This window comes from Telopea speciosissima, chromosome 8, assembly GCF_018873765.1.
Source record: "Telopea speciosissima isolate NSW1024214 ecotype Mountain lineage chromosome 8, Tspe_v1, whole genome shotgun sequence".
NCBI classification, from domain to species: domain Eukaryota; kingdom Viridiplantae; phylum Streptophyta; class Magnoliopsida; order Proteales; family Proteaceae; genus Telopea; species Telopea speciosissima.
The window spans coordinates 16,248,292-16,392,470 of record NC_057923.1 but is presented as its reverse complement, the minus strand read 5'-3'; the positions used below and the strand labels follow the sequence as shown (position 1 = coordinate 16,392,470).

At 39.6% G+C, this 144,179-nt stretch overlaps 5 protein-coding genes, 2 long non-coding RNA genes and 1 other non-coding gene across 11 annotated transcripts; 6 read left to right on the top strand and 2 right to left on the bottom strand.

Annotated features, from left to right (window-relative positions):
* The first annotated feature begins 11,747 nt into the window (after window positions 1–11,747).
* On the top strand, window positions 11,748–11,828 carry TRNAL-CAG. The gene has a single exon. It is a non-coding gene; the product is annotated as a tRNA-Leu (tRNA).
* A 30,348-nt stretch (window positions 11,829–42,176) lies between these two features.
* LOC122670600 (myb-related protein 306-like) lies at window positions 42,177–43,467 on the top strand. The gene is made up of 3 exons (XM_043867542.1): window positions 42,177–42,347; window positions 42,459–42,588; window positions 42,695–43,467. Exons 1-3 carry the CDS (start codon window positions 42,215–42,217, stop codon window positions 43,386–43,388), a joined length of 957 nt encoding a protein of 318 aa, XP_043723477.1. The 5' UTR covers window positions 42,177–42,214; the 3' UTR covers window positions 43,389–43,467.
* Window positions 43,468–70,489: 27,022 nt separating this feature from the next.
* LOC122672615 (mini zinc finger protein 2-like) lies at window positions 70,490–70,928 on the top strand. Its single transcript, XM_043870076.1, has one exon. The coding sequence runs from the start codon at window positions 70,552–70,554 to the stop codon at window positions 70,924–70,926; it is 375 nt and encodes a 124-aa protein (XP_043726011.1). The 5' UTR covers window positions 70,490–70,551; the 3' UTR covers window positions 70,927–70,928.
* Window positions 70,929–78,380: 7,452 nt separating this feature from the next.
* LOC122670453 (zinc-finger homeodomain protein 11-like) lies at window positions 78,381–81,088 on the bottom strand. Its single transcript, XM_043867331.1, has 3 exons — window positions 80,080–81,088; window positions 78,621–78,625; window positions 78,381–78,392 (listed from the first exon to the last, which is right to left on the bottom strand). The coding sequence occupies exon 1, from the start codon at window positions 81,051–81,053 to the stop codon at window positions 80,106–80,108; it is 948 nt and encodes a 315-aa protein (XP_043723266.1). The 5' UTR covers window positions 81,054–81,088; the 3' UTR covers window positions 78,381–78,392; window positions 78,621–78,625; window positions 80,080–80,105.
* Window positions 81,019–99,302, top strand: LOC122670454. The gene is made up of 4 exons (XR_006334210.1): window positions 81,019–81,094; window positions 86,613–86,617; window positions 98,373–98,378; window positions 99,291–99,302. It is a non-coding gene; the product is annotated as an uncharacterized LOC122670454 (long non-coding RNA).
* Window positions 99,303–100,910: 1,608 nt separating this feature from the next.
* Window positions 100,911–102,345, top strand: LOC122671917 (gibberellin-regulated protein 6-like). The gene is made up of 4 exons (XM_043869403.1): window positions 100,911–101,037; window positions 101,259–101,297; window positions 101,393–101,426; window positions 102,133–102,345. Exons 1-4 carry the CDS (start codon window positions 100,969–100,971, stop codon window positions 102,312–102,314), a joined length of 324 nt encoding a protein of 107 aa, XP_043725338.1. The 5' UTR covers window positions 100,911–100,968; the 3' UTR covers window positions 102,315–102,345.
* Window positions 102,346–104,941: 2,596 nt separating this feature from the next.
* Window positions 104,942–124,607, bottom strand: LOC122670745. The gene is made up of 3 exons (XR_006334247.1): window positions 124,522–124,607; window positions 117,917–118,041; window positions 104,942–105,252 (listed from the first exon to the last, which is right to left on the bottom strand). It is a non-coding gene; the product is annotated as an uncharacterized LOC122670745 (long non-coding RNA).
* A 3,990-nt stretch (window positions 124,608–128,597) lies between these two features.
* LOC122671944 (probable arabinosyltransferase ARAD1) lies at window positions 128,598–133,027 on the top strand. 4 transcript variants are annotated; one of them, XM_043869440.1, is made up of 3 exons: window positions 128,598–128,920; window positions 129,758–130,592; window positions 131,919–132,672. In XM_043869440.1, exons 1-3 carry the CDS (start codon window positions 128,835–128,837, stop codon window positions 132,438–132,440), a joined length of 1,443 nt encoding a protein of 480 aa, XP_043725375.1. In that variant the 5' UTR covers window positions 128,598–128,834; the 3' UTR covers window positions 132,441–132,672. The 4 variants fall into 4 exon arrangements, with proteins under 4 accessions (XP_043725375.1, XP_043725373.1, XP_043725374.1 ...); XM_043869438.1 differs by lacking the exon at window positions 128,598–128,920 and adding an exon at window positions 132,739–133,027 and having other exon boundaries at window positions 129,579–130,592; window positions 131,919–132,456; XM_043869439.1 differs by lacking the exon at window positions 128,598–128,920 and adding an exon at window positions 132,681–133,027 and having other exon boundaries at window positions 129,579–130,592; window positions 131,919–132,456.
* Window positions 133,028–144,179: the final 11,152 nt, after the last annotated feature.

Sequence of the window (144,179 nt, the reverse complement as noted above, 5' to 3'; positions counted from 1 at the left end):
ATCTGGCCCAGCTTGTGGGACACTCCCCCTATAAATAGGAGGGTCCCCCTCCCTTGTTTTTCACAGTTTTTCGGGTAGAAAGACTCTCCTAGCTCATTTTTTATCCATTTTCCCCTCGATTCTCTCCCTCTTGAGCGTCTATTGGAGCGAGACTCCAAAGGTATGGGTAGATCCTTCGATTACCCACTCGAGTAAAGAGCAGTTCTTATCCCTCAACTTTGTTATCCCGTCAATGTACGAATAACGAAAAATTCCCTTCACAGCCATTATTCTGTCTGCATACAGATAACGAGAATCCCTTATACAATCGTTCCTGTGCCCGAAGTCTGAGTAACGAAACCCATCTCGTATAGTCCTTACTCTGTTCGATAAGAGAGAGGCAAGCCGATTGTCCGTCTCCACCTGAGCCATATTTCATCACATATTTCATACTTTGTGCATTTTCATTATTTTTTCTATTTCTTGACAGGTATCTGTCTCTTTCATTCTTATTATTTTTGACATAATGTAGACAATTAAAGTAATTCGCTTTAGTGTACATAGTAAATGACTTTTCTTTCTTTATCACGATTAGTACATCATAATTTAGCCTTGCATGTTAGTATATGATATATTATTAAGGGAGAATATTCGAAAACACGCATCTAGTAGAAAGATCGGTTTGTCCGGGCGAGGTGGGTGCCTAACACCTTCTCACTCTCGTAACCTAACTACTTACCCTGAATCTTTGACCAGACCATATGGAATTATGTAGCCCTTTCCGCTAATCCCAGATGGGGCTACATCCATTGGGTCCTAGGCCCTAATCCTAGGTGGTGACTCCATTTCTTTATGAAGTATGATCTCAATCCCCATAATGATATATCGAAACGATACGCCGTTATTCATCGAAGCCAATCCTTGTCGCCATAAGGCTAAGGAACCCTCGTCCCGAGGACCACGGTACTTACAGAAACATAAAACAAGTAAAATGTATTGGGTTAACTTTATATTATATTTGTTCAAGTACGAATTGAAAATGATGGATGATGTTAAAATGGCATAACAAAACCTTAGCTGCTAATAAAAGAAATAGTTTGTTTATTATGTGAGACTGAAAAAAGAAAAATGGAAAAACAAAGAATAAGAAAGGAAAATAAGGACAGATGAAGATGGGAAGTTTTGTTTTTATAAATCACATAGGCATGAGAAATATGATGAGTGAGGGATACCGGGACAGTATGGGAAAATACAGGAATACAAAAGCTTTGAAAACTGAGATTGTCTTCATTACTGTTTTCCAAAACCGACACTACTCAAACCTCATGTAAACTGGTCATGAATTGGATAACGAAAATCGAATAAAAACCAGACGACATGCAAAAGGATTCATTTTGGTTGATTCCTTTCCAGTTCGGTATTGATTTCACCTTATCAGGATGTATATCGCACCATAACCGAACCGAATAACCAGAACTACACTGATTAACACCCTTAGACTCTAATATCAAATGTTAGATATTTAATTGATACGTCAAAGTTCTTGAGCTGATGGAACGCATTAAATCAAACCTTTTAACATATTCATACTAAGCTGGCTCAATCTAGTGGCCATCGAACCCCATTATGTACATAACAATTAGATCAGATGGAATGACAGATGAAGGTTCTCGAGAGAAAATAATGGACAGGTCAACAATACGACAGGACACAGAGATTAAATGGTAAGTCGTGAAAGGGACTGCAATGCTTTCCATGCCTATCTGATTCCAATGAGAAGGAACTGAATGCTAAGGTTCCTAAACTTGAGCTCATCTGCATTAGCAATAGCAGGATAGATATGCTCACCAATCCCTCCAGCAACAATCATGTAGGTCACCGTCGATTTTGGTTCGAGCCAAGCTTCTTTTTTTTTTTAATCTCCCCAAGAATGGCCAAGCAACAATAAAGCTTGGGATAGCTGAAACCACAACAAAATAATCTGAGGGAGATCTTTCAACACAAACCTCTGCCTCCACCGACGCTGGATTTCCATACTACCCCTACCCTGAGCCATTATGAGAGAGAGAGAGAAATGTAGGTGAATGAGGGAGGGGCATTATTTGGGTAGTTTTCTAATATGTATCTTTGTTTTGAATAGTTTATTTAGAAAAGATTGGGTGGATAATTTGACTCAAACCAATTTTTGGGTAATCATGTAATTTTCCCTAATTAAATAGAACAAATGAAAAAAAAAGAGAAAGGATTAAAGGTAAAAAAATCCCATGCTATCCCCTTAATATACAGACCTTTATCTGTTTTATTTTCTGGGCATGTCCATTTCTTCAAGTTTCTCTAATGGAGGGGGCAGAAATTAATGATCACCCTATCCCTACCCAAACACACTACCCAGATGGGATCCACCCCTTCTATTAGAAGAACTTTGGGAAATGAAGCGGACATGAAATGAGGTAGATAAAAATACTTAATATATGGCTTCTCATAGGTTTATTTATTTATTTTCTTTCTCCTCTATTGACTTGTGAGTCCCATATTGACGATATAGTCTTGTTGTCCAACATGTGTGCATTGGTGTGGAGTGGGAGATTATCCTACATTGGCAGCATGAAACCCTCTTTTAAGATTAAAATAGAAAGACTAGGAAACTTTTTTTGGACTGATTTTTCTTAAGCCACAGTAAAAGGGAATCCCTCGACCATTACTTTTGGATGGATGGAAGAGGGTATTGTGCAACAGTGGGAACGAGGGTATGTCTGACCATTTGTAAATTGGCCCGTTTTAGGACCTTAGGATGGTGGTTGAGCAGTTTCCGCACGGTGTAGGGAAAACTTTCTCCAACTTTTTTTATTCTTAACTTGCAACCCATTCTAGAGGAAAACCCAATTCGGAACTACTAAATGTGGTTTTATGTTCTAGGCAATTCTTTGTTAGAACCAATTAGAAGATACGCTCAGTTCCAATTGAAACCGGTTCGACCATCCAATCCACTCGAATTTTAAAATTAAGATAGGAGGTCTAGTTTGTGCATGTCTCACAAAATGGCCAACTGAACAATCATACCCTTAATATATGTTTCACATTTGTTCAATCAAGTGACATTAATATATGTACTCAGAAACACATTAGGCTTGCTAGATTACTAGAATGAGAAATATAAGCCATTGGGTGCTTTACTGTGGTTGGAAGTTGGATTGGACCACTAGCTCATTGCTCGATCATGTGTGTCTCATACTTGTTAGGTCTACTTTCATCTTCTTTGGGAGGAGAGACATTGGGCTTTGGGAGAGTATCGGACATTTGGGGCCTACAATGAGATATTGTGGGCCTATATGTCCTATACTTCTTTTCACCTTTCCAATATCAAAACCTATAAAGGGCAAATAGGGATTGAGACATGAACCTCAAAAGCAAATATTTCAGAATTCCTCTTCCATCTGCACGCACCCTGAAGGACAGCTCCAGTTGTCTGATGCGTGCTGTACTCATTGGCGCGTTGGAGAGAATATTTTCAGAGGGAGGTGAATAACTCACAGCCGTTCAGATGGAACATTCCTACAGAATAGGTTTCATCTGAACAGCTGTGAGTTATTCATGTACGTTCACATATGTAAATATTCCCCGCATTTTTTTTTTCACCTTCTCATGACGTAGGAAAACGTTTTTTTCTCCATAAAAACAAAAAAAAATTGGTCTCTCTCAGTCTCTCAAAGGGAAATTTTTGAATAGGACCCATTACTTTAACTCCAATAAAATTTTAACAGTTTGTGGTATTAATTAACAGTCATTAGTTGGTATAATTAGTTGGCAGAATGCTTTCAAGTGATGCAAAATATTCCTTGCTTGACCGCACGATGAATAATAATAAACCAAAAATATTGATCGTATTTGTCCTTATCCTCATCTTTTTTAAGGAGGGGATATTATATTGCATTATTATCATTAAGAAAGATTTTTTTTTGTCTTTTCAAGTTATAACGAAGAATATATATTTTGGGCATAGTTGGAAAATCAAGTTTTGATCAAGGCGAGTCGTCCAAGTCAAGTCAAAATTTTGAAAAACCTAATCAAAAGCCGTGTAGACTCGATCAAGGTAAAAAAATGATGAGACTCGGTCATAAATCGTCTGAGTCAAACAAGACTCGATATTTTTACAAGAGTCATGACAAACTCGGAAAGTATAGTCATTTTCAAAAAAATCGTAAAGTTGGTTCACTTAGTGATTGAGTTGAGTAATAAAATAGTAAATTTGTATTGTAAAGTAGTAAGAAACCCTTAACTCCTCGATTCTCTTCCTTTATTCAATGGTATAAACTCAAAATGCATTGATATGTGATTCTTTGATTTTTTTTTAGGTTTTCTCTTATTTATTTTGTATTTTTTTGATTTTCACTAATTTATATATATTTATTATATTAAAAAATAATAAGAAAACAGTGACTCGCCTTGGCCAAGCTTTTATGAAAGACGAGTCGAATCATAAAAAATAGTTTCCCAACCATGTACTTTTGGTGCAATTTTTGCATTTATTAATGAGAACAACTTCTTGTCACCAAAGTGGTGAGCTAAGAAGTTGTAGCCTTCTTTTAATTGTTCTCCCCACTTTTCTTTTAAGCCAGTAACTTTACATTTTTGAAGTCATATTTATAAGTCTTTTGAAAAAAAGAAATTCAAAAAAAAATAAAAAAAATACAGATTTATAGGAATCTTTACTTCTTCATTATTTTAATTTGATCAACGAAGATTTGATGGAAAAAAGAAACACAGGCCAACAGATCAAGTCGTGTCGAACACATCTCTAAGTGTTTAACCATATATATGCGATACAGTTCAACCATTGGATACCCCTTAGAAACACTCTGGACGCACACCTCCCTGGAGACGAGCTAAATTCCTGGCCAGCTGAAAGGAGTTCATCAACCTTTAAAGTCGTGGAATGTAATTACTTGCAAAAAAAAACACACCCCACTCAGCCGATGTGGGACTAAACCCTATTGTGGGTTTTAGTGCTGGATTATGTTTGGCCACAATTTTTCCGTATAAAAGCAGGCCATTGACGTGGGTGATTAGAAGATGACAAGACGTTCAGCCTGGTCTATTGGTGGTTAATTGGTTAATTCAATTTCATGATGTGTTCGTCTATGGACCCTCTTCAGATAAGAAACTAAGAAAAGATTGTGTGCATTGATTAAACTAAACAAGAAATATGGGTCCCAACTCCCAAAGAGGATTTACTTGGCTTTTTTTTTCCTTTTCTTTTTCTGATGGAAAAGAGGTTTTAAGATTGCCACCATAGCTGAGATCTAACAAGAGGATTTGAGATTGATTGATGGGTTTGAGGATTTGTAACCAATGAGAGACACGTTGAGTGTCACGAGAACTAAAGGTTTCAGCACCGGCCAGTTGGCCTCTATCGTGTGATTCTGACGTACGAATTAGATTTGATATATCCATCCTTAGATTTTAGTTTAAAGCGTTGTCTGTGGCTGTAGGGGTCTATGAAAAAAATTTTAGTTTAAAGCGTTGGCTGTGGCTGTAGGTGGTTAATGACCCCTGCTAATTGCAGCTATAAGGTCACTGAATATGAAATTTCATCCAGGAAGATAGCATTTCTCTCTCTCTCTCTCTCTCTCTCTCTCTTTTTTGATGAAAATGGCTTCTGTCATGTGTTTATTGGGACTCGATTTTATGTATGAGTGTTAGATTGGATCAGTTTAGTATGTGATATGTTAAATGGTTTGATTTAACACATTTAATGTTGGATTTTTAATTGTTTTAAAATTAAAGATTCAAAATACGATTTTGTTGGAGGGTTAAGCGCTTTCCTAATAGACACCTAAATAGCCAATATGTGCCTATTGGAAGACTTGTTTGAGTGGCTAACAAACAAGTCTTATGGAAAAAGATATGAGTTGAGACATATCTCTTAGAGAGATCCCATAGTAGTGTCTCTTCTTCTTCTATATAAAGAGAGGAGGTCTTGCTCATTCTCTAACAATTGTTTTTGAAATACATTTTTTTCTTCCCCACTTTAGTCGGTCAGTGTCGATGAATTAGTGAATATAGCTTTTGGATGCCCTTTGTAATCACATTTGGAACTGCAACCTATGTGATTAGAGAGTTGTTTTGTCTTGGGGGTATAGATGCATGGTCAACCCAGATTGCAGAATTTGGGCATCTAAAAACCTTAAGAAGAGCATCGTTTGATGCGATTCAACTCTACCATTTATTGTTCGGGTTACACAAGAGGACGTGTATTGTTGATGCGGTGCGATACTATCTGCCATACCAATCAGATAAGTCGTGTATTTACTATTTATTTATAGTATTTCTAGTCTTATACTTGCTGCCCATGATATTTTACTCTTACATTTAATCAACTTTAGCGTTTTTTGGCATATCAGTCAATTATCTAATATTTGGTATCAGAGAAAAACACCGCGTCATAGGTTCAAATCATGAAAAGGGTTACTACCTTGAGTAGAGTGAAAATCATCAAGAAAATGCTACTTGTGTCAAAGAAAGAATCACCGAGGACAATGACAATGGAAGTGTGATGGTCTATTATGTTCCTAATGGGGCTCAATCTAGCGTATGTACGGTCTAGAGCTTTTAGTGTATCGCTCAAATACCTAACTTTTATAAGAACCTTGTTCTCTAGTATTTTCATTCTTGGTTTTGACACTAGCAATTGCTGGTATCTCAATCCCTTCCCTCTAAGAGTGTGCTTGCTCATGTGTCTTTTCTCTTATTCCAAACAAAACTTCATAACTTTGTGGAACTCTATTTGTATGACCAGGACTTTTTTTCCCCTTCTTTTGGCTACAATATAAGACCAAGACTATTATACGAACAAGGGAAAAACCCTAGTACATATTTGTCCTTTATTATTTTTTTTGAAGAGGGGGGGCGGGGTGGGAGTTGTCCCAATACATGGTGTGGCCTGTCTAGGGTTCCCTTTCTGCATTCTTGCATTGTATAAATGAGGCATTCCATAGTTAGGCCGAATGCCTACTTGGATGAGCTTGGCTTCCATAACTTGTGTAATTGACTTAAAGAGAGAGAATAGGGAATAACAACAAGAAGGCGTACTTCTAACGGACCCTGATCCTCTACTGCTGAGTTGCCCGACAGGACCCTATTGCCAAGACACAGCAAGACGGGGAATGATTGCCTTACCCTTGCTCGAGCGCCTTGTTCGAGTGGGGGTAAGGCTGTTATTTACCGCCTTGTTGTGTCTTGGCAGTAGGGTCCTGTCGGGCAGCTCGGCAGTAGAGGATCCAAATTGACTTCTACCGGGCTGACCTCTACCTCAATGGAGTAAGCTAGTAAGATTCAAAGACTTGTCTTTCATTAGATGATTCTGTTATAAATAAGCTTTACAAATATGGATAATTTCTACTTAGTTATTGACTGCGTACCACTTTTCCTAGCTTATCTCCATTACTAGCTATGCCTCATAACTACCTATCCATGCAAATATAACTATCTAACTCCCGCAACTTAATAACACATAAATAACTATCCCCACTCTTGTAAGGGCACACTAAATTTGGTGGTTCATTCCAATTAGGGCTGTAAGCTTGGCCCTATCTGCCCGAACAAGCTTTGAGCTTGAACAGGGCCTAGGTTGAAATGCCCTGGCCCTGAGGGCGGATTAGGATTGAAAATTTCTGAACCTGAGTTAAGGTCGGGCTAGGTCAGGGTTGAGAGTTTAGGCTAAGCCCGGTCTGGCCCAACCCGACCCTGTTTTAAGTTATACTATAAAATATATATTGATATATTGAATACATTTTGTTATATAATATATTATATGTGCAGATGATAAGTGATATAATATATTTTATTAAAATGTTAGTTTTTTTATAAAATTGATAATTTTCTCTCCGATCCAGCCCAGCCCATGCATCTCTCCTTTCCCCCTCCTCATGATCAGGGCCAATCAAGGTCAGCTGGACCTAACCCGAGGGTGGGTCAGGGTTTGATTTTTCAGGTCTTGAGTTAGGATCGGGCTGGGCCTGGACCCAATTAAGGAGACTCAGGATTGGACTGGAGTTTTGAAAAACCTCGCCCAACCCAACCCAGTTGCAGCCATAATTCCAACAACATAGCATACCTTGGATGAGGCTTTTCCCATTTTCTTTTTAAATGTTACTATTAACTCTCTTATTAGAGCATTCACGTGTTTGACTACATTGAAATTTAACCCCAATTATGATGGCATGTACAACATCCATTGAAATTGGCTGGTAGACAAACTACTAAGCGACATTTATAGATGTGGCGCTGTTCTCTGTGCCGCAGTGCAGGCTGCGCCAGTGCGCCAGGCACATGGGGTGGGTGCAATGACCACCCTACCCCCTTGCATAGGCTGCCCATGTGCCTGGGTGCAGCATGTGCTGTGGCACAGAGAACATTCTCCCTTTATATATATAATTGGGCGTACTAGAAAGCTTATTGATATTGTGCATGGCAGAAATCCTGGTTGTGTATTTCCCCAGTGCAGGTAGAGATGTAAATGGATCGAATTCGAATCGGATTGGGTACTATCCGAATTCGAATTCATTTACAATTCCGCTACTCGAATTCGATCCGAATATCCGCCGAATATAATAACACAATATCAAATTCGAATTCGACTTGTTAAACGGATTCCGAATATTATCCGGTTCGATTCGTTTAGCGGATACCAAATATCCGAATGTTTCTATCCGATTACCATCCGATTGTCCGCTTACTGTTTTTTATTTATTGAGCTTTATTTCTTCTTAGAAATGACTTCATTACATTCCGTTTTTCAAACCGATTTGAAATCCTGTATCACATAATACATAAAATGCAAGGAATATAATAAAGCAGAAAAGCCTAATCTAAAACCCAACCAAACCTATAGTATCCGAATATGGAACAACCCAACAAATATAAGCAATAGGTGATACTATAGATAAAACTAATAACAAATCCAACATACAACAACCAGATTCATACAGTTAAAAAAAAAAACAGAATTTGAAAGATAGAAACTCATGTAAATCTGTTGCCAACAAGCTTGAGATCGACAACTTGAACAATGAGTTCTGGGACTTCAGAGGACGATCCAAGAGATGGATTCGCTAGAAATTATAATGGTAGAAATTGCATCAACGGTAATGCTATAAAGAAGAAAACGATGCATATGAAACAAGAGAGAGAGAGAGAGAGAGAGAGAGAGAGAGAGAGAGAGAGAGAGAGAGAGAGAGACTTGCCTCTGACATTTGCTACTGGTGATTGCGCATGCAGAACGACGTCTCTTGTAACAACGAAGATGTACGTAGGAAGGCATGAAACGATATGTATATGAAACCAGAGAGAGAGGGATTGTAGATTTGTACTCACAATGAATGGAAGGCAAAGAGAACATTGAGCTTTAGGGTTATACTTGAGAGTCTTGAAAGTTGAGAGTTGAGAGACCGAGAATCCGAGATTTCAGTTTTCAAAGAGGTTTTTGGCTTTCCAAGTTTCCATCGAGACTTTTGGCTTTCCTATCTTTTTTTAGTCTTATTTACATTTTTACTTGTGGCTTTCCATCGAGACTTTTGGCTTTCCCAATTCTTTTTTTTTTTTTTTTTTGGTCTTATTTACATTTTTTATGTATTTCTACTTTTTGTTTTGTTTTTATATGTTTTTTTAATAGGTATATGATAACATCTATCATAGTCAAATAGTAATATATATAAAACAATCATATTTTCTAACTTACTAGCTACTAAGTTATAAATATAAATAAAATACAAAATCCAAGAAGGCAACTTAAACGGATAGACGGATACGAATATTTTATTTCGGATATTTTAATACCGTCGGATAGCTAAACGAATCGAATAATAATCGATCGGAAACATGGATTATCATATTTGTATTTGATTAGTTTTGGACGGATTCGGATAGTTTCCGGATAGTGAATTTTCGAATACGAATCATCATAAACGAATACGAACCCGGATCGAATACGGATTTTCAACTATCCGTTTACATCTCTAAGTGCAGGGATAAATACATGTACAAAAAACAAGTAAAGATTGTAAACGAAAATGAAGTACTTATAACATATTAACATCCCATAAGGTGTCAAATAATTTGTAATCTATTTATATAGAAAAAACTTTGTAATCTTACCTTTTTGTTCTTTTAGTATAATATATATATATTTTCATTGAGGGTAAATAATGTCATTTCATATGTGTACTCAAAAAATGAAAGAACACTACCTATTTGAGTATGGGGTGCAACCTCTATGTCCAGACACAGGACCATGCGAAATGACTGCCGCACTCCAAAATTCTCTCTCAAAAACCACGAGTTTTATCCACTTTTATTGCTAAAAGATTTTACCTTCTAGAAACCCTCTTTTCTATACGAATCGACTAACCATGAGAAAATTTTCAGTTTTATTTTCGTTTTATGCTTTTCTTTTTCCCTTTCCTTTCTTGCACAACATATATGACCTTAGGGTAATGCTAACGAAAATGCTCACTCTCACATGTTATATAAAGTCATAGACCAATAAAACATGTTAGTAAAGCCGGTGAGCAAACTGTGAAGTTAGCACAACCTTAGAGTTAATTTTCTAGTCTATGGTGCTCTATTATGTCGTCAAATTTGCATAATTGGATATAGAAAGGATTACTACTCCTCTCTAAATTTCCAATGCATGCAAGAACTTGGATAACTGAAAAGGTTTTCAAACTGAATGACCTAATATTTCATATGGCAAGAAATCTCGATCTACTGGATTGCATGGTCTCTACAAAAGCGTCTAGGCCAATGGGTTGTTTGGGTATCTACCCAGGGGGCAGAGTGTCATCTCACGGTGCCCTATGAGAGGGTGTATGAAACACCAGTACACCACCAAGTAGAGATCGTTTTCCCCAAAAACAATATAAAGAGTATGATTGTTAGTGCACTTGCAAAATGTTCTTACTTTCACATTTTGAATGTTAATCTTGGCCATATAGAAATGCATATACTATTCCTCTATTGTGTCTAATGGTTGTACTAGGTAGAGTGTTAACTTGTTTTATTCTTGTTAATCGGTTATGGTTTGGTTCGATTTTTTTTTCTTCTTAAAGATCAATTTTATTAGAGAAAATGAACAAAAGAATTACATCAAAGCATATAGCAAACTAATACAATAAAAAGCTAAACCAATGCCCTTGGATTGTGCCACACAGGTAGGCTAACTTCAACCAAAACCATTTAATAAATGGGAGACTGTTTAATTAGACGGTTTAAACTGACCCAAATCGTTTAACACCCTTAGATGTACATAAGGGTACCAAAAGCAAACACAAACCGCTTATCAAAACTGAACCGTTTAATAAATGGTTCGGTTATGGCTTTGAAATTGAGTCCGTTTAATTAAATGGTTTAACCAAAATCGGCCCGTTTTGCCTCCCTTATGTATAATATGTTCGGATTATTGTTAAACGGTTTGGTTCAAACCATTTAATTAAAATGGACTCAATTGTAAACCATAATCGAACCATTTATTAAACGGTTTCGGTTTTAACCGATTCTGTAAACAGTTTTTGTTTGATTTTGGCACATTTATGTACATTCAAGAGTGTTAAACGATTTTGTTCAAACCGTTTAACTAAACGATCTCAATTTTGAAATCATAACCGAACCATTTATTATATGGTGTCCCGGTTTCGATCTGATTTTGACACCCTTAATTATACATCTATCTTAAGCTTTATTATAAATCAAAATGATCTTATCAATATCATTAAGTCAAGATGGCCGAGTTGGTCTAAGGCGCCAGTTTCAGGTACTGGTCCGAAAGGGCATGGGTTCGAATCCCATTCTTGACATTCATTTTGTGCTATTTTTTTTAATAACAGATCTTTCGGTGCTTTGTATCGCTTATAAACAGGTACCTTAATTTGGTGACTACTTGTTTACTAAATTTCAGTCCACTCAACCTCCCAGATGGCAGAAATTGCCTTCTTATCGGCTTGGAAATTGATTCATATACATTTTTTTCCTATGCGGTTGTTTGACCGGTGTGGTTCCCTAGTGCCTCTCACAAGAGGAGGATGGCCCCCACCTGGGCAGAGTGTTCGGTCAGGTGCCCCGGGTGGGTCCCACCCCCTCTTGTGAGAGGAACTAGGGAACCGCACCGGTCAGGGAACCGTAGATGATAACGATTCTCCCCTTGGGTCCCTTAGGCTGAGATTGTCTGTTTTCAAATCATATGTCGCGACACAACTTCATTACTTGGCGTGTCCTCTCTCATGCGTTGCTAACCCAGTCTCTACTTCATCATTAGCAGCATGTGTTTGTGTATCCTTTGTTGGAATGGGCCGGGTTGGGCTGGGCCTGGATTGATGCCTCGAGCTGAGCCCAGCTCTGCTTGCGTATCCTTTGTTGGAATGGGCCGGGTCGGGCTGAGCCTGGATTGATGCCTCGAGCTGAGCCCAGCTCTGCATATATTATATATTACAAATTCTTATTGGGCCCTCTTAAGGTAATATATATACCCAATTATAATATTATATTACAAGGCCCATCTATAACACATTATAATGCTCAACCCATCTATTATACAATTATAATATTATATTTCAAGGCCCATCTATAGCATATTATAATGCCCAACCCATCTATTATACAATTATAATATTATATTACAAGGCCCAGCCCATCTATTATTCAGGGTCAATCAGCGCTGCTCGGCCTTAACAGGGTCAATTATTGCCAGGCTGGGCTTGACTAAACCAGATAGGATCAGGCTGGGTTGAGAGTGTGTTAGGCCCTGGCAGGGTCGGGCTGGGCTCGGACTGACCTTAAGAGCCCTAGGATTTGGCACTTGGGCTAAGGTTTAGGGCAAGCCCGGCCTAGCAAGATCGAATGTCCAATCACCAATTTGAAGATAAAAGTAATGAATATTGACTCATGAGATCGAGTGCTTAATCAGCTGGAGTTGTTGTACACTTGAACTATATGGAGTACACAGGGCAATTCAACTCCTCTACTTCCGCCTGCCCTTAATGCCGTGTGCGCCCCCACACACAACAAGCAAGGTGGAATGTATTGCCTTACCCCTGCCTGAGCACCTTGCCCGAGCGGAGGTAAAGCGATACTTTCCACCGCGATTGTGTGTGGGGGTGCACGACAGTACCGAGCAGGCGAAAATAGAGGAGTTGGATCCGTACAGAGGGAGGGCTTTCATCTCTTCATGAGGGAGATGGAGACCACACTAAGTCCAGAAACTGATCCGGAAGAAGGGAGTGCGTGAAGGACACTATTCGGTTCTCAGTCTTTGTTGTTTACGGTTTCCACAGTCCTTGTGAAAACAATTATTTGTCCTCCAAGGAAATATCATTATCCTGAGAGAGAGAGAGAGAGAGAGAGAGAGAGAGAATATGGATCATGGAACGAGGAATTGGTATCGGACCAGTAGAATCAGCTAGATTGGATCTGTATCAGTTGAGGCCGATACCGATTCTTGGCTGATCCTGATCTGGCATACTTAAATCGATTACCAGTCTGGAATGTATGAAATTTAGAAGCAAAAAAAAAGAAGGATAAAGTACATGTAACCCCCTATGATGCACCCAATATTCCTCGTACCCCCTTAAGACTCTGACAATTCCGTGTACCACCCTTCATAATTCCACGTACCACCTCTATTTTACCTCCCTAATGCCAGACAAGTCCAAACCGTTAAGTGCTAAAAATTTGACCATTTTACCTTTTCTTTTATTTTTATAAATTTAAAAAATCCTAAATGCCCTCACCTATTTGTTCATAATATGAAAAGACCTTTGGGCATTGAAAAATCCTAAATGCCCTCACCCCCCCAACCCAATACCACTACCACCACCCACCATTGCCGCAGCCACCACCACCGCCACCCAGCATTACCACCATCACCGCCCTCTGTTACAGGGAGAAGAACTCGCACGTAACGAAAACCGCACCTCTGAGGCTCAGACTCAAAAGAGAAAAGAAAACCTTCACTCTCTCTCCCCCCTCACTTGCTTTGGATTCTTTCCTCAATCTCCGCCGCTCTCTGTGCACTCCAAAATCTTACCCTGTCTCTCTATCTTCAGGCTTCCCTCTTCAACCTCAGCGACGAAAACCTAGCCATGATGCCGACTTAAACGTTGTGAGGAACCGCCTTTTTTTTTTTTTTGAATTTATCGTGTTGGCTTCTAAAGATGAGGAAGATGAAGAAAAGCCATCTTGAAAGTGGAGTTCTAGACATTCTTTTTATAGTTTTGATCTCTTCAGTGTTTATTCCTGTAAAGTCCCAGACAAACTCAGTAGATGTTGCAGCGATGATGGCTTTGAAGCAGAGTTTGAACCCTCCGAAATCCCTTGGATGGGCTGATCCAGATCCTTGTCAATGGAAAAATGTGGGCCGCACAGATGCAAGGATAACCCGCATTCAAATTGGAAACCAGGGTCTCTTAGGTACTCTTCCTTCTAATCTTCAAAATCTCGTCGCCCTGCAACGATTGGAGTTAATGGATAATAATATCACTGGTCCTCTACCAAGCTTGAGTGGGTTGGGTTCGTTACAATTTTTACTTCTTAGTAATAACTAGTTCTCTTCCATACCGGTGGATTTCTTTAACGGGCTTTCATCGCTTCAAGTTGCTGAGTTAGATAAGAATCCCTTTTCAGCATGGGAGATTCCGGACAGTCTTCAGAATGCGACTAGCCTTGCGAATTTCTCTGCAAATTCAGCCAACATTACAGGGAACGCTGGTTCAGAATGGTTTCGCCCCAATCGATGCTATGATGAAGGAGACGGTGGTGTTTCATCAGCTGAAATAGAAAAGAAGCCGGTGATTCTGCATCTCTGAACTTGAACTTCTCTTGCAGTGCGAGTTCTTCTCTCTGTAACAGAGGGCGGTGATGTTGGTAATGCTGGGTGGCGGTGGTGGTGGCTGCGGCAATGGTGGGTGGTGGTGGTGGTATTGGGTTGGGTGGGTGAGGGCATTTAGGACTTTTCAATGCCCAAAGGTCTTTTCATATTATGAACAAATAAGTGAGGGCATTTAAGACTTTTCAAATTTATAAAAATAGAAGAAAAGGTAAAATGATCAAGTTTTTAGCACTTAACAACTCAACTTAGCGGTTTGGACTTGTCTGGCATTAGGGGGTAAATTAGGGGTGATACGTGGAATATAAGGGGTGGTACACGGAAATGTCAGAGCCTTAGGGGGGTACGTGTACTTTATCCAAAAAAGAAGGGAATATTTTTGTGTGTCTATGTTGGTGGTTTACTTCTATGTTATTTCTTGTTTTTAATTTATGTTCTTGGAACAGAAAGTGAATTTAGAATTAGAAATATATATTATGCGATGAAATTTTGGTGGTTTAAATTCAAACATTTTTGTCACAAGGGACACAACAAACTGTATGTAAACCGATTAACAAAAATCAAATAGAAACCGATAGAATGAAATCAAATACATTTTGATTTTGATTGATTCTTATCTGGTGCAGTTTTGATTTATACTTTGGTGATATGTAAACCGAATCAAAACCAGACCAATTAACACCCTTATGATTATTTGATAGGAAGAATTTAATTTCCATATCCAATGCAATGAGATTCATATTATTGTGGACTCACTCCGTCCTCAAGATTGACCATAATGACCAAAGGTGTTGTTTCATTAATTTATTATACTTTTTTTTTGTAAATATTAATCTATTATACTGAAGTCATGAATTAATGACACATCATTTATTATTTAAGGGTAAAGTTAGGAAATTAAAAAGAACAGGGGTTGAGCCACTTGGTAGTGATGTGACCATTTGAACCATTGGATTCCCATACCACTTGTGATGTGACCATATGATGGGATTTTTATTCCATCACAAACTTTTTGACAAACTCTTCGAATTGATTGGGTTGAAGTTATCTCTTCCATAAACATCCAATAGTAACGTGGCAAAAGATGATTAAGGGAAATTTGATCCATTTATAAGGTGAGAACTATGGAAAAAAGAATGTTACCTGGTTGTGTGCAGCACGTAAACCCTGTGCCCAGACACAGGACCACACAAAATGACCACCATGTCTTTTAGAATTTTCACCTTTTCATGAGGGTACAACGATCTTTTTGCACGGCCTTGTACCTGGGCACAACATCCGTGCACCACATGCAACTAAGTAACGTTCTTTCTCCCAAGAAGTATTTAGGCATAGGTTTGCTAGCTGCTCCCAAGTTTGGTAGCCCCAAGCCTGAGACATGCCCTACGAAATGTTAACTTCATTACTATTCTCAAATTTTCTGCTCCACTGGATTACCAAAAAAAAAAAGAGAAGGTTCTGTTCCACTAAAATAAGATGCATTTGAGCTGAAACTTGTGAAATGAATAGGCGATGTGGACAATACAAGCATAAAAATTGAGCACTGACCATGTTGTCTAGTGGCAGGAACTATGTTGTCCAAACAAACTTGGCTAGGAGAAGCACCAAAGAGGTGGTTGCATTAAAAGTCATTAGGTTTAGCGATTAAGGTCATGATCAATCATTAATTATGCAATGTTCAACAGTGAGGTATGGTAGGCTGGCATTGCGTGTGAAAAACCTCCGGTGCTTGGTTGCCCGCGGATGAGCTGCAAAAACCAAGTAATGAGCACAAGAGGGCCGGTGTGGCTCCGGCCTAGGATTCTCCGATGCTCAAGTCAGGTCTCCAATGCAACAGCGTAACTGCTAGTAAAAGTCAGATGAGGAATAGTGCTCCATACCTGGGTATTTATAGAGTAAGGAGGAGATGAGACGGTTGGAAGAGCCCTAGTATGGTAGGAGTCCTTCTTTCGGAAGGTTCTCTCGCGTAGAGCGGAGTGGAGAGTTATTTTGAGGTCGGACTCTTATTAAGGTAGAGTCCATGTGAGTGCGATTCCGTGATGCGCTAGGATCGTGGCTCGGTCCTTATCCGTGATTCTCGGGATGTCTTGTGTGGCGGAGATCCCGGTGGGGTGCTATGGGAGCTTCAATGGAGGAGGGCTCGGCTGCGAGGTCGGCCCATGGGGTCGCAATGGAGGTCGGCCGGGAGGTTGGTCTAGGCCATGAGCTCGGCTAGGAGTCTATGGCTGACCCGTGCAATCTCGGCCTCGACCACCGGCTAGCTCGCTCCACTCGAGGCCTTGTCGGGTGACTTATCGGAGATGGGGTCGGCCCAATTTCTGCTCGGCCCAACTAGGTTCTCGGGCCGAGGTCGGGTCGGCCACGTGGCAGCCTCGATAGGTGGGATGTTTTATGCCTCATCACAGGCCCCCCACTCATCGGTGTCGGCTCGGCGTTGATGAGTGAAGTTTCTGGCGCTTTTCGGAAGATTCTTGCGGTTGGGCCGAGATTATTTATTCTTTGCGGATTTGGCGTTGCACGATCGGCGGTTGGGTGTCGTGCCCGCGTCGGCAGTCATTATGGCGGGCTCGGGAATTTGAAACGTCCTTTGATCCGGGCGTTGGATCATGTTGAGCTTTGGTCGGCATTGGATCGGTAAAACCCAAGGATTATAAATAGGCGACTCCTAACTATTCATTCTTCAACTGCTCTAAGTTATTGACTTCTCGGCAAGTTTGGAACCGTCAACTCGGTAGATCTCGTAGTTTGCCTGCTCGTGATCGACTCGGCCGAGCTTCGTTCGTGATCGACTCGGCCGTCGTTTCGTTCCCTCGCTCAGCTCTTCTTCAACCAGTAAGTCTTCTCCTTGATATGTCGGTTGGTAGTAGTCCTATGGGCGAACGCTGCGCCATCGCGGCGAGAGCGCAGTCCGAGCCGAGAACTCCCGTCCGCTCTCCCACCATAGACTGTTGGGCTCGACCTCAGGCGAGCCCGATGTAGTGGAGCGTCGTCCCGGCCGAAGTGGCCGAACCCCGTTACCCATGGAGTTTGACCACGCGGCCCAATCCACGGCCGAGACCGGCCGAGAACTCAAGTCGTCCTCATCCGATGAGGAATCAAGTGAGGGAGATTCGTCCGAGATGGGGGTTGGCTCGGTAAGCTCGTCTCACGCCCCGAGCCCGAGGAAGGCGGTGTCGGCACCGTTCAGAGCACGATCACGGAGGCCGACCTCGACTATCGGAGGGCGACCTCGCCATCCCCGAGGACATTCAACTCAGAGTTCCTAACCCCGGGAGATGGCACTGCTTCATTAGGCCGGCGAGGTGGCTCTGCACGAGACACCCTTTAAGTATGCGTTCGAGGCTCCCCGTTCTCGGCTGGTGGACCGGATCTTGGACCACTTCCATTTGTCTCTGGTCAGTGTGCCGAACTCTTGGCTGGCCGTGTACGGCTTCTACGCTTTGTTCTCGCGAGATGGGCCGAGGTGCGAGCGTGGCGTTTTCTCTCGGCTCTTCTTCTGAAGAAGTCTCCCGAGAAGGGGTGGTATTACTTCTACCGCCGATCGGGGAAGAGTGCGGCTCTAGGCGGCCACAAATTTACGGTCGGCACGCCGACCTTCAACAAGTATTAGAAGCCCCGTTTTTCTTTGCTTCTATTCCCAACAGCCCTCTCCGAACCGGTGGAGCGAGATGAACTGAACTATGTAAATAGGGTACTACCCACGAGAACGAGATGACCTCACTCGACCTGATCCCCAGCGTCCGCCCTTGATGTCCTCCACCGGGACGGGGGTTTCTTGAGTTGGCATATGACCCCGGTAGGAACCCTTGCCGAGCTTGTCTCTCATTGTCCGAGCCGACCCCTTTACTTAGTTTTCTTTTCTTTTGACTCGTTTTTTATGTTTTCGGTTTCTCTTACGGTGGTCGGTCACATTCCTCCAATGGACACGGCTCGGCTAAGGGCCGAGATCATCACGATAGAAAAAGAAAAATGCCGAGAAGAAACCCGGGAGAGTCCTCCAAGGCCTCCAAGGGCAAGGCCGTGATGCGGGACCGTCGGACGCGGTGGTCGGTCTGGAGGCCGAGAAGAACACGGGTCAGCCGGGTCTCAGAAGAAAGGAAAGGCCGAAAAGGCGAGAGGAGCCCGCCGAGAGATATCAAGCGTCAAAAGCTCTCGGTAAACTGATGAGTGGCGGCCTTCCGCCTCGGCCTCTCCCACCAACATCTCCCGATACATCCTGGGGAGGGCTTGGCCAATAATGTCCCCGTGAGGCCGACTGGGCACTGTTTCGGGGGACTCGACCCGGCGTCGGCCGCTCACGCCAAGGAATGGCTTGATGCGGCTGGCTTCGCCGACAAGGAGAAGCTCGAGCGCTGTCCGACCCGAGCTCCTCTCCACCCTATTCCAAGATTTTAACATGGTAAGTTTTCTTGTCGGCTTTCGTAATTAGATATGATGCGGGTAATTTGTCTTGAATTTTGTTCTCATGCTTTTTGTAGGGGTTCGCCAAGCGGTGGAGACCATGCTCCGCTTCGAGCGGCTCCCGACCGAGAACTATTCTTTGGGCGTCCAGTGCAAGAAGGCTTATCAGGATGCCCGGGATGTCGTTCGGAGGCGTCGGGAGACCCAAGAGAAGCTCACCGCCGCCGAGGCCGAAGTGGAGAGCTCTCAGGCCGAGGTGGCTAGAGCGAGAGAGAAGGTCCGGGCTCTGTGGGCTCGGCTCGCCGAGGTGAAGGAGAAGGCCAAGGAAGATCTGCCACGGCTCGAGGCGCGCGATCGCGACTATCTCCAATCGGAGGAGTACGCCGATAATCGCCATGAGATCGGGAAGCCTCCCTTCGCCGAGGGTTTTGAGGCGGGCCGAGCTGAACTTTTGGCCGAGATCAAGGCGGCGTACCCGGATCTTAATCTCTCCCGTTTTGATGATGATGCGACTACCTTCGCAGGGGAGATGGGAGATGAGGAGGGAGCCGAGGTCACCCAAGCTCTGCCCCTTGAGGCACTGCTCGGCCGACGCGTCCTCCCTCGGGAGCCGGGACCCCAAGACCACGATGCCGAGCCCAGTACCGTGGACGCTTTCGAGGTCGCCTCCAAGTCCCACGCCGAGGAGACGGAGATGTAAAAATATATATATATATATATATATATATATATATATATATATTTATTTTTTTTTTGGTGGGGCCGAACTGCCCAATTTTGTAACCGTGCCGATCAGTCGGCTTACAATGAATAAAACAACTTATTTTTGCCAGAATTTTCTAAGTATTTGAACTCGGCGCCCTCGATTCTTTTCCTTGCGTGTTTGTTTTGTTTGTGGCCAAGCCGAGTCGTTTCTCTAGCCGTGCTTAGGAACTCGTCTCTTTTTTATCCATGCCTCATGTGGTGGCGGTTTCGGTCGCAACGCCCGAGGTCTATGTGATCCTCGCTTTGGTTGGTTAACTCGCCTTTCCCTCCGGTCCGATTGGAGAGGCTATCATATAAGCGGACTCGTGGCCGAGTATCCTTCCTGGCCGAGCCTAATGCTTAGCTTAGTTTTGTACTTTGTTAGGTTCGGCCAAACAGGGATGTCGACCCTTGAGAGGTCGGCCAGAGCTTAGTTTTGTACTTTGTTAGGTTCGGCCAAACAGGGATGTCGACCCTTGAGAGGCCGGCCGAGGTTAATGAAGCCGGTCTTACGACTCGAACTCACAGACCTATGAGGGTCGATCTTTGAGTCGGCCTGGCCTATGAGGACCGGTCTTACGACTTGGTGTCGACCTATGATGGTCGATCATTGATATCATCTGGTCTATGAGGACCGGTCTTATGACTTGGCTGCCGACCTATGAGGTCGGTCTTTGAGGTCGGCCAGTCTATGAGGACCGGTCTTACGACTTATGCCGACCTATGAGGGTTCGGTCTTTGAGGTCGGCCGGGTCTATGAGGACCGGTCTTACGACTTTGCTACCGACCTATGAGGTCGGTCTTTGAGAATCGGCCGGGTCTATGAGGACCGATCTTACGACTTGGTCTGTCGACCATGAGGTCGGTCTTTGAGTCGGCGGGTCTATGAGGACCGGTCTTACGACTTGGTCGACCTATGATGGTCGATAATTGATGTCGGCCAGGTCAATGAGGACCGGTCTTACGACTTGGCTGCCGACCTATGAGGGTCGGTCTTTGAGGTCGGCGGGTCTATGAGGACCGGTCTTACGACTTGGCCGCCGACCTATGAGGGTCGGTCTTTGAGGTGCCGGGTCTATGAGGACCGATCTTACGACTTGGCTGTCGACCTATGATGGTCGATCATTGATGTCTGCCAGTCAATGAGGACCGGTCTTATGACTTGGCTGCCGACCTATGAGGTCGGTCTTTGAGGTCGGCCAGTGTCTATGAGGACCGGTCTTACGACTTGGCTGCCGACCTAGGAGGGTCGGTCTTTGAGGTCGGCCAGTCTATGAGGACCGGTCTTACGACTTGGACTTGGGAGCTTGCCAATACGTTAAGTGTTGGAGAAAAGACTTTATTGAATCAAATGTCGAATCAAGCCGAATACAAGCATGCTCAATTATTGAAAAAACTTCTTCAAATTTTCCGAGTTCCAAGGTCTCGGTACCTTCTTGCCCCCAGTGCCATAAGCGTCGTGCGGGCGAATTTGCTTGGAGACTATGTACGGGCCTTCCCGGGTTTGGTGCTAATTTTCCTTGTTGCTTCGTGGGATGCGGCTGAGTTTTCTCGAGAACAAGGTCCCCCGATGGAAATGCCGCTCTTTGACTCTTGAATCATAGTAGCTTGCCGTCTTCATTTGTACGCCGCGTTCGGAGTAGGGCATTTTCTCGGACTTCATCGAGGAAGTCAAGATTTGCTCTCAGCCCATCTTCATAGGTCTTCTCGCCGAAGTTGAGCACTCGATGCGATGAGGCCATAACTTCAACCGGTGCGAGGGCTTCGGTCCCATAAGCGAGGCGAAATGGACTCTCCCGGTTGGAGTTCTTACAATCGTCCGATATGCCCATAGGACGCTTGGGAGTTCTTCCACCCATCTCCCCTTGGCCTCATCCAACCTTCTCTTAATGTCGTGAGTAATGTTCGGTTGGACACTTCTACTTGTCCATTTGCTTGGGTGAGCTACGAGATGGGTCGGAAGTCAATGTGGAAGTGCTCGCGAGAACTCTCGGAAGGCCGGGTTATTGGTGCGCGCCATTATCGGTGATGAGAACTTTGGTAGCCCGAACCGGTAGATGACCTTATCTCGGAAAAATTTCTCCATGTTCTTCTCGGTGATGGTGGCAAGGGGCTCGGCCGACCCACTTGGTGAAGTAATCGATCGCTACTACTACGTATTTTCTGTTTCCCAATGCCGGGGTGAAATCTACGAGAATGTCCATTCCCCACATAGCGAATGGGATTGGGCTCGGATTGAGGTTACCTTTGTTGCTGGTCGGCTTGGGATTGGCGCGAACAGTTGGCACTTCTCACACGTCTTCACGTATCTCATGGCATCTTCTTGCATTCTTGGCCAATAGAATCCTTGCCAAGTATCTTGTATGCAAGAGCTCGGCCGCCCATGTGACTCCCGCATATTCCCTCATGCACCTCGGCTAATGCATACTCGGCCCCTTCGGTCCCGGACATCGGAGAAGAGGGGCCGAGATTGCCCTTTGTAGAGTACTCCGTCGATCATCGAGTACTTGGAAGCTCGGATCTTGACCTTCCTTGCTTCGTCTCGGTTCCCGGGAGCGAGTCATTCTCCAAGTAGTTGACAATGGGGTCCAACCAGGTCGCCCGTCCTCTTCAATGTGCTTTACGCTTTCTTCTTGTAAGGATGGCTTCTCCAATATTTCTATGTATACTTGACCGGCTCAGGTATTGGAGGTCGGCCTCGGCCAACCTGGATAAGGAGTCCGCCGGCATTCTCTTTTCTCGTATTCGAGTCATCTCAAAGTGCTCGAACTCGGAGATCGAGATCTTGGGCTCGGCCCAGGTATGCTATCATCCTTTCGTCTTTCGCCTCGTAGTCTCCATTGACCTGGTTGACCACAAGTTGGGAGTCTCCTCGCACCTTCAACCGCTTTATGCCCATAGCTTTTGACTCAAGTCCAGGCTAGAAGGGCTTCATACTCAGCCTCGTTGTTCGAGGTGGGAAACTTGAACCTTAGGGCATATTGGACCAGAAAGCCTTCGGGGCTTACAAGTATTAGGCCGGCCCCTTCCTCCTCGGAGTTGCTTGAGCCGTCGACATTCATGGTCCAAATCTGGTGTAGTAGCCCACCTCCTCGACCTCTTTTCTTCTCCGGCCTCATATTCGAACGTGCATTCGGCGATGAAGTCGGCAAGGGCTTGTCCTTTTATCGCCGTCCTCGGTCGATAGCTTATATCGTATTCACTTAGCTCAACCGCCAGGAAATCAGTTCCCGAAACATCGGGTTTTTGCAATATCTTCTTCGATGGCTGGTCGGTCGATCTAGTGATCGGATGAGCTTGGAAGTACGCCTTAGTTTCCTTGTAGCCATGACTAGAGCGAATGCTACCTTCTCGAACCCGAATACTGGTCTCGGCATCAACAAGAACGTGGTTGATATAGTATATCGGCCTTTGAGTTTGACTCTCTTCCCGATCAACACCGCGACCGCTACGGGAGTGGCGGCTAAGTAGGTTTGAAGCTCCTTTTTTGGTTCAGGTCGTGAGAAGAGGCGGGTTCTCCAAATATTTCTTGACTCTTCAAAAGCTTCCGGCATTCGGACGACCGAGATAAAGTCTTTTGGGTTTCGGATATTCTTTAGGGCCTTAAAGAACGGTAGGCACTTGTCGCCCAATCTCGACATGAATCGCGCCAACGCCGCCACACGTCCGTTTAGGCTCAGTACTTCTCGGATCGTCCTTGGAGGACTCATCTCTTGGATGGCTCTGATTTTTGCCGGATTGGCTTTGATGCCTCGATAGAGACCATGAAGCCGAGGAACTTTCCCGAGGTTACACCGAATGCACACTTAGGCGGGATTCACTTCATCCGGTTCTTCCTCAATACGCCGAAGGCTTCTTCCAGTCGGCCAAGTGGTGCTCGGCCCTCAAACTTTTCACCAACATGTCGTCCACGTAGACTTCCATGTTCTTTCCGATCTGCCCGCAGAATATATAGTTCACGAGGCGCTGGTATGTCGCTCCGGCATTCTTGATCCGAACGGCATGACCTTGTAGCGAGAAATTCTCTTGAGTGGAGTTCGGAAGGCCGGTGTACGACTCGTCCTCCTCAAGCATCATGATTTGGTTGTAGCCGATACGAGTCCATAAAGCTCGACATCTCGTGACTGCCGTGGCGTCGATCAAGAGGTCGATCCTAGGTAGTGGGTATTCATCTTTTGGGCAAGCCTTGTTGAGATCGGTGTAGTCGACACACATTCTCCACTTCCCGTTCGGTTTAGGGACCATGACGACGTTAGCCAACCAGGTCGGGAATTTCTCTTCTCGGATGAATCTACGATCGTGAAGCTTCTCCACCTCTTCTTTGATTGCGGTTTGTCGATCAAGTGCGTAGTTCCTTCTCTTCTGCCGGATTGGTTTTCGACCGGATCCACATGGAGTCGGTGCTCGGCTATATGTGCAGGTATGCCCGACATGGTCGGGCCCGACAGGCGAAGACATCGACGTTCGCTTTAAGAAAACTCCGAGCGCCTCCTTTGATCTTCATTTAGTAGTGATCCGAGCGGACCACCTTTCTTGGGTCATCTTGGCTGAGATGAAGTGGGGTCGGGTCTTCCACGGGTCGTCCTCTTCTCTCGATAAGCTCATCCCGCTGATCTTAGGGAGATGCTCGACGCACATGGCCATTCCTCGAACATTACCCTTGTTTTGCTTGGCCAAAGTAGCGTAGCACTCTCGTGCCTTCTTCCGGGTCGCCTCGAACCTCGCCGACACCGCTCTCGGTGGGAACTTCATTTTCAAGTGAGTCGGGAGATGATGGCTTGGAGGGCGGTCAATGAAGGACGACCGAGTATGGCATTGAAAGCCACTACCGACCGTACCACCATGAATTTGACTTGGATCGTCGCCGGCATGGAGCTTGCCTAATTGTGACTAGTAGATCGATCGAGCCCTTGATGGTCACGGCCGCTCCCGAGAACCCGTGAAGCGAGGTGCCTTCGGGCTTGAGCGCATCGTCGTCGAAGCCAAATTGTCGATACGCTTCTAGTGACATAAGGTCCACGGATGCGCCGGTATCGACCACTAAAGCATCGTCATGAGGTAAACTTATACCTTCGAGGTCGGCTTCGGTGAAGGAGATCGTCACCGCCGGCTTGAGTTTCTTGGCGGGCATCTCGGCTACTCCGATGAAGCGAGCGTTTGCCTTAGCCTTTCGAGTACTCTCTTGCCGGGCCCTCCGAGGATAGTGTATATGGGGGCTCCCTTGTCATTGCTCGGCCCGGATCCGTCCTCCTTCTTCTCGGCTCGGACCTTGTCATCGTCTCTTTCAACTCGCTTTGTTTTCGGCCCTAGGCTCGGCTCTTCTTTGATCTCGGTCATCGGGCCTCCGACCTCCACGATCTTCTCGGCCTCCTTTGACATATCGCTTCAAGTGGCCCGCTTTTCTCGGCTCTTCGATTTCTCTTTTCATGATAACAATCTTCGATGTCGTGACCGGTGTCCTTGTGGGCCTGGCAATATTTGTTGGGATTCCGAGATGACCCCGCTTGCATTGGTCGGGGTCGGCGGATGTACCCCCATCTTGTATTTGCATCGAGATCTCCTTGCGAGACGCATTCGGTGGCGTGTAGTCGGGGCTCGAGGCTCGATCCGACACATGGCTCGGCGATCCGTCCTTGGCCTTTTGTCTTCCCTTCTATCATCTGTTGTCGGCCTTTTCTTGTCGTCGACCTTCGTTGCCCTTCCGGGCTTGGAGGACCTCGGCCATATTTGCGAACTCGTTGCACCTCTCCAAGAGCTCGGCCAGGTTTTTGTCGGCTTAGGGCTAAGTCCTTGATAAGGTCCATGTCGGCCAATCCGTTGCTCATAGCCGTATGGGCCGTGGCCTCATCCAAATCCTTGATGTCCAAGGATTCCTTGTTGAAGGGGAGACGAATGCTCGAATCGACTCGTCGGGCCTTTGCTTCACGGCCGAGGAGGTTGACCGTGGTCTTCTTATGTTTCATACTACTTTGGAAGCGCGTGACAAAGGCTCGGCGAGAGTTGAGCGAAGCTTTTATGGAATTCGACGGCAACCAGGGAGAAGCATGAGGTCGCCGGGCCCTTGAGGATGCGAGGAAGGCTCGGCGAGAGACGATCTCGGTTCCCCGTACATGGTCATCATCGCATTAAAGTAGTTGATGTGATCGTCCGGGTCGGCGTCCCGTCATATCGGTTGAACGGGGAGGTTTGAAACCGTTGGGTAGTGGCGCGGTCATGATCTCGGGAGGATACGGATGACGCCTTGGACCAAAGAGTAGGCATCCGGGGTCGCTTGTTTCTTCAACCCCTCCACTTGCTCGGCCAAATCTCGTAGCAGCTTCTCCAGCTCGGTTAGTGCTCGCCAACCGGCTCCTCGGCCCGGGGTCGATGGGGTCGGTCGTCCCGTTGTAGTCGGCCATTACAGTCAGCTCGGTCCTCACCATCCTTCCTTGTTCTTTTTACTTCTTGGAAGTTGGACCCTCGGGGGCTCCCTGTTGTTCTTCTCGGGGAGGTGAGCTCGGCAGCCGGGGAGTATGACGCGATCCTTCTCCGTGTCTCGGCGCGCGCCTTTCAACGGGTCTTTCCTTTGTTCTCGGAATCTCCTCGGCGGTTCGTCCTCTCCGATCCGTCCGAAAATACCACGACCTCCTTGCTCTGAGCCGCCGGTTCAATTTCACCGCCTGTTCGCGGCTTTGGCGATGTTCTTGTTCACCCCTGCCGAGCGCCTCTCTTGGGCGTGGAGGTGGAGTCTTCTGCGCGAGACGGGTGCGAGGACGCAGCCCGACTCGGCTCGGCCCTACGCCGGCAACCATTTCTTGCAAGTTTCTTTCGGCGGACCGAGAGGCCGGAGGGAGCGCGGCCGGCGGCTGCGCCCATCAGCCCGCCTCGGGCCATCCCGGTTCATGAAGGCGCTGACATCTCGTTGGTGTGGAGCATCTGCAGTGCAAATCCATAACCTGTCGAGTATTTGCCGGGGCTTACGGGTCCAAACTCTCCGGCAAGGGTGGCGGTCTTTGGTAGGCCATTCCCGTCCAAACTTGGCTCAGCTGTGCCGGCTAGCGGCGGCGTGGTTAGCGCACCTCCCCATTCCCGCTCTACGGAGGAGGGAATGGTGCCCGTGATGGGCTGCGCACCACCCTGCCCTAGGGGGTCTTGTTTATCCCTTGCCGAGAGGCTTCGGGGGGCGGTGATCGCCTCGTCTGCACAACGGGTTGCGGCTCCTCCGTACGGGAAGTAGAGCCATGCTGCCCTGACCTCGTGTGCACCATTATTATTGCTCTGGGAATTGGCAGAAACGACGATGCTTGCTGATGTCGTTCTCACCGACGGCGCCAAATCTGTTGCGTGTGAAAACCTCCGGTGCTTGGTTCGCCCGTGGATGAGCCTGCAAAAACCAAGTAATGAGCACAAGAGGGCCGGTGTGGCTCCGGCCTAGGACTCTCCGATGCTTAAGTCAGGTCTCCAATGCAACAGCGTAACTGCTAGTAAAAGTCAGATGAGGAATAGTGCTCCATACCTGGGTATTTATAGAGTAAGGAGGAGATGAGACGGTTGGAAGAGCCCTAGTATGGTAGGAGTCCTTCTTTCGGAAGGTTCTCTCGCGTAGAGCGGAGTGGAGAGTTATTTTCGGGGTCAGACTCTTATTAAGGTAAGAGTCCATGTAGAGTGCGATTCCGTGATGCGCTAGGATCGTGGCTCGGTCCTTATCCCGTGATTCTCGGGATGTGCTGGCGTGGCCCAGAGATCCCCGGTGGGGTGCTATGGGAGCTTCAATGGAGGAGGGCTCGACCTGCGAGGTAGGCCCATGGGGTCGGCAATGGAGGTCAGCCCGGGAGGTTGGTCTAGGCCATGAGCTCGGCTAGGAGTCTATGGCTGACCCGTACAATCTCGGCCTCAGCCACCGGCTAGCTCGCTCCACTCAGGCCTTGTCAGGTGACTTATTGGAGATGGGGTCGGCCCAATTTCCTGCTCGGCCCAACTATGTTCTCGGACTGAGGTCGGGTCGGCCACGTGGCAGCCTCTGATAGGTGGGATGTTTTATGCCTCATCAGCTGCCATTCTTATTTTTCTGTTTTTTAATTGATGAAAGTGTAATCACACAAATCACACACTAATCCCAAAAAGTTAATCGATTTTTAAGACTGTGGAATGGTAGATATACACAACACACATCACACGCACACATCCGATGTAGCTGCTACCTTTGTAATGTTGGGATTGTACCTAAGAAATAGTGGTATATATTCTAAACAAGATTTCAACTATTTTGGTACATTTTTGAATAGTGAAATGGGTGAAAGTCTAATATATAATTTCTTAAAGTTTAGGGATTGCATAGTTTACATACAAAAACAATCGGCCTAGAAAGTAGGTTAAGAAGATGCTACTAGCTTCTTAGGTTGCCCAAGTAGCATTATAGTGTTTTGTAATCTTGTAGAGTATTTTGCTATGTGATGTTCCTTAAAGAGGATTATATCACATCGTTATAAGACCCAGTGGTCATAGAAGAGTTGTCTTATGACCAAGATCCTTTTTCATCATCTGAACCATTAACTAGGACTTCAAGATTTGTGAAACATCGTAATGCATCTCGACACAGTGGGAGGATTATAATACCTCCTATATGTTGTATCCTTCTAATGTAGGAAGGAGAATGGTAAAGAGTTCTACAATGTGTCTAGTTTTAGGAATTTGGATGCATTTTTAAGCATTGAGGTTATGCAAGATGTAGACACAAAATGGAAATAAGTTAAATCGCTTTGGAATAATCTCTATGCATTCTAACTAGGTTTAAACTCTTATTGATCCACAATATAAGACGTAAAACCCATTGGATGTAAGTGGATATGTAAGAGGAAGAAAGATCTAGGTTGAAGTGTAGAAAAACTCAAAGCAAGATTGGTAACAATAGGTAATACCCCAGAAGAAGGGTGTTAAAACCTTTTTCGATCTCCAGTAGTAATGATAAAATCTTTTAGGATTTCATTTCGAAATTTGCTCACTATGATTATGTAAGATTTGGCAATATGACAATAAAACTGCTTCCCTTTATTAATATAAAATGTAGTAGCTAGAGGCCTTGACTTCTCTTTGAGAAGAAAGGCAAGGTGTGCAAATATTGAGATCAATCTTTGCTCTCAAGTGAGATTCTAGGGGCTAGAACATCTGCTTTAATCAAATGGTTAAATTGATTGACTCAGAAGATGGACAGGCCTTGAGTAAGTAGGAATGTAGTAAAAAGTGTTCTCGACTATACTTGTGATAACTTCTAAGCTACTAAAACATGTTATTCTCCAATGTGACAAGAAAGGAGATTTTTTTTTTTAATAATCAAAGAAGCTATGAAATCATCTTATAAGAGGATTAATCCAAGAAGCTGATGAAATTGATTCGAGGAATAATTTCTCAGTTCCCTCAACAAAGGAATTGGCACAAGATGTAGGCATGTTAAGAATATGTGAACAAAGTAATGGTTTTGATTTACAAATGGGAGATTGTTAGAAGTGCTTCCATCAAATCTATATTTAAATGATTTAATATTAATTAATTTACATGATATTAAAGGGTTTTGGTTGTCCATAACTCTTCACCTAAAATATGTTCACGGCTAGGGATGGAATTGGCAGTGAGTTGTTTATATGGTCGTCATATTGTATGCCCTTAGGAATATTGATTCTGAGATGCAAATGTAAGGGGGGGGGTGTAAATTTGTGTACATTGAACTAAATCACATTGAGAATCTTGAATGGACTACAAGTATGAGTGTATATTTGTTGTTTGAAGAACAGGACTCTCTTTTATAGTTTATAATTTGTCCCCTGACTTAAGATGTCCTTGTCATTACAATACGACATTATGAATTTTGGTGTATTAACTGTTGATGTCTCTGTGACTACATATTAATGTACTGGATTCATGATGTTTGGCTATGAACCAAGAGATGCTCAACAATGGATCCACTTCTTAGGTGGAGAATACCAAAGAAATAATATTTGTACATAATTGGACGAAATCTGAATCTAATAGCATGCTTGTAAATAGTTTACAAAATATTTTAAAATATATTAATTTTATCTTGATTCTTGATAGGAGAGGGAGAGAGAGAGAGAATGTTAGTTACCCTAGAGAGTTGAAGGAGAGAGTCTCTCTATCGTCGTGCAAGTGTTGCCTATCAATGTATATAACGCTTCTTGAGTTTAATATATTTTTCTTTTCCATAAAAATTAAAAAAAAATGCTATCTAATCAGTTACAAAATCTCTATGTTGCTGTGTAGAAGAAGAGCAAAGTTTCCTAGGAGGTATTGCATTTATGTTGGTTAGGTTTACTGTTCTTTCTTTTTTTATTTTTATTTTTATTTTTTATGAGATTAGACGAATTAAATTTATTTTTTCGCAGCATATTCATAAGCTGTTTCAAATTCATGTGCTGGTTGCTTTCCCATGTTGGGCGGGGGGGCTTCATCTGCTCATCCCACAAACTTTGTCAGACTCTCTGGTTAAGCATACAGTGGGAAAATCATGGGAAGAGCCTTGAACTCTTAGCAATCATACAAAATTTCCAACCAATTTTAGTGTGACCAATCAAGTAGTCGATCTTTCGAAAAGGATAAGGGAATTAAAGAAATCTAGTCTTTTGTTTTCCCCCATAATTAATTATAGGCAATGGGTTTTCCATATTGCTGCTGGGTCGGGCACTTCTCCAGCGAGCGTCCCATCCAGTGGGTGCCTAGTGAGGCATCCAATAGTTGGGCTGCTGGGCTCGGCCCATAATTCTGTGCATGCCCAATAATTCAGTCGTCGAATGTCTCACTGGGTACTCCCATGGTGTTGTGCGTACAGGAGAGGAGTTGGATCCTTGCCGATGTGGGGATTGAAGTCTCTCAGCCAACCCCAAATTAAGGCAATCCAGTTCCCTAGTCCATGTTCGAACCGGACTAGAATTGGTGGAGTAACCTTATCTCACTAGCACAAGGAATTGAGGTTGAGGCCCATTCTGTGATATCGGATGCACAACCCTAACTAATTAATTCAGATGGACATGGTTTGAGGTATCAGTATCGTATCACCTGATAACGATTTTGTTAATCGTTGATCCAGATTTCGTATCGGTGACACAATATAAATAAGGGGCAAAATAGATAAAAATCCTATTTTTAAAAGAAAACACGAGCAAAATTATCCGATACAACCAATTAATGTCGATATAATATCGATATCATATTAATTTTGCAGGTGATCACTACCCGATCCAATACCATACACTAAAGTTGCAAGGTATTTTTTTTTGTCGCAGAAGTTGCAAGTTCAAATGTATTGTGATCTCAAGTTGCAAGTTCCAGCACAATACATTTCGAAATTGATGATAATTCAGAATCTAGAAGGTATTCTTCAAATCCTGATTTTCCATCCCCTTCTGCCAATCGGACTGCATTGATAGGAGGAATATATATAGTTCCCAAAACGCGTTGACTTCTCATTCCTAAAGATATAAATAGAGCATTTTTATGCCACGTGCCAAGAAATACGTGTACATTCTATTATGACACTGTGTAATGACCCATGGTCTTCTTCTCCGATAAAGTGTGGCGCATAGTAAATATGCCAATCGAACGGTAACCAAGGAGCAGGCCACGAGAGTGGAATCCATAGTAGATAATCTTCACTACTGTGTGGAAATGGAATCGTCAAAGTCAAAGTAGATTTTTTTTTTTTTTTTTGAAAATAAGAAGGGTATCTGACTTTAGGCCGATTAAATTCCCCTGGGCTTGTACATGACCCTCGCACCACGCACAAATCGGGAGCTTTTGAACCCTAGTGAGCCTCAGACGGGTGGGCCAAAAAATTATGCGACGGCAAAGGTTCAAAGAAGTAGGTTTTAGAATTTGAACTTGAGAGAGGCAATTGGACAAGCGTCTGATTAATTAATAATTATCATGGCATCACGATTTTTTAGGAGAGTAAAGGCTCCAACGGCAATGCGAGACGTGGTATAAAGCCCATACAACAAAGATTGGATTTTAAAACGGAAAGAAATACAAGTGGTATGTGGGTTAGATATCTGTAAAGTGGTAGGCCACGAGGAAGGAAGGAAGAGATCTTCACAGGTCCAATCATGAATCATGGAACCCTCTCTCTCTCTCTCTTTCTCTCCTCGTTACTTGTACCACTAAACACTACCACTACCACATGGTGCCACCTGAACGCCTTAAATGTAAACGCCACTTGGGATGCTTTCCATCCACACACGTCTCATCTTCCACGTGTATGGATACGTGGGCGATATGGGCTTATGTTCTATTACGTGTATCATGTGCTGGACAGCTGGCTCTTAGTACTAGTACTACACTACCTACTCTCTCTCTCTTCTTCAAATCAATAAATAAATATTGAGAAAGAAATCGCTCGGCTTTTAGAACCTTCACGTGCACGTTGGCCAATGGGCGCGCGTGAACAAGCATTGTCTTGGTTGAGTGTTATACTTTCACGTGCTTTTGTATCTAGGAATAGAAATCACACGGCCCATGCAACCAAATAGTTTTATTTTCTTCTTAAATATTAATTAATTAATTCAATGGAATGACAAGATAAAGGAGGGAATGGTTTATTGGTTGACCTTTTCTTTCTTTGTTTTTCTTGGGTTCGAAGGAATTGTTTATCTTTGTTTGGTAGTCTTACCCATGTGAAATAATTTTATAAAGAGAAAGTTCTGTAAACAAGTGGCAAGAGAAGCACACCAATAAGGTTGGGCAAAATGACAATGAGGTCATTTCATCTTTGGAAAAGAGACTGCTCATCGTGTCGTATTTTCATGTTTATGGGCTTCTGTAATGTGTGAAATCAGTGGCGGTCAGAAAGACAGTGGTGGTGATGAGGAAATTCGATTTGGGAAGATGATGGAATCTTAGTAATTTTTATTTAAATTACTAAAAAGGTAAAATCAACATTTTAACTTTGAATGATAATCTTACTTAACGTTAGGGGAAAAGTTGCCATTTTGACCAAGTTTGATAAGTCCGTGACATATTGAATACTTAGAGGGGGTGTCTGTGAAATTTTCCCTAATAATAATAATAATAAGAAGAAGAAGAAGAAGAAGAAGAAGGAGGAAGAGGAGGAGGATGATGATGATGGAGGAAAAAAATTCCCATGATATTCATTACAAATCCTTTGGTATACCCTCTCACAAAAAGTGAGGGTCCTACACTTTCTCTCTCTATCCTCAAGAAACCCCCTATTTATGATTCATAACTTGGGCTTCCCATGTGTCCGAATTAATATTTGAGCATCATGAAAACCCTTCCCAAAAATAATGTAAATAAGAAAGAGAGAATGCTATTTGGTTTCGTGGCCTTGTGCCAGTGCAGAGACCAATGGGAGTACACGTCCAAGCATCTAATATGGTGGGATGATTATTTCAACACCCATGTGTCTGGCGTAGGTGGCACGATAAAGCAACCTTCTTTTTCCCTATAAATAAACGAAAGATACATAGTTAGAGAGGGACCAAAATAAAAAATAAACTATAAAATTTATGGGAAAAAGATCTTTGTCCTGGAGTGTGGTTTACGCCAGCACTCCCATGAGTCTATCTCTCTCCTTCCCATGTGAAAAGACACCTCTACCCCCTTTTTTAAGGAGGAGAGAGAATACATATAAGAAAAATAATTTTTGTCTCAAAGTTTGGCCATGCCAGCACTGTCTGTCTCTCTCATTTCCTTTATGAAATGATATATATGGGAAGGAAAAAGATCTAGAGAACGTTGGCGTAGGCCACGCCCCCAGACATACAACATCATCCCATAACTGTAAAGTGTACTAATGTTGAAAAATATGAGTGAGAGAGATCAGAGTGGGAAATGGGTAGGTGATTCATGATTGTGGTGTGTTAACGTTGTCGTTTTACACAGCTCAGGCCAGAAGCTTGTCCATGTCACCCGGTCCTCTCACTCGGTCACTCCTCCCCGGCCAATAAATAAATGGTGGGGGCCTTTCTATCAAACCCTTTAAATCACGAAACAGAGTCAATTCCTGTATTAAAGAGTCCAACAGGGGACTTCTCTCTCTCTCTCTCACACACAGTACCGTAACTCCCCTTCGCTTCATTTTCTGACCGTGATTGACAGCATGGTTTGAGGTATCGGATCGGATCGACCGAATTTGGCCAGATCGGATTGTTATCGATCGAGATCAATCCTGATACTGATTTGATCCAATTGTACAGATAGGGGTAAAACTGTAAAAAAAATTAAAATTTTTTTTATAAGAAAACAGGAATAAAGGTGTTATATTTGTTTGAGTTTGGACGATCCCGTTTTGTATCGATCGATCAGATCCGATCCAATCCAGCCGATACCGAGATCACGAACCATGACTTGACAAGCTATCATTTTTACTCCGAAAATAGTTTTCTAGTAAGTAAACAAATAGAATACTTAAGTTCCATTTGGCTGCAAGGAAATTTACCTATTTAGAGTCATTTGGTTGCAGTGGAAGTGAAGTGAAATAAAGGTAGTAGAATTGTTTGGTTTGATGTAAAATTGTTGTAAAGGAAGTGAAGTGCAATAAATTTAGTAAGATTATTTGGTTGGATGTAAAATTGTTGGAATTTTTTTTTTGGTTGAAGGAAGATTCATTGAAGGATAGTATGTGTATAACCTAAAGCTTCAGATTCACAAAGATCATGAAACCATGGAGTGGAATTTGGCTAATCTGCCATAGATATAATAGACATGGCTTTCCTCCTAGCCAAAGCATCTGAAATACAGTTCATAGCCTGTGGAATACATTGAAATGAAATGAAATTAAAAGAGGAGGATAATCTCCTAATATCTGAAATAATGGTAGAAAATTCATAGGGTGGATGTCGGTTTTGGTCATGGATATAACCGATCACCTCCTTGCAATTTGATTCCACTTGAAGTTTAGTGAAACCAACAACCACAGCTTTAAGAGCATATCGAATTGCAATAGCCTCACCTTGAACCACCGATCTACAGTGTTGAAATATTTTTAGAAACTTATAATTCTACCCATTTTATTAATGTGTAACCAATTATTACATTCAATAACCATTTGCTTCGACCCACTATTTAAGTCTTTTTTTTTAATAATTTATTAAAAAAATAAAATACACATATTAAAATTTTAAAATTCACAAGAAAATTTTTTAAACCAAAACATTAAAAAATGAACAAAAACATAAAAAAAATATTAAAAGCAGTTTGCTAGGTTGCAATCAAAACTTAACCAAACTGAATAGATTCGGTTTGAGTATTGAATTTCAGAATCGATTTGTTCTCAATTAGGTTCTGGATCACACCAAAACTCTTTAAAACTAAACCGATTTACACCCTTAGAAAAATTCCACCCCTGTTGGATGCCCCCGTGTGTACTCTCATTAACCCCCAGGTTAGTGCAAAGGCCACACAACTTGGTAGTGATCCCCCTTCTAATAAAAACAAAAAACAAAAAGTAGACTAGCAATGTCTATTCTAATGCCTTTTAAGAAATATACAAAAGGGGAAAAATTGCCATGCTACAAGCGTCCAATTTTCCACTCACGTGATTTTTTTATTATTCCTTTATTTATTCTAAAAATATGACCAAAAATGGAGGCAATAGACTTTTGTTTGGTCGCGTAGTCCATGCACCAACGTAGGGCCAGTGAGAGCATGCACAAGAGTATCAAGATGGATGAGATTTTATAATTTCAATAGGGGTTGAACGGTAATTTTTGCACTCCTATGTCTAGGCGTAAAAACCATGCGACCAAAAAGCATTCTCTATTTTTTTTTTTCTTTTCATGACACCCATTTAGTGTTGCATGCAAATTTCTTCCCATACTGGCACTGTAGAAAACCCTCTCTCTCTCCGTATAACAAGTAAAGGGAAAAAAGCTCTTTGCACCTAAGGCGTACACTGTACCTCGTGACATTCACTTGTATATTAATAGTTGTGAAAAAGATCTCTGTCCGGATGTGTGGCCTAGAACAACACTCCCATGAGTCTCTCTCTCTCTTTCCCATATATAAAGACATCTATGGCCCCTTATTTTGAAGGGGAGAGATATAGACATATGAGAATACGTGTTTTAGTGTTGGCCACACTCTTGGGTAGAAAACTATTTCTCTTAATTGTTTTAAAGAGAGAGAAACAATAAATTTAACAAAAATGTGAAAGGGTAGAGAAGTACACTACTAGTGCTAGCTGAGCGAGACCTGTCTCATAAATAGATTAGCATTGGATTTCAATTTAATTTCTTTTAATTGTACTTTGAAATAATTTGAATCGCAATTTTTTTTTTTTGATGATTAAAAAACAAACATTAAAAGACTACAGATATATAGCGTTCCTTGCCAGGTTGGTAGCTAGAGTTACACAGAGTCTGTTCCCATCCTTTACAAAGGTTACATCCTGAGTACGGTCAGAAATGTATAAACAGTCTATAAACAAAGTCCAAGGCCCTGAGCATTTGGTTGGAGATGGAAACATGTCGGCCACAAAATTGTCGTTGCTCCAAATTGCTTTAAACTTCAACCCGACCCTAGCTGCATGGTCGATGCCTCTTCGGATCGCAAAAAGAACTGTTGTTAATCTGCCATCACCTTGCATAGAGCCTATATCAAAAAACTTTAGTTTGCCATCTATCAAAAAGAAATATGACCACCCTGCTAAAGTTAACCCCGGTTGATGGTATCCTGCACATATCAGAACATTAAGGTTGAGCATAGGTAGTTTAAAATCGAAAGAAGTAAGCGCAAACAAATTAGAATCATCTATTACAGACAGGGCATAACCAGGGGAGGGATTTAATTTGAGATCCCCAATCCATTTTTGCGTGCATTGGATCACCCATGTAGGGTTGGGGGGGTTGTGCTCTATAGACGAGTCGATTCCTTACCATCCAAATAAAATAACAAGGTATTGAAATTACAGCAAATACCCATGAAGCCAATTGTTTGTTTGTTCGTAATAGGGAATAAAATTACAGGGAAAAGTTCTTGATACAGTGAAACCCCAACGAATCAGTTCTTAATCCCAGAGGTCCAGCTGCCCAGATGCGTTTGATCCAATCGCAGGAAATGAAAAGATGCCATGGAGACTCAACTCCAATTCCACAGAGAGCACATGATGAGTCAATCTGGATCCATTTCGAGAGAGTTGCCTTGATAGGAATTCCAGATACGGAAGGAATCGCAATTTAGTATGAAGGAGGAGGAGGTGCCAAAGTGCACTACTGAAGTGAGAAGTATTAAAAGGGTTGCCAACTTAACTACCAATTGGGATAATATAGTGCTGGCATTGATTGATAGATAAGTTCCAGCTCATTTTGGTTGATTTGGTCCAATATGAAATATGAACAAGAGTCCTATCAGATTCTTCAAACTTGGAAATTTGTGGAAATTACAAATTTACTTGTTTTGTAATTTAAAATCTCATCTAAGACCAGATTTGGTACGAGTTCTATTTCAATTTCATGAAACAGTCAACAAATAGATTTTTTTTTTATCAAGAAATTAAAATTCTTGTAATTACATCAATCAGAAATATTTCAAGAACAAAAAATCTATTTGATAGTTCAATTTATGAGGATAAATTCTCTATATGGGAAGGTGGTGGTGATGGTAGTGGTGGAGTGGGAATTTTTATCGTCTACGAGTCCTTGTCTGGTACGTTTCCTGTAGTCCTCTAACAAGAGGGGGGAGGGGGTGGACCTCACTCAGGCAGAGTGTTCAGTCAGGGGTTGGAATGGTCATTTCGCCCACCCTTGTTAAAAAACTATAGGAATTGTACTGGGTAGGGAACTGTAGGCGATAAACATCCGATGGAGTGGTGGGGATGGTGGTGCAAGAGACCATCATAACAAGAAAAATAAGGGTGATTTATTATTTTTAATATGAAATTATTATTTTGCCCATTAAATTAACAATGTGCTCATTAAAGAGTAAGAGTGAAATTAATTTCAATTTCAAAATTGAAACAACTCGTCAGTTATTTTAGAATTTCTATTCCATTTGATTTCTATTCCACTGAAATAAAAGATACAAAAATCAAATTAAACAATTTTAGAAATAGAAATCATCCCATGAAATTGAAATAGAAATCATAACAAACCAAACCTAAGTAGATATAAAAAGATTGTCCCTTAGGGGATAGGGGTGTTGAAGGATTTGTTCAAACTAGATTGACCTACCTACGAGGGAAGGGAGTTCCATGTCCCGCATCGTGTCCGACCCATTGCCATCGAGTCGATCGACCTTCCTGATCAAACCCTAGAAGATAGGGTGGGAGTGATGAAGGGCCACTAAAAGGATAGGATATGGATTCTCACCCAAGACAAAAATGGTTTCAGTTTCATCAGATAAAAGACTAAACACACAAACGTAAATGGAGGCAAACTTTTGAGCCTTTAATTTATAAATGGTTTTGGCTTCTAATGCTATAAATATCGTTTTCACTATTGAATGATGGGACCCCATATACCCATAACCCATAACCCATAACCCATCTGTAGTAGGTCTTATCAAGAGCACTCTCTCTCTCTCTCTCTCTAGTGCAGCATGAGACGTTGTCTGCCGGTGCCGGCAAAAACAGCAATAGAAGCCACATCGATACTCTACGGAATAATTAAAAACAAAAAGTAGGTGAACAGGTGAGTTCTTCTGAACGCAATCTTATTTGTCGTTTTAGCAGTTGGCAATTTATAGCGCTTCTCCTACCTTGTGGAATTCCTCTTATCTCTTCTCCATTTCACACTTGCAAATGCAAACGCTTAAGACTGGGACTATTCATAGGTTTTTTTTTTTGTTAATGGTGCTGTGATCATGGAAGCACCCCAAAATCGATCATATATGGATTGAGAATTAGTGGTGTGTTCTCTTTGATTGGTAAGTTTATTTATTTATTTTTTGCTGCGACTGTATAAGAAGAAAGTATGTAGATTGCATAGATTCAATTAGTTTTTGTTCAGTGCTTAAATTGTATTTGTTAGGAGGGCCTAGTCTCTTGTAGGATTGATTGGTCAATTTCTACTTTATATATAGCTTTTAGAAACTTATAATTCAGAATCCATGTGTAACACACGTTTATCATTAAAGTTTTTATTTTACCAAAAAAATAATAATTTACCTACTGAAAATTTTTCACGTATATAAAAACCTTTTCTCTTTGTTAAAAATAAATTTATTCGATCCAAGATCTCTTTTTGAATTGTCTCAAATAAAAATTTTCATGTTCTTTTGCACGAGATTTTGAGTCTCGTGTGTCTATTATTTCACCACCAAGGCACCTTGAAAGTATGACCCTCTTGAAGTATCAACTAATAGAGGAAGAGTGATATTAGACATTAATCCACCCTTCCTTTTTATTTTTTTATTTTTTTCACAAACAAATAGAAAATTACGGATCTAATTCGGATACAAGAACGATCACCACATATAACACATACACATAAAAATACTTGAATTTGAAATGTATTGAGGGTGCCTTATAAAGACCTCAGATAAGTTAGGCACATTGACTGCTTTCTTGGAGCTAGGGGCTGTGCCCAATGGGGAGGATACAGGGGTCATTTTCATAGAAGGTGGGCGAGAGATAGACTCAGGCTGGGTACAACGACTGCTGCCCAACCTTTACCCATATACCTTAGATTTCCCCTTTTTTTTGGGGTAAATTTGAAAATTTTATACCACATGGTTTTCATCGGTAGACATTAATGGAAGGATTATCTTTAATTTAAAGGGTACCTAGATCTAACACGTGACAAGTCATACTAGCTAGATTAAAAATTTGTGACCAAATAAAATCCAAGGTCCTTTGTTCATATGCCAAATTTCAATTCCAAACAGAATTTGCCAAGTGGTAATTAAAGATAAAGCATTCCAAAATTAGGAGAGATCCAATAATAGTTATTGGAGTACCGAGTTGTGCATGGACATACATTGGAGGGTGTGGCATTTCATGAGAGGATAAATGATTGAACTTTTGACTGAAATTTGGCTTATTAAGAATATTCCCAATAAATCCAACAATAAGATTACTAACATTGTGTATTAATGTGAAAGGCTTATACAGTCCTACACTACTATATAGACATGAAACAAGAATATTCGAAAGAGTGCACTCAAGTGCATGTCAGTGGTGCAAAAGAACAGAATGGTGGTTGTCTCATGCAAGAACTGGAGTCTTCAAGTCGAGATGAGAAGAACTTGTGCTTGGAGCATTATGAATGATAAACACAATTTTTGCATGGGTTTTGATGTTTATTGTATATTTTTGTAACATATGTATTGTCTCTCACCTAGTAAAACCCATTTTTAAATCCATTAATGACCTTAATTAGAATACTTTAACTTAGAATGACTTTAAAAATCTGGATTAAATCTTCCCAACAAGAAGTGTTACATTGATGACATTGTCCAGTTTGGTGTAAGCCTAGGTAAACACCAGAGTTTATAGTGAACAGTGAAAACTATTGTACAGGTTTGATTGCTCCTTGGGAAAGCAATTGAGATATTGAAAATTCAATCAAATTAAACACTCTAAAATCTCTTTGTATTCTCTCTTTCTTTATTTCACCCTTTACATTCTGGATCCGGATCCTCTACTGCCAAGCTGCTCGGCAGGATCGTGCTGCCCAGACACGGTGCTGCACTCAATGACCGCCTTACCCCTACTCGGGCAAGGCATTTAGGCAGGGATAAGGCGGACATTGCGCGCAACACCGCGTCTGGGCAACACGGTCTTGCCGAGCAGCTCGGCAGTAGAAGATCCAAATTGTTACATTCTTGAGCCTAGACGAGTGTTTAAAAATCCCTTTGCTTTTGCGTTTATTTTGGTGCATGTTTTTGAACCTCTGAGTTTTATTCTTCAAAAGTTCTAAACTCCTATTTCACCCCTTCTTGGGAGATCTTTCAATCCTAACAATGGTTATGTGGGATTTTGTTTTTTGCTTTTTATACATTTCTTTTTATAAAGGGAAAATCTATATGTCACTTTGAGTCTTGAGCAATTTTCCTTACTTAATTTGAGCTGAAATTTGACCATTGAAATATATTTGGGGTCCTCTATCAAATGAACTAACCTATGCATTGCCAAGCCGTAAATAGTGAAGCAGTATACTTCACTAGGCATAGTGATGCCTAAAATTACCTATTAATAAATTATAACTTTTTTATATGGGTTTTGCTTGGTGTAACCATGGTTTGTTACACCGAGCCTGTCACGATGACAACTTTATACCATGATGATTTTTCATGTGGAACATGCATCATCTGCACGTACATCTTAGAGTCAATCACATGTTTATTTTGTTTTCATAAATACCCTTCTTCCCCTTGTAAATGACAAAAATAGGATAGGTGGTTGCCTCTCACATGTATTTGCATCTACAGGTACGTACGCGTAGAGAAACCGAACTCGATCATTTGTGTGAGGGATGTGTCTACGAAACTGTAAATGATTTTGGGTTATTATTTTGGACTAAGTTTCCCTCGACCACCCGATAAATGTAAAAGGTTCATAAACCCCTCCTAGATTGTATTCTCCAAAATACCCTCTGATACCACTCTCCGTGCTTGGTTGATGGAAAGCTCCGTCCCATTTTTTTTTACTTGTTCCTAGGGTGTAAAGGCATTCCTTCTATTTAATGATGGTAGTTTTCAAACTCTGGCCATGGTTTACTTGTTAACGGCTTCGGATATGCTCGGGAGCCAGTTTAAGAAGCTAATTACAACTCAGCCCATTATTAACGGCTTCACGCATCACAGGGTTTTGGGTTTTAAATTCCTAGAAAACAACTTCTTGGAAGCTAGTACCCAACGGTAAGTTACATTAAGAAGATACATGAAATCAATCTAAACCATTAATTACTAAATATCTAATGGTCAGAATTAATTATCACATCATCAAAAAATCCATAAAACCTTTGACAGTAAACACTGAGATGTAAATATTAGGGCTTCCCGGTGCAGCCACATTGAATGCTACGCGGTTTTGTAAAGGCAGAAGAGTGGGTGGGGCCTTAAGCATTGCTGTGTTTTGCAAACCCTAGAGTAATTGCTCTTGCTGTCCTCTTTTTTGACTCTTTAGAAACCCCTTTACCTTCCTGGGGTCAGCGTTCAATGACTCATTAATCACTTCTATATATATAGAGAGACTAAGAAACCATTGTCTTGGATTCTTTCTTGTCACAAAACACAGAAGAAGAAGAGAAGAAAGGAAACACTAAAAAGGGTGATATGGGTAGACCACCTTGCTGTGATAAAGTTGGTGTTAAGAAAGGACCTTGGACTCCTGAAGAAGATATCATCTTGGTTTCTTATATCCAAGAACATGGCCCTGGGAATTGGAGATCTATTCCTTCTAATACTGGTACAAATTTTGTATATATTTTTTCAAGTCCTTCTCTTTCTTTAGTTTTTCATCTTTCTTTAGGTTGGTAGATTATTAAAGTGACCCATTTTCTGTTTTGGGTTTTGTCAGGTTTGCTTAGATGCAGTAAGAGTTGCAGGCTTAGATGGACTAACTACCTAAGGCCAGGGATCAAACGTGGAAACTTCACTGAACATGAAGAGAAGATGATAATCCACCTTCAAGCTCTTTTGGGCAATAGGTAATTCCATCATCTCTCTTGTTTTTTTTTATTTATTTATTTGGGGTTCATCTCTTAGATTAGACTTTTTTTATGAAATTAATAGAGAGTACTGATTTGGGTGTAGATGGGCTGCCATAGCTTCTTACCTTCCACAAAGAACAGATAATGATATCAAGAATTACTGGAATACCCATTTAAAAAAGAAGCTTAAGAAGCTTCAAACAGGTCTTGATGGCAAAAACAGAGATGGGTTTTCAAGTTCACAGCAAATCTCCAAAGGTCAGTGGGAGAGAAGGCTTCAAACTGATATTAACATGGCTAGACAAGCTTTATGTGAAGCCTTGTCTTTGGAAGAGAAGCCAAGCAATTTGGGTGACTTGAAAGCTTCCAATGGCTATTATTCTTACATGAAACCAACTCAGACATCAACATATGCATCAAGCACAGAGAACATATCAAGATTGCTTCAAGGTTGGATGAAAAATTCAACAAAATCTTCTAAAACTACCTCAGAGACTACTCAGAATTCCTCCACAAATGTGGGTGGAACTGATTCTACTTCTAGTCAAGGTACCCCAAGTGCTGCTAACAATGACACTGTTTCACCTGATTCTTTGGAATCACTGTTTGGAGATGTCTCTCAATCTGTTTCTCCGGATGATACAGTCAATTTCTTCCAATATGAAAGCAAGCCAATTCTGGGAAGTGAAGCTTCTCTTTCTTTGCTTGAGAAATGGTTGTTGGGTGAAGGTTCTGCTCATGGACATGAAGAGGATCTGATGGAGGCTTCACTACGTGACACAGCAGAATTGTTTTGAAGTGCTTCCTTTTTCCTTTTTTGGGAATTATAACTTGGAATTCTTCTTGTTTGTTTAATTTTCCTTTGTTTCCTTATTTAGTTTAGACCTTGAACTGATTGATTGAGTTGTGCTGTGACCTAATAGGCAGAGTTCTTCCTTCATCAAAGAAAAAAAAAAGTGTAAATTACAGTAACATCTACGTCAATTAATTATGTTATATCTATTTCTTAAGAATAAACTCTGTCCTGATCTACTTTGAATGTTTCATATTAATATCTGCAATAGGGGTTTTTTTTTGTAGTACTTTGTGTACATAGCTAGCTTAAATTGGGATTCAATAATTAGGATCTTTATATAAAAGGTAAAACTAGGATTTAGAAAAAATTTAGGCTGCGTTCGGTATGTATTCTAGGTTGATTTTGCATTTTTGGATGATAAAACTAGTTATTTTTATCTTACAAGAATGCAAAATCGACCTAGAATGTATTCTAAGAATACATACCAAACACATCCTTAGATCTATAGAAAAATGAAATTTTGAGAAAAGAGAATCTAGAACCGAAGTACTAAACGGTTCAAAGGCATGAATTCACTAATGGCTTCTTATCAATTACCTAGGCATTTGTTCTGTCATGTGTGTAAGCCATGTTAATTGAATTCAAGTTTGACATAATTGACATCAGTAAATAAATGATGCCACGTGATAATAAAAGAGGATTTTTGACTTTTTCCTTTTCATCCTGCAAACTTCTGCGTGCACGGCAGGCATAGGGATGGAGAAAGTCAACTCACTAAGGCAATTAAGCATGTTGAAGTTTGAATCAAGAACCTAAGATAGGTTTTGATAGGTTTCCTTAATCATCATACTTCAAAAAAAAATAAAAAAATAAAAAAATCAGAACATATAATGATGCAAAAAAGAATGAAAATCTCGAATACAAGGTCTATGATGAGGTGAGATCTATTTCACTATTAATGGAGAATAGAGTTACAGTCATTTCTCATCACACCCCTCTCAAATTGATTACAAGGAAAGAATCTTCACTACAAATTTATTACTAAAATACCCTGTTACATGCCTAATGGGGCCCATTTTAGTGTATAACCATTAGATTGGGCTAGCCTAGTATATGATAGGTTAAAGGATTTGATTTAATACGTTCCATCAGCTTCGGAGTTTTTAGCATATCTGTCAAGTACTTAACATTTGGTATCAGAGTTGGGCACTATGTCATGGGTTCGAGTCATGGAAAAGGCTACTTAAGAGAGGGTTACCTAGAATAGAGTGAATGCCGTTAAGAAAGGGCTACCTACCGCTAGGTAAAAAATCCTGGAGCAGAGTGGAGCCGTTTGGAAAGAACTACCTACCACCAGAGTGAAAGCTACCTAGAGTGTGAACCGTTGACGATACGACGGTGAAAGCATGGTGGTCTGTTATATGCCTAATGGAGCCCACTCAAGTGTATGGGCGCTAGATTGGGCTAGCTTAGTATGAGATAGGTTAAAGGGAGCTTGATTTAACGCGTTCTATTAGCTCTGAATCTTTTAGCTTATTAGTCAAGTACCTAACATACCCATATAACCCTAGACCTCTCTAAACGGCCCTTGGAAATCAGCCAACTTATGCAATTGATGCAATCGACAAGATACAAGACATTGCACCCCGACACATAGGATGCAATTTGAAGCCATGATTCAATGAAGGATACCAAAAGCTGCACCAACCTAAACATGAAGAAGGGCACTGTTTGGGTAAGACGAATTTCTATAATGGTCTACTTCAAGGAAGACCTGCATAAGCTATAACTAAGATCACAGGATACTCTGGGTGTTGTTAAGGTACTTGTGTTCTCTCTCTCTCTCTCTCACAGTTTAGCTGAAGGAGGAGGGAAACCCTAGTGGCAGTGTTGGCCTTGGAAATAAGGTAATCTGTCTTAAATGCTGAACATGTGAAATGTTTTTTGGACTTCTTACTCCATTTTAGCTGGTAAGACTTGGTTGATCCAGAATCCTTCTGGCACGGACAATGGGAATAAAGAAAGAGGAAAAAAAGGAAGGGTGGGGGGAGGGGGGGGGGGTCAAAACTTCATAAGTGCCTCATCAATACCATCACCAAATGGCAAAGTTTCTCTTCGTTTTTCTACAACTGTAATTAAGAAAACCACAGCAGAGATTGTAATAAATAGATCGTCGTCCTTCATATGCAAGTTGTTTGTAAATTGCTGGCCAGAATCTTTACACGATCTTTGTTTCTTAAACAGCAGACGATGGAAGATCGAGGCTCAGACAGTCTCTAAACAGCGCATGTAGTACTCACTATAAATTTATAGCGAAACCTTATATAAGAAATTACTGAAATACCCATATAGCACTAGACCTTTCTAAACGGCTTATGGAAATCAGTCCACTTATTCAATCGAAAGAATACAAGACATCATACCCCAACACATAGGATGACCTATGGAAGCCATGATTCAATGAAGTATATACTGTTTGAACAAACACGAACAAAAACGAAAACAGAGCAAGATCGATGATACAGAGATTTAACGTGGCTCTCACACTAGTATGGTGTGCGAAGTTGAAGATGTTTCAGTATGGAAATCGGAGAAAACCACAATGGAGATCTCTCAAGAACACCCTCCCCCCCCCAAAAAAAAACAAAAGCGCTTCTGCTCTCTCTCAGAAGCCCTAAATCGAAAAACCCCAATTCTCACACTTTACAACAAAGTGGATAAAAAATATAAATATTCCACCATCGGATCAAGTTGGGTCGAATCATTACCGTGGGGGCCCGCACCCCCAACGAGATCAGTGATGGGCTCCCCTACCATCACAAATCTCAAAAAAAGTTCCGTTCGAATCACCACCAAATATATCAGAGTGAGTCATTCTTCGAAACAAGCACAAGAATTTGAGACATAAATAACAGATACCAAAAGCTGCACCAGAACCCTAACATTAAAAAAAAAAAAAAAAAAAAAAAAAAGAGCTCTGCAATAGCAATTGCATAGTAAATTTACTGCATATGTATAAAGTTGTTCATGGTGAATAATTATTAAGGTAATAAATTCATCTTAAAATTAAAGCTTTATAATAAAGACAGGTCCATGGATGTACAAGTACTCTACATTGAAGATATATTGATCTGGTTCAAAAAAGGCGTTACAAAGTTCAGGATCTCACTTGGAAAAGAAGGTTCCCAACAACAACACAAAGGGCACGAGAGGCCCCACTTAGCTAACGAATGGACTGCACCATTTCCTGCCCTACTTACATGGACAAACTCACAGAAATTGAAACAAGATTTCAGGGTATAAATATCCTGAATAATACAAGAGAAAGTAGGTGAAGGAGGGAGGGGAGAGGGGGACAAGCATTTGATGAGGGAGAGATAATCCGATGAAATCAGAATGAACTGGACTCCCATCTTCCTTTCAGACGAGAGCGCCAATTGAATTGTGAATGCCTCACCAACCACTGCTGGGGCCCAACAATTGAAGATATATTGAAGTGTTGAACTTGGAACACATGCACCTCAGAAATTAGAGGAGGAGGAGATAGGTAGCCCACTGCCCACCTCGAGTTGTATTAAGAAAAACATGTGGAATAGAGAGAAGCACACATGTGGGCACAGCTTAAGTTTCGGTGTTGGACATGTCAATCTGTCATGAGCAGTGAATGATGTAGTCAGGCTTGTGGTTTCCTTCCATATACTCCATACTAGACAATACATTTTTGTTGTCAAATGGCCCATGCTTTGTATTTCACTATCTAAGTCTCATTCTCTATTATTGTGGTAGGGTTTACAATTTTTTAATTGAAGGAGTTGTTTCCTTCATGCCTTGGGTGGCCCACCTCTCACACACACACAAAAACAAAAATGGAGAAGAAGAAATCAGTCCTTCACTTGTGTGAATGACTGAAATTTCAATGAGTAGCCGATGAACAAAGACACACAAAAACAAAACTTGATGAGTCATCATTACTCCTTCACTTGTATGAATGGGATGAAATTTCAATGGGTAGATGATGAACACATGTGCCTAATTAAGTCATTATGAGAAATGCTTTTATATATATATATATATATATATATATATATAGAAGGGACCACATTGCAGATCGAGGAAGGGAGGTCCTATTGTTGAATTTTTTGTTTTTGAGAGTGAAAGAATAAATTAATTAAGAGAAAAAGCAGAGTACAATGACAGAGCCCAGAGGTTGGATCAAAGGAGAACCTTATCTAAGCATCAAAATATTTTGATGATATTCCCTGGTCGAATATGGATATCTCTAAACGAATTTGGATGGATTTGGATGCGAATCGAATTTGGATTTTGAATCATCCGTTTATATTTCTGTCTTGTGTAACACAAACCTTCCTCCCCGTAGCAGATACAATTCACTCTCAATCCATATCTCTTAGATCATAACTCTCTTTTCTTCATATTCTAGAACCTATTGAATTTTAAAAAAAACCCTTAAGATCATTATTTACTTAACTTTTTATTATTAAGTATTCGAATTTTTTTTCTTTTAAATATCTCTAAATAGATACAGATGCGGATTGAATTTGAATTTTCGATGATTATCCATTTAGAGCCCTACTTCTAAGATTGTACATGACGAAGAGGTCCATCGATACCAAATATGGTTGAACTTTGGCATCTGCTAAGAATGAAGTTTTAGTGATGACTATAAAGCTCATCTAGAAATCACATGTTCCAGCTGGTTCAGGTAACTTTCTTCCTTGTCTACTAACCAAGTTATCAAAGATCAATGGAGGAGGAAATTAAAGAAAAGGGTTTCCTGATTTGGGTGGGTGGATCAATAGAGATTCTTTGAAACGAATTAAAATCAAAAACTATAAAAGGCAAGCAAGACATGCAATCACTTAGGTCTAAATCTTTAAGTGGTTTAGGGAACTTTAAATTCCATGGCCCAATCATTCACGGGTGTGAATTTTGATACCACGGAAGTTCCCTGAACCAGCTAGGCTGGATGATTCCTTAGACTTGATTTTGGTATCACAAAAGCTCATACAAGGTTTCAACTGTAGAGAATAAATACCATTTCCATGACCCCATGACTCCATGAGTGTAGTGGTGGTTGTGCTACAGTGATACTACGTATATACGTATTATTTTATTTACAAGTGGATCGGGCGCGCCGGAGCCCCGGATGGGTGGTGTCAAAACAATCCAATCACATAGCCAATGGAAAATGGCCTAGCTAGGGGTGTCAATTGGTCAGTTTGGACTGGTTTCGGTTCTGTTAATTTCATCGGTTGTGGTGTGAGAAGGACTGAGTTCAAAACATGAACCAATAAGGGTGCACCAGTTTTGGTTTGATTACGACTTGGTTTGTCATGAAAATATATTCAAAAGTATGTTCTATGAATTTTGGGTTGTTATCGGTTTTTTATTGGTTATATCGGTCTTGATTCGATTTTTTTAAAGTTTAGTTTTGATATCACAAAACTCCAATTTGAAACATGATCTAATAGGCTCATATCGATTTTGTTATTGGTGAAGTCAGATCTTAGTCTAGAAAGTGCAATGGGGATCTTCGGAGGGCTGTTTCAGCTTCGAAACATATCAGAAAGGCCTGAAAGTGCATATATCAATACCTAAGGCAATGTCCCCTGTAGAGTTCGTTGAGACCTTCAAAATGGTATGTATTTCGACATATGTTAAGTGTTAGTCTGATCCTGACCAAGAGGTCATTTTTGGGTTTCTTGGGGCATTTCTGCCATTTTTTGGATTAGGGCTTCCTATAAAGTGTTCTTATCTCGTTGAGAGGTATATGTGAGATTTGAGGGTTTTGTAACATTTCTTCAGAAAAGTAGTGAAACCATTTCTATTGCTTGACTGTGGATGTAGCCTACCTACTTGACAGTGAACCACGTAACATCTTTGTGTTGTGCGTTTGTGCGTTTTTTATCTTTTATTTATCTTCGTATTTCTTCTGCAAATCCCATTTCTAGGTATTGTTTTTCTAGTAAGTTTCGGATCAATTTCTAATTGGTTTTAGTGTCACAAATGAAAATCCCAATCTTAAATATGATCTAAATAAGCTCATATTGGTTTCAGTTTCGGTTTGGTTTTGTCAGTTTAGGTTAAGTTTTGACACCCTTAGTCCAGCTCTCCAATGTGGAATGTTTTTAAAGAGAGATTCTGCTGCAGTGAGGACTAGTAGTCACTAGCTAGCTAGGGTTATAAGCAATGAAGAAGAACTTAAACAAGGAGTCTCTTATTAGTTGTTAAGTTATATTTGATTGAAACTTGAAAGGGTTCAATGGATTGATACTGCTCTGACGATTTGCGCTTCCCTTGCAATGAAATTTCTTCTGGCCACCATTATTAATTACCATCAGCTTTATGGGAGTATTCTGTGCTGCAATTGCAGTAATATCATTAATACGAAGATGGTGAAATATTTGGTCTCTGTGACTTCCCTGCTCAAGAACACAAGAAAAGACTCTCTCTCTCACCAGATTCATTCTCTGTGGCCGTTAATAACTCAAAATAATTCAATATTAACTGTTTTTGGTAATGCCGTGTAACATAAATGAATAAATATGATAGAACTTATTGCTCCTATTGGTGAGTTTTTGGCAAATCTAAAAGAAATACTAAAAGCGGCGTTATAGCCAAATCTATAAATGAGGCTAGACATTAAGGGTGTAAATGAATAGCCGAAATCTATTTTCGTATCCGTTTAGCATTATCCGGATCTGTCCGAAAGCTAAATGGATGCAGATACAGATAGAATATAACTATCAGAAAAGCTATATTTACATGTAAAGGGATAAAATATCCGATCCATATCCATTTATTACTATCCGAATTCGTCCGATAGCTAATCAGATGCGGATGCGGATATAACATTATCCAAGCCGAATCCGATCCGTTTACAGTCCTACTAGACATACACTAGAGTGGACCAATTTGAGTAGATCCACGCAAAGTAAGGGTTGGTCAATGTTGGATAGTGGGTACTGGTAAAGTAAAATATCCAATCTTTTTATTTTTATTTTTTATAAGAAAATATCTCTCTTTAAACTCTAAGGATGGGTCAACTTGGATTATATTTTTTGGGGGGATTCAATGATGGAATGGGAGGTTATTGATTGAGTTATTGATAGGACCAAGCAAATTAAGCAACAATTGGAGGTAGGGTTGCAAGAGGGTCAGTAAAACCCCAATTCAACTTTGAGTTCTTTGGTTGGGCCCAAGTCCAACCCGACCTGACCCTGAGTGATGGTCTGAAAAATTAAACCCTCACCCGTGCTCAAGGTCGGATTGACCTTGATGCCCCTAAACCTTGGGAGAGTGAAGGAAGATGCAAGGGATGTAGGGGGGAAAGAAGAAGAAACAGAAAACAAAGTCAGGCCAGATCGGGCTAGGCTGGTCTCAATCTAAGGCCTCAACCCTGCCCTAGCCCGACCTTGACTTAAGGGTAGAAATTCCTAGCCTTAAACCACCCTCAAGAGTCAAGGTCAGGGTATCTCAGCCTAGATCCCTAAACCCTGTTGGGATTCAATGTGGATTTAGACCCATAGGGCCAAACTTGCACCCCTATTCAAAATCATTTGAGAGAGAGAGAGAGAGAGATGTTGGCGGATGTGATGTATCTTGCCACATCAGTATAAGAGTTACAATGGGACCATCTTATCTTGATCGATAGGGAATTAGAGTTGAGGTTTTCTTTCAAGGAGGAAGGTTCTACATCGTTCTCTGTGCCTAAGAGTTAGTTGTAGAGGTCAGAAACTCTACTTGAGAAGAGAGATTGAAGAGGATCAGGATCGTCTCCGGGGAGCCCAGCGCCCTAGGCACATCCAGCGGTTGGGCTGTGCTACACACATCTCGGTATATGCCTAGGGATGTGTGTGACACAGCCCAACGACTGGTAACACATTGGGCATGCTGGGTTCCCCGGAGATGAGCTAAATTCTATTAAAGAACCCAGTTGGCTGGATAGATTGGTCCCACTGCAGGTAAGTTAGTTGTCCACTATTATTGTTACTAGGTTCAAGTAACATTTGGTATCAGACTTTTTCACCTAGCTTAGGTGTCAAAACCTAGTCCAACCTGAAAACCATCATAAAAACTCGAATCGAGTCGAACCGATTCTTATCGGATTAGTTTTAGTCTAGGGTATGATAGGATCGGTTGAAAACTGGATCACACTGAACTGACCAATATTTAAATTGAAAATTGAATCGATTTAAACAGATAATAAAATCATTGAGTATGAGCTTATGAATAGGTGAATTGACTATCCATTGATTTCAATATTAGTAAGAAAATTTATAGTTGTAAGGGAAGTTATTATAAATCAGGGAGTATGAGGTTATGAATAGGAAAATTGATATGTAACAATGCTTCCATTGATCTTCTAGTTCACTATACAAAATTAGTTGGACATTTAAATGGATGATTTAATAGGAGGATTCATTTTGTGGTTTCAATATTAGTTATCTTCTCATCCATTGATTTCAATATTGGTTACCATCCCTTTATAATGATATTCCTTTTTTTTTCTTTCTCCGATTACAACATGAATTTGTTTAATTTGGGAAGATGATTTAAAATTTAAAGTGTTTTTACTGAATCTTTCCTCACTATAAATTATAAATGTAAGATTTCATTATGGTATAAATCCGAAAACAAATCGATCTAAACTGATATTAACCCGATACTAAAAAACCGTAACCGACTGAAAACCAAAGATTCTTAACTGTTTGGTTTTGGTCTCCGAAGATTTTTGGGTTCTAATTTAGTTATGGGCTTAGGTCACATTGGTTCATGGACTGTAAGTATTGGGCTTAAGTCACATTAAGTTAATGGGCCTGGCCAATGAGCCAACTCATGGGCTCGACGTATGACCCGACGTGTGACCCACCAACCTGACCATTGACTCGAATTATTTCTGTTTGGTAGAATTATGGAAATTATTTCTTAAAATGTTTGTGGACTTAAGAGCCTGTTGATTTGTGATTTCAAAACCAATTTATTATCTAAGGTATGTTTGGTTTTAATTAGGACCTGTTTGGCTTACTTTAAGGGCATGTTTGTTGAATTCCATTAAAGAATAAGTGATTTATTCATTAACCCAATCATTATTTTTTTTTTGTGAATTTTGAAACATCACAAGGTACTTCACATGTGGTTTAAGGGCCATACAGTTCGTGACACCAAGAAATGTCATGAGACACTACTTTTCACCTTTTTAAGATACCCTAGTGATCCCATGATGATTCGAAATGTCACGATAACGTTGAAAGTTAATCTTTTAAGTAATCAAAGCAACTTTTAATGAATTTTGTGAACCCAAGTATCATATAAGGAAATTTTAGTAACATCAATATTTTTTTGCTTGGGTTCTTGATGCATTTTTATTTACAACATTGCCATTAAAGGAGATTAGAACTGCCATTTATTCAAAATTGTATACAATTTAACAATATTAGAGGCAACTATTTGTGAATAAATAATTTAACACCACTATGTTGCAACTAATTATGCATGGAAATAGATACGATCGCCACAACGAAGTAGTTAATTTTCATGCATATAAGTTGGAATACGATAGGATGATAAACTTTCAAGTGAGAGGGATTCTCATGGCCCACAATTACAAAATTCTTTTTGTTTTGAATGCGGTACATTCTAGTCTTATTGATTAAGATGAATTTTTTTTGCAACTTCCAACTTTAGCCCACAAATAAGTTGTAGTGAACAGTGGTTTGTCGCTAAAAAAAAATTAGCACGGCTTAATTTCAGCATTAATGTTACAAACTAGTATAATTTGCAACTTTAGCCTAAAGGTAGGTTGTGATAAGCTCTAATTTGTCACTAGAATTAACATGGGTTATTTCAGTATAAAATATAAAGCACCTCTTATTTATTCAAGGGTTTTCTTTCCCGTAACTATGCCTAGTGAAGTGTTATATACATCACTCACTAACATGGACCCTTCTCAACAGGGATCCATGAATAAATTATCAAGCCAGGTATGGTTTGGGCTACACTGTACAAAGCCCATTACAATCTCTATGATAGCCCAGGCCTGTGATCAAACCCACCTTTCTTGGAACCCATGGGCCCCGTTAAACTATTCACTAACACATTAATGGGCTGATGGGCACTAATTTCAGATGATGAAACTTGTTTTTATCCTCTTCAATTGTTTGGTTTTGGTTTAGCATTCCCTGACAATCTTTCACGGCTTGGTGATGTTTAGTCTATGCCCTCCCAACGGTAGATTAGCTTATCAAAAGAAAGGTCCAAGTCTTCCCTTTATTTATCTATTTATCTATTGGGTTCGATTGAAAACCTGGAATTAATTGCTTTTCGGTTGTCACTTTAGATTCCGGATCAGCTACCCACATGGGGACGGGTGGGGACAGATCTGACCCGTTCATGGGGCATGGGTCCCACAGCCCCATAGAGGGTTCATTTCTGTCCCCATCCGTCCCCATGTGGGTAGCAAATTTGGGACGAAATTTTATTGCTACAGTAATATGTAGCAGGAATGTTCCTGTTACAAGATTGGCAGCCAAGGAAATAGAATCTTAAGGGGCATTTTAGAAACTATAAAAACCTAGGAGGGTGTTTATGAAACCAAAGGGGAAGTGAATTATCCCATTTCCTTGGCTGCTAGCCTTGTAGCAGGAACATTCCTACTATGGGCGTAGCAGCAAAATTCTTTCCGCAAATCTGAACTTGTCACTTTATGGGCTAAATTTGGAGAAACATTCGGCGTCTTTGTTCTACATTCCATTGGGTTGTTTCCCACAAAGTGCTGGAAGCTGTGTGGATTTTTTGTTTTGGTAAAACACAATATCTTATTAATGATCAACTTGAATTACACATGGACGGAAGACGAACACATCTTCCTGATCCATGGATTAGAATTGGGCTAAATAATCATCGGATTTATTGATAAGTTGATTTTTTGTTCTACTATCAACCAGCCATGAAGGGAAAGAAATTTGAGACGATTCCAAAATAAGATTCGGCCAAAACCATTCCATTGATTATTTGTGATATTAAAGTTAGGTGTTCGAAACAGATGCAATATGCCTCTACTCTTGAAGGCCCAAGTATGGGGATGAATCTGTATCTTGTTAGCAATTGGGATAGCCAAGTCTCATGGCTGCATAGAAGTTAGCTGCTAGCTGCTGGTTCGTCCCTTTTTTTTTATCCATTTCTTTGCAATAAAGTGATATTATCTATTAAAAAAAACAAAAAATAAAATAAAATATATACATTAATGATAGCAATCTCTTCAAATATTAGAGCCAAGAAGATCAGATAAAATTTCATTAGAGCACTTGTATCCTGTAATAGAATCTTCCATCTACTGTTGAACACACAATGTAGATAGCAGTAATTGTGTGTTGGTTGTCATTGTTGTCAACACAGTGCATCTTGGTGATAGAGGAGTGTACGTACAGTGGCAGTTCAGGCAGTTATAGTGATCAGTACAACACAAGTAGACTTTCGGTTGAGTTGGTAGACTTATGACAGTGTTAGTAGTGATATGGTAGTGTTCACAGGCTGAGATGGACAGTACAGATGTGGCACAGATGATGTGGTATTGGATATTGGCTAGTTGGTAGAGTTAGGATGACAAGTGTATGACTTAGCAATCCAGCATGGACACATGGTAGTTGGGCAGTGTTTTAGAGTCTTGTGGATGGCATATCAGGCAGCAAGGGGCAATTCAATATGGTCCGGCCATTATGTTGTATATCCGTCATTACAAGAGTTTTGGTAGTTCTGGTGAAGACAGACAATCAATTTGGGCTTTCGGACATAGGTAGGATAGATGGATGTGGTCCAATGGCTAAAGCTCTGCCAGCTTCTTGTAGACTGACAGTCTTCGTATTGTTTTTGGATGGGATGGTAGAGTTTTTCTTCGTCACTAGTGGCAACTAAGTTCTTGGTAATTAGCAAGGGGGAAGGAAGATCTCCACTCATTCATTCAGTACCTGCGGTGAGGCGCAACCCACAACAAACGAAGGGGGAAAGTTTGCTTGCTGTAGTCCTATTTTAGTAGACTAGGCTTGGTAAGCGTAAGCTATTTAAGTAGGCTCGTTTTTGGAAAGGTATGAAAAAGCGTCTAGGCAAAAAGTCAGCAATGAAAAGAGCTCTTTCATCCTTTCGGATAAGGCATCTCCTGCTAGGATGTCTATCATTCAGCACAGTGCAGGCTTCCAGCGGGAATTCTTAATTCTATAGGGTTGAATAAAAATTCGATTGACCATTTGGTATAATTGCTATGCTTAGTGTGTGACTCGTTGATTTTTTTTAAGAGTAGGGCTAGGATTAAAAAAATAAAAAATAAAAAGACATGGACATTTTGGTCATTTTACCTATTCTAGCATTGTGGTTAGTCTTTTAGATGTATGGAATAGTGCAACATACTATTTTATGGCGTTTGGTAGTGTTATTTTGTATCAGGTACATCAGGTATGGGCAATGTGCAGTGGAAGCATTGATTTCATAGGTTTCTGCATTGGCAGCGATTTTCTCAGTATTTTCAAAGGGTCTATGGGCTGATGTGGATTTTGGACTGTGGACGAGTATTGCATTTTTCCAAGTCTTCTTTGAAACGCAACTGGAATCGTGCAATTTTGAGTTTGGACGACGAAGTTATAGCGATTCCCGTCGGCTCATCATGATAGAATCATACTAGATTAGGCAATGTGACAGATAAGTTTTGCAGAGATAAGATAAGATCGATCAGCTTAGGCTCAGCCGTTGGTGAGAAAATATAAGAGAGAAACACTCAGGTTGATAGCAATGAGCTGCCAGTCCCAGAAAAACTCACCATGTGAAAGAACACAAATATCTTCTGAACTAGTAAACAGGCAGCACTGATGCGTGTAATCTACAACCACACAAGTGTTAGTCCACAACCCTAAAGTAGGTAGAATTATCGAGAGAAGAAGAAAGAATTAATACCTCATATCATATCAGTTAAGAGGGCATTGGGAGATTGAATTTCAAACCTTACCTTTCAGAATGATGAAACTTTTCAGAGACTTTCCAAGTATGGGGAAAGCATTCATTTGGGTCTCCATGATAACAATAGAGAGGACCTTTTTTAGGTCTCAGCTGGTTCCAATACTCCACGTACCAGTTTTGAAGAAGTTCTTTCTGCATGTGATTGCTCGTAACTTGCTTGGTAATATTGATGGTACAGAAGAAGATAATTGGAATTTTAATTAAAACTCTGAATCAGATTATAACGAGATTCTCCTTTTTCCCATATGGGGTCAACAATGTCAGGCAAAACGCAGAATCCCTTTTTTGTTTTTAAAAATTGTTTAGCTTTTTTAGGGTAGCGAAGGAAGCAAGCAAACAATTAGGAAGATTAATTACTTGAAGGGAATATAACAAGAAGATAGATCAGTCATTTCAATTATTGCTTTTGCAGATATGGGTGCAGATAGACCAGTCCTTTTTATGGAGTTGTAATGCTATCTTCCAAGGTATGACTCTATCTATTGAAAAAAAATTCTATTAAGTGTCCATCTGGTTAGATTCTAAATTGACTGTGGACGTACTAAATGAAAAGATTAAAGGTCATTGGGCATTATAGTAGTTGAAAAGCAAAATCCACCATTTGAGGGCCTCTCTTTCTTTGGTGGAATATAAGCATGTGTGGAGGGAGGTGAATCAACCAGTAGATTATACTGCCTCTTTACCTACCGATGATGTGGAGACTATTCTCCAATTGGTTGACTTTTCAGACGTACTTTGAAATTGGATAAGGGGAATGCTGATTTCGGTATTTACTATCGGTTGTAACTTCTTTGTTTTTGACACTTTTGTTGATGCGGGTCCTATTCCATTTTTGTTTGAGGCCTCCCATTTCCTTCCTTAAATCTATTTTAAAGAGATTCTAGGTGGCTGCCTGAATTTTTTATATATTTAATTTTTCCTTTTTCTTTTTTTTTGATATAATTTATTTATCCCAAAAAAAAACAAGAAGATGATGAGAATTAACAACATTTTTTAGCTAGGTCTTGTTACCATCAACGTAATAGCGCGGGTTCAAATCCTGGGAATCAGTCCCTCCGTGAAAGGAGATAAAGCTGCTTACCATCTACCTCTCCCAGACCCTACGAAACGCACCAGCCTTGTGTACTGGGTAAACTCTATATGGTTAAAAGCCCATTGCTTTTCAAATCCCAGGCTTTGCTTGGATCAAGTATCTTCCGATTATTTTAAGAAGATTATCATGAACTCAATTTATCATGAAACCCTTTTCCTGATTGATGAAGATTATAATGCCCCATCATTAGCTGGTTCCTTCTGGATTCTTGACTTGTTAATTTATGATTTGAGTGGAAGCTACACTTTGTCATGTCGATTGTCACTTGCCATTGCCACGCAAAGTATTATTTTGTGGTCCAAGCTCTAATAGGGAGAAAAGAGGAGGGTGGAAAGCTATATACAGATGCACCCATGCACTATTTCAAACCAAAGATTTCGTTCTTGAAATCTGAATCAAAGTTGTTAAAAAGTGTCACAAACCTTTCGGTTCAATTAAATACCCATATTGTTAATAAAAAAAGATAAGTATTCATATTTTTTTATTTGGGGAATCGTTCTCAGCATAAGAGCGCAGGGGCTATCCATGCATGGCTAGCCAATGAGAACACGTGCTGGCACATTGAAAGATGGAAATTTCATTATTCATGGGGGTGGAGTAGTCATATCTATCCCCAATGTGTCTGGATGACTGGGTGTAGCTCCTGCATCTCATGCGGGGAATTTTTCTCTTTTTAGACAGGTTAGAGTATTGGAGATGGGGTGTTAGGTGGATTTGGGTCCTCTGTAGTGCGACAGGGTTTATAGTGCACCATCCGATGCCCAGCAATACTAAGACACGTAGCCCAACACACATGTAGGGTGTTGGGCTGCGTGTCCAAGCACTATGAACCGTTGAATATGCATTACACACCCTATCGTTCTACAAAGGAGCCCAACACGTGTTAGGTTTGAAATCTTTATCATCAAATTAAAGGTGAGTATCTTTTTGTTTTTTATTTTTATTTAATTAAAATCAATATAAGCAACATTAATTTCAAAAGGAAACAAAGTAAATTGGAGTAGACAAGATGCTCCATTGGAGCCACCAAAAGCCAAAAAACCCAAGACTTTTTTACGAGCCATCACGAGAAGGGTTGGGTTGTTGAGAAGCAAACGACCCTCATCTTTCATTATCCCGCCCAAACAGCAATCATTCATGTCTCAAGTCCTTATGAGTCTTCTACTTTCTTTTTTTCTCTCTCTCTCTCTCTCATATATACATACATGCATACCAACCACTAGGAGTAGGATTCCTCTGACCCTTTTCTCAAGGAGCAAGCCTTAGTTAGAGTGCGTTTGGTAACGTTCAGAACAGTGTTCTGAACAGTTCTTTTGTTCAAAAGAACAAAAAAACGCCATTTATGTTTGGCTTGCCGGGTCATTTTTGTTCTTTGTAGAACGAACCGGTGGATTTTTGCCAAAAGAACGCGTTCTTCTGGACCGTCTTGGAGACGGTCGCAAAGAACAAAGAACGAAAGCTTGAGCAAATATCGAGCAAAACCCGTGAATCGTCGGATGCTTGAGAAAGAAACTTGCGAAGAGGAGGGGAAGAGAAGGGGAAACGAAGGAGACCACCCCATAAGAGAACCCGCAGTACCATGCCCTCTATCTCTCTCTCGCTCTCTCCCTCACGCTCTCTCTTCCATTCTCTCTATCGCTTCCTCTCTCACCCTTTATCTCGCTCTCTCTCTCACTCTCTCTCGTGTCTCGCTCTCTCTCCTCTCTCACTCTCTATCTCGCTATCTCTCTGTCTCTCTCTGCCCCTCTCTCTCTCGATCGTTATTTTGTGATGATCGACTGTGTCCGAATTCCTAAAATTTGAAGGATTCAGCCGAAAGGTATGATTATGGATTTGTTGAGAAAATTGATTTTTAGGTCTGGATTTTTAGGAATGGATGTTAGGGATTTTGGGGATTTTATTCATACATAATGTGAATTTTCTGGTTTGTTTTTTAGGTATGGATGTTATGGGTATAATGGATTTTGGGGATTTTATTATCTTTGAGTCATTCCAGCTTGCTTTTTGCGCCTTTCTTCTTTCCTTCTCTCGTGATGATTTTATTATCTCTCTGTCTCGTTCTTTCCCTCACTTCAGTTTTTTTGTCTCGGGATTTGGAGCAACAACTTGAAGGATTCTCGTGATCCTCTCTACCACGACCCTGCCCAATCGCGGAGTGTGAAGGTGACTCTCTCTCCCACTCTCTCTGTAAGGTAGCGGATCTGTAGCTCTCTCGCTCTCTCTTTGTAATGGTCACTCGATTTAGTTGGGTTTTTTTTTTGTTTTCTCTATTTACCAATAGAAATTGCTTTGTATTCTTGATTTTGAATAAATTTTGAATAAATTTTGTATCCGATTTTCTTCCTTATGATTTTATCCTTCTATGGTAATGCAGAGTCAGTGTTCTTCTCTATTTGCTTTTTTATTTCTTCAAAAAAAAAAAAAAAAAAACATTTAAATTTTTTTGAGCAGATGATCTCTTGATTATGTTGTAAGTTGAGATTGTGGGTCTCTGTTGTTCGTGGAATTCATGGAGTTTCAGTTGGATATTACATTGTATTATCTTTCCTTGCTTGTTTTGATCGAACTCGTTGGATATGAAAAGTAAACTTACCGTGCATGGGTTTATGTTGGTCCGCTTCATAAAATTCAGTATAATAAAATGCTATAAGCTCATCTCATTACTATACTAGTATGAAATCCTTATTATCTTTCCTTCCTTGCCTAATAGATGATTTTTGAATTATAGGGCTGTGATGGATCCATTCTTGATCATTGCCACCATCATTAGTGATTTCGAATTATAGGGTTGTGATGGATCCATTCTTTACAAGCCGACCAGATTGTATGTTTTTGCATGTATAGATGGTGGTCCTAGTGGGAAGTACCACCTTACCACAAAAAAAATAGTGAAAGTACTACGGGAAGAACACAGAAATTAATTAACAATACTTTATCCGTGTCCCCTAATCAATGAGTACTTGATGGGTCTTTAGCTCAAATTGGTAGAGCACTTGGAACATGACCATGTTCCAAGGGGATGGTGGTTCAATCCACCAAGGCCCAATTTTTATTCAACTGTTCATAGCATTGTCGTTATGACACTAATCCACATAAGAACCCAATTTTAATGGCATTTTCTAAATTTGGTATATTTTATAATTACTTTGGTTATGTTAATGAGATATTTTAATTTTATGCCAAGGTAGGTAAGAGAGAAAAGAATTTTACAAGTATTTATTGGTGTAATTTAGAAGGAAATGGCAATTTTGTAATTAACATCAAATAGGGAAGAACAGTTTTACCAAACACCATTTTCGTTACACATCTTTGAGACCGTTACCAAACAGTCATTTTGGTCTCGATGCCCTGCTCTAAACAAAGAACGCAAAAGAACGTTCTTAGTCAAGAACGCCGTTCTTTGTTCGGACATTTACCAAACGTAGCCTTAGTAGAAACGGGAACAACAAAAAAACGGAACGGTAAGAAAAAGAAAACAGAAATGGAAAAAATCGGGAATAAATGTGTGATTAAAAAAAAGGAACAAAAAAAAAAAAGGCAGTATACTCATATAAATTAAGGCATTATTATTAGGGCTATAACAGAGTCGGGTTGGGCCGGGCCTTTTAAAACCCCAGCCTAACCATGAGTCCCCTTAGTTGGGTCAGAAAAATCCAACCTTGGCCCGCCCTTAGGGTCGGGCTGGGCTGACCTTGATTGGCCCTAACCATGGCGGGAAGGGAGATTCATGGGCTGGCTAGGCTGGGAAGAAGAAAAAGAAGAAAGAAAGAAAGAAGAATTTCTGATCCGATTGGTGTTCTGACATCTCGACTTGAGGTGGCTCCAGAAGAAGAGGAAGAGCAAGTAGAAAGGGGGACAAATAGAAGAAAGAATAGGAAGAAGAAGACAAAGTCGGGTTGGGCTGGATTGGGCTTAGCCTAAGGCGTCAACCCTGGCCTGGTCCGGCCCTGACTCAAGGCCAGAAATTCCCAACCCTGACCCGCCCTCAGGGCTAGGGTATCTAAACCTAGGCCCTTCTTGGGCTCAGGGCGAGCTCGGGCCATCAGTGCCAAACCTGCACCCCTAATTAATACATGTGTCTAATGTTCCAAAATAAACTATAACATCCAACATTGATGCATATATATTCCAAAACCCATTATAAGTTTCAAGACATATCATCCAAAATACAATTCCAAATTCATATACCATTAAAAAAAAAAGAATTTTCAAAGTTCTATTGATCAATGTGGCTTGGTTATGGTTTTGTTCATTGATGTCAGCACAACCAACACACTCCCAAAATGATACATGTTCAGTTTGAGTTGGGAATCATTGCTTTAGAAACCCATTTCAATAGATGCATCAATTTGTAGTTCAAATTTAGGGTCCATTCATTAAACATGAGTTATAGAAGATAACATAAGCAAAGCCTTTCGAGTACGCATTACGTCAACGAAAGAATCAAGTCAATCGGAGTTCGATAGAGAAAGATATGCTCAGTTAAATAAGTCATTGTTCAACAAGTCTAAGATCTTTAACAAAAAAACCAAAAAAAAATATGGGAATGTAATGTTTTAAATGTGTTTAAAAGAGCTAGAAGATTTCACAAGACCTTTATCACTAAGTTTTCGACTTTTCAGGAATATATTGGCTGATGACTTAGTAGTTGTCGTTCTTGTTTCTTTAGTACCTTCGGTGGTTCCTATACCTGTTATGTTCCTTGGACTATTTACAAGTGGTATTCAAGCTCGTATTTTTTCAACTTTAATTATCCCTGCTTATGTAGGCGAATCCATGGAAGGTCATCATTGACTCGTTTTTGAAATAGGTTTTTTTATTTTTTATTATTTTATTATTTTTTTTAACGGGAATACTTGTCGTTTGACTTTTTTTCTCTGTCTGGGAAACAAATGATAAAATGTGTTTAAAACGGTAAAAATTTGAAACACGTTTAAAAAGGCGTTTTAAACGCATTTTTGCTAACCATAGGGCAACCTATAGTGTTTTGGGTGGAGGCGTGCAGTTTCGATTTTGACTTTTGTGCGTGTGTGTGTGTGTGTGTGTGTGTGTGTGTGTGTGTGGAGAGGGATAGACACAGTGCTCATGTGGGTAAACTAGCGGGCAGTGTGGGATGGGCTATCATACAGGAGGGGCAAGGGGATCATTTCAAAGAAGGGAAGAGAGATCAACAAAGTGGGTGCTAGCTTACAGTACACTGGTGGTGTGCCCAGCCTTTTCCTATATGTATATGATATACATGTTGTTATTATGGGGAGAACTTGAGATCTAGACTGTCTGAATGACATTTCTATATATATATTTCAAACTTAGACATCTTTTTTTAACTTTCCATTGTCTTATTCTCAAAAGTTTTTACGACAGGGGTACAAAGGGTTTTCAAAAATAACTTGAAAATGATATATCATTATAGGGAAAGATAATGCAACCTGGGCACATGTGGTATGCTGTCCTTGCACCTAGGCACAATGGCATGCGAAATGACCTCTACACCCCTGAGAAATTCCACTTTTCCATCGGGGCACGATGGTTATTTTATGCACCCATGTTTCTGGACGCAAGGACAGCTCTGCTAGCGCACCACATGCGCCCAGATAACGTTCTTTCTCTCATCATTATATTATTATCAAAAGATGTCATTGTCATGCATATTTATCGAGTATACATATAAAATGATACTATTACTCTTATTGGAGAAAAAAGTATGGCATCTCATAAGGATAAAAAAAGTAAAACTACGAATTATTTGATAAAATGAGGGAATTTCAATAACAAAACCCCACATCTATGTATGTAGATGTTTCTTAAAGGTTTAAAGCATAGACAAACATTTAAAAAATACAAATCAAATAAAAGGGTTCGCAGGAGACTGTCCATGCTAGATTTTCCAGAGTGAGATCATCCATTATAAGTCTGACAAAGAGGATAGCACTTTCCATCGGATGTTGACAAGGCATTCAAGGCTTATCAAATCGCATTGTCATTTTCTGTTTTCTCATTTATGGAACACAAAATTGACTAATGATGAAAAGCTTTTGATAGATAATCACCGACGAAGATTTTGTTAGGAACCCCGCACCCTGTTCCTTTCCAACTTCTTTTCAGGGGTGTATTGGTCATTTCATGTATAGATGTGTCTCAACGTGCGTATACGTCGAGGCAAAGCACCGATTAGGAATAGGAAGAAAGAACATTGATTTTACATTCAGGGAAATGAATACTAACTGGTACTGTGCCTCGGCGTGTACTGGCACCCAGGTACAACCATGCGCAAATGACCAACGCACCCCTAATCCTTTCCACTTTTTCAAGGGGTGCACTGATCATTTTGTGTGCGTGCCTGAGCGTAGATACACGTTGAAGCACAACACCGTTTAGCATTCTTTCTCCCTATTCCTAATAAATGATATTGTAATCAATCAAATATCTTCAAATTTGATATGTGGATGTAGTCCAGGTTCGTTTGCAATTAAAAGTCCTCTCTCTCTCTCTCTCACTTGTGCTTGCCGTATCTGGTAAAAGATATTTCAGGTCCAATTAAGTAACTTCCTGATTCTTATCATGTATATCATGCCAACACATGCCACTTCCCCATTCTTATCTCTTTGTATCTATAATTGTCAAGTTTATTTGTACATTCTTAGTTATAGCAGTAGATTAGAGAGTAATTGATTTTTGTAACTTGTATATATACTTAGTCATTGACATTCAATGGAAACTCAAGCTATTATAATTGCATATTTTTTTGGCGCGTAGTTGGATTTACAAGTGAATTCAAAAATGCTGGCAACATTATTGTGTACTCAATCTCTAATTTTCCCTTTAGCAGAATTTTAGAAGTGTCATGGAAAAAGCCTGATGTGGAAATTGCGAAACTCAATGTAGATGGATGTTCACTTGGCAATTCATGCAGTGTTGTAGGTATTCTTTGACATTTTATCGGATAGCTTATAGGGACTAAGGAGTTATTCAGTATACTTGGGGATCAAGACCATTTTTTTTTTCAGAATATTCTTTTCTTTTATTGGGTCTCCATGTAGCGAAAGAGAAGGGCATTGCTCACTTATGAATCGAATGTGACTCTAACGCAGTGGTTGCTAGTGTGACAAACAAATCGATCCCATGGATATTTCAACAAAAAATGAGCGGCCTTTCAATAGTACCTAGCAATATTGATTCTATGGAGTATCACTCATTGCTATAGGGAGGCGAACTCGATGGTGGATTCTAGCCAAAAATAGTATCATGTAGCGAACATCCTTCTCTTTGAGAAGCTAGTCCGATTTGTGTTCGATAGGATATTATTTGGGACAAAGGCCCTGATATTAGTTTGTTGGATAATTTGGTCCTAGTTGAGTTACTGCTATGGTTTTTTTTTGTCTTTTTTTGTTCTTCAAATCTTTGATGATGGCTATGCCGAAAGTGGGGCCTTTGAGTCATTAAGAGGGGCCTTGAGTCATTAAGAGTTTGTAGGTTAGCTCTGTTTTCTACAAATGGCTATGCCGAAAGTGGAATCAAGAGTAAATTTGTATTTTTAGTCCAGGTATGCATAGGCATATTCTTTGTAAATTATTTTCCATATTAATATAAATCTTTGCATACATTTAGCAAAAAAAAAAAAAAAAAAAAATTCATATTAAGAGCCATTTCTATATTGTAGGAGTTAGGAGCATTTGATGTATAAATGTTCGATCATTAAATATTATATCATATTATTTTATGATAAGAGATAGTTGCTTGGTCGCATAGCCTTGCACCGGTGTGGGGCAAATAAAAGTGCTCACAGAAGCAAATACATAGATGAAATTTTTTATTTCACCGGGGAAGGAGAGGTAATTTTGCATGTTCATGTGTTTGGGCCCAAAGACTACACGACAAGGCAATAACATTCTTTTTCCCTTATTTTATAAAGGGAAACAAAATTACTATGCTTCCTTTTCATAAAATACAAATTATCTTTTGATTGTCTGATAATTGATAGTCCATAATAATAAAATCTAGGGAGGGGATTCCCACAAGGACAATGTAAGAAGAAATATGCACACCACATCAATGAAGATGTAAAGCATAATATCACATGAGACTCACATGATCAAAATAAGAGAAAGAGAATGTCAGTGTGGGACCTGAGACATTATTAGAATATGTACTTAGACAATAGATCGATGTTTCTTTTTCCCTAAAATCTAGCATTCCTACATTCCTTTAAGGGTTGCTATTCTCTGTGCCGTAGCGCAGGCTGTGCCAGGCACATGGGGGGTGGGCGCAATGACCACCCTGCTCCCTGAGTGGCAGGCCCATGTGCCTGGGCATAGTCTGCGCTACAGCATAGAGAACATTCTCCCTTCCTTTAATTATTCATCCCTAGTGTGTTTCTTTTGTTTTTTCAAAATTTTAAGTGGAATCCATTGTCTTTTTTTTGGTAAGAAATCCATTGCGTATTAGCATTTTTTATAGATAAAAATAGAAAAAGAAACCCTTGCACTTTCATTTTTCTCTCAATCATGCCCCTCTTGTCCTTGCCACTTTAATGGTCGAATTGTTCATTTTTCCAGTTGAAGGACATCTTAAAAGTTAAACATACCTAACCGGACAAAGTTTTCCTCCACCCATAGAAGACAGTTCATCCACCATTCTAGGGTTCACAAATCCTTCCTAGGGTTTTAGTATATTATAAAATACCCTCCTGATATCCATTCCCACCCTCTCCCACCCATCGGTGAATGAGATCTCATTCACCGAGGGTGGAGTGAAACTCGGTCCTATTTAAACCGTTGAATCTATCTATCCTCTCCCCACTATAACATACAACCACACACGTGCATGTTAATTTGCTAGTTAAAAGAAAAAAGATAGTGGATATAAATACTATTAGGAAACCCCTTACATGTGTGAGTGGACTATTGGACTGTTAAAAAAAATTAAGTTCCAAATGGCTTTGAACTAAGGATGTAAACAGAATGAATTCGTATTGAATATAAAACTATCTGCATTTGAATTGAACGGAGTTACAGTCTCATAATAGTTGATTTATGTGTCTATCTTTCTCTTTACATCTTATGCCGATACGTAAAAATATACAATACAAATTTCTCTTCAAATATTTTCATGCATCTTTGGCTTTTCTCTTGCCTCATTGATAAGTGCACTATCTTACGGTTTTGGGTTCCTTAAACCGGCATTGAATACCCGATCCATTTTATGCTTATGAGTTGTTGCCGATTGCATGAAGGATTTGAAGTATTGTGGAAGACAACTTGGGTCTCAAACTTTTATTTTCTTCTTGTCTTTTTCTTTTTAGTTTATGATCATAGAGTATATTATCCGACACATTTGAATTTGATAGTTGATTCTGCTTTTAAGTTGGTTTGTCTTTTGGTTGGTAGGAAAGTTGCTTCACGCTTTTAGGGCTCTTCAGGTTGTTTTTCTTTTCTTTTCTTTTTTTTTTTCTCTTTAGGTTTTAATGTTATTTTCTTCCTATCAAAACAATATCCAAACCATTGCAATCACTAAGAATTCTATTGGACCCAAAAATGATACATTGGAAGAATCTTTTAGATCTTTCAATATCAATAGGCTAAATTAGGGTCATAAAAGGATTTTCAAAAATAATTTAAAAATGAAATTATTATGTCATTATCATGTAAATATTTTGAGTACACATGTGAAATGATAATATGTATCCTTATTGAGATCAAAATAATTTGTAACCTTATTTTTTTTCTTTTAAGATTATAATCTTGCGTGGCCTTATGTTTGGACGCAGGGGCTGCGTGCCGCATACGACCAGGTAACTAGCGTTCTCTTTATATAAATACGGCTAAAAGAAAATAACAAGGATTTAAAATATCCAGCTAGGGATCCTCTCCAATCACTTGAAAGCACTTGGGACAAAGGGGTTCAAGGGTGTTTAGGACAACGGAGAGATAACTTACTAGAGAGTAGCCATTACAATCCTTTATGATCTCATGCATAAAGAAGTGGAGGTCTATGTGAATCATATAATAGTCAACTCTAACAAGCAAGATAGACATGTTGTAGCCTTGAGAAAATTCTTTGAGAGAATTAAGGATTACAAATTAAGGTTGAATCCTCATAAATGCGTATTTAGTATTACCGCGGGTATGCTTATATGGTTCATGCTTAGCCAAAGAGGCATAGAAAGTATATCCCTCTAAGATAAAGGCAATCATGGAAATCTTGTTACCTAAAATTGAGAAAGAAATAAGTGGCTTCTTAGGAAGAATTTGATAGATTAAAACCTCAAGATCGAATAAAATATTCTGTAGTACTCTGAATAGAAAAATATTAATGTATATGCTTTGAACTAGCTGGCTAGTTAAGTGAAGCTTAAGAAAAAGGAGCTCCAACCCTCTTACAGTGCATCACAGTGCTTGTATATATAAATTGTTATATATAATATATGTTTAAATGTTTTCATATCAAGGGTAAGGGACAATATTTAAAACTAATAAATTAAAGAACTCTTACTTAACCTAATGTGGCAAATATAATTTTCTACAAGGAAATGATATCCAAGTAATTAATCTATAAGTGTGAAAGTATCAAAACACTAAAATATTGTTCACTAGGGTTGTTTTCTTGGATTCTTTAAATAGGAAGGAATTGTTCACTATTACCTTTATCTTCATATACTAACATGAAATTATACTTTGAACATTATGGGTTTGACAGTGGTACTACTGGTTGACACTAATTCCTTTTTTTTTTTTTTTTTTAATAATAATTTGCTTGGGTTTGAAGTTATCTCATATTATTCATTTTATATGTTATGTCAGTGCATCTAGAATGTTGCGTGATCGATTTATTTCTTTAAAAGTCAAAGGAAAATTTTATAGGACAACTATTTGAATGGCAATGATGTATGGAGATGAATGTTGGTAATGAAACTTATTGTAATTGGAATGAAGATATTGAGATGGATTAATGGTGAATCTTGAAAAGATAAAATAAGAAATGAACAAATTAGAGTTAATTTAGGAGTAACTCCAATACATGATAAGCTGTGAAAAAATTGGTTGAGATGCTATGGGCATGTGCAATGGAAGCCTTTGAATGCATCAGTACGAAAGGTGATTTGATTCAGATTGAAAGAGCTAAAAAAATTAGGTGTCAGCCTCAAATGACTCTAAAAGAAGTGGTGAGAAAAGATGTGATGAGTTTAGAACTTGTAACAAATATGACTTTGAATAGAGCTGATTGCAGGAAAAAGATACATGTAGCCGACTCCATTTAATTGGAATAAGGCTGAGTTGATCGAGTTGCATATGTTATTTCAATGTACAAATGATACATACTCTTTTAGATATCATCTATATTTTTATACACATTGCATCATTCCATTCTTAGTGTAGTTATTACTATTTTTTTTTTGGGCTAAAGGTCAACAAGATTATAAATTAGATTTAAAAAAAGAGTACAAGTGTTTAACATTCAGGCATACCCGGACGAATACAAGAAACACTAATAGAGGATTGAACCTCTACACCCAAGAAAGGTAATGATCAATCATCCCACCTAGAGACCATTCCTGGGCCTATGAACGAGTAAAGCGAAATCTCGATCTCCCTACAGAATCCTCCCATAATGCAGCCATAACAGAAAGAGGAAAGGTCAAGAAGAAAAGAGTAGATTCACCCCTTTTTGCCGCTAACTTTGCTAAGAAGTCTGCCACAGGATTCCCTTCTCTGGAGCATTGAGATATTTTCCAAGTTATACGATTCATATAGGATTCCAAAGACACCCACTCATGCATTACAAACCATGGGATCAATCTAGATTGAAAGGCACATGTAACTGCCGCCGAGTCACATTCAATCCACAATTTTTAATCCCCAACTCTCTAGCCCTCTTCAGCCCTTGTATAACAACCTCAATACACTATCATGTATATTTTAAGAAATTGCTTAGAATTGTTTGATAATGGTAGAAGTTAATTTATACCTTAATGGGTGTCATCAATATAATGTAACAGTGTCTGACTATGAAGTGCTAGTATGACAAGGTTATATTGACAATTACTATGGCTGTTTTTAGAACAATGGTTTACCGTTTTGCTCTTTCTCTTTCAAATTAAGAAACAATGGGTTTACAGAATTTTTTAAAGGCTGAAATTAAATTATAGAATAATAGAAGGTTGAAATTATATTAAATGATAATAGAACTAAATCTGCAACCCCACCACCATCACCCCCACCCCCACCACCCCCACCACCACCACCCAAAAATTGAAAAGAAAACAAAATCATCATTATCAGAAGCTTATGATGTACAACATAAGGTCATCTCCCATAAGAATTTATTATTGTTTATTAAAATATATTGGATTAAAGCAAAGAGAGAAACAAAGAGAGGAGAGGAGGATAATCTGACCATAGTGTTTGGCAACCATAGTTATCATCCCCACGTTTTTAGGTCACTAGACAACCATTGTTGCTATCGTTTCAAGGGTCCCACCTCTTTCTTTTTAAATATCAACCTGATCCCACAAGAATTAGGTCCAATTCTCAGCTTAGCTGGTCATTCTATAACTAACCAATCAGTGTTTACAATCCAAACAAATGGATTCCCTTCATTTTTAGGTTCCTCTTAATTACCCTACACTTGTGAGGATAATATAATATGGTCCTCACAAAATGGCTTTAGGGATCAGGAATCCACTCATTTGTGTACAAATTAAACCCAATTCATAAAAGTAGGGATTTTCAGTAGAAGACCTAAAGTATTTTCTTCTTCAAGTCTGTGAGTTGTAAAGAGGTTAGAAGATCAATTCTAATGACCATTCTAGGGTTTTTTTTTGTTTTTTTTTTTGTGGGTTGTTACTATACACAAGTAGTGACGTGATTAAGAAAGTAAGTGTGAGTATGGGCTGTTCTGCTCTTATTCTCAAGTGAAAGTTACCCAAGAAATGGATGATTATGAGAGCTATAAATATACATGTTAGGGTTAGGGTTAGGGTTAGGGTTAGTGTTGGGTGTGATTCAATTGAAGGATCTGATCAGATTTGCTATTAAGCTCCTCACACATGCCGGTTTCTAAGTTTGGATCAGAAGATTTGTCTGAACAGAAGTTAATTGAAGAAGGAAGGGAGGAATTAGGGTTTGGGAGTATGAAGAAGCACCAAGTAGTAGCCAAAAGAGATGAACAATCTTACAATAGCTATACTACTTCTTCTTCCACTGTTAGGAGTGTTAGATATGGAGAGTGCCAGAAGAACCATGCTGCTAGTATAGGAGGATACGCCGTCGATGGTTGCAGAGAATTCATGGCTAGTGGTGAAGAAGGAACAACTGCTGCACTTAAATGTGCTGCATGTGGTTGTCACCGGAATTTCCACCGGCGTGAAGTCGTTACCGAGGTTGTGTGTGAGTGTTCTTCACCTTCTTCTAATGAGAAGTAAAAGGATCCTAAAAGAAGGCAAAAAATGTTATTAACTTATAGTTTTGATTTTGTTTATTGAGATTGTTGTATGCTTGTTTTTCCCCCTTTCCCTTCATGAAGACATTATTTGTAATGAGGTGTTAAGGAAACAAACTGTAGTTGCTGTGTTCTATCTTTCTCATCAATGGAAGATGTTGATGTCTTGTCTACTTGAAGAGAGATTTTCTTTCTCTTTCACAATCTTAGCCCAAAGTCTATAGCATTAGTAAAGTGATTAGCCCTTTAAAAATAAAAGAGGAAAAGATAGATTAGACAAGTTTAGTGAGATATCTATTTTGGAAGATTTGGGATGAGATAGGGAAGAAGATAGATTAATTAGAAGGGAGGAAAGTCAGAACTTTGCAAGCATTAGCATTTCAAAGAATTTTTTTTACTATAATTAAGTTTAGGAAGATTGTGAGTAATTAACTAGGTCACATGTGGGTGCTTCTCTTGCATTATATTCCTCTGTCCCATCTCTCTATACTTATTCAATTAGTTCTGGCACTACTTGCTGTTTAATGATTAAAGTCTTCTAATTAATTACATTATACCTTATATATGGCACCATTTCAAGTATAATATATTCTTTGGTATTAAAAAAGTTAATTTTGAGTTTCATTCTCTGTCTAATCTTCATTTGCATTTTTTATTAGATAAGGTAGTTTAATCCATAAAGGCAAATCAATTAACTAGTGTATTATTTATATATGCCTCCAACAAATGATTTCATAGAGCTTAAATTAGTCTTCTAAAAGTGAAACCAATAGGATTTATACTTAGTGTATGATAACCATGTATTTTGCTTGATAAGCTACGAGAAAGTCGTTTGAGGCGGCATGATCATGTTCAATGGAAGGCTTTGGATGCCCAAGTACGAAGGAATGATTTGATTCAGATTGAAGAAACCAAAAGAGTCAAGGGCGGCAGACCTAAAATGATCTTAGGAGAAGTGGCATGTATAGCTTAGGTCTTGTACCTAGTATGACCTCGAATAGAGCTGATTGGAGGTTGATTTTGAAGAACTTTAATTGCATAAATAGGAGTATTTTACACCCCAATTTTATGAAGGGCTTAGATTTTAAGCTAATAATGCTATCATTATCCATTTCGCCTGTTAAATTATCTCTTCCCCATATAATTTCCATTGGAATTTTTATCTCAGAGCTTATGAGGCTGAAAAATATCAGTGTTTGTTTCCAATTTGTAATGGAATCTATGATGGCATCATTTGATTGTACAATTATTGGCATATAATCAAGAAACAACCAAAACCTGTTATCTCTCCCATTGTATTAGAAATCCATCTCTTTCCTTTGTATTTTTCTTTCTCTTCACAGGAAAGCATTAAAACTTGACAAAGTTGTGTCCTCTAATATTGAGGGGTCATTAATTAGCTTCACAATAATCCCATTTATTGTAAAATGTTTCTGTAAATATAGAACTTAATTATCCTAAGCAATATATTGGGGTGTTATGTAATTTTACTCTGAAAGAAGAGAATAGGCTTCAACTTTGAAACCTATTTTAGGGTTTTGTGGCAATTACTCTAAGCAATGAATTAAATTGTTACTGTGAGATGAAAGATGATGATGATTCCATTTAGCATTGAGCACATTTACCTACTCTTAACAACTAAAGTGATTGAGCAACTGATTTGATGTAAAATATCTACTAATTAAGTGGGGTCCTTAATGGGTGATGAGTGATGATACCTACTTCCAAAGACAATTAAACCTGCAAGATATTAAGGTAGGCATATTTCATGTCTATAGATTCAAATGTTAAATATCTTAAAAATATCTCTTAAGAGTTAGGACATTAGGAAGGTAGGCATCTGTCAATGTTACACATTCAAGAGCTAAGGCATTCAATCTAGCTCTCTTAGGTATGAGCCGCTCACTCAATCAGATTTCTAGCTCAGCTCTTTGTTCTTCAAATAGTCTCAAAAACCGAACTCAAATTTGTTGCACATGTCATCTACATTATATATATTGGGTTGATGTTCTCTGTGCCGAAGCATTGGCTGCGTCCAGACACATGGGATGGGTATTTCTGTCATTTAGGGGGGTAGGGAGTCATTTCACCCACCCCCATGTGTTTGGGTGCAGCCTGCGCCCCAGCATAGAAAATATTTATATATATATATAGGCAGAAGTGTTCATGCACAGCCTGCATGGAGGCCAGTCGGATGGACATAAATGCCCATCTGAAATGACCAAAAACACCCCCACGCCCTATGGGACAGGGTTGATGGGAGGAACCTCCTGTGTACGAATCGATTTTGTTAGGTTAGCATTTTCAATTGACCGGGGGAAGTATTAGGATTGGAGTTAAGAGTTATCAAAGAACAAGTATTTAAACTTTGCTCATGGGTCGACTATGAACCTCCCCAGACCTCGCAGTGGTGAGAGCCTTGTGCACTGGGTTCACCCTTAAGAGGTCGACTGATTGAACTATAAATATTTTCTAGTTCAAATAGTTGCACAAATGTTTTCCTATTTTTTGGTCCAAAATCCAAATAAATAAAAAATAATGAATTAGTTAAACTGTCAAACCTGAAGGTATCAAAGAGCTTTCTTTTTTAGAGCATTTCTCCACTTATTGTTTGTTTGTTTGTGTGTGTGTGTATGCACATGGACCCCGGTTATGATTACAACTGGGTATTCGTATATTGACCCGGCCAAAATAGACCTTGGAAAAAAAGTGGGGAACTAAAAAAACAGAAGGATTCATTGCAGATAGAATGAATGGGCTTGAATTTTGGAAACACCGATGTCAGTCTGTGATCGGTAAGAGACCAGAATTGGGAAGAGTTTACCCTGGATTTGAACCGGTCCATAACGTCCATATCTTTTAGGATACTGGTGTAATGGTGGTATTCTAAAGGTCCACCAACCCATTCTTTAGCTTGGCACCTAATATTATGGATGTAAACGGTTCGGATTCGACTCGGATAGTGCTATATTTGCATCTGCATCCGATTAGCTTTCGGACGGATTCGGATAGTGCTAAACGGATACGGATCTGATATTTTATCCGTTTACATGTAAATATAGCTTTTCGAATAGCTATAGCCTATCCGTACTGCATTCGTTTAGCTTTCAAAAGGATTCGGATAGTGCTAAATGGATGTGGGCACGGATACGGAAACGGCTTTTGACTATTCCTTTACTCCCCTACCTGATATCCATCGAGAGGGAGAGAGAGAGAGAGAGAGAGAGAGAGAGAGAGAGAGTAATGCAAATTGTAGGGGTGTCAATAAAGCCCGGCTGGCCCGAACCTGCCCTAAGCCCGGCCCGGACCCGACCCTAATTTTTCAACCCTGAGGGCGGATTTGGGTTTAGTTATAGTCTGGCCCTAGTAAGGTCGGGTCGGGTCAGGGTTTAGATCCCGGGCTTAGTCGGCCCGGCCCAACTCGACCCTGTATTAATTATAAGTATATAATATTGCATATATATATATTTTTTGGTCTAATATTTATTTATTTATACAGCCTAATAAAAAAATTAAAAAGCAAAAGACAAAAAAAACCCTAAAGGCACATGGGATTACAGACAAAATCAGGGTCAGGGTCCGGGTCAAGACAAGGTCAATCAGGGCTGGGTCGGGTCAGGAAAAACCCTGGCAGGGTTGGGTCAGGTCAGGGTTTAGGTTAAGGCCTCTAGGGTTGGGTTAGGGTTTAGGGCAGGCCCGGTCCAACCCGTCCCATTGACACTATAAGTCAGTGGGTTCCTGCTTAGAGCTTTGTTTTGAATAGATCTGAAAGAAATGGGCCAGAGCCCACGAGAGAGAGAGAGAGTAATGCAAATTGATTAGGTTATAAGTCAGTGGGTTCCTGCTTAGAGCTTTGTTTTGAATAGATCTGAAAGAAATGGGCCACAGCCCACGATCCAAAACTGGTGTGGACCAAATCCTTGCAAATGGGCTGTGGTCAGTCTAAATCCACGGCCTAACGCCCTAACGTATCATGAGAGTCGTGAGTCAACAACGGCATCTCTCATGGGAATTCGGTTTCTTATCAGGTGTAGTCTCAACTTTTTACCGGGTTCGATCCGTTTTTGGTTTCACTCATTGCATTAGGTCGGTCGAGTTTGGTTTCAGTTTCTACCGGTTCTATAAAATCCCAATTTAACATCAAACCAGTAAAAGTTTAGTTCGGTCTGGGCAGAACCAACCGGTTTCAATCAATCCAACTGATTCGGACTGAACTTTGACACCCTTAATCCAGAGAGCCCACCTATTTCTTCCACAAAGGAGATTGGGCAATTCTATTCTATGAAAATATAGTACTGGTCTAGATTAACAGTACTGCTGACTCCTGGAAAAGAAGGTCCTATGAGTAGCATGCACTATGGTGTTGTCTATTTTCCATCCATGGTTATTGGATTTATTTGTTCTACAGCCATAAACTTTCACGTTATCTAAATAAAGTATTTTTACCAAAAAACAAAAAAACAAAAAAGAGAAAAGAGAAAAGAAAAGCTTCAGACTCATCTTTACATTAAAAAAAAGTTTCAAATTCCAATAACCCGGAGGTCCAATTGTCCACAAGGTTCCAACCCCATTTGACATGCCTCATGGCAATAAGTCCCACCTGGAATACTCTCTCCAAGTGAGGCTACCTACAAATTTTGCTTTCTTTTCCTAACACCAATGATGGGATAATTTTTATTTTACATCATATAATAAAGGATTGAGTTTTCCTTAAGCCAAGGTGAAGGTGAATCCCTTAACCAAGACTTTCAAATTGGCAGGAGAGGGTATCGCACAATAGTTTGGTAGTTACGTTCTACCATATTCGTATGGGATGTATTAGGACCCTAGGATGGTGGTTGAACCCTTCCCTCGCACTGAAGGAAGACCTTCTCCTATAATAAATAATAGGAAAAATTAGTATTCCCCAAGTACACAAATTTTCATTTCATACTATAACTCAACTTCTTATAGGACAACCACCTATAGTTTATGTAGTGTGGTCGGCTAAGACAATGCTCACCAAGAGGTCTCGCCCTAGGCGCTGGGCTCCCGGGAAAGATCAGATGCTAACCATTGTCGAACCGAGACCTCCTTGTCCTCACTCCCCCATCCCCATCTTAAGAGTTACGTAATGATCAAAAACTAACTTTAAGGTGGGGTCATTCCACAGTCTGGACAGTACCTTTCAGGGAACCCTAGCAGCTCATCCATTTACTCCATTTGAATGCCACTTGTCTAGAGTAACAATTTTTCCCTCAAATTATTTTTGCCTTTCATTTTTTGGGAGAAAGAACGCCACCCGGTCGTGTGTTGTGGCATGTACCTGCGCCCAGACACAGCTAGATGCGATATTACCGACACATCCCTGCCTTTCCATGGGGGTAGGGCGGTCATTTCGTGCCCAACTGTGTTTGGGCGTAGGTACACCCAACAACACACGACTAGTTGGCGTTCTTTTTCCCTTATTTTTTAACTTTAAGATTGTTTAAAATGCCAATGTTGAAAATAAAAAAACCATTTCAAGAAATGTATGATATTTGATATCTCATAATGGTGGGATTAAGGACAAAACTGGTATTTTGAAATATTTTTAAGTGAAAAATAAAGGAAATTAAGAAAATTCGAGGATAAAATAGACAATTTAGGTGGCTGGCAAGGTGAGGAGCCACCCAATGGAGAGACAAAGCTAGAGGATACGCCATTTTTAACATTTAGACCTTTGTTTTGTTTTTTTTTTGGCGTTGTTCTCTGTGTCGCAGCGCAGGATGAGCCCAGGCACATGGGAGTGGGCGCAATGACCACCCTGCCCAAGTGGCAGGCCCATGTGCCTGGGCGTAACCTGCGTTGCGGCACAGAGAACATTCTCCCTTTTTTTTTAGGGGAAAAGAAGGCTGCTTGGTCGCCTCCTACGCCTAGACACATGAGAGGCAAAATGACCACCCCACCCCTCATATTGGATGCTTGGGTGTGTGATTCTATTGGTTCCCACGTTGGCGCAGGGGCCACACGACCAAGTAGCGTTCTCACTCCCTTTTTTTTATAGGTATTCTATTCTAGATTTGACTCCTCTCCAGGGAGCTCAGTGCCGAGTGCCAAGGGGAGCATCTAAAGGCTGGGCTATGCTACACCAGTCAACCATCGGGATGTGTCTAGCATAGCCTAGCCGTTGGATGCCCTCTGGGCATTCCCTAGGCGCTGGGCTCCCTGGAAAGAAGCTCGTTCCTCTATTCTAAGGAGTGGGGGTGGGGGGAGAGGGAAGGCTCGAACTTGGAGAATCGAACCTAGGCGCTGAAAGGACGCTCTACCAATTGCACTACACAGTTGTTCTCTATTTAGACCCTTCTTATTCCAAGGTTTTTTGAAAGGAAAAAAAAAAACCCACATAAAATAAATGTTTTGGTGAAAACCACATAAGAGATATTTTCAAGTAAAATTGTAGTAGAGTGAAATTCGTCTAATGTAACGACAGAAGCCCTAATCGCTATGAGCTCTGCAACCTCCCCCGCCGCTGCTTGCTCCCCCCTCGGCCCCTGTTAGCGTGCTTTCCCTCCGCCCCTGTGGCATGTAAGCTCTCCGCCCCAGTGGCATGTCTCCTCTTTCTGAGGTTCAATATCAATCCACCAACCATGACCCTGGGTGTCGCGACACCGCCGAAGCCAACGACAACGACGATGATCCTCCACATCGGCCTCACCACCACCTCTCTCACCCCACCCCCCTCACCGCCACCTCCATCACCCTCATTGACGCCTCCTGCTCACTGCCTCCATCCTATACGCCATTGCCCTCACTGTTCACATTCTCCACGCCTCCGCCCTCACTGCTCCCATCCCCCTCGCCACCGCCCTTAGCGCCACCTCCCTCACCCTCACCGACGCCTCCATTCTCCACGCCATCGCCCTCACTGTCCCCACCCACCACGGATTGGCCCTAAACGTACCCCTGCCCATTTCACACTTTCTCACTACCACGGTCTCCTTCCACTCTCATCGCCACTGCCCCCTCCCCCTTCCCTTTTTCCGGCCCATGTCCCCTCCCCCTTCCCTGTTCTAGCCCCCTACCCCCCCCCCCCCCCAATCACCCATTTCCTTTTCTTTTTCTTTTTTTGTTTGTTGTTTTGCAAGTTATGTCGGTTCTGGTGTTGGTGTCGCCATGGTTATGGCCGACTCCGAAGCTCCTCTCGGTGCGGTAGAGTGCCGGCTCGTGTGGGCATGATGGCACTGATCTTTTTGGCACTTATGGGGTCTTTTCTATTGGCACGAAAGTGCAAGCGCTTATCGGTTGTTGTGTCGACAACTCTTTTCATGGGGAAATGGCTTTTAGTCATCCCCTTCTCCAGATGGCTCATTCTATGGCATGTGACACCAGGTCGCTTTCCACTCCGTGGTTCTCGGTTTTGTATACCCAAACTACCTGTTTTTCATGCTACTTATCTTTTTTTCGTATCTTTTTATGTATCCTGTTTTTCTGTTGGCGTTGGGCATGCGTGAATGAATAGCCCAATTATCTATCAAAAACAAAAAAAAAAAATTATAGTGTGTCTTGGGATGAAAAGTGCAGAGGACTTGGTTTGGTAACCATATCTTATCAATGATTTTCAGTGTCAGAAGGAAGGATTGTGGCCAAACTGGAGGGGCCCTTGCATTGCACCCCCACAAAATAAATAATAAATAAATAAAACTTAAGGGGCCCAACACCAGCTAATAGTGGGACTGGGAACCAAACCAACATTGATGGGTTCAATCAGTTTGGGTCCAGAGTCAATGTTATATGTTGATTGGGCCCACTTGCATATTTGAAGTAGCAACCAACAAAATTGCTCAAGCCCATAAAGAATTAATATATGTTTGTTTTTAAAGAAAAAAACCAACGCATCACAAAATATTTTTATTTTTTCATTCCTCCCTGTTCATATGGTTTTAGTGCACGGTATCGGAATGGGTATTGGTCAATTCGGAAACTAATATGGTATCGGATCGGTTAGCGGTATGGATCGGCTGTATCGGACCTTTGCCCTTGATTCTTTTTTAAAAATAGATTTTTTGATCATTTTACCCCATGTTCATATCATATCACCAATACGGTATTGGATAGATCACTTGCAAAACTGGTACGTATAGCCCTTATTCCGATAACTCAAACCATGTCCCTGTTCCCTGATGAGGATTGAGTCTTCTCCACCATAGACTAAAAATGAGTAAATGACCTTATAATAGGAAAATTGAAGAAAGTGAGGTAATATTATTCCATATATAAAAGAGAAGTAAAACCCCTCCATTAAAGTAATGTAAGTGATAGTTACAACTACCCAAATTAAAATAAGGAAGCTTTACGCAATGTTTACTGACTAAAACCCAAAAAAGGAATTAGCCTTTAATGATATATGTTCTGCCTCCCTTCTTAAGGGAGGTAAAGTTAAAAAGCCCATGCTTCACAAACGTTTGAAAACAACTCAATCTGGAGAATTTGTGAAAGAATTCATAGATCAGATGCTGTCTTCCTCCCTCTATCCCTTATAGACGATAGAGTAAGTGAAGCACAAGAAACGAGCTTTAGAGCAATTTTATTACTTTAATGCTTCTCCCAATAAACTAGAGCTTCAAAATTCTTAAATTGATGAATAATGAACAGAGAGAGAGAGAGAGAGAGAGAGAGAGAGAGAACCAATGTTGGAATTTCAGAAGCCTCTGCTAAGAAAGGGAAGAAATGGAGAATACTCATTTCAGAAAAGGCACAGTGCATATCTGCAACTAAATCAACAAGTGTATATTTCCTGAACCCCACAGGAAACCAAACTAGCAACTGATGACCCAGAAAGGATTCCTGAGACACGAATGACCAAATATTAAAAGAATGGTGCAACAACAAAACATATACTTTCAAACCCAATGCTTAAGCACCCACATCACCAATCAAACAAAATTAAACAGTAAAATAAGCCCAGAACCTCCCTCTCCCCACTTGGTCACTCCCATCACAACAGGGGAACAAGAGTGCGACAGGAAATAAATTCCGTATTTTCTCCTTTCGATCTCCTGCTCTTTTCTTCTTCTTCTCGACAACAAAGAGACAAGTAATGAACAGGGGAAGATAAAACAGAGGAAAGAAAATGAAAAAGAAGAGTTCTAATAAGCCTCTTTAGTCTTTTTCTAACTCTATAAAGATCATGAAAGTGGTTCATTAAGATGAGGAAGAAGAACCATTAGCGGTGACCACTTGAGGACTAGTAGTATGACTGTGGAGACTGAGACCATGAGTTTGATTGTGAATGTCATCGAGGCTACTTCTACTGCTGATGTTATTGTTGTTAGCGTTCTCTCTCTTGGTAGAACTGTGCTTGTTATTATGCATCCACACCTTCAAAATTCCCTTCTCAACACCAACCTCATTACAGAACTCCTCCACCAACTCTTTATCCTTCTTCTGCAGCTTCCAACCCAATTTCTCGGAGAACGCAAACATCTTCTCCTTCTGCTCCTGATTGAATTTCGTCCTGAACCGTTTCCGCCCATCTGGGTTCGCCGTGGTTGCCGTCGTCATTGTCGTTGCTGCAACTACTTGATGGTTATCTAACGGACCCGACAATCTGGTACTCAAAGCAAGCAACATTTGAGGTGCAGACGGGTAGTAGGAAGACGAGAGTGGTGGTGGGGAGGATGAAGGTGAATTGGGGCTCCGCCCACGAACGACTATAGAAGGATGTGGTGGGGGGTAGTAGTGGTGTTGGTGGAGGTCGAAGGAGAGTGAGGCTTCTTCAGGCTCACGGCGGTGGAAGTTGCGGTGGCATCCACAAGCGGCGCATCTGAGGGAAGTTGGGTCGGTGAGGGTGGCGGAGGGAGATGGCATGAATTCTCCACAGCCATCCAAGGCATGGCCTCCTAAGCTTGCGGCGTGATTCTTCTGACATTCTTTGTAAATAACCGGCACGGGCACCTGCACAACCGGGCTAATTGGGCGGGGGTGGTGTATGCGCTTGAGTACGCCGTTGGTGAAGGATAAGGTCTTGGGAGTATGGTGGTCTGCTGTCGGCTTGGGTAGTTGGATCGGTGGTGGTGGTGGTGGTAGTGTAGTATCTGATTCTGTTTCCTGGGATTTGGCGGTGGTGGTGGGGTTGAGGGTTAAGTTCATGGTTGAAGTTGAAACATTTAGGGTTAGGGTTTAAGAAACTGGTTGGAGCAGAGAAATTAAGGGTTCATTCCATGTCCATGGAAACGGCTGGTAAGAAAGGAAGATGACTGAGAGTTGGGGTGGGAGAGGGACTTTGGGTGAACACAGAAACAGAGAGAAGGAGAGATCAAGGAAGAAGAAGATGGTGATGATGACGATGATGATGGGATTGGATATTGATGATCAGTGATGAGACTTGAGAGATGAGTAACAAAAATCTGAGTTTTTGTGGACAGGTGAAGACAGGGGATAGAGAGGGGGGGGGGGGGGGGGGGGAAAGAAAAAACCCCAAATGTACAATTCTTAACCTCTCATTTCTTAACCCTAGTTCTAATCAATCCCGTCTGAAGCTTATCTCTCTGCTCAAGTCTGCACTCTCTTCACTCACTCTGGTTAGTGATTGCCAGTTTTAGCAGGACGAAGGCTGAAACGCAGGAATTGTTGTTTTAGTTTTGTATTGTAATAAGGAACATACATACATGTGGATGGGTTAAATGGCATTATTATGGGAAACCAACAACCTCTTCTCTCTCTCTCTCCCCTCATCAGTCATCATCATCATCATCATCAACATGTGGATGATGAATCTCACAAATTCATGACTTCATCATCATCATCATCATCATCATCATCAATTATTTCCTTTCTTCTCCCCCCTCCCCTTCTAACGTTTCAACCTCACAATTCGATTTCACTTCACTACACGGAGCTTTGGAAGCTTCTCTGGTCTTGTGTTTTAGTTAATTTTGGTCATTAAGTGTAGGTACATTTCTGTAAATTTACATTGTGAACCCTCATTAATCGTCTGGAATGACTCTGGCCCTCTCAACAAACAGTGATAGAGAGAAGACAACCTATTTGAATCCTTTGCGGCCTGGGGTTGAGCGGTCATCGTGCTGTGCTCAATTCTCGATCATCACGTAGATCCAATGGTTGATAGAAGAGCTCAATTCAAAATTACCACTTAAAATTCAAAGGGTAAATTACACGTCACCCCCTAGTTTTCAAACGAAACTCAAATCACCCCCTCTACAGTAACGATGTTAGTTTGCTATTAGTTATGAGTATGAAAGGATTATTTTACCCTTATACTAAAACATTAGAATTAAATTTATAATATTGCCCTTCCTTCATCTTCAACATTGATCAAGGGTAGTTTAGGGATTTAAATTTATTTAATTGGCTAACATCATCATTTAACAACATAAAACTAACGGTAAAGATTAATTTATCATATTGGGGTCTAAACCAGGGGGTGACCTGAGTTTCGTTTGAAAACTAAGGGGTGATGTGTAATTTATTCAAATTTAAAATGGTTGGAGTTCATCTATCAACCATTTGATCGGCATATAATCCGACGTGGCGACCTGAGAATTGAGTGCAACACGATGGCTACTCAACCTCAAGCTGTAGAGGATCCAAATCCCAATGGAGTTATTGTCTCACGAGTCATGAGAGCACTCTATTCTTGATTGCACTTGGCTCCCGATTCCCATCCAAGGGCTGTCCCACATAAAAGCGCTACCTCCATCTCATCCATTGTCAATATCTTCTAGGCGGGCCTAGGCTTTATTTGGGTGGTCGTACAGCTGAGATGTGATGAAACTTGTCTTCTAATAATTTAGATATTGAAGATCAAAGGACAAATGTTTTATGCGTCGGAACGTAAGATGCGCCCAAACAAATGGGGGTGGGCAAAATAACCGCCCCGCCCCCCATAGCTACATCTTACGAGCTTGTGCGGATGGTCTATCTATAGGGGTTGGCCTTTCAAAGAGGCGTGCGCCTATCAATCCTATGGGGAAGCATTAGAATTAGTGGACTGAATTGCCATTTTGCTCAAGCCGTTTGGTTCGGGTCTCGCCTCTCTTATACTCTCCCTCTACCAAGTCAACTTCCAATTCACCTTCTCAAAGTTGGCATCACCCTCAGCCTCACTCCTTCAAGCTCAATTTAGATGCTTCTCTGAGTGGGGGGATAAAGAGGGACTCAGTTGTGTGAATCGAAATAGTTGCGGCATTCTTGCTATGGTAGTCTCAGCCTCTGCTTCCTTCATATTAGTTAACCAGACCGTGAAGCTTTGGCATTAAGAATGGAAATGCTCCATAGTATCTCAGAGGGAATTGATAGTCTGGAGGTGGAGTCTGATTGATTATTCTTCTAGATATCAAACACCTTGTAACTGTTTTCATGAATTGTTCATTCCATCACATTCCCAGAGAGATTAACAGAATAACAGTGTGATCGACTCCTCATCTAAGATGGCCTTGTCTTGTGTGTGTGAGACAATTTGACCGTTTTCCATTCTTTGGTTATCTGACTTATATAATTCAGATGTCTTGTGTTGATCACACGTTAATAAATTTTCTATTAAAAAAAAAAAAAAAAAAGGATAACGAAGAAATGCAAAATGATAGAGCTCATACACAAGAAAAGTGGTGTAGCAAAGAACCAACATCCACGAACACCAATCGATTGGAATTTTTTTTTCTCGTAATCTAACAACCAATTGGATGATTACACAACAAAGGAGTAAAGCGTTGTGATAAACATTTGCTGTTTTAAATTACCAAAACGCCCTTAAAGTCAGATGCTCCCATGCAATCTAATAATGTGGTGGTTGTATAATGTGACACGTGGGCTTATACTCGTGTCTCATCTTATGGATTTGGATCCTCTACTGTCGAGCTGCCCGGCAAGATCGTGCTGTCGAGACACAGCAAGGCGATGAATGACTGCCTTACCCCTGCTCGGTCAAGGCGCTCGGACAGAGGTGAGACGGTCATCCCCGCCTTCTTGTGTCTCGATAGTACCATCCTGCCAGTACCATCCTGCCGGGCAGCTCGGCAGTAGAGGATCTGGATCCCTCATCCAAGTCAAACTATATTTTGCTGACTTTGGACGAGGGATTAGTATAACAATGGTTTTGTCAGGCGGAAGCTTAAAATTAAAGATGACGCAATTAAAAGAAGGATTATGGGTAAGGGTACTCTGCTTATCCGCACGCACTACTTTACCTGACCCAACCGTCGTCGACTTCACTGACTACGATGGGCAGCCACAATAATTATGTTCCTTTTAATGGGGATTAATGAAAGAATGATTTTCATTAATTCCTCCAAGTCCATTTTACTTGTGAACCTTGTGTTAGTGAACTCGGATCGTTTTAGGTTAAGACTCAGGCCTCATTTGATAAACATCTCGTTTCCATTTTCTTGATTCCAAATGGGGTTTTTTGTTTTGAAAAAAACAAGGAACGTAAATTGGTGTTGTGTGCACCCAGGAACACTGTAAGTGAAATGATCGCTGCATTCCTAGTCTTTTCCCTTTTTTTAGAGGGGTGTGCTGGTTATAGCCTTCTTTCTCCCTAAATTTTTTTTATTCTATGAAATTTTTGAGTAAGATTGATGATTGGTAATACCATTTTGGAATCAATTTTAGAAGAGAATTAATGAGATTAGAATCAGCATTTGATTTATTAAAATGAGATTTTCTTAATCATTAGTGTAGAAATAGGAGTGATTCTTAGTAGAGACAAACAGCAATTCGTCTATGTAGGTATGGCGCTCCACCTTGACTCTCTTTACATCAAGCTAAGTGATTTCGTAACCTTTGCGTCGCACAGTAGAATGAAGGCTATGCACCAACGCTCTCTTCTCTATTAGCTTAATTTTTAAAAAAAATTAGTAACGATTGTCCAATTATAATAACATTCAAAAACTACTCAAATATTATCTATGGGTAGAAGGAGAAGAAGAATAAGATTGCAATTCCTAACAAGACAGATCCAAATGCCCAAGTCGCTAAGGGGTGGAAACAATTTAGCCTAATGCAATGTAAAAACAAAAAACTGTTTAAGGACCACATTTAAAAATAAAAAATAAAAAAAAAGGAAGAAGAAAGAAACAAAATGCAGGATAACGGGCCATACCCAATGCACAAGACTCTCGTGTTTCACAGGGTTTGGGAGATGTAGATGGTAAACAGTCTTACCCCTTCACAAAAAGGCTGATTCCCAAGATTTGAACCCCGACGTGCTAGAGGTAACGATATAAAGATTTAAAAAAAAAGGTGGTAAAATACTCGCATCGAATAGAGGTAGAAGAAAGAGATATCCAAATACCGCAGCCCCATTGAAAACCCTTAGAATACATACCCAAATCAATCAGGGGTAAAATACCCAAAATAGAAATCCAATGTTGGAATCTCTAACCTACAATGCTACATCTCCCTAACTCATTTGTAAACCCTATAAATGAAATTTTAAGAAGACGAAGAAGAATGAAACGATGAAGGTAGGGACCTCCGTACCTGTCTGTGGTGAGCCTATAGAAGAGAAAGAGAAAGAACAAGTTGATGTGTGAAAAACATTGGGAACAATTTATTTTTCCTTTTTTTTTCACATGACTCATTTCGGAATAGTTCTGTTAATTCCTGTTTTTTTAAGGCATTTGGCTCGGTGATTGGTGGTAGCAATGCTGATGCCATTTATTTTTTGGAGAAAAGTTCTATGTGGGGACAAAGGGACCATGACCAAACACACTGAGAGGGAGACCAATGACAATAAAAATTAAAAATGACATTGGCCTGCCATGCATGGGTGGCCCCTGCGTTCCCCCCGAGCAACCATTGGATTAATGCTCATCATCTAATCACTCCCCCCTAACCCCCCACCCCCTCCCTCAAAAAATCACACCTGAGGCAACAACGCACCTTATATGATTAACGAAATGACCATCAGAAATCTTGATTAGACGTCTAGAAATATGTCTTGTGCATTAGTATAGGCCGGATTTTAATCCTCTTCAATTCTCTAAAGTGTGCAGTGCCGCACTGCACACTTTTAGGGAATTGAAGAGGATTATTTTCTAGTAGTTTTAGTATTTTAGGGAATGATCTTGTGGGGGTCCTGGGGGAGCATGATCCTTGTGCACACACAGGCTAATGAGAGCATGTGAAAGTATCATGGTTGGCGGGATTTCAGCCTTTCAGATGGCGCAGGGCGATCATTTTGCGTCCGCTTTGTCTAGTATTGATGTTACACTCCCCCTCCCACTCCCACTCCCACTCCCACTCCCATTGAGAACTTTTCTCCTACCATTTTTTTATATGATTTGACCTAATCCGTTTACTCCCTTTTCTTTTCTATTAATAGAAGCCAACGATATGGTCACTGTTCTTAAAATCACTCACTCACTGTTCTATGAATCTAAATTATCCATTCTATTTTTATAGGTACTTTCTTTGTTTCCTCCATTCATAAATTCTTTCGTGGATTGGATTTAGTTTTAGATTTGGATAGGAATAAGTGAATAACTTTATTGATTTCTTCTAAGCTAGATTTCAACAACTCTACAATGCACATATAGTCACTGATCTAGTTTAAGATGTTGTACCTTCTCCTATCTTCCCTTATATATATACATGAATCACAAACTAGTACTTTAAATTATTCATGTGAGTTACAATGTTAAAAAGGACGTACCCAATGCACAAGAGTTCCGCCATCGAGACGTCTAGAGAAAGTCATAACGTACACAGCCTTATCTCTTATTTTAACAGAGGGGTTATCTCCAGACTCAAATCGTGACCATATGATCACAATGGAGCAATCTTACCGTTGCACAATGCAAATTGCAACGCTAACAATCATATCTTTATGTGTTCATCAAGGCTTCAATCACGACAGATCTACACCAGCACTCCCATGTGTCTATCTCTCTCCTCCTCAAAACAAAGGGATAGATTTGTCTTTTCATATGGGAATGACAGATAGACTCATAGGCCACACTCCCAGATAAAGAACTTTCTCCTAAACAAATATTTGGGTATTAATTACTAGCAAAGTGCACACCATCAGGCCATATTTTATGTGGGGTCCACAGCAATTAAGGTCTAGCCCATGACATGAGTAAATGCGTAGATGCTAACACCCCCCCCCCAACTCCATGACATGACCAATCAAGGTATAGCCCATGTATGTGGGCTCCCTTCCCCCTACCCCTACCCCTACCCCTTCCCATCACTTTTCAGCCTTTTTTTGTTCTCCCCCTTTGTGAGGTCAATTCCCCTGGATCTGTAAACCCTAGTAGATATCAATACAAAAATTCTTGTCCTTATAAATTCCTCCATATGAATGAATATAAAGGGATTGATTTGATTTTGATCATTCTAAGGTAGGTTATTCAATGGAACCAGTCTTTTTTGAAGAAAGTTTTCCTGTGAGCATCATCCTAAGATTCTAAAACATCACCTTATTTATGAATAGTCGAGCATACCTCCTACTATTGTGCGATACCCTCTCCCGTCCATCAAAACAATATTGATGTGGAAGCTAGTAAGAAAACCACTACTTAGTCATTGTCAATAGAGAAACCCATTCCACATTAATCATCAAAGGATTAATATTGTAAAAAGAAGAAAAGACTTAGATCTCTTGCTACAATTCATAATCTTTTCCATGCCTTACAACCGACATTCTTCATTTTCTATTAATACAATACAACTATACAACTTTGTTAATGATTCTAACCTTGAAATCTAAGTTTTCTTTCAAAATCTTGAGCGTGATGAAACCATATCAAGTGTCATATAACTTTTTTGAGAGTTTTGAGGGTTCAATTGTGAGATTTGAGTGATTGGTCTTTGGTTTTATGTCCACGCATGTTAGATAAATAGGATGAAAGGTCATGTAAGGGGGAGGGGGAGGGGGGGTTCCTTTCACCTAAATTAGGCTTTTGACATTTAGGGCCACCGTCCTTTGATTTCGCATTTCAATCAAATCACGGGAATGTGCAGATTCTGGTCTGTTTGTGATTAATAGTTGAAGGATAGAGAGAGATCACTGAAACACCCAACTGGTCTCATTTATTGGTTTCAGATCATTATCAATTATCATATGCTTTAAACTAAAATCCCCTTTTGTGCCTAGGAAAGGTGAAGAAATGACTCCCAAGAAATGAAAAATCCCATCCCTATTAGATATCTCGCGTGCAGTGCAAGTGCCATGCAGACTGGCAGCATCGATCCCCCTCTCTCATTTGAATTGTCATTTGAAAAGTCCTTTTTAACATCAATTAGATTCTAACCAAGAAAAAAAAAAAAGACAGTTTTTGAACATTTTCCATGCATGGGTGGAGGAAAACTTTGTCCTTGTAAAAAAGCAAAAGGTTTTATGCATAATCGTGTATGTATACGATTGTGTCTTGTCTTCAACAGTTGGATGGGGAAGAGAGGGGTATGCAATTACACTTCTGCCCCTCATCCTTATCCAACGGCTGTATGGGGAGGTGAAATGACCGTTGGATAGGGAAGAGAGGGGGATGTGCAATCATAGCACACAAGAGCATCACTAGGGACAGGATTTCCGCATTCACATTGAGTAGATCGATCATTTCACCACCTTATGTGTCTTTTTTTTTGGGTCAAGACCACCTTATGTGTCTACACGTAAGAAAGTGACATTAGCGATTAGTTTTGGCCCTTTTAGGGAAATGAGGCTCTAATTTAAATCGGTAGCTGATTAATCTTGAACAAAAGTGTTTTTGGCCGTCTGTCCTCATCATAGGATTTTTCTTTCTTTCGGGGATAAAATACAACATTTTCTACTTGATAGAGCATTGTTCTCTCAAGATTGAAAAGGTCAACAATACCCATATTATTATTAGGGAAAATGTTTTATTTGCCAGGGGCGTAGACTACGCCCAGACACATGAGGGGTGGGAAAAAGATCGCCCCGTCCCATCCCCCTGAATGGTGGAATTAATGCTGCCCCCATGTTTCTGGGTGCAATCTACGATGCGGCACATTATTATTATTATTATTATTATTTTCCTTACTCCTTTTTCCACCTTAACTGACTATATAGTGAAATAATTTATCTTTTTGTTTTTTTTTTGGTAAGATGAAATAGTTTATCCAATAGCCAATTTCGATATCATGTGGTCCTGGTAAAAAAAACTGTATTTTTAAAGGGAAAAATTAAAAAGAAAAAAAACCTCCCTATATGAGATATAAATGATGGGTCCACATCATCAATATAACAAGTAACACAGCTTTTTAGCAATAATAGAGGCATAAGTGGTTTAGCATGACCTACAAAGCAACTAGTAAAATGAGGTTTAGGGCTCCGATAAATAATCCTCTCCAATTTCCGAAAACTATGCAATGTGGTAGTTCGGGATAGAGATGTCAATATGTGGCAGATTGGATATCCAATGGTGCCGAGCTCAATAAAAAATAAAATAAAAAAAAAAAAAATAAAAAAAACATAGAAGTCAATGAGTTTAGGCCATTAGATGTCCAAGTAGCCACGTGTCGAATCGACACCCTAAACTACCTGCACTGGACAGTTTAGGGAATTGGAGAAGATTAAAATCCCACTAAGCTGGTTGAAGGGTTGTTTTTAGTGGGATTGGGTGCCTTTAATCCCTTCAAGCACCCTTTATCATAGACAGGTTTCAGGTTTCTGATGCACAGGACTAGATTCTAGAACCCCTGGACCCCACTCCCTTTCTTTGATGTCATAATGACAATTAAAATCGCGGGAAGAAACACAAAAAAGATTATAAATAAGGGGAAGTGTTTCGTGTGGGGAGGAGTGTGGCTCTGCATGTGCGGGTCAATGGGAGTGTGCCTGGAAGCATTAAGTGGGCGGTCATTTCTGCTTTTCAGGGGCGGGTGGTCATTTTACCCCTTGTGTCTGGGCGTGGGTAGTGCACTTCTCACAAAACATTTCTCTTGTAAATAATAAGGGAGAAGCAAACCAACAAGGTGTGGTAAAATGGTGTCGAGCATTTAAGGGCAGCAATGTCATTTCATGTGAATAAGAAAGAGATAGACACAGAAGTGCTAGCACACCATATCCCAGTAGCTTAGAGAACTTTTTCCCAAATAATAACAAGGGCAAGAGATCGTTACTTGGTTGTGTAGCCTGCACCAATGTGAGGGCCAATGAGAGCACATGCACCAGGTTTTTGGATTTTATAGGAGACAAGATTGTAAATTCATATGCTCCTATGTCTAGGCATAGGAATTGTGGTACAGCAGAGTTCATTTTCCCTAATAATAATATGGGAAGCAGTTTTCTGTACGGGAGTGTGGCCTACGCCAGCACTCCCATGTGTCTATCTCTCTCCTCCTTAAAACAAGGGGGTAGAGGTGTCTTTTCATATGGGGGAAGAGAGAGATAGACTCATGAGAGTGTTGGCGTAGGTGACACTCCTGGACAGAGATCTTTTTCCCTAATAATATTATTAAAAAAAATAAAAACGAAACCCTATTGCCAGATAATAATAATAATAATAGTGTGGAAAAAAGAACGCTACCTGATTGTGTGCGACACGTAGTTTCTACGCCAAGACACAGGGCCGCACAAAATGACTATTGTGCTTCCAAGGAAAGGCAAAAATCCCTAAAGGACGCAACGTTCATTTCGTATGGCCAATATCTAAGTGCAAAAGCCCCACGCGATCAGGTAGCATTCTTTATACCTAATAGTGTAGAAACTTGAATGGACTGCACGAACTCTCTAAATTCAGTTTTTAGTAATGAATGACTTTACGCAGATGCCAGATAAGGACATTAGCAGAGGGGGTTTCTCAATTAAATTCTTTATTGAGTATTTGTTTTGTATATTCCTTTTGGTGAGACCGTGAGAGTGGTATCAATGGGGACACAAGTTAGGGCATCATACACGAGGGGCAAGACAGTCATTTCAAAGGGGAAGAATGAGATACACACAGTGAACGTTAGCTTACGATACCATCTTTTCTCTTCACTAGCTTGTTTTGGGTTTTTCATTCCCTTCACATCTTTATTTAGTCATCCATTAAAGTTAAGATAATATGTTGAGTTGAAAGAATGCACGTCTGATCATGGTTCGTGATCTAGGTATCGGCTGGATCGAATTGGATCGGGATCAAATCGGCCGATACGGATTGGGATCACCCAAACTCGGGCAAATATGACACTTTTGTCCCTGCTTTCTTATAAAAACGTAAACTTTTTACATTTTTACCTCTGTCCATACAGCTGGATCGGATTGGTGTCACCGATACCAAACTGATCCGGCCAAAATTGGCCGATCAGATCCGATACCTCAAGCCATGGGTCTGATGCCTTTATTGGCACATAATAGGCCTACAGGTCCACTATTCAGTGAGGTGATAGTCAACTGACTCACTTTTCCGCTTGATTCTAAGGACATTTCAATTTTCCGGCATGATGGAACCCGAACACTCCCAGTAACGAAGAAAAAGTTTGGTTATCAAATGGGCTACACGCTCTACTTTATTTGGGCCTGAATAGAGGGCCCGCCGGGCTTGAGCTAGAGGAGGTCTTAATTGACACACTCAAGCCCTACCCACTCTCATCCCACACTCCAAGTAGGAACAATCATGGGCCTGCTTGTCCTGTCCAGGGAGTTATAAGTAGCATGAAAGTGAGGACAATTACCCAGCTAAGAGTGTCAATTGGTTCGATTTCTATTATTCGACCTGATTTTGGTTCAGTTCAAGATACAAAATGCAAAAATAAAACAAACCAAACCGAACTGAGAATAGGGACACATTTTAAAACAACAAGAGCTTGACATGTGGAAGATGTTAAATTCACAATGCTGAGCTTAAAAAAAAAAAAAAAAAAAAACTGGGTCAATCGAGCTCGGCACCGTTGGATTTAACATATTCAACGTGTTGAGCTCTCAGCCCCAAACTACACCGCAGTGCACTTTTAGGAAATTGAAGAGGATTTTAATCTAAGAGGGGCATTTGATTGAAATCTAAATCTGATTCAATTTGAGTAAAAGCCAAAGAGGGAGGGGAAAAAATACCCAAGTCTTTCCTATTCTCACTATTTTTTTTTTCCTTTACCAATATATATATATTTTTTTTAAAAAATGGTTTTAAGGAAGGATTACCGGTCAAGGCTTCAATATCCAAATGGCGCCAGATCGATTCTTCCTGTGCCTTCTGTAGAAATTGTATTGAATCCTACTGGCATCTATTCCTTTCGTGCGATTGGGTCAAACATATCTGGGTGGCTGGACCTCTGGGTCTTCTTACTGAATCTCTGGTTTACGATTCCCTAATTGACTTTTGCTTTAAATTCTTCGGTTCAAAATTGTAAAATAAAGCCTCTTCAACTTGGTTTTTTTAGGTGTTTATCGTTACCTGTTATTTTATTTGGTCAACAAGGAACAGAGTTTTGTTTCGACTTGAAAAACCGAATGCATTATGGGTAATTAAACAAGTAGAACGATGGATTGCTGATTTAAATTTACATCCCCCCTCCTTATCTTCCAATGATGTATTGATGCTGCCAAACGTTACTTATAATTGGGTTCCTGGGTTATCTGTGTCGCAATTTAAATATCCCATTTTAATGTGTCCAGGAATCCAGATTCCAGGAGTAAGACTGGGAGGCTGGTCGTACCTTTTTGGGTTGGATGGACGGTTTTTGTTTTTAGCTGCAGGAAATATTGTATCCTCTTTAGTCTGGGAGTCAGAATTGTACAGCATCAGGACTGGGCTAGACCATGCAGCTTACTTAGGATTGCAGATTAAGGAGATTTGGTGCTCTAATCAACTTGTTGCCAATGCCCTTCCATCTCCTACTAACAATACTTGGCCATATCTCTATATTAAAGACTTAATGCATATAAGTAACAGGACGTCAGACATTACCTACTCTATGTTTAAAGATGACTTATGTTTAGGTATAACTCTAAACCTTGCGTCTCGTGCGCAAGAGAAACAATCGGTGTTCTACCAAGTTTTTTAGTTAATATATTTCTTTGGTTTCATAAAAAAATAAAAAAAACATAACCTCCCATAGTCCCATGTAGGGGTGCAAGTTTGACCTAGTGAGACTAACCCCCCAACCTCTCCTTGAACCCCAAAAAAGGTATGGGCTAGGCTCAGCCCGTGCTCTGGGCCAGGACTGAGATTTTCAAGCTCAGGTTTGGGTCGGATCAGGATTGAGGCCTTGGTCTAAGCCCACCCCACCTCAGGGTTGGGAAAATCCTATCATACCCAAGGTTGGTGAATGTTACTTTACTTTTTTGCACTTTTCGTATTACATTTTTTTTTCAATTACGATTGATCATGTCATTTCACATAAATACTGTATTAAATTTTATTTTTTTTTCCTAAATTAGTCAACTACATTATGTAACTATCAATTTTTTTTAAAACCCATTTTTTTTACCACTACAAATACTACATTAAATAACTTTTGGGAATAAAAAAGAGTCAATTAAAAAAATGTTATCACTTCTTAGTTCAGCACTTTGGTGACAACAAGTTGCACTCGTATTTAAATATAGGGAAAAGAACGCTACTTAGTCGCATGGCTAGCGAGGCTAGACGCAGAAATGCACGAAAGTACAGTGCTACCCCCATGAAAAATCCAAAAATTCCGTCCAGGCACAATGCTTGCACGTGCTTTCCCATTCGGCAACACGCACATGCAGGCTCTAGAGGTCCGGGCTGTGATCTCTTTCCCTTTAAATACATAATAATATTCAATACATATATAAATATCCGGAGCAAAAAAAATACATATATAAATATATAAAATGTAATTATACATAATTACATCATATATAGGGTTTGTGAGGGTCAATCAAGGCTAACCCAAACCCGGACCAATCAAGTTCAATACTGATTGGGCTTAGCTGTGCCCGACGGCGCTGGGCCTGGGTATAGATTTCTCAAGCCAACCTTGTGCTGTTTTGGGCTTAGGCTGAGTTAATGGTACCTAGAAAGGATTGAGCTCGTCTCTAGGGAGCCCAGCACCCCCAAGGTGCATCCAGTCATTGGCCTGTGCCGCACACATCCCTAGGCATGCACTGAGATGTGTGCGGCACAGTCCAACCCATGGATGCCCCCTAGGCACTCCCTGGGCGTTGGGCTCCCTGGAGAGGAGCTGGATCCACCTAGGATTGGGCTGCCAGCCTTGTTACACCCATGCTCCAGTGCAAATAATTATCACCTCCAATTCGCTGTCCGCTTCAATTTCCTCCAGTGGACCCATGTAAGTCTACGCATCTCCTTTCCATTAAATTTTAATACAATCCAATCAGCCACGTTGCACCAAGGCCCATGCTCTCCAAGTCATATTTGGGATCAGATTTATAAAAATAATTTAAACCGCATTTAGTTATTATTATTATTTATTAATACAGAAAAAAAGAGAGGAGACATATCAGGATGGATCTCATTCTATGATCGGATCAGAACGATCTCATTCTATGATCGGATCAGAACTCGTCCATTCCATCACAAACAATAATTAATTAGCATTTAAAAAAAAAGAAAACAAAAAATCTATGAATCTCAGGATCGGATTCGGGTGAGTCAATTATTTGGTGATAAAGGAATCAACTTTTGATATCTCCATGAATAATAATTGCATATGCATATCATCAATCATCCCCCATGTGAATATGTGACGTGTGATACGTACCAAAACAAACATCCCCACATGCAAAGATCCACTGATTTTCTTTCTCTCTCCATCATTATATTCCATCCAATCCTTAGGCTTGGGCTTGGGCTTTGGCTTGGGCTTGGTTTTGGGCTGGCCCCATCAAGTTAGGCCTTATCTGATCTAACTCGTACCTTTTCTAGCCCATCCATCAGTTACACCCTTGGCCCAGCTGAACTTCAAAAACTATCATCATCATTATTATTATTTATTTATTTATTTATTTATTTTAAATTTCATACATTAGATTAAAGTGATGTGGACAATATGTTCACAAAATTTTAGTACCAACAACCCTATACTTCATAGAATTAAAGGTAACAATGGCGGTATTCAAAGCTATTTCATTACTGGCAATAGAAGATAATAGACAAGCCATCATCAGATCTTTATGGGTTACCTTGATGTATAAAGTAATGGGAAGAGTTCTCTATGGGGAAGCGTGGCCCTTACATGACGCAAAAGAATCACCTGGGCAAACATTTTCCCTTCCCAGGGTTTGACGGTCATTTCGCCCCCTTGTGTCTTGGCATAAGGGCCTAGGGCCACACTCCCCCACAAAAACCATTTCCCATAAATTGATACATGAATTAATATCAACATAATCACCCTACACTTCCCCAATTACTTAAAACATACTTTCACCCCGCCACAAAAAAAAATTTTTTTAGAAAAAAAACAGAAAGGTCATTTCATCCAAAAATAAAAAATAAAAAATAAAACAAATAAATGTAATAAAATACCTGATCAAGATTTTCTTGAGGAGGCTTAGTAGGAGGGAATGTGATCCAAGAGAGTGTGAAATGTAGAATTTTGGGGAGATGTGTATGGACAAGACAATCCTTCATTAAAGTGGGGAATGGAATTGAAATGGGTTTGTAGATCTAGTAGTGGGAAGGTGTGAAGTGTGTAAAATGAGCTTTCTAATCCTTCCATGCAAGTGTTGTTGTCAAGCATTTAAGTGTGGATTTGAAGCAATTGCAGAGATAATAGCCAAAGCACATGTTTCCCATCTGGCTCTTCTCAGTGCTCACAATATAAGTAATTAAGATCTTTATTCCCAACCATGCCCACATGCTATGAATGTATCTGTGGTAGAAGAAGACGGTGGGTGATGATAGAAGTTTGTTGCATTCCTTCTTTTATTTATATTTCATTATCACCTCCAATTGTGACACCCTCCAATCTCTCACATGGGAGTTGAAATGACCACTTACTCACTGTCTATACATACTTCCCAAGGTAGCGGGTAAGTGATCATTTCACTCCCATGTGAGGCATTGGAGGAAATTAGAGGGTATCCGAATTGGAGGAGATAAAAATTCTTCTTCTTCCATGACACAAATGTCTTCTCTAGATTTTAGTAATTTATTGTGAAGTGAGAGAGAGAGGGAGAGAGAGTAGTGACTGTTCCAATTGTACGTTCCACTTTTCATCATAAATTGAACAATTATTGCCAATTGTTACTTCCTATACTTTTTAATTTTTATAGGCTTTGGATAGTTGGGGAATTAAAGCATTGATTCAGATTAATGGATGTGGGTAGAATTGGCTGGTGGAATTAAGAGACTTTGAAGTAATTTGAGGATTATCATTTGTGTTACTGTGAAATATAGTTCGATCCACACTTGAATGAATTAATGAAACCAGTTGGAAGCCTCATTAATTATTTTTGTGTTTCGATCCATAGAGGACGGTTCACCCACTATCTTATAGGATTTATAAATCCTTTTTATGGTTTTACTATATTCCAAAATACCTTTCCAATACCCTTTTCCATTTGGAAAATTATCACTTGTAATTCTCTGTCCAGTCCTATTTCCAAATACTTATAATAAGAGAGGCATAGACCCCACTTGGGCAGAGTATTCGGGCAAAGGTGGAATGATCATTGCACCCCCACTTGTTAGGGGGTATTAGGGAAACTAGACAAGATAAGGAATTACAGGGAATAAAGATCCTTCCCACCCTCTCCCGTCTTATGATGAATGGAATCTCATTCATCATGGGTGGAGGTAAACTCTTTTTGGTTTTTTAAATTCTAAATCTTTAAGATGAAAAATGGATAAACCCAATCAGTTAATGACACCTGTTAGAATTTAGGGGGGTGAAGAGATGGTGGTTGTTGGATGTGGAGAAAAAAGAAAATTGGCCTCAATAAGACAATAAGTTGGGTGGGTAGACGCATGTGAAGTTGTCGATGGCTTGCACATGCCCTCCCTATGGTGGCCGGTGGTGGTGATGTGATGGTGATGGCGGTGGAGGATTACGACGTCGACTGTGTGGAGGAGGCCGATCGAGAACTCAATTATTTCCATTCATATCTCACACTGTTATGTTGTGTTGTGTTGTGTTGTGTTGTTGTTAATTGGTTTTTCTCTCTCTGTCTGTCTCTTGATCACTTTTCTATTTTTCTATTCTTTTAATGTTTCCAACTCCACAGTCCACATGGGGAGCCCACAACATTCACTCACTTTTGCAACAGTGAAACTAAGTAGTTTTTGGTTCTAAACACTAAAAGTCCAATCGTCATGTGGTGGGTCATAGATTTGATCTCTAGCGGAGGTACTACTACGTCCTTTTAATGGTTACTTCTCCGACGGGGTACGTATGATGTTCGGATCATGGTTTTATTGCACGGAATTGGAACAGGTATCGGTCAATCCGAAAATTAATACAGTATTGGATTGGTATCGCATGGATTGGGGGGATAAATTTGCTTTTGATTTTTCTTTAAAATGGGGTTTTTTTTTATCATTCTACCCCTTATTCGTACCGTGTCATTGATATGGTATCGACAAGATATTGGGATTCATAAATTAGTATGGATCGCCCAATACGAGTGATACGATATCAATACCTCAAACCATAGTTAGGATGTACGTTGAGTAAAATACTATTCTATGTAAATCCAAAACTGAATTGGACTGAACTTGATAGTAGTCTGATAACAAACTGATAAGAAATCGGAACAAAAATCAAAATATAATTGGTTTGAACTGAAAACTTCTTTAACGGTTTCGTTTCGGGTTGGCTCAGTGATAAATTGAAATTGGTTCAATCCAATCAAAATCGAACCAACTGATTGACCACCTTAGCTGTATTTTACATCCATTAGTTCTGGTTCTTGGTGTCTACATATACTTGAGAAAACTCTCTTTACCTTAAGGATATGCAATGAACCACCAACAATCCCAAAATGTTCTTGGCACAGTTCCATGAATCTCATCCAACCACGAAAATCAATAGACCAAGAGAAAATCTCATCCAACCACCAAAATTTCATACAAAATATGGATATATTTATAGGATTTTTTTTTTTTTTGTAAATATAAAATAAAATTTTCTCTATTGCGAAAGCACTAGTCATTTTTAAGTAACAATTAATTCTGTAGCATTGGATATTTTATTCTTAATAGGAATGGATAATTCCATCGCTAATTGTTATGAAAACCATCTTTGTAGCGACGATTTGTCGTTGGTAGTTAGATTTTCATAGTAAAGACTTACAATTGCGCGTCGGGCTCCTCTCCAATGAGAAATCTGCCTAATGAGTGCCCATGTGGAATCCGACGGCAGGGCCTGGTTGGTGCACATTCCAACATGCACTCGTGGATGTGTGCTAGCTAACCCAGATGTGAGATGCTTATTGGGCATTCCCTGGGCGGTGGGCTCATTGGAGAGGAGTCAGATCCTACAATGGCTGTCTATCCAACGGATGAACGATGCATCGCAAAAGTATGACAAATGTACAATTACATTTTTTGTCCCAAAAAATGATTTTTGAGATAGTGTAAGGTTTTTGTGATGGTTTTTCTCGTCACAAAACATCCTCAGAGAGAGAGAGAGAGAGCGAGAGAGAGTATGGGCATGTAAGGTCCAGACTTGATATGATTTCTATTTCAAATTTCGGATTGATTTCATGAAATAGTCAACAAATAGATTTTTTGTCAAAATTTTGAAATTATTTTGGTTATATGAAGTCTATTAATATGAAATATTTCAAGAATAAAAAAATCCATTTGATAGTTCAATTTCTAAGAATAGACTCTCTATATTTTTTTGGGAAGGGTGGTGGTGGTGGTGGCAAGCTGGGGTAGTGGCAGTGGTGGTGGTGGCGGTGGCAATGGTAGTGGTAGCGATGATAGTGATGGTGGTGCTGGTGAGACCGTTAGGAGAAGAAAAAGGATGGTGTTTTATTTTTAACATACAATTACTATTTTACCAATCAAATTAACTATGTGCTCATTAAAGAATAAAGAGCAAGAGTGAAATCAAACGAAATAGAAATTCTGAAACAACTTCTCAACAATTTCAAAATTTCTATTCCACTTGATTTCTATTTCACTAAAATAAGATGCAAAAATCAAACCAAACAATTTCCAAATTAGAAATTACCCCTGAAATTGCAATAGAAATAAATCATACCAAATGAAGCCCTAACTAACGTGTTTTATCCATTCTAATGGGCATTTTATTATAATTAAAAAAAAAAATCTATTCTAATACAATGTGGCTTACACCAACACTCCCCTAGGTCTATCTCTCTCCTCCCCACATGACAAGATACTTCTATCCATTGTTTTCAAGACGAGAGAGATAGAAACATAGGAGTCCTGACTCCGGACAGAAAACTACTACTTCCCTATTATTATTTGATCGGATCTGGAACTTGAATTTTATTATTATTATTATCAGTATTCTAATAAGGATTAAGGAGGGAATTAAGTAGGGTCGAGCGTCTTAGGTGAGGAATGGGAAATATGTGACGGTGCAGCGCACGATGCGCATTGTTGTCAATGGGGCGCAGCTTTAGTCACGTGCTTTGTCTCAGACCTTAAATAACACTACACAGGACGTGTACTGCACATGCTTCGCTTCAGCCTTTTTTGCCTTTACTTCCAAAACTGCTATCCCCTTCCCTTCCCCTATTCTTTTTAGAACCGAAAGCGTTACCACAAAAAATTATTATTTTCTTCTCCGCGATAAATGCTTGTCTATTTCCGATTTGCCGATTTCCTTTCTCCTTTGGTCCCAACTTCGTAAAGGGCCCCTGCAATAAATAAATACCACACCTCTTGAGCTGAATTACCATAATACTTCAAATCAAAATCAAAAGAATTATCATTTTTTCTTGGAAAGAGAAAGTTACCTGGTCGTATGGGATGTGTGGTTTCTATGTTTAGATACATGGCTATGTGAAATGACCACCGCATCTTTGAGGATTTTTGTCTTTCCATGTTGTATGGCGATTAGTTCATGTGACTCTGTTTTCGGGCACAGGAGCTATGCGTCGCCGCATGCGACCACGTTCCATTCTTTTACCCTACTTTTTAAAGGATAAAGATTTCTATACTGCAATGGAATCTTACACATTAACATTTTACTTGATTGAATCCCCTAATTGCATCTCACCCATTTAAACTATTCGTAATTGCAACTCCATTCTCTCCACCATTTGTTACACACTCTTTTCTCCCCTTCGCTCTTCTCGCTTGCCACGGCAATCCATCTCTTTCTCTCTCTCTCTCTCTCTCACACACACACACATTGTCTCCCTTCCCTCTCCTTGTATATCCACCTCTCGGCACCAGCACTGTTGGGTTGCAAGGGCGGGGGGGGGGGAGAGAGAGAGAGAGCAATTGATAGATTTTATGAAGGGGGAGAAAAGGGAGACTATGGTGGATGCATAGGTGGGAGACTGCGGTATCCAAGGTTGTGAATGATGCAACGAATGCGACAATGAACTGTTGAGATGCCTTTCACCCCAACCGATGATCAATAAAGTGCTAGCTTGCTAGATTTCACTACATCCAAAGATCATTTTCTTTTCATACTAGTTACTACCATAATTTCACAAACATGAGATTAGATATTATCTTGGATTAAGTTTCCCTCCACCCATAGAGGATGTTTTACTCATCATCCTAGGGTTTTAATATACATCAAAATATACCCTTTCCCGCATTCTCCCGCCCCATGGTGAATGGGATCCCATTCACCGTGGGTGGAGGGAATTTCCATCCTATTATCTTTTTTTTTTTTTGTTTGTGGTGTGAGTCCTATTATCTTTAACCACTCAATGTTATGGGATTCCATAGGTGAAGGAAAATATTCCCCTAAAAAATGATGATCGTCAATTTTGGGTTTATGGACCAAATATTAGAAATAAAAAAAAGAAGTAGATATTGTATGTAGTTTAGCAGTGGACCGGGCTGCCCGGTCCAAATATATCTATTTATACCCCACACACTCCACATTCCACAACCAAGGAAGTGTAAGCCAAGCCAAGCCAAGCCAAGCCCCTCTTTAGTCTCTCTCGCTCTTGGAGCTTCTTTTGTCCCTCTGAGGGGATTGGTTTGGTGTTGTCTGTCCCACTCCCGTAGCAATGGCGATGGCAAGGTTTGTCGGTGTAATGCTTTTGGTGCTCCTTGCCATTTCCATGCTTGAAGCCCAGGTGAGATTTTTCATTCCCTCCTCAGTTTTCAAACTCAGATAACTCAGTAAAGGGGGGAGAAATTGGTGTTGATGTTGGCTTTCCTTACAATGCTAATTTGTTTTACTTTGCATCCAAACATCAAAGCAACATTCCCAACCTCTTAGGTTAAAAATGATAAGAGAAAGGATTTTCTTATTTTGCCTCTCTATTCACTCTGGCTTTTGTTTTCCTAATTGCAGGTATCATCGGCCACTGATACGCAGTACCACTTGGACAGCGTAAGTTCTTCTTCATCTTCTTCTTGTATTCTTCTCATGTTTGATTGTACTGAAAAATTTGTGATGGTTTATGTGAAAATGCATGTACTTATCAGAGCCGAAATGGATCTGGGAGTCTGAAAAGCTACCGTAAGTGATCTTCCTTTTAGCCAACAATGTTTCTTCAAAGAGATGATTTTCTTTTACAAATAAAAAAGGAAAAAATGACTTCATGATGGCATGAGAACTTCACAGCCAGAAAATGATAAGACTAACAGATCAGGAACTGCAAATGTGGGTTAGAGCTTCAGGCTCAGGTGAAAGAGAAAGAAATGTGTTTGGCTCATTTGGGTGATGAAGGTGGTGGGGAGGTCTGGAGTCCACCTTGTTCACCCCCAAAGCTAGCCCTGCAGATCGAGCCCATAACCCATCATCTGTTCAGCACTTAGTTCCCCACCGCCCACCGCCCAAGGGACAAGGGCAAAGGATTCATTTCCTTCTGCCTGCCCAAGTGCCCAGTGCCCCCTTGCTGTTACTGGTTAGTATTTAGTTGTTCGATGTTACAGTTAACTGTTTAAAGTCCGGTATTGACCATAGTCAAACCCAGATGAACGTCGACCCCATCAATCAAGCTTTTGTATGGGGCCAGGATTTCTGAAGGGCACAGAGCCCGAGCCCATGTCTCTGTACCCAAGAAGATGTCAGCCTTCCCCAGTAGGCCATGTCTATATAAATACAAATTGGTTTGACCAGCCTTCCCTTGTGTCTGGGTGCGGGGACGGCACACGCCCAGTTAGCGTTCTCTTTCCCTTTTCATATAAATGTGTTTGATGATAATAAGTGTTGATAATTGCAGAGTGCCCCTCACAGTGCTCTAGGAGGTGCAGCCAAACACAGTACCACAAGCCATGTATGTTCTTCTGCCAGAAGTGCTGTAAGAAGTGCCTGTGCGTTCCTCCTGGCTATTACGGCAACAAGGGTGTTTGCCCTTGCTACAACAACTGGAAGACCAAGGAGGGTGGCCCTAAATGCCCGTAAAAAATAGAGATATTCTCATTTGCAACCCAGTTTTTATCAGAATTTACCTTTCCTGTTCTTGTTTTTTGTCTCTTAATTAAGTTGGTTTTGGGGTTAGTGTTCCAACGTTTAATGTAAGTCTAATCCTCCGTCGCTCCTTCGAGTTTAGAGTTTGTATTGCTCAAGACCTGAGACCGAATGAGAGTGGCCTTCCTATAATACTCTGTTTCCTTCGTTCTTATGTTTGTCTTTTTATGAATAAAAATTTAACTTTTCTATTTCTTCCATCCAACGAAATTGAAAATGATCCAAGTTCTCCTTCATCCATGCTGAAGAGAGAATTTCTTCAACCATGGAATCTTATCATTTGATTTGGCTGATGAAGGGTATTTCAAATCTTCATCAATAGAGAGGCAGGAACAAATGATGAGACTCATTATTCCAGAAGCAAATATCACTGTGGATGAAGAGATTCACCTTGGATGACAACTTTTAACTTTAAAAACACATTCTTTGGACAATTCTGAACCAAAAATGCAAGGGACAGCTCTGCAATAGGAGGTGGGCTAAGCAATTGAATTAAGGCCTCAAATTTGACATTCTAACGTACATGTGGTGTCCTTGTTCAATGCTTCAAAGTTATCCAATTGACATGCCTCGTTGCAGAAGTATGGCTGCAGAAGTTCCACTCCCATTCACTTGGCTAGACTTACATATCCGTTCTGCCAAAAACAAATGAAGTTAAACATAAAACTCTGCATTTTAGAATTTGTATCATCTAAGGGAGAGGGGCTAGCTGTAAGTTCTACAATGGTAAGGGGAAGCAATAAAATTCCCCTACTGTACTTTTGCTTTTAAGGCATTTTACTTCAAAGCATATCATACCAAATATGCAATCCCAAGTCCCAACACCTCATCAAAATGCATCCCAAAAATCAATCCTCCAAACTTGCTCCTATATATATATATATATATATTTCTTTATGGAATCAGAAAAACATACATAACCAAATAAAAAGTCCAGTACATAAGTAGGTGCATCTTTAGCCTAAGCTGCACATTCACATGCAATAGATACTTCTTTACCAAATTTACATACTCAAAAAGTTCTAATTAAACAAGAATTTTCAGAAAGCAAAATATGGTTTTCTATGGGCAATCCTCTTCTAATCCTTTGTCATTGTTAGCCAAGCGAGACTCTCTTGTGAATCCGTCCATACATCTACCTGCATTCATCCTTGTGCACGTGAGCCCTGAGACCCTTGATACAATCCCTGTAGCTATGATTCTTGTATATTCCTTGTGACAATAACCACGATAAATTAATTGGATGCAACTCCTAGTTTAGAATTCGTCTTTGTCTAGGAATAAGAAGTTAACGAGGGCTATGTTCACCCAAAAAAAATGAAACAAAATAAAAAAAGGTTATCAGTGGGCCAGGCTTAGTCCATACTCTGGCCAAGGCAAACCCCAATGTTCACCCAAGGATATGTTGGGAAGCCAAGAAAATAAAAGAAAAACATAATAAGACAAAATCATGATGGAGGCAACGATTAACTTGCGTATTTCTCCCTCAAATTCAAATTTTTTTTTAATTGCATCTTTTTTTCTTTTCTTTCATTTTCTTGGCTTCCAAACACAGCCTAAGTGGCTAGGTTAGGATCCACGACAGGCTTGGATAGCAACAGGCCGATCAATTCAAAGCTAATTCCGAACAGATCCAAGAAAGGGGTACTGATGAACCCATCAGATGAGATTGATTGGTTTGGGGATCTTGATCACTACACCTGGGTGACTACTACCCATTGATTGATCTGTCCCCTTGGTGCATTGGTAGGCTCTCCCAACGTCTGCTGTGTTACATCATATGTACTGTTTGAGGCGCTACCCTTGGCTCGGTGGTGAAGTCTCTAGCTGTTCATACCGTTCTGTTCTATTTGTTCGGCAATAGAAATCTCCAGTCACCTAAAAGAAAAAAAAGAGCCAAAGCATTAATTTTACTGAGGACATAAGTAGAGCATTACAAATGCTAAACATGAGAAATATTCCCACAATGCAGTACTCAACCAACACCATAAAATTAATCGCCTTACACTCCCTTCAAACCCATGAGCTAATGGGGAACAAAAATCTGCATGTGTTTACCAGTGCCATGATAAATATTCAGTCATCCTAAATAAAAAGTGGACGACAGTCTTCATTTCGCTGATTTACCTGTTCCTAAGTAGAACTCACCTCTCATAACTTTAGAACTACTTTCCTCCAGCGAATCAAAATTAATTTTAAACTCAACAGATAGAAGCACAATGGAAGACTTGGAAAATTGGAACACCGACTTAACAAGAAAATTTCCATGTCCATCAAATGGTTCAGATCTCTCTGCAATTTTCTCAATACTAACAACATATTGTTGGTGCTTTCAAGAAGCATGCAGCAACTCATGGTTCTTCAGCCACATAACTGGTCCAGCAAGATGGTCTGGCAATAGTTTAGTCAATCATGTGAGAACAGCCAACTAGCAGTGATCATGTAAATGAAAGATGGAGTCATCATCAATACGACAAAGCTAATAGAGCACATGCAGCAGCAGCTACTAGTGAGAAGGAAAACAACTTGCGGGTGCTGGCAACATCTACACCGACAAAGATAGAGGTGGTGTCAAGAGACTTTTACTGCACTTAATATGGATGAAATGATGCGGCTGCTCTCATCTGATGAAGACTGATTTCATGACACCTGGTTCTAGGGGTAAACCACCTCAGGCCGATTGCGGACTCAACTTTAAAAATGAACCAGGCCAGGCTTTGGCTTAATTTGATTCCCCAACCACGCCTGGCCCACTTGCACACCTACCTAGTTCCACCAGTTCTGACCAATGGTTGCATGCACATGACAAGGAGATGATGGTTGGAGGATGCTGTAGCTGGAGTTGTGGCAAAAAGTACCTGGGACATGTTTGCTGGTAATGAAATGGATGCAACTGACCACTGTTCTAGTGACCATGATGACCATGGCCAATGCACTAAAACACAATAAGGATGCAAAACAGAAAATATTAGAAATGGAAATACCTGAATAATATGATTAGGTGAGTGAGCAGATGTCACCTGCTGGAGGTACATTGAATAGGGTACGTTGAAGAAGAAATCTCAGAAAGATCAGTTCCATTCAAGACAATGGGTTAGACATTTAGAACCGAGGCTACTGAGAGTTTAACTAGACAATACAGAAATTGGACACAATATATGAGAACTATATATGCATCCATTCTACAAACCATTCTTCAACAGAGTCACATTGCGGCTCATCCAAATACCAGACATTGCTCCAATGACTGAAGAACTCACTGGTGCTAAGCCCATGCCCAATCCATGAGATACATCTCACTTTCAGGAAAACGGCGATCACTGTGGAATTATTGATTGGTTAGTCTCACTTAAGACCCCCAGTCATAAAATTCACACTGATGGAAGCTTAGGTACAAGACCGATCATATCACAAATCAGAATATTAGCTAAACTATAGTTGACGCTATGAATCAGGTTGTGCCAGAATCTTTGGTTGTGATTTTGACTACTCATATCAGGCAATCGGGTGACAAAGTGGGCTCCAAAGTTTTTAGGGCTGGGAATTTAAGTTCTCAGTAACCAGTTCTAACACCAGTAATACTGCAATTGCATGATCTTTGGGTGCCACATTGTGCCTTCTTCACTCTATTGAAATATAGTATGTTTAACAAAAAATAAGAAGAAAAAGAATTATTGCAATTGCCACTCTTCAGTAGATTTCTCCACCTTTTTCCCCAAAAATGAAGTCAGTATGTAGATAGTGCTATGACAGAAAAGTACCATCAGATATTAGCCACAGAATCTGTTATGTATGTCTCAAATTCTTGGACCTGTTTCAAAGAATGACCCGCTCCGACATTTTTGGTGGCGACCCGAATGGAACTTTATTCTGAGATTTGTGATGGTAGCGGAGGGCTTGGACCGATACGATCTGACCCGATGGATCGACCCGATCCGATGGAGGAGTATTTATATTCTTTACCCGCTTTATTGTAAAGAGAGTGAGATTTGAGGTTTTCGTTTTAGGGTTTCAGGGAGAGAGTAGCAGCGCTGTTTTGGGTGTTCTTGAGGATTCTCCATTGTAACTTTCTTCGATTTACATAGTGAAACAGATTCGCCCGTGGACGTAGCACACGATACTGGTGTGTGAACCACGTTAAATCTCTGCGTCCTCTTGCTCTGTTTTTGTTTCTTTTCGTGTTTGGTTGGTGTTTGCTCTAACAGAATCTTCTAATGCCCTCTCTTTTCTGTTTCTATACCAGGCAAGGTGCTTATGGCACTCTTCCAGCTCTTTTTTCCAACTTCTCAATGAACTGGCTTGTGTGTTCAAGGCATAGCTGTCAAGGCGTCGCCTTATGTCCAGACCCCCTCCAACGCCTTAGGTTGCCTAGACGCTGTGACAGCTATGGTTCAAGGGATTGTTCATACTTGTACTTTTCCAAGGCCTGCATTTTTTTTTTAAAAGAAGCACAAAAAACATCAATGCATTGAGGCTACTACATCCATCAGTTATATAGCACATTTTGGTAGTAGGACTCAATCGCAAACAATTATGTTTTGCAAACTAGTAGGTTAAACTTGTTAGAGTTTATGTAATAAGGGTAGTTTGGGCACTAGTTTAGTATCTTATTGTCTTATGTTGTAATTTTACTTTTTCACCTTTTACCTCCCTAGGGAGGTGTATGTAATTCTCACTTCATGTTAGTCAATCAAATAGGGGAGAGGAATCTTCTCTCCCTAACTTTTGGCTGCATATCTTCTTCTCTTTTCTTCTCCTCTCTTCCCTCCTCATCTTCTCTTCTACTCTTCTCCTCTCCTACCGTCTCCTCTCCTCTCTTGAATCAATCCTTACACCATTTCCAACTAAACTACCATCGTTGTCACCCCCAAACAACCTCCTATTCATTAACCTTTTTCTTGATCTCAAATACCCTTCCCAATTTAAGGGAAAAAAAATAAAAAGAAGGTCCAATTGATCTCTATAGGTGATGCAGATCGATAGAAGGATCTGTTGTTGATTGGCATAAGAAAGAGAAATAACCCCTGCTTTTTCTAAGATTTTGGACAGATCGGGATTCCTTATATCTAGGGATTTGTCCATCAAATATAGCAAATATTTAGGGCTGATAAGAGCCCTCCACTAGGGTCATTCACCCCTAGTTTGGTGTCAATCTACCACCTTTTTTTTTAGCTGTTGGTTCTCTCCATTAGAACATTGTGATATTGTGGGGTTTGTATCCTCTATTGAGTTACTATATAGCATGGTTTAAAGTATCGATCGATACGATACGTATCGGTATCGGTCGATACCGATACGATACATACCGATACGTCTCCTTTTTTTTTTTAAATGAATTGTCTCAAATTGTATTGAAATGTATCGACCGATATGGGGCGATACAATACAATACGACCGATACGTATCAATACCATCGATATGTCCAGTAAAGGGTTCAGTGGGTAGTTTAATACGGCTCGATACATACCGATACGTACCGATACATACCGATATGTACCGATATCATCGATACATTCCATAAAAATGCTATTTTCACTCATAGACTCAACACAATTCCTAATCTAACGAAAAAATGAAAGAAAACTCTCAACCAAGAGTCTAAAATCTTGCATTTAATCTTGGTTTTTCACACTTTCAAACTAAAAACGAATCAAGGAGTGCTACAACATCATCCTTTGCATCATCCAATATTCTTCATGGCTATAGACGATTACAACATGTGAGAAACTTCATCTTTTATAACAATTTCAATTTAATGCACTTGTTTAGTAATACATTATTCACCATTTTAGGTTTTATGCATGACACTAATTATATATTGCTTATTTATATATATATTTTTTTGTTCCAAAAGTGTATTTCCATGTGTATCTTGACCATTTCTATGCGTATTTGTATTGTTTGATACGTATCTCCGAAACAATACGATACGTCTCTTAAAATCACTCGACCAATACGATACCCGATACCAATACTTTAAACCTTGCTATATAGACCAGACTTTGACTTCTGTTAGACTGCCATTTTTTACCATATTTGATTCTTTATTGGTGCTATCGCCACTGGTTAATCTACTTCATACATTTATCTACCATTGGACTGTTGCCCTTGCTCTTTCTTGTGATCTCTTATTGGTCATTGGTTTCTGCTTGTTTCTTCACATATATAATGTGTGATTGAAAATTCTTGTGGACCCTTTCAATGTCCAAATTACATATATCAAACTTAGTGGTGCTTTTAATTATTTATTGTGGGCACAAGCAGTTAAAGTATATATCAATGCCAAGCACAAGATGGATTATTTACTTCATGATCCTCCAATCTCGGAATCTAAGGAGTATAAAGAATGGATGAGCGAGAATGATATTCTCCTTGTATGGCTCTGGAATAGTATGGAGCCCTCTGTTGCAGCCAATGTTATATTCCACACCACTGGTAAAGGTGTCTGTAACGATCTCAAAGGAAGTTTCTCTCAAGATAAAAATATGTCTCGAATGTGCAATCTCTATGAAAAGCTTCTCCTTCAAACAGAATAGTAAGTCAGTGGATGATTACGATAGTGCACTCAAGAGCATGTAGGAAGAGCTTCATGTCTACTAGCCTTTGCCTACTGACCTCGAAGCATTAAAATATCATCATGCTGAGTTTCTTGAGACTAAATTCTTATTTAGGTTAGATACTAACTTGAAGTCAATCAAAAGCCAAATTTTTGCAGGCGAGAAGATACCATCTATGAATGAGGTATTTTATCGGATTCAACATATTGTGCCTCCCTCCCTCGCCAAATCTGAACCATCCTCTTCTAAGGATAATTTAACCTTTATTTCAAATAGTGGTGGTCGTGGTTGTGGTGTTGGTTTTCTTGGCAAAGGTCGAGGTTCAGGGAGAGGCTGAGGTAGTTGTGGTGGTAGAGGCAGAGGACAACAACCTGATCAAGGCTAGCACAACTGTAATTACTGTGGTAAAAGTAATCATATTGTTGATACATGTTGGGTGAAGCATGGTAAACCTGAGTGGGCTTAGCAGCTGTCTGCTAATACTATTACATTTGATCAGAGTTCAATAGCAGTGTCATCTTTTATAGCAGCTTCTACATCTGGAGGTAATCATCTTGTCTCTCCATTACGAGATGAACTCAATCAATTAGTTATGCGTATTCAACAAATTAAGACATCTACATTTACATTCACTGCTATAATTGCTCACTCAAGTACTGGCGCATTTCTTGCGTCCTCTTCTTCTACACCGAGGTCATTGACTCCGGTGCCATCTCTCTTATGACTGGTAAGTCCCATGTATTTTTCTCGTTTCGAAATGTTAGTCACTCCTTTAGAGTCATACTTGTTGATTGCTCCTTTAATCAGGTGTCTGCATCTGGTTGTGTTTCTTTACCTTCTCTTACTATGTTAAATTATTTTATTCATATTCCCAAAAAATGGCATACCCAGTGCACGAGGCTCCTACCACTACGAGGTCTGGGGAGGGTCATAACGTACACAACCTTACCCTTGCTTTCCCAGAGAGGCTGTTTCCAAACTCGAACCCATGACCACTTAGTCATAATGGAGTAACTTTACCGTTGCACCAAGGCCCGCCCTCTATTCTTCATATTCCCAAAGTACCTTTAAATCTTATCTTTGTTAGTCAACTGACTAAGTCATTAAATTGTTTAGTTTACCTTTTATCCTACTTCTATGTTTTTTATAATCTCAAGACAAGGAAGACGATTGAAGGATGGCATGAGAAGAATGGCTTATATTATTTTGACGTTGTTGTTCCTACTGTTGCTTCTGCTACTTTTAGTGTCCTCTCCTCTTCAGTGACATTACTAGTTGGGGCATCTCTATCTTTCCAAGCTCCAGCATATGGTTCCCGGTTGCAAAACAATGTCTCAACTTGAGTGTGAGGCGTGTGAGCTTAGAAAGAATCATTATACCCCGTTCCCTTCTTAAGATGCTTCTCGAAGTTCTTTATTTTCTCTATTTTATTATGATGTTTGGGGTCATTGTCGTGTCAAGAGTCAACATAATTTTTATATTTTGTTACACTTGTAGACGATCATCTCGAATGACTTAGTTATATTGGTTAAAGGATCAATCAAATTTTTGTTTATTTTAAGTAGTTTTATAATAGACTCAGTTTGGTCTATCCATCAAAATTTTTGTACTGATAATGCTTTAGAATGTACTCAACGTGAAATATCTGGATTTTGTTTAGATCGTAAAACGATACAACAAACCAGCTATGCCTATATACTTCCCAGTAAAATGGTTTTGCTGAGAGGAAAAATCGAAATTTGCTGGAAGTACTCGTTCTCTAACGTTTCACATTAATGTTCTGAAGTCTTATTGGCGTGAGGCAATTTTAACTGCTTGTTATTTGATAAATTGTATGCCATCTTCTGTTCTTAACAATAGTCTCTTTTCTCTGTGGTTTTTCCCCAATCATATCTGCTTGGATTACCACTACAGGTGTTTGGATGTAGTTGTTTTGTTCATAACCTTCGCCCTAATCTTGACAAATTATCTTTGTGTGCTACCAAGTGTGTGTTCCTTGGTTATGCTCACACTCAAAAAGGTTATCAATGTTATGGTCCATTCAGGCATTAGCAGTACAGTGCTGATGTTACCTTTTATGAAACCATAGTATTTTTCTGATGAGAGTCATAGGATAGCTATTAATATTTTTAGCCCTCCGTCTATTCTTGCTATTAATCCTCTTAACGACTCAACCACTACTTCACAACCAGTACCATTGCAGGTGTATAAGCGTCAGCCCAAGCCGGCTTTAACGGTTCCAACTGATCCTTTGTTACCACCCTCTTCTCAATCGCACTATTTGCATGAGGATTCTTCTACCTATTTTACTTGCCAGTTGCTCTTCGTAAAGGCATTCAAACTTGTATTGGAAAGTCTAATATTATTTATCATATTTCTAAGTTTGTTACTATCTCCTATCTTCCTCCTTTACTTTGTAATTCTGTCTACCTTGTCTATGCCTAACAATTATCAAGAAGCATTATCGCATCCTAGTTGGAAGAATGCTATGGATGTAGAAATGGATACTTTATTGAATTATTAGACGTAGTCTCCGACTAACTTACCCCCAAGAAAGAAGCTTGTGCAGTTCATTGGGTGTACACTGTCAAATATCTTCCTGTTGGATAAGTTGAACTTCTAAAAGCTCATCTGGTCGCGAAAGGTTACACTTAAACTTATGGAGTTGACTACTTTGAGACATTTTCCCCCAGTGGCTCGTCTTAACTCTATTCGTGTGCTTATATCCTTGACTATTAATTTTGACTAGCCTCTGTTTTAGCTTGATATAAATAATGCTTTTCTGTATGATCTTTGAGCATATGGAGCAACCTCTTAGATAAGTTGCTCAAAGGGAGAATGCATGAAGCGTTTGCCGTCTTCACAAGGCTATTTATGGACGGAAATAGTTCCCTTGTGCTTGGTTTAATAAATTTACTAATGTTATTGGTAGTTAAGGGTTCACACAGTGCTTCGCTAATCACTCTGTATTTGTTCGTCATCATGGTGCCAAGGTTGTTATTCTTGTAGTGTATGTTGATGATATTATTATATCTAGTAACAACTCTTCTGGAATTAAAGATGTCAATGTGTATTTACATCAACATTTTGAGATGAAGGATTTAGGGATGCTTAGATACTTTTTAAGAATTTAAGCAATTAAACAAATCCAAGATTGCTTGAAATTGATTTATATTGAATGAGTTATGTTTTGGTCAAACCTAATTTGGTGTGCGCGAATGCTATCAAAATCGCTCTGAATGAAAATATTTTTTTAGACATCAAAACAAATGAATATTTTACCGCACTTTAGGTTTTAAGCAATGTTTTACCATATTAAGATTTATGGAATTTTTAGCTTTGAGAAAAAACCTAGGCATTTGGAAGTTGAACAATGCACCTACTGCCGAAAATCAAGTTTTTGTTCTTGAACTGGGGGTTGCCTTTTTATCCTTATAGAATTTGATTTTTTAACTATTTCAAATAGGGGGTATTTTCTTATTTGTGAATAATATCTTAAGTAAATGAAATAAAAAATATAAATAATTTACTTAAATGATATTAGGCACAAATAAGTGTTTGTCCTGGTTTTTGGCATAAATAATTGTCTGTATACAAAGGTTTCCCACCGAGATGACCGACCGAGAATACTGAGAACTCGGCAAGATAATACAATCTTCTCATTTCGCCTAGCATCTCGTCTCGGTTTTTCAAAAAACTAAGATATTACCTACCGAGATCTCCTTGGCGAGTTCTTGTTCCATGTTGGGAACCGTATGCTAGAGCTTGGAAAGATAGAGATGTTCCAATCAGTAATGCTATTGAAGAGGAGAGGACACACTAGAGGTAGTAGAAGCAACAGCAGGAATGACATCGTCAAAATGATATAAGTCATCCTTCTCACACTCTCTACCAATCGTCTTCCTTGTCTTGAGATCCTGAAAGACACAACAAGTAGGATAATAGATATAGAACAATTCAGTAACTTAGTAAGTTGACTAATAGAGATAAGATTTAAAGGTAGATGGGGTACATGAAGTATAGAAGTTAAAGTAGTAAGAGAAGGTAAGGAAACATATCCAAATGTAGGCACCTGAGTGGAAGATCCATCAAGAAAAGGGTGATTGATCTTTTGGTAAGAGGAGAATACATGGGACTTAAAAGAGTCATATGGGATGTGGCACCAGAGTCAATAACCTACGGTGTAGAGGAAGAAGAGGAAGTAAGAAAGGCAGTAGTATTTGAGTGAGCAATTGTAGTAGTGGATGTAGATGCAAATGTCCCAAGTTGTTGAACATGTTTAAGTAATTGATTGAAAAGGTCATCGCATAATGGAGAGATAGATTGACTACCTCTAGAGGAGAAGCAAGATTGGAATCAAAAGATAACACCCCTATAGAACTCCCTTTAGATGTAGTAGTATTAGCAGACAACTACTAATCCACTCGGGTTTACCATGCTTCGCCCAACATGTATCAATGGGATGATTGACTTTTTCATAGTAAGTACATTGTTGTATGCCTTAGTTTCGTTGTTGACCTCTGCCTATACCGTCACCACGACCTCAACCTCTGCCAAGAAAACCAGCACCAAGGCCACGACCACCACTATTAGATACAAAGGTTGAATTATCCTTAGAAGAGAAGGACAATTCTTATTCGGTGAGAGAGGAAGACACAATGCATTGAATCCAACAAACGCCTCATTCATAGAAGGTATCACCTCTCTTGCAAAGATTTGGCTTTTGACGGGCTACAAGTTGGTATTTAAGCCAGATAAAAATTAAGCCAAAAGAAATTTTGCACACTGAGATTTAAAACTTCGAAGTTGTAACAGTATCTGAATGGTAGAATCAGTAAACAAAAGAGAAGAGATGAGATGGGTGAGCAGGTGGGACTAACTAGAGAACAATAGTCGTTTGTAGCAGTCTCCCCCCCCCCCCCAAAAAAAAAATAGCCTTTATTTATATCAGAAAGAGTACATAGCAATAGACTCCCATTTGTAATAGGAATCAGAAATAGAAACTAATTACAACTCAAATAGACTAACTTAGAGACAACTCCTAAACATACTAGGACTCCAAGACACCAAGTCACAATAGAGGGAAAACCCACTATATCGTGTTACAAAAATTACCAGAAGTCAATAGACAGGGGCTGGTATACAATAAGCTCCTCCTATATGCCCTTGAGTGCACTATAATAATCATCCACTGATTTACCACTTTATTTGAAGGAGAGAACTTCATAGATATCGTACACTAGAGACATGTTTTTATCCTGACAAACTTTCTTTGAGATCGTTCCATATACCTTTAGCAGTGATGTGGACCATAACATTAACTGCAACAGAAGGCTCCATACTGTTATAGAGCCATACAATGAGAGTATCATATTCACTTATCCATTCTTTATACTCCTGAGAGTCTGCAGGTGAAGGGTCATGAATCAAATAGTCCATCTTACACTTGGTATTGATGGATACCTTTACTCCTTGTGCCCAAGGAAAATAATTGGAGGCACCACTAAGCTTGATAGATGTAATTTGGACATCTACAGAGCCCATTAGAGGTTTTGAATAACCCATTATATATATACATATGAATAAATAACCAGCAATAATATCATCAATACCACCAATAAACCACAATTCTGGCAGAAATAACAATCCAATAGAAGTCAAAGTGAACCCCTTTAAAGAGGGCTACAATTCTGTTCAGAAATAACAGGCTAACAGTATATTAAATCCCCATAATATTACAATGATCTAACGGCAGGATAAGAAACAGCAGTCAAATAATCATATTCTGGAATCACAAGCCTAGATTTGGGGAGATTTCAATCAACAGCAGATCAGGATGTCCGATGGCCGACAAAGCTTGGTTGAAGGACCTTAGTACATGGTCCTTGACAGCACTAAAAAATTTATAGAAATCTGATGAACAGATTAGATTCCCTTTTATAGGGAATATTGACCTGTCCAAAAAGGCCCTAAAAACAGGCTGCCGCTAGGTGTATTGGGACAGCAAAAACACTCCAAAAATCAATACCGCATAAGAGGAGAACTCTAAGGAATCACTGCCATAAGTAATATGCTTCATTTGCTTCATAATTTTGACGTAGATCTATCTTCCGTAGTAATCCACCGTGCAAGAGGAAATCAATAGATTTAGAAAAACAGCAACATACATACAAGAAACCCTAGTTTCTCTTCATGTCGTTACCAGCTAGGGTTCCATAGAATAGATATGGCAGCATTGGTTGCTGCAAACCACAAAGGGAAAACCCTTAAGGACTTTCAAAATAGAGAATAAGGTAGTAGGGACTGATTAAATTGGCTCTGATACCATGTGACAATATAAGAACCAGGAAATCAGTACCTATGATAACAAAGAGGAAGAAGATAAAAGGAAGAGAGAAGTCAATGAGAGAAAGAGAACCCTAAAGCCCACAGTGGGATTCAGAATAACACATGGTGAGTCTAGGCCCATGTATTTATAACTTAATGAGAGGGAAATTACAAGTAAGAACAAGAAAACATAATTACAACTAAAACCAAACAATAAGAAAGATATGACAGAAAACCCCCTGCGCTATACTATTTAACAGTACCAATCTCGATCTCCTTGTAGAAATCAGGATCATATGGGACAATGCAATATCAATATACAGTGGATCGTTTTTTTTTTTCTGGGGGGGGGGGGGGTTTAATAACCACTGCGAGATCAGATTGATCCACAGGGCATTCTCCTGATCCTGTCAGTGGATTGGGTGGGATTTGCCAACATTAAATTGAGTCCCCTGGTTTCTAGGAGTGTAGAAATTTAGTAAGTAAAGCTTGAATTCTATCAATTTCTTTCACATATCTTTACTGTTTACTGCTACTGACCGGTAGGAAAACTATGCAATAACCAGATCTGTTTGCTTCTGCCTTTCTTTAAATCCTTATAAACCCTAATTTCCCAACATTCCCTGTGGCAGCTGGCCATTAGAGAAAACCTGTTAGACTGCCTCTTTTCAAATCCTGTAGCCTTTATTTCTAATCCTTTCAAGGAACCTAATTTAACAACCCTAAAAGTCTTCTCTATGACAGCTAACCATGAGAGAAAACTTGTTAAACTGCTTCTAAACCCAATTGTGTTGAAATGGTCAGAGAAGAAACTCTTTAAAAGCAAAGTCCTATTGAAGCTAACCTACATCCTAGTCAAACCTAGTGTCTCCAATCAAAATCCTAACCTAAAACCCTCTCAGTTTCTCAATACAAGAACCAAATATTCCATCCTTTTCATAATCAACAAATCTCAAACCCACTATTTTTATCACAAACCTAAATTCTAACACCTACCACCTAATGTAGTCCTAGATAGGTAGGAGACCTACTAGGAGCCAAACAACCAGGATTTGTTAAGCTGCAGGTTCGATGGGGGCAGAATTGAGGTTTTAGGTCAATTTTAGTAGGGTTGGATTAAAGGGGGTGAGTCTTATATGGTAAAGCTAGGCAGGTGTAGGGGAGTCTAATGAAATAGGTTTTATAAGCTTTGGATGGTTAAAAGTAGGTAAGATGGATTTGGGCAGCAACTAGGTTTAGGGTTTTGAAAGGTGGAAGATGATGGAATCTAGGGTAGGAAATTAGGTGGTTGAATGGGCTTAATATTTTAGGTCGAGTGTGGGTAGGGTGGAGGGGAATATATGCTGAAAGTTACAGCTAAATAAGATGGTTAAATCTGGAGTTATGGAGGTTTCCTAGTAGAGATAGGAGATTGGGGTAAAAGTGTAATTCCAAACAATCGGCTGGGTGGATGGTACTGAAATTTGGATCGAGTCTCTCTTAGGGTTTGAGGAAGATTCCATCAAAATTTTAGCAGCTTCTAACGATTAGATTTAGCTGGGCAGAATTCTCGCGAAAATCACCTTACATGTGTGACCTTCTAGAAGGGAAGAAGAATAGTTGCAGGTTTTAGGATTCTAATAGATCTATGGATCGATGGGGCTGGGTTTAGAGGATTAGAAGAAGAAGGGGGAATGATGAATAATGTTAAACAATTACTTGGAGTTGCAGGTCTTCAATGGCAGTAGCTTGAAGATAACTAGAAACAGATCCTCCCAATCTACAAGATGCAAGGAGTCGATTGGAGGTCCACCAATCCCTTATAAAAGATCCTCCCGGTCTACAAGACGCAGGGAGTCAACTGGAGATCCACCAATCCTTCACCCTGATATGACTCACAAGGAAACACTCAACAGAGTTGGGCAGCAGCAGCAACAATGGCAGCAAGCAAGAGTTTTTTACTAATCAAATTCGTCTTCAATACTTTGCCCCCTTACAACCTTATATAAAAGATTTAAAATTAGACTCTTACACTAAAAAAGAAAAGCTTTACCCAATCCTTAACCTATTAGATAACTTAAACTGACTAGGAAACTGAAATAGACTCAATAGAGTCCTAATCCAGCCCAACTAAACAACTAAAAGAAAAACTAATAAAATCACTTAAATTGAACCATTGGTTCAAACCAGCTTTGGATCGGTTCAATTTAAAACATTAAAAACATGAAAATAAACTAAGTATAGGGCTAATCCCGCATGCAACTCATGTACCCATATTTTAAGCCCATAAAAGTGGCCTATTACATAGAAAACCCATGGGATCAAAGGCCCAACATGTATATAACCAAACCCTAGCCCTATTCTTAATAAAAGAAGCCCAGTTTGGAGATAAATCTGCATCACCACCCCTTACCATTTAGACTCTAGACTCAATTCCTAGAGAACTTCATGCTATCCATTTAGGGACTTAGTGAGATGCCCATGACAGCCAATGTAAAATTATTCCTACAGATATATAATTTAAAGTAAGGCATCTTTAACAGCATCTTAGATAGAACCTACCTCAAACACACATTCTCTAACTAATGTAGGACATTTCAGCAACTTTCCCCAAAAAATGATTTAATCATTCAACATTTTGCTAATCAAACTGTGAAGGTAGGAAAAGTTTACCTGGTGGAAGGAGGGAGATTGAAGTCAGTGCCAAGGTTAGGTATAGAGGAAGGACCCTGCGGAGAGAACAAAGCCTCTTACTATTGGTGAATCAGACCACAAATGTCATGCATTAGGTTTCAGAACTGATACAACAGACAGTGTGCACATGTTACAGAACCAAGAAATTGATCGCTAAATAATGCAATTGCAGACACATATACGCACATGAATATGTCTAAAAGTAATCTCAAAATATGGTAATTTCTATGAATCATGGCACAATAATGAACATATATGATCTTAATTAATGTGAATTGTGAATGTTTATATAATCTCTAAATTGCAAATCGATATTTTATGGATATGGGTTAAAAACTATTGGACTACATAGAAAGGCATCGGAAACCATTTGAATACAAATAAGTTAAGGTTTTGTTGTTATTTAGTAGTAGTAACAGACTACCCATTTCATGGAAAAAGGTAAGCAGGAATCTCTTGGTGCATCAATGTGTTCATGCAAGATATGAATCACAGGAATACATACACCTTAACAAAATTCCCTTTGTGTGTGTTTGCCTATGTTGTTTGTTGTGTGTGTGCCAATGGTCTTAAATTGTGATAATGAACTATACTAAGATTCTGAAGACAAATAAACTAAACAAAAGTGCCATAAACACCTCCCACATTATTAATAATGGAAAGATTACGGCACGAAATGAAGAAGGGAGTGAATGAGAAACAATTTTCTGCAATGATGTATAAAGTAACATGACATGAAAATGAAATCAACCAAGTATTACAAACCTGCACTAAAACAATCCATCAAGAACATAATCAGTAAATCAATCAAACAAAACCATTTCAAACCCCTGCCCGCAAGAAAAATGACTTGGCCATTCAAAATTTTCATTTAAACTTACATAACAACTTCAGCATCCAGATATTTTAAACTTGCATAACAACTTTACCATCCAAATGCGTAGAGATGCCAACCAGAAACTTCCACACAGAGAAGAAATGCAGAGTTCATGATTAAAATCCTGACTTCATTATCAAAGAACAAACCTTCCTACGGTCAGTAAGTGAGATAGAGCACAATGAAACAGAAAGAGTGAGAAATTGAGAGCAAGTAAGGGGATTATTAGGGAGAAAGAGGGAACAATAGCATTGTGGCATTCAATATGTTAATGTCAATGAACGTATTTAAGATACCACCACATGTTAACCTCCTTTCAATAGATGGAAATAGGAAACCCCCTGCGCTATCCTATTTAACAGTACCAATCTGGATCTTCTTGTAGAAATCAGGATCATATGGGACAATGCAATGTCAATATACAGTTTATCGTCTTTTTTTTTGTTGGAGGGGGGGTGTTAATAACCACTGCAAGATCAGATTGATCCACAGGGCATCCTCCTGATCCTGTCAGCGGATTGGCTGTTCAACAACAAGAAGCACCCAGATTGGCAGGTAATGTAACCCTTTTCTCCAATCCTTGAAACCTTATGGAGTTATGGTAGATTATATGGATTGCTACACGGAATTTTCCTGTTCATTTTTAAGGATTTGCCAACATTAAATTGAGTCCCCTGGTTTCTAGGAGTGTAGAAATCTAGTAAGTAAAGCTTGAATTCTATCAATTTCTTTCACATATCTTTACTGTTTACTGTTACTGACTGCTAGGAAAACTATGCAACAACCAGATCTGTTTGCTTCTGTCTTTCTTTAAATCCTGTAGCTTTAATTTTTAATACTAGTTATAAACCCCAATTTCCCAACCCTCAAAGCCTTCCTTGTGGCAGCTGGCCATTAGAGAAAACCTGTTAGACTGCCTCTTTTCAAATCCTGTAGCCTTAATTTCTAATCCTTGCAGGGAACCTAATTTAACTACCCTAAAAGTCTTCCCTATGGTGGCTGACCATGAGACAAAACTTGTTAAACTGCTTCTAAACCCAACTGTGTTGAAATGGTCTGAGAAGAAACTCTTTAAAAGCAAAGTCCTGTTGAGGCTAATCTACATCCTAGCCAAACCTAGTGCCTCCAATCAAAATCCTAACCTAAAACCCTCTCAGTTTCTCAATACATGAACCAAATATTCCATCTTTTTCATATTCAACAGACCTCAAACCCACTATTTTTATCACAAACCTAAATTCTAACACCTACCACCCCTTACCATTTAGACTCCAGACTTAATTCCTAGAGAACTTCATGCTATCCATTTAGAAACTTCATAAGAAGTCCCAAACTAAGTGAGATGCCCATGAAAGCCTATGTAAAATTATTCCTACAGATATATAATTTAAAGTAAGGCATCTTTAACAGCATCTTATATAGTACCTACCTCAAACAGCCATTCTCTAACTAATGTAGGACATTTCAGCAACTTTCCCCAAAAAATGATTTAGTTATTCAACAGTTTGCTAATCAAACTGTGAAGGTAGGAAAAGTTTACCTGGTGGAAGGAGGGAGATTGAAATCAGTGCCAAGGTTAGGTGTAGAGGAAGGACTCTGTGGAAATAACAAAGCTGATGTAGATTACAGGTCCATGTGTAGCCGCAGGAGCAAGCCCCACAACTAGCCCAGTGTAGTAGCAGGATTCAACTGCTGTGTGAGGCAGCCTGGTCTGATGAAGTGGCAGGTTTTTGTTGGTTCGATAGAGCATTACATAAGACAGCCCCAGTCCAGATAGAAGAATGAAGAGAAAAACGAACAAGGAATTCAAAAAAAAAAAAGTTACTGTTCATGTGAACAGTACCATGACTTACTGTTCACATGAACAGTTGTTAGAATAAGTAGTTCTACTTGATAAGGGTATTTTTTGTCCTCTTTTATGCTCTTTCTCCCTTAGCTGATTCCTCTTGGGTATTCCTAATTAGAATCGGCAAGGGTAGCTTTCCTATTTGTAGTGTGATTAGTTGTAACTCTTTGAATATAAATAAAGTAGCTTGGTGATCCATATTGTTCACTCAAGCATTCAGTTCTGCAAGGCTTCTATGTTCTAACATGGTATCAGTCCTCTGATAGGAAGTCCATCTCCAGCTATTGCCCATTTGTTGGTGGAAACCTTGTCACATGGCGTAGTAAAAAGCATCACGTAGTGGCAAGGTCTAGTGCCGAAGCAGAATTTCGTGCTATGGCACAGGGTATTTGTGAATTGTTATGGCTCAAAGGCTTATTGCAAGATCTTGGTGCTCCTGTCCGTCTTCCCATGATGTTATATTGTGACAACAAGAATGCTATTAGTATTGCTCACAATCCTGTTCAGCATGAGCGTACCAAGCATGTGGAGGTTGACCAACTTGTCTACTTTATCAAAGAGAAGTAGGAAGAAGGGCTGGTCTGTGTTCCTTTTGTGAAGTCTGTTGACCAACTAGCTGATGTGTTCACTAAGGGATTAAGTGGACAAGTTTTTCATCCTATTCTTGTCAAGTTTGGCATATTTTATGTTTATGCTCCAACTTGAGGGGGAGCGTTAGAATAAGTCGTTCTACTCGATAGGGGTATTTCTGTCCTTTTTTATGTTCTTTCTCCCTTAGCCGATTCCTCTTGGGTATTCCTAATTAGAATCGGCAAGGGTAGCTTTCCTATTTGTAGTGTGATTAGTTGTAACTCTTTGAATATAAATAAAGTAGCTTGGTGATCCATATTGATCACTCAAGCATTCAGTTCTATAGGGCTTCTAACAACAGTGTTGTGGGCCAAGCCTAGATTACGTGGATCGATGGGACAGCTTCTTGAAGATTTTGTTTGCTTTTTGTTATTTCAGTCCTTAATGTCTTAGCTAAGTTATAGTTTCTATTCTAGTTGCTTAGCTTTTATTTAGAAGCCTCTATTTTCTTAAGTTTCTATTTCAGTCCTCTGTTTCCTTTTAGTTAGATTCAATTTCTATTTTCGTTTGGTTTCTCTTGTGTAATCTTTCCCAATAGCCAAAAGGGGAGTTACTATTTTGTAACCATGCTTTAATTATAAATAAAGTCAAGAGGCTGTATTGATCAGCCAACAATTTTAGATTAAAAAAATGGAATGTTGCTTGTGCAATGGCTGTGAGAGACAAGTACAGTGAGAGGCCGTGGGTGAGAGACTCGAGGTAGAGAGTGTGAAGCTCAATCCAATTTATCCTAGCCTTTTCTATCTTCTCTATTTTCTATTTTATTATTTTTTTTTTCAATTGATCTGTGCATGGAAATCTGTTGGTGATCTGAAGATTATTCAAAGGAGTAAATCTGCTGCTGAACAAAGTGATCGATCTCCAATTCTGTCCAGCAATTGAATATCAATTTGAGAATCAATTCTGGCCTATCATCAATCCTATTGTAGAGAGGTTCTTAGTTGAACTTCATCTACATTACTATTGATGAATCAGACCATAAATGTCTCATGCATTAGGTTTCAGAACTGATATACCAGTCAATGATTACATGTTACAGAACCAAGAAATTGATCATTAAATAATGCAATTGCAGACACATATAAGCACACATGAATATTTCTAAAAGTAATCACAAAATATGGTCATTTCTATGAATCATGGCACAATAATGAACATATATGGTCTTAATTAATTTGAATTGCAAATCGATATTTTATGGCTATAGGGTTAAAAACTATTAGACTATATAGAAAGGCATCAGAAACCATTTGAGACCATATGAGTAAGGTTTTGTGATTATTTAGTAGTAGTAACAGACAATACCCATTTCATGGAAACAGGTAAGCAAGAATCTCTTGGTGCATCAATGCGTTCGAGCACAATATGAATCACAGGAGTACATACACCTTAACAAAATTCCCTTGAATGAAATGAAAAAATCCCAAATAGATGTTAGTTTCCTCTTCCTGAATCGCATTCATGAACTACATTATTTCATTGTTTATTTTCATTTTTTCTTTGTGTGTGTTTTCCTATGTTGTTTGTTGTGTGTGTGCCTATGATCTTAAATTGTGATAATGAACTATACTAAGATTCTGAGGACAAATAAACTAAACAAAAGTTCCATAAACACCTCCCACATTATTAATAATGGAAAGATTACGGCACGAAATGAAGAAGGGAGTGAATGAGAAACAATTTCTGCAATGATGTATAAAGTAACATGACATGAAAATGAAATCAACCAAGTATTACAAACCTGCACTAAAACAATCCATCAATAACATAATCAGTAAATCAATCAAACATAACCATTCCAAACCCCTGCCCGCAAGAAAAATGACTTGGCCATTCAAAATTTTCATTTAAACTTACATAACAACTTCAGCATCCAGATATTTTAAACTTGCATAACAACTTTACCATCCAAATGTGTAGAGATGCCAACCAGAAACTTCCACACAGAGAAGAAATGCAGAGTTCATGATTAAAATCCTGACTTCATTATCAAAGAACAAACCTTCCTACGGTCAGTAAGTGAGATAGAGCACAATGAAACAGAAAGAGTGAGAAATTGAGAGCAAGTAAGGGGATTATTAGGGAGAAAGAGGGAACAATAGCATTGTGGCATTCAATATGTTTATGTCAATGAACGTATTTAAGATACCACCACATGTTAACCTCCTTTCAATAGATGGAAATAGGTTAAATTAGTAGTCAGCTGGGTAAGTACATCAGATCATACCTCAATTTCATTATAGGTTTTAGGTTTTATCATCAGTACAGATTATGGAATAGGCTTTTGAATTATGTGAAACTTTGGGACATTCAATTATGTAATAGTGTTAAACTAAATCAATTTTAGAAGATTACTCTGTCATGTTCAACTTAAACTATAGTAGTTTCCCAAGGTTGAAGTAACTGTTCTGCATGAACATTACAGGCCTAGTTTCTCAAAAAACTTCTATATAATCTTCTGTTTAAATTGCAGTACAACATTTGCAAATTAGACCACACGAAAAGTAAATCATAACCAGTAACTAGAACTCGTAGCATCAGACTTGATGTTCATCTGAAGGATCATGACTGTGTCAGTGTGTATATAGTAATTTGCGAACAATCCAATCCCATACATGGTCTTTACCATTTTGGTAGGTGAACATGAAGACATATGGTCTTCATTTATTAAAACTGGCTTATTTTTTCTCTAAAACCATGAATTGAGAAGTCTTAAACCCGACTTGGGTTGGGTATTGAGCGCGTCATACAACCCTGCAAGATTAGCTATGTGAGGGATAAGATGGGCTGAGACACCTTGTTGGTTGGTTGCCACCTCTAAGGAGAGAAGTGAAAGACCGGAAAATCTTTTAACAACCTTGAACAATGCTGCTACCCAAACAGTTATTGGTTATAGCTGACGGCAGCATATTGTCACTTCATAAGTCCAGTTTGTTATAGATTAGCATATGGTCGCTTCATAAGTCCAATTTGTTATAGATTATGTATCAATTCAACCCACTTAGTGATGCCATCTTCCGCTCCTTTGGTAGCATTGTGGAATAAACCTTAGGGTTTCAGCAGTCGAAAAACCATTAAAGAATTCTTCTAGGAAATATAATAAACATGTAGAACACAATCCAAAACAAGTTACGTATAGGCTAAATTACAGATAACATTCACTACTTTGTATGCTACTTAAAGCAATTTAACAATCTTCAAATATATAGCAGAGATTGGGAAGAGCCATACCTCGCACAGTCGGCAAAACCAGGCGATGCGTGATTGCAAATAGGGGTGTAGAACTGTAGCTCTCAAGCGTGAGAACACAACATATTGACGACGAGACATGGTTGGCTCTAATGAGCTTCCGTTGGGACGAAAGGTTGGAGTAAGTAAAAAACAAATATTTGGTACCATACTCCACGCGTGGAAGATGGAGCTGTAGCCTCGTCTCGTGCAAGAGGCCCATGGGATGCAGAAGAATGGAACTAAGGACCTCTGCACAACTGAGTTGCCCCGGCTCACGGGGTGGAGAAGAATCGAATTCAATCTCCCCGATTCCAGTTAATTCTGTATCCCCTATTTTGAATCGGTGGTAAATAACTTTTTTTTTTTTTTTTGTTGATAAAATATAATAAGAATTAGATTAAATTAAAGTCTAAGAATCTAAGATACACACACCAGTTTTAGTACATCGTGCCTGATTTGCTAACTTATGAGCCAAATACACAGAAGTTCTATCTTTCTTGGATAATATGAATGTACTAAAATTTCCCAAAAAATGCCTAATATCCCATAAGATGGTGAACATCTCCCACGGCCGTTGTATTGTTGGATTCAGCCAATGAACAAGGTCCTTGCAATCAATGTTGAGAGATGTACTTTGAGACCCTTCTATTTGTTGCAGCCTGAGTAGCACCTCTTGAGCTTTTGCATCTTGTGTTGTTCTTGTATAACCGAAGTTAAAATATGCACATATGAATGAGTTATTTCGGAATAGAATTGCAGTCCAACCTGCTTCTTTTGTTTCTGCCATAAAACTACCATCACAAATAATGGTTATCAAGTGGTAGGGAAAGAAGCAAATCATTTTTCCTTGGATACAAAGGGGTTGGGCTAGGAATGATGTCAGTTATATATGTCGGTAAAAGGTTAAGTTCCTGAATCCATTTATTAACATTATGTATTATTGCCAACAAGGGGTTTGGAGAAGTGTGATTAATACAGCATCTATTCCATTCATTCCAAATGAAGTAGCAAGTTATTGCAAACATGGATAGGAAGACTTTGGGCTCAAATGTAGGCTAAGGGGGTTGGATAAGGAGAGATGTACATAGGTGAAAGATGGAATCAGCCTGTAAAAATTCAGTTCTAAATCCCAAAGGCCCAACAACCCAAATGTGTTTGGAAATATCGCATGAGAGGAAAAGATGCCAAAGAGTTTCATTGGCGTTACCGCAAAGAGCACACGAAGCATCTGTGTAGAAATCTTGATAGGGTTGATCTTCATTGGTAAATCATATTTGATCTTCATTTTTTATCACTGTTTTACTCTTCTAATTGGTAAAAAGAAAAGAAGGGAAAAGGTTGGGCATACCACCGGATTATTGTCTTTCCCACTTTGAAATGATCCGTCTACCTTTTGTGTATGATGCCCCATTCCACGCCCCCATTGATTCTACCCGGTTAGCTTGCCGCACAGGCATCTTCGGGGTAGAATTTCCACCTTTCATGGGGAGTAGGGTGGAAATTCTACCCCCCACTGTGTCTAGGGCATGGCTCGCAGCCCCCCCCCTCCCTTTCACAAATAACAGTTTCCCTAACAAAATATCTCTAAGACTTATTTGTCAAAGCAAAATCTTCAAATTTATTTAAATAAAAGATTGGGTAAATTACATCGGAGTGCCCATTGTTTGAGGAAAGAATACCAAAGGTGCTTCATGTTTTTACGAAGGTTCTTTCAAGGTTGTTGGGTGTTTATAGAGATCTCAACTTGTTTAAGGGTATTAAAATTGCTAGATATGTCACTAAGATATCTCACATTTTTTTTGAGGTGTTGGATATATTGACATTAGACGTGTATCCATCAAACCCTATTTAATGAGATTAAATAAATAAATTATAATTCAATATTATATGCTTGTTATAATTGTTATTTTATGTGAAACTACATATCAGTACCGTTTATTTGTTCACAACTATGAACAGACTTAGGCACTCTCTTTTCGGGTTGTCATAATATATATTTCCCTAGTGAGGATCAAAATGGAGATATAGATAGGGACAGGGACATATGTATGTGTTAAACATTGAGTTGTAGAAATTCCTAAACAGTTTACTGTTAGTTGTACGTATCAAGAATCTCTGGTAAGTATTTTTTCCCTTAACTGAGAGGCAATTTCTATTACATTTATGTCTTGTGTGTTTGTGGTATGCCAATGGTTGATGCCAATCGACAAGACTGGCGACAATTTTAACACACACAATGTTGTTAACCCCAAGTATAGTTCCTCCACACAATTTTAGCTCTTCTTCTCTCGAGCAATGCAAGGAAGACAATCACTCCGACCGTTGCATTCGTAGAGAGCGCACACACACACTCTCTCACTTTGGGGTTTCACAAAACCCTACACCAACCACACACAAAAGGGAGAAAGGAGGGGAGAGAGAAAACATGGAAGAGAAGGCGGCAAAAAATCGTAGCATCCTTCGCGTGGGCTCCTCTGTAGCACACATCCGACGTCTACAATGCACGGGCACATATCCCAACAACCCACCTATGTGTTGGACTACGTGCCTGTGCGCTGCAGACTAGCGGATGGTGCGCTACACGCTGTGTTGTACTACAGAGGATCCAAATCCGGCATCCTTCCTTATTTGTGCATCTTTGGGATTCTCAATTCCATATGTGATATATCACACTTGCTAATTCCAGAATGACAAGTGAAAAAAAACAAATTCCCTTTTATTAAAACACAACACTCTTTTATTTTTTCCTACGTCACGTAAGATGGTGGAATAAATATCACCTCCAGTTTGCTGTCCGCTCTAATTTTCTCCAATTCCTCACATAAGAGCAAAAATGATCACCCTATCCCACATTGAACAGTGTGTTCAAACAGGGGTAGGGTGATCATTTCCGCTCCTAAATGAGAAATTGGAAGAATTAGAGAATAGCGAATTGGAGGGGATAAGATGGTGACTGCTCAACATGATATTGATTACCTTTTTTAATTCCCCTCTTTGTAAACATATAGAATCTTAGGTGGTTAATGTGGAGTGGATAGACACGTCCCACTCATATAGTTGGTGGGAGGAAAAGCATCTTTTGATTTCTCAAGTGGACAAGTCACGATACGATAAAACTTCACCAGCTCCATCGCGATTTGCACTTTGCAGTGAGTGAATCTCTCAAAAGGTCAAATGGAGGGTACATTGGCAAACACTTGATCAAATAAACTCTCTTATAAGTAGGGTTGCCAAACCTAAGCCTGAACCAATTAAATCGGGTTGAATCGGTGTGAATCAATTCGAACTGAAACCAAAATGAAGCTTACTGGATCAGCTTTGGATTAGGGTTTTGTGAAACCTATATCGTATCGCATCAAAACCAATAAAGCATTATTTAATCGATCTTAGAAAACCAGATCGAAATCAAATCCAAACCAATATGACTTCATAAGAAATTGATTCCAATTAAAAATTCATAGAAAAAAAAAACCACGATGTTTTTCTTATATTTATGAATGGATAAAGTTTTCCTCCACCCATTGAAGATGATGGTTCGCCAATCATCTTAGGATTCAAAAACACCTCCTAGAAATTTTGTATGTTCCAAAATACCCTCCTGATATCCATTCCTGCTTTCTCCCACCTCTCAATGAATGAGATCGCATTCACCGTGGGTGGAGGGAAATTCGATCCTTTATGACTATGTACATATAAAATCAAAAATACATCGATAAAAACCTGAACCGGAGTAAAACCTGTACAATTTTATTGGATTGATTTTGAAGTCACCCATTTTCACACTGAAATCGATAAAATCGAATTAAAACCAGATCAAACTGACCGATTGACACTTTTACCTACGTGTCAGTCTAGCAAGAGATGATATCTACGTGTCAGCTTAGCAGAAGGTGGTAATGAATAATGACCAAACCTGAAGGTTAAAGAAAATTAAACACAGTGAGGCTTCCTTTATTATAGTTCATTTTTTGGTTATGGGGAAATTGGAAATTTCATTTTTATTGATATTTTATCGTTTCGATTCCACCGTAAGAAAATATTAAACCAGAAAAGGGAAACACAAATCCACAACAGCTTGAGCTGTGAATCATCATCAATGGTGTCGTGTAGTATTCGATTTCAATGTCCATGCGAAAGCAACGAAACTACTCATCATATCTGTCTCTCTTGTTGTTCATCCATTTGGCCGCCATGGATGGAAGGAATTTCTTTTACTAATTATTACATGTATAGAAGAAAAAACATAATTAATATACAGAAGAAGAAGAGTAAAGGAAAGCTGAGAAAGCAACAAAATAAATAGTATAATAGTTATGAAAGCTGTTACTCATCCCGGGTCTTTCTCTGTTACAGTCAGCACTTCGTGGAATCTTGCCGGGTTCATCAGAATCACCTTCAGGTGCCCCATTTTCTTTCAATTTCAATTTTGTTTTTTCGACCCATTTGTTTACAATTTAGATATAACAAGAAATCGAAACTTTTTTTTATCTATGGCTATTGTTTTCCTTCTATTTATCGGCTTAAACTCCAGTCATTTTCTTTCCTTTTTCATCTGAAGGTTGATACCTCAAAATGAACAGAAGCGTGCTTTAATGGTAGATTATTTACTCTCAAAATTGGTATGTAGATGGATGATTGCGATACGAGGGTTGTCTGGTTTTGTTGCCGAGAGAATCGTTGATTTGTTTTTTTTTTCTTTCTATAAATGGGTATTTGCAGGATTCCGTGGATTTAGACTCCTCAGACGGAAGAACTGTTTTGAGCTAGATGTTTAAGGCGATCGATACCTTGGGTGTTGAGATGAGTTCTTTAGGGTTTTAAAGGAAGGAATTGAGTTTAAGGATCCGTATATCATACGGATTTTACCTCGCACACGTTCTATTTCCCTGTTCTTATCTCTGTTTTGCATGAAACAAGCCGTTCTTGTTGATGGGTAGGACTTGAAACAGCAGTTTTAACAGACAAAATAGATGGAATTAATGCATGGAGAGGCAGGCAAATATCCACGGTTCTTGGTTCTTCTACCTACTTGTTGAATTTAATTCTTGGAGGTGTCGTGGTGGAATCTTCCGAACTAGATGCTCATGGCTTCTACAATCTTCATTTCAGAAAAGAGAATGCAACCCTCGAGGCTCCTTTTTTGCCTGATAACCTTCTCGATGTTTCTTCTGATGTTTTCCTTCGTCTTCCTGCTTCAATCTAGTAGTAGTTCATTAGTATCAGAATCGGTTTTCAGTCTAATGCTTCTTAATAACACATCTGTGTTCTTCAGACCCAATAGTGACAGTCTCGGTGACAAACTTGCTAATTCTCCTACTTTGACTTCTCCAACCATCAGCAGAAAACCCAGCTCAGGAGCCCAAGATAATGCTTGCCAAGGTCCCATATCGAAGAAGGAGAGAGTGGGTTTAGGACAGGGGATTAACAAGGCTTGTGACACAGCTCAGGCCCTCCTCAGGGTGTTTATGTATGACTTGCCTCGTGAATTTCACTTTGGGCTATTGGGTTGGGAAGGGAAGGTTGGCCAAATATGGCCTGGTGTCATTGACATCCCACCATACCCTGGTGGGTTGAATTTACAACACAGCATAGAGTATTGGCTCACATTAGATCTTCTCTCATCAAACACCCCAAGTTTGATCAGACCCTGCAGTGCAATTAGGGTGATGAATTCAAGCCAGGCAGATATAATTTTTGTGCCATTCTTCTCGTCTTTGAGCTACAATAAACATTCCAAGCAGCATGGAAGACAGAAAGTTAGTATGAATAGGATGTTGCAGGAAAAATTAGTGCAATTCGTGATCAGTCAGAACGAATGGAAGAGATCGGGTGGGAAGGATCATCTCATCATGGCTCACCATCCAAACAGCATGCTGACTGCACGGAAGAAGCTGGGTTCTGCTATGTTTGTGCTTGCCGATTTTGGAAGATACCCGACTGAGATTGCAAACATAGAGAAGGACATAATTGCTCCTTACAAGCACGTTGTAAGGACCATTGGTGGTGAATCAGCACCATTCGAGAAACGACCAATCTTGGTGTATTTCCAAGGAGCAATTTATAGGAAAGATGTAAGTGATATAACTGTATTATTTCCTTTTATGTTGGATTATTCTCAGATTTCTTCTTGTTGATTTTTTATGAGTATAGATAAAAAAATAAAAATTCATATGTCAGATTGGTTATTGGTGTTATCTAATGTATTAATCATCAGAAATCCTTGTTTCTCTAAAAAGGGGGTACCCAGTGCACGAGGCTCCCGCCACTGTGGGGTCTGGGGAGGGTCATAATGTACGCAGCCTAACCCCTGCTTTCGCAGAGAGGCTGTTTCCAGACTTGAACCCGTAACCTCTAGAAATACTTGTTTCTCTCTGGTTTATAATTTGCCATATAGGAATCAAGTTAATCCACATACTTGAAGGTTGGGGAAGCTTAAACCATCCTATATTCTGTCCTGGTGAATTGCACCATTTAAGCTCTGGGTTTGCAAGAACCACAAAGTATGGATAATCTTTTAATCTAATTTTCTTGGAGTTGTTTCTTAGGAGTATTATTGAACTGTCAATATTAGATGGCAGATAAAAATGGTATGAAGAAACTTTGCCTTTTGTGTGTTGTGAATTATATGAGCAACATAATATCTTATAATTCACACAAAAATTAATGCACCCTATAGTTATTGAATGATCATATCAATGCACCCTATAGTTTCTTTTTCCTCTCCCCCCCCCCCCCCCTACAAAAAAAAAAAAACCCATCTAGCATGAACTGTGTAGCAATATGATGTCAGATGGTTAGGATCATCTATCAATTGAATTTTTTGCTTCGGAGATTTCCCGGGTACCCAATGTACATAAATAAGTTCCCAGTTCTACCATCATCTGTTACTTTTGTACCGGAAAGGAATGGTTGCTTTCTTTCCTCGTCCTTTCATCCTGGGATAAGTATCATTTTGCGAACCCTGTTGGATGTGTATCAACAGAAGTTCTGGTGTTAATTGTCAGTATTCTATGTCGCGAAAGGATGTATTGCAAAATCCTAATATATTATTGGGGCGCTGTTCTCTGTGCCGCAGCGCAGTCTGCGCCCAAGCACATGGGGGTGGGGCGCAATGACCACCCTGCCCCCCTGAGTCGCAGGCCCATGTGCCTGGGCTCAGCCTGCGCTGCGGCACAGAGAACAGTCTCCCTATATTATTAGAAGCTTTCTGGCAGCTACACTGGACGTTTTCGATAGCCATCGTTTACCCTTCCTCTCTCTCACTTGATATAAAGAAGCTTAAGAATCCAGCAGTTTATTAATTATTTAATTTTAGCAAGGCATTATCTTTACGTCATTTCTTTCTTGCTACTGTAACTTTGCTGATATTGCATCTTCTGATTGGATTTATGCTTCAGGGAGGGGTCATTCGTCAAGAACTCTATTATCTTCTCAAAGATGAGAAAGATGTGCACTTTTCATTTGGAAGTGTGGGTAGCCATGGGATTACTAATGCTGGCCAAGGGATGGCCTCATCCAAATTCTGTCTTAATATTGCTGGAGATACGCCCTCTTCAAACCGCCTCTTTGATGCGATTGTGAGCCACTGTGTACCTGTGATCATTAGTGATGAGATTGAACTTCCATTTGAGGATGTCTTGGACTATTCAGAATTCTGCATCTTTGTACGTGCATCTGATGCAGTGAAGAAAGGAATCCTATTGAATCTACTCAGGGGGATTAAGCGAGACAGGTGGACCACAATGTGGGAAAAGCTGAAAGCAATTGCACACCATTTCGAGTATCAGTATCCATCGCAGCCAGGTGATGCTGTGGACATGATTTGGGAGGCAGTCTCTCGTAAGAGATCTTCCATTCAATTTAGAGTTAATAGAAACAAAAGGTTCAGCCAATCTCAGCTGATCAGGAAGAGTGAATAGGTTTACATGCTCATAGGTATTTCCTTTTACCTCCCTTTTAACTGTATATTGAATTTCTTGTTTCTTAATCTATATTGGTGAAGGGTTAGTGTGGAGGTACAAATACACTACACTCCTTCGGAAAAAAAATCCATATAAGCTCTGTTTGATTCTTTTTAGGTAATACACATTTATAATGTGGATCTCTACCGATTCTCAGTTTGGCATTATGGTCTTACATTTCTATTAAAAATTTTTCAGCAAATATTTTTCCTGTACATCTTTGCTAGCATGGAATTCAGTCTCAGAGAATCAACAGGGAATATATCCAGATATCAGCAGCCTGGAAAGAAAGATGATATCTAAATTTGAAGAAAACAGACATGTGCTTTTGATTTCAGTCTGTGTCGCATATCAAACACACATACAAAACCAATAGCATAAACCAAAAGGGGGGGGGGGGGGGGGATGAAAAAGAATCCATCTTCCAAGCAATGAAGATGTAACCATAGGCTCCCTAAATGATTCTATGAAAGACTTGTAAAAATTGGAAAATGCCAAAGAATTTCACTATAGTTTGCAGATGGATGTAAATTCTTCTCTTCAAAGAAAAAAGAACCCACTGTAGAGTAATTTGTTTGAGAGCCAGCATCATTGTTCTTACAGTAATTTCTCCATTGGTGGTTAGGATCTCAGTTTAGAAGACAGAGAGATGATGCTGGCTCACTGAAGGGATTTAGGGCCACTAACTGTGCTATCTATACATACCTCTCTGTAAAAAAGCCTCTAAGTTATCAAACAAAACAGAGGAAAACCAACCAATTCACAGAAAAGAACTCCTTGAAGGAAGCAGAGTTTGTCCACCACTTTCTCGTGTCTTTTGAGTCAGGTACAACAAATAGCCATTTCTTTCTTTGGCAATCAGCTTCCTTGCTTTTTGATTCTGTGATGGAAGAACCCACTAGGACGTATCAACCCCTGTTGTGGATGGGATCTGATCCTCTTCGAACTCTTCTTTTGCTCAACCTGTTGGGATCAAATTTTGGGGTTGATGGTGCTCCAGGTGCCAAATTCTTCTTGGTGTTCAGCTCCTCCATGACAGCTTTAAGAACACGTGAGTTCTTCTGCACTAGCCCCTCTTCTTGTTTGTCCCATCTGAGGACATGGTCAATGCTTCCAATGCCCAAAACCTTTCCAGGTTGAACAACTAAGACCCCAATACAGAGAAGAAGGATAAGCATCCTATAAGCACAGAAAACCATGGTTTCTACACAAAGAAGAAGAATAGAAGTTTCTGTTGTTTAGAGTTGCAACTTGCAAGAGAATAAGCAGTTTTGAAATTGTATTGAAGTTTCTCTTGCTTATAGTAAGAAGAGAAGAAGAGAATAAATAGTTCTGAAGCTGTAATCCTTATATTCTTATGAACAAATCCTGTAAGATATAAGCTAGTGGTTTATCCTATTATGGGATTTAGGGGGATGCTTTAAAAGCATAAAGCACAGAGGGCCCCAGAACACCTAGAGAAGTTTAGATTCATCTCAATCATAAGCCTGCAATCCAAGCAAATTAAGGCTGTTTTAGAAGACTCTGACAGAGATGAATAAAGTGGTTGGAACACCACCCTTGAGAAGGTAAGCATCTTTTCATTGGTTCCCTACATCCCTATCATTTGCCTTGCTTTTGTCTACTAAACAAAGGCCAACAGGTCCCTTGGAACTCCCAGCAAACTGGCCACATCACCCAACCATGCTTACATGTATATTCACAAGAATCTGATATATCCTCAGCTTCTCTAACGGTTTAAAGCTTATATTTTGCAAGGTGTACAGGGTTGCAGCTCAGTTAGCCAGAAGGGATATATTAATTTTAGTGAAGACCTTTCTGCTGTTGGTTTATTGGGGAAAAAAATAACAAAATCGACACATTACTACTTATATGAAGAAAGAATCCACTGGAATCACTAATAAAGAACTAAGAAAACAGAAAAAAAACAGCCATATTCCCTATTGGTATTATACTGTTCATAGTTATTTTCATGGAATCAGAATTTCTCCAATGTGCAGTGGCACACAAGGACAGTTTGGTAATAAGGATGGGGAATGCGTGGCCCAGCCAAAAGCATGCCATGGGCCAATAGATTTTAGATAGCAACAGTCGCAAGCAAGCAATAAAGTAGAGATAGGGAATAGAATTCCAAAAAAAACCAAACACTCGCTTTATACTATTCTGAGATCTTCCACCCACTACTTTAGAATTTCAAGCTCACCTCTCCATGCAACAGAACAGCAGTCCTTAGTTTCTTGTGCTAAATGGATCTCTTTATGCTTTTCTTTGGACTGCTGAACCTTAAGCCCCTCATTCAAAGTTTCAAAGAAGACCCACCACAAGCTTCTCCACATCACACTATCTCTTCCTTCTCTTTCTTCTTCCTCTTCTCCTCTTTTTTTTTTTTTTTTCCCTCTTATAATTCTCTCGGATATCCATGTAGACCACCATCTTTCCCTTTATTTTTCTCTTTTATTAATTTAGAAAAATCACATGCAACTAGGAACATTATTAAAGCATGAGTCTCTCTCACTTTATCGAAATTGTAGTGAGATTTTTTGGGAGTTTTAAGAAGTTGGACTGGTCCATGGTCCAAGCAGAATACAACTACCAGCTTAGATAAATGTTATTAATTGGTGGGTCTTTTCCTTTGGCTTTCAATTAAAGCAGAAAAGAACGTACTAGTGTTGCTTTCTATTCTCCCTCCTCCACCTCAAGCTTCAAAACCTCCTCAAGATGGTTTTTTTTTTTTTTTTTTTTTAGATCACACCACACTTGATCCATGGGAATGCCATGCATGCATTGTATAGGCAACCTATTTTATATTTACCTAAGAATATTGTGACATGATTACACACAATAAAGAGTTTTGGCTTCACATCTTGTAAGATACCATGATTTTTCTAGTGTACATGTGTCTGCAAGAGAGTGGGAGAGGAATATTATCAAACACAACATATGCTAAATAAAGAAATAGGGTAGGGTATAGGGTCAAGGGTGTGTGATGGGACCCTTGGTTGGAGGTGTACGGGTATGTACCTTTTAAGGTTTAGTACTTGATAGATACCCTTCATTCTCTTTTAAGTAGAAGATATATAGATATTGGGATGGGATAGGAGTGTGGGAGCCCACAAGCTCTATTGTTGGAAAAGAGGAAAGTTGAGTTTATTATGAAGAAATCTTAATTATTCTATTATTATCAGCTTAGGTGTTTGGGGTGTATTCTCGAGGTTGGTCTTAAAGTTGGGGCTTTTTGAACTTTTATTTAAACAAGAGGAGACCAGTTCTGGTTGAGCCCTCCCACCTAACCAGTCTCAGTTTAATGGCTCCCTTCCATTCACTAGAAATATTCAGCCACCAAAGAGAGAGAAAGAGAAAGGGAACAGAAAAGGAAGTAAAGCATACCCCTGACTTGTACTATTATTTAGTTACATATCACTGCCATAACTTTGCACGGTTCCATTGATATTTATCCATTTTTCTTGCTTTCTTTCCTTTTACTGATCAGATCTTAAAACTAAATGTGATCATTTAGGGACAGCTTAGCAGATGGGTAATTTGTACTTTACAAGTTACAACTCCACATTCTTTTTCAAAGTTTAATAACTCCTTATTGGGTATTGGGTATGAAACCGGTCTCCATCGATTCTGATTTGAATTGTCCCGAAATCAGCCGGGATTTGGCCAGAATTAGTTGGACTCTGTGAAATCAGTTGATTCCGTTGATTCCAATTTGATTTTTAGAACCATGGTCTACTTATGCAGGAGCACCGTTGCCGCCCTGACATTAACCGGTGAACCAGCAAGGGTATAGTCCTCAAATTTTTATCACTATTTTCCTTCACAATTCATCACATGAAGGTCTTAAAACAGTTAAAAGAAATTGGGTGACATGACTAAGGGAAGGGATGGAATTGAAACTGGCTTGAAATTTGCCTTCCATTCTTAAAAGATCAACTAAAAGTCTAAAAGACATTACTTCAGTCTAAATGAAAGGGATTAGCCCTTATATGGACATCGAAATTCTTGTACCAATCTCTTATGTGGGGACCTTTGGAAATGATGATTAAGGATCTACTATAGCATATTAGATGCCCTATTCAAGACATTAAGAAAGAAAGTAGTGTATGATCTATAATGATCTTGGGATTCATATCCAGAATCTAGCAGAGCATCAAATTAAAACAGGGGATGGACCAAAGAAAGCTTGTTTGAATGAAAGCCTTTTTCCCCCCAAGCCCAAAAGGTAAAGTTCATTCATCCAATTTGTAGCAAGTAATGTCTGAAACACAAAAAGATTAGAGGATAACTACCTGGGGCTCCTCTATATATTTGTTGAGAATATATGCTTAGGGGATAAAGAATTGCTTTCACTGGTAGTTTTAGATTCTAAGCCATTAACTAGAAACTAATGAATGATTACATCCTTAATTAATGAATTAAATTAGATGAGTCGAACATATTCTCTGGATTAAAGTTATGATTAAATACCACCAGGAATCTACTTTTAGAGCTAAAAACGTTTTGGTTATAAAAGATGGGAGAGTAAGTGATGGGAATTTCCTGTCCTCTTGCAGTAACATGGCCAACTTTAAGTAGTGTAAGTCTTAGTTCTGTTCACTAATTATTTATCAGCTCTCACATCAAAACTTGATGCTCGACCGAAGCTTTAGCTAATGCTGTGTTTGGTATGCATTCTAGGTTGATTTCGCATTTGTAGGTGATAAAAACTACTATTTTTATCATCGGAGAATGTGAAATCGATTGAGAATGCATTCCAAGAATGCATACCAAACACTGCATAAAATTTCTTATCAAAAGGGTAAAGGGTTTTAAACTTGGATTGAAATGACCAACTTGACTCAGAATCATCTGGGGTGGAATCCTGACGAATCCTGATTCTAATTGTACCGTGACCAATCAATTTTGGAGAATTCGGGCAATTCCGGTTGCTTCTAGCCAAATCTAACCAATCCCCGAGTGATTTCAAAACAATTCGAATTGAAATTGATGGAGACTGCATATTCGATTCTGAGTTTTTAAACCTTGAAAGTTTTGATCTGTATAGCAACCCCAGAGGGAGTGAATTGAGTGTAGAATAACCTTAAAAAACTTTTCAACTCACTTCAAGTTTGGTGGAGGAAATTTGAAAAATAAACAATCACACAATTGGAAGACAAAATGATTTACAGTAGTTTGGTCCTCTTGTTGACCTAAACTTGGAAGACAAAATGATTTATAGTAGTTTGGTCCTCTTGTTGACCTACACCCACTTTTAAGAGCTCCACATTCTTGAATTTCCACCATCAAAATTGGACTTCCTAATGGTCCCAATCAAACCCGTACATTGTTGTTTCCAAAGGCTCACAATAAACCCAATAGTTTTCCCTAGTTCACAATTTACAACCCAATCTGTTTACTCGGTGGATCAAACTAAACACTTGATCATACTGAACTTTTTTTTTTGGATCAAATCCTTCATAAACCATACAATGGAAGAAATTGTTACCTTGAAAACAACATAAGTAGTTCTTCCTAAGGAGCTTAGCTCTTTCACAATCAAGCTATACATGGATGCTCTGTTGACAACGATTGCACCACACGTGCAATATAGTAGAATCTCACTCTCGTAATTAGGGTTTAAAACCCTAATGGTAACTAAAAGGAGTAGGGAAACTATTTTGTAGAATTGTTAAATTGAAGGGATTGAGTTCCCTGTCCGGCTGCATAGGGAACACTAGTGCCTCCCTGTCTATCTCTCTCCTCCCACAATAGAGCGCGAGGAGAGAGATAGACACAAGGAGGCATTAACGTATGCTATGTAGCTTGGCAACATTATATAAAGGAAGCCAATCTAATTGGTTTCCAAAAAAAAAAAAAAGAAGATAGGATCACTTGTTTCCATAATATGAGGTCTCCTACAAAAGACATTCCTAGATTGCTACAATATTGGGTAGAGGTAGATCCCATTAGGATTGCTACCTTGATAGGTGTAGACAATAGAGTTTTGTCATCTTGGGGGACTCTCCAGACAATGATGAATTGAGCCCGATATTGCTCTCAGAGATCATAAAATGAAAAATGATCATTTTGCCCCTGGAAGACTTGAGTGTAAACTTTTGCAGAATTGACTGAAACTTTTGGGATAGGTCTATTTTATCATATTTAACCCGAATTTAACATTTAGTGCAAAGACAACATTGTTTTGCTATTATTTCATTAAAATTTCTGTTTTGTGGCTCCCCCACTTAGAGCCCAGTTCATATTATGGTCTTGGAAGACAAAAATTTTGGACTATGATTTATGGAGATCCAACTATCGAATTCTTGGAACTATGTTTGACCAATGCCAATGAATCCCATTTGCCAAGAATAGATATTCAGTATCAACATACCATCTCTTTGGAACTATGTTAGACCTAATCCCTATTGAGGGTACATAGGTAGATTGGAGAAGCAACTTTCAAGTTCGATTTATCTTTCCACATGTTCATGTGTTTTGTGTTGACTACGTTTGACTTGATCCCTAGTAAGTGTACGTAGGTAGCTTGGCAAAGTTATGTCCGTCTCCCCCATGTATATAACTTTCTTTGTCCTTTATTCCTTCATGTATATATCATGTGTATATTAGTTTTACATCTTTCACATGCTTTATCTGCTTTCCAACCTAGCAACCTAGATTAGGTTAGATTTATTGTTTTACTATACATACTAGTATACAAGACTAGTTAGTAGGACTAGTAAGTTTAGGAATGGTCTAAATATAAAGAGACCGGCCTCATCCCGAGCAGACTAGGTGCAACACCTTCTCAGCTCATAACCTTGAACCTACCCAGAGATCTGGGCAGACCTAAACCCTATCCATTAGATTAGACATTTATGAGTCCTAGACTTATATTGATGGTGACTTCCAAGAAAACCTTTTCCTCTTTCTCTCGACAAGGAAGATAGGGTGTTACCCCAAAAATATATTTTCTAGTATACCTACAATGGCAACTTCATTGGGGATAACAGATCAAGACTCCTATTTTAGACCATACCCTATATATATATATATATATATATATATATATATATATATATTCATTCTTGTATAGTAGTTATTATATTTTTAGAATATAGATTGCATTATGTTATCGTGCACAGAGTGAAATCATTCGATGAGGGTGCTCCCTATTATGTCTTAACCCCCAGGCATATGATACAAAACACTCTGAGATCAGCTGATGCCTGCTTCTTGCATCGTTATTGCAAACCTACTATAACCTGTGATGTAGGTGCATAGTCTCTTATGTAGATTTGGGTCGCCCATAGTGAAATCTAACCCTTTGATCTCATACTCAGGTTCTTGCACTCATTCCCTCACGGTTCATAGTGAAGAAGCGGCTTATGTTGGATTGGGACAACTTATCCTATAATTTATGTTGGCTCCCTCACTCAAATCATGGGTCCTAGAATATCAACCAAGATGGTGTTCCCTGGCGTGCTTTAAGAAGCACTATACTAAACACTCTGATATTGGTTGATTGGTTATTCCCTTAAGGGTATATCACATGGATAAAACATCATACCTATGACTCACTCTGCCCGCGGGTGATAGGTATATCAGTTTTCAAAATACGTACTCCCAACAAAGAGTGCGCTCTATGTTTGCGTTGGGCCGCTTGAGGCTTACATCCACAAAGGCTCAATATGTGAGCACTTTGAGGTCGGCTTGTACGTATTGGCTCCTAGTCAAAGGTGAACCTCAAGTCCTAAGCTCTCCAATTGCATATTTCATATATTAGAAATAGATCAAAGAGACTAGGGTTGCACCACAATGCTAACAATAGCTTGAGACTTGGATAGGAACTATGTTGGCCTAAGTTCTGTCTGACTTAATACTGTTCATTTTCGAGTTGAAATTCGATATTAGTCTTGGAATACACAACTTTGTGGTATTTCTGTCTTGATATTTGATACCGCCAAGTCTTGACTTGCAAAGTTTTCAATAACTAGTCCGATACAGAATTAATTTAATTCCGTTCTTATTCTGACAAAAAAGTCCTTGAGATCAGATGAGGGTTTCGTTAGTCTACTTTTTCCTAAACTACCACAATTTTATGTATTAACTCTAAGCCCATCTACAAACATCAAAGACTAAATGTTTGACTAGGGTGTTCAATGTTGCCCTTAGGGTTTAACCCACAAGGCCATCATCCTGAACATTCTGAGTTTGGCTGTGCCCACATTTTCCCTTTAACGTATAGATGTGATTGAAGTAACTTAATGATGTTAGGTTTCCAGTTCAGTAAAAAAAATATAATAAAGATGACTTTGCCTATCAAATTAACTATCAATTTCTTGTTCCCTTTTATGATTCTCACCTTATGTTCTATCGAAGGAGTGAATCCATTACACAACTAACTTCCAGCTTTTCCCATGAGTCAATCTACCCTTAAACCAAATTTGATCAGAGCATGTTTCTTGTTTGTAAGGCACCATTCCCAGACAACAGAGGCAGTTTCAGTGGGTCCAGATTAATGTTTGTTTAGTCAGGATGGACTTGGTTTTCCCAATGAATATTTAAAGAGTGTTTGCCCAAAGGCATAATTATAGTCATTAACTTGATGAGCATCAGTTTTATTGGCTGACTTTAAATTGATCCAGCACCCAACTCCGATTTGAAGGGCATTTTTTTATTATACATACTGCACACTAAAATCCAAGATAATGGACGAAACTATGACCAAGGAATTACCTTGAATAACAGAATGGGGGCACCAAAGAGCTAGCAACTCTGTTTAAGAGCATCCAACCTTTGCACCTGATGGCCATGCAGTTAAAATTACATCTTTTAAAATGTTGTTTGAACATGTTCTACTTCTGTACGAAGATGGAGAATGCACATTAAAGACATTACAGGACCCGGATCTAAGTCTCCAAAGTCCTTAATTTCTCTATTTTGTAAAAATATCCCAATGTGCTTATTTCATCGCTTGTCAATGAATCACAAATTTTTTTTTGTATATCCAATCGTTTTTCTTCTTTGCCTTCATCCGATGAAGAGGATGATCTTTGTGATGATCCCAAGATTAAGCAGTCCAAAAACAAAAAGATTGGATGTACAAAGATCATCGTCTTCATCAAATAGTAGAAGATCTTGAGTTTTTTACACATCTGACCCCTTTTCAATGAGCACGGAGGTTAAAAGGAGATTTCACTTCATTGAGCTTATTAAGGGAGGCCATTTTTGGTCGCTAGTTATTTCCCAAGTAAATCCTTAGGCATTATAATCCGCTAGTACTCCTTTAGACCTTAGCCTTTTTTTAGAAGTCAATTTTGGCCTACTTTTGGCCATCCCCAAGATACTCTTTCATATACCAAGTCCTATTAGCTTCCTGGGGTTTAATTAGGAAATATTACTAGAGCCCAATGTTACCAGGAGTAAGAAAGGAAAAAGGATTTGAATTCCAAGGGAAAAATCCAATTCTAGGGAAAAGTCAATGACCAAAACTGGAGGTGAAAAGAAAAATAGAAAAGCGAATCCAAACAAGGGCAAGGGAGAAGATCAAAGGGATAAAATAGTCCAAACAAGGGGCAAAGGAAAAGAAGAAAGAAAAAAAAAAAATTCTCACAAAAAATGAAATGTGAGAAACTAAAAAGTAGTAACTGAGGGAAAAATTACCAAGTTATGGTTAAACCTTGGGGGCATTTTTGAGCCTTTACCCTCATTTGCAGCCCAAACTTAAGTCTCATTACAACCTAGTAAAGTCCTCCTAAGCATTTACAAAAAAAAGGTCCTCTTACACTTAATGCGATAGTTTTTCATCAATAGCTTTGAAGTACGTTTGACTCAATTCCTCAAAAGGAGGATACATAGGTGGCTTGGAAAAATACATTATCAATGCTTAATCGAATTACAACACTGACAAGGTGTCTATACTTGAGGATTTTCCTTCATGCCTAAGATGCATCCGAAAGACAAGTGGTAGTCCAAATAAAGTCCGACTTTAGATATCATGAGTATACCTAGTCAGTCCAAATATAAGCCTTTCTAGACACAATTTTCCAGATAAGTTTGATGATTCCAGCAAAGTTTGATTCCTTGACTCTGTGAAGACCCAACCCACCTTCATTTTTTGTTAGGCATACGTTTACCCAGCTAATAGGATAAATGAAGTTTGAGATTTCCTCATCTTTCCAAAGGAAAATAGACATGATGGATTCAATCTTTGAAATGGTAGAGGCAGGAATCCTAAAGATACTAGATCAGGAAATGTTGGAGTTTTGCACGATTAATCTAATGAGCTCAAGACGACCAACAAAAGAGAGAATCTTACTCTTCCATAATTGAAGCCTCCTTCGAAGCCTATCTAAAATAGGAGAACAATGACAGGCAGAAAGCTTCAAAGAGATCAGAGGTGAACCCAGATATGTGATTGGAAAAAGAACACCCAAATGTCTTTAAGATGAATATTGATGCCATCAGAAACACCAGAAAAAAAGACCAAGCATTTGAGAGGATTAATATAAAACCCGACATTTCAAAGAAGGCATTTAAAGCTTTCCCAATTGAGGAAATTGAAGGAAAAGCTTTAGCAAAAGTCATGAGGTCATCAGAAAAAGTAAGATAAGTGATACTCAGAGCCTTACATTTAGGGATAGGCTGGATTATATTTTGCATGGTTTTAAGCTCTTAGCATCTGGAAAGGCCCTCCATAGCAATGGAGAATAAAAGAGGGGAGATGGGACAACCTTGACAAATTTCCACCTTAAACTCAAAAAAACCCTAAGGAAAACCATTAACAAGAACTGCGAAATGCGAAGAGGAGATAAACCAATGGACCTAATTAATGAAGTTGGGAGGGAAGACCATTCTTGACAGGACATGAATAATATATTCCCATCTGAGAGATTCAGAAGCTTTATAGATATAAAGCTTGAGAAAGACAACAACAAAATGATTTCGTCTCTCAAATCCTCAAGCGATTTTATGACAAAGAAGGATTTTATCAGATATATTCCGACTAAGGATAAAAGCCGTTTGATTATGACTTAAAAAATCGTCAATGACCAGCTTAATTCTATTAACAATGACTTTCGCGATAAATTTGTAAATGAGATTGACAAGAAATATGGGGCGAAAAGAAGAGACATTATCAGCCCCCTTCATGCTTGGGGATCAAACAAATGAAGGTCTAATTAATGATTTTGATTTTAGATGGTAGAAAAAGAAACTACAAATAGTCTGGATTAGATCAGCTTTAAAAATATCCCAAGTAGCAAGGAAACACCCATAACTAAATCCGTCATGGCAATGAGCTTTTTGGAAATTATAAGATTTACAACACTCAAAATCTCGTCCTCAGAGGGAATAGATGAAAGAATCCTTTGAAAGTCAAGTGACACCTTTTTTAAGGATAATTCATTTGGAATTGTATCCACTGGATTGAGTAGTAGGATAAAATTACCTAGTGAAATGGGTGACACAATCAGATTTGATCTCCTCAGGGCCGGTGATGGAATCATTAAAATTTCTAAGTCTAAAGATGGAATTGTAACTTTATCTACCTTTCACGGTTTTGTGTAAAAATGTTTGTGTTGAAATCACCAGAGAAAGCTATTTGATTCTGAATTTTTGTTTATAGAAATTTGTTGAGATAGGCTAAATTACCCCTACCCAATAGGGGTAATTTAGTCTTTTGGTTTTATTATTTTTTATCTTTTATTTTTA

Coding starts and splice junctions, on each gene's coding strand:
- LOC122672615 (XM_043870076.1), top strand. CDS start 70,552: ATGCCGGTTTCTAAGTTTGGATCAGAAGATTTGTCTGAACAGAAGTTA.
- LOC122671917 (XM_043869403.1), top strand. CDS start 100,969: ATGGCGATGGCAAGGTTTGTCGGTGTAATGCTTTTGGTGCTCCTTGCC. Junction 101,038..101,258: donor TTTCCATGCTTGAAGCCCAG/GTGAGATTTTTC, acceptor TCCTAATTGCAG/GTATCATCGGCCACTGATAC. Junction 101,298..101,392: donor CGCAGTACCACTTGGACAGC/GTAAGTTCTTCT, acceptor TGTACTTATCAG/AGCCGAAATGGATCTGGGAG.
- LOC122671944 (XM_043869438.1), top strand. CDS start 129,600: ATGCTCATGGCTTCTACAATCTTCATTTCAGAAAAGAGAATGCAACCC. Junction 130,593..131,918: donor GAGCAATTTATAGGAAAGAT/GTAAGTGATATA, acceptor TTTATGCTTCAG/GGAGGGGTCATTCGTCAAGA.
- LOC122670453 (XM_043867331.1), bottom strand. CDS start 81,053: ATGAACTTAACCCTCAACCCCACCACCACCGCCAAATCCCAGGAAACA.
- LOC122670600 (XM_043867542.1), top strand. CDS start 42,215: ATGGGTAGACCACCTTGCTGTGATAAAGTTGGTGTTAAGAAAGGACCT. Junction 42,348..42,458: donor ATCTATTCCTTCTAATACTG/GTACAAATTTTG, acceptor GGGTTTTGTCAG/GTTTGCTTAGATGCAGTAAG. Junction 42,589..42,694: donor CAAGCTCTTTTGGGCAATAG/GTAATTCCATCA, acceptor ATTTGGGTGTAG/ATGGGCTGCCATAGCTTCTT.